The sequence below is a fragment of the Mytilus edulis genome, chromosome 6 (genome assembly GCF_963676685.1).
Source record: "Mytilus edulis chromosome 6, xbMytEdul2.2, whole genome shotgun sequence".
Classification (NCBI taxonomy): domain Eukaryota; kingdom Metazoa; phylum Mollusca; class Bivalvia; order Mytilida; family Mytilidae; genus Mytilus; species Mytilus edulis.
Genome location: NC_092349.1, coordinates 72,980,670 through 73,124,848, shown reverse-complemented (window position 1 = coordinate 73,124,848; position 144,179 = coordinate 72,980,670). Strand labels below are relative to the sequence as shown.

The 144,179-nt window shown below is 31.7% G+C and overlaps 8 protein-coding genes and 1 long non-coding RNA gene across 15 annotated transcripts in view; 5 read left to right on the top strand and 4 right to left on the bottom strand.

Annotated features, from left to right (window-relative positions):
• LOC139528374 (uncharacterized) overlaps positions 1 to 10,613 on the bottom strand; it is a 22,880-nt gene extending 12,267 nt beyond the window's left edge. Inside the window, exons 1-3 of one of the 2 annotated variants that reach the window (XM_071324332.1) lie at positions 10,484 to 10,613; positions 1,179 to 1,540; positions 426 to 664 (exon numbers count right to left, since the gene is read on the bottom strand). In XM_071324332.1, the coding sequence (XP_071180433.1) occupies positions 426 to 664; positions 1,179 to 1,389 (450 nt within the window). In that variant the 5' untranslated portion in view covers positions 1,390 to 1,540; positions 10,484 to 10,613. Of the gene's footprint in view, positions 1 to 425; positions 665 to 1,178; positions 1,541 to 5,867; positions 5,895 to 10,483 lie in introns of those variants that run through there. The other variant, XM_071324333.1, reaches the window with a different exon arrangement.
• An 8,246-nt stretch (positions 10,614 to 18,859) lies between these two features.
• LOC139528370 (uncharacterized) lies at positions 18,860 to 21,114 on the top strand. Its single transcript, XR_011665579.1, has 2 exons — positions 18,860 to 20,111; positions 20,673 to 21,114. It is a non-coding gene; the product is annotated as an uncharacterized lncRNA (long non-coding RNA).
• LOC139528367 (rab5 GDP/GTP exchange factor-like) lies at positions 20,810 to 41,252 on the bottom strand. Of its 5 annotated transcripts, none has more exons than XM_071324317.1 (8): positions 41,121 to 41,252; positions 39,684 to 39,882; positions 32,013 to 32,134; positions 30,842 to 30,868; positions 27,803 to 28,063; positions 24,199 to 24,426; positions 22,963 to 23,219; positions 20,810 to 21,725 (listed from the first exon to the last, which is right to left on the bottom strand). In XM_071324317.1, exons 2-8 carry the CDS (start codon positions 39,863 to 39,865, stop codon positions 21,252 to 21,254), a joined length of 1,551 nt encoding a protein of 516 aa, XP_071180418.1. In that variant the 5' UTR covers positions 39,866 to 39,882; positions 41,121 to 41,252; the 3' UTR covers positions 20,810 to 21,251. The 5 variants fall into 5 exon arrangements, with proteins under 5 accessions (XP_071180418.1, XP_071180419.1, XP_071180420.1 ...); XM_071324318.1 differs by having other exon boundaries at positions 32,013 to 32,131; XM_071324319.1 differs by lacking the exon at positions 30,842 to 30,868.
• A 92-nt stretch (positions 41,253 to 41,344) lies between these two features.
• LOC139528368 (uncharacterized) lies at positions 41,345 to 55,784 on the top strand. Of its 2 annotated transcripts, none has more exons than XM_071324322.1 (6): positions 41,345 to 41,482; positions 44,983 to 45,156; positions 45,927 to 46,032; positions 52,871 to 52,966; positions 53,228 to 53,290; positions 55,314 to 55,784. In XM_071324322.1, the coding sequence occupies exons 2-6, from the start codon at positions 45,056 to 45,058 to the stop codon at positions 55,722 to 55,724; spliced, it is 777 nt and encodes a 258-aa protein (XP_071180423.1). In that variant the 5' UTR covers positions 41,345 to 41,482; positions 44,983 to 45,055; the 3' UTR covers positions 55,725 to 55,784. The 2 variants fall into 2 exon arrangements, with proteins under 2 accessions (XP_071180423.1, XP_071180424.1); XM_071324323.1 differs by having other exon boundaries at positions 41,455 to 41,657.
• Positions 55,785 to 62,064: 6,280 nt separating this feature from the next.
• On the bottom strand, positions 62,065 to 110,037 carry LOC139528366 (uncharacterized). Its single transcript, XM_071324316.1, has 15 exons — positions 109,817 to 110,037; positions 107,393 to 107,468; positions 96,082 to 96,390; positions 94,549 to 94,609; positions 91,590 to 91,678; positions 89,811 to 89,837; positions 88,721 to 88,804; positions 88,000 to 88,116; positions 83,069 to 83,160; positions 74,411 to 74,587; positions 71,972 to 72,182; positions 68,818 to 68,922; positions 66,589 to 66,732; positions 62,925 to 63,028; positions 62,065 to 62,256 (listed from the first exon to the last, which is right to left on the bottom strand). The coding sequence occupies exons 2-15, from the start codon at positions 107,448 to 107,450 to the stop codon at positions 62,146 to 62,148; spliced, it is 1,689 nt and encodes a 562-aa protein (XP_071180417.1). The 5' UTR covers positions 107,451 to 107,468; positions 109,817 to 110,037; the 3' UTR covers positions 62,065 to 62,145.
• On the top strand, positions 77,777 to 82,802 carry LOC139528364 (uncharacterized). Its single transcript, XM_071324313.1, has 3 exons — positions 77,777 to 78,802; positions 81,061 to 81,196; positions 82,595 to 82,802. Exon 1 carries the CDS (start codon positions 78,045 to 78,047, stop codon positions 78,789 to 78,791), a length of 747 nt encoding a protein of 248 aa, XP_071180414.1. The 5' UTR covers positions 77,777 to 78,044; the 3' UTR covers positions 78,792 to 78,802; positions 81,061 to 81,196; positions 82,595 to 82,802.
• Positions 81,204 to 82,506, top strand: LOC139528365 (uncharacterized). Its single transcript, XM_071324314.1, has one exon. It carries the CDS (start codon positions 81,543 to 81,545, stop codon positions 82,080 to 82,082), a length of 540 nt encoding a protein of 179 aa, XP_071180415.1. The 5' UTR covers positions 81,204 to 81,542; the 3' UTR covers positions 82,083 to 82,506.
• A 4,250-nt stretch (positions 110,038 to 114,287) lies between the features above and the next one.
• On the top strand, positions 114,288 to 121,412 carry LOC139526605 (uncharacterized). Its single transcript, XM_071321764.1, has 4 exons — positions 114,288 to 116,024; positions 117,365 to 119,042; positions 119,601 to 119,732; positions 121,390 to 121,412. Exons 1-4 carry the CDS (start codon positions 114,288 to 114,290, stop codon positions 121,410 to 121,412), a joined length of 3,570 nt encoding a protein of 1,189 aa, XP_071177865.1.
• Positions 121,413 to 126,091: 4,679 nt separating this feature from the next.
• Positions 126,092 to 136,272, bottom strand: LOC139526604 (probable serine/threonine-protein kinase DDB_G0283337). The gene is made up of 10 exons (XM_071321763.1): positions 136,197 to 136,272; positions 134,097 to 134,221; positions 133,575 to 133,935; positions 133,073 to 133,186; positions 132,570 to 132,683; positions 131,155 to 131,268; positions 128,690 to 128,848; positions 128,187 to 128,345; positions 126,831 to 127,069; positions 126,092 to 126,106 (listed from the first exon to the last, which is right to left on the bottom strand). Exons 1-10 carry the CDS (start codon positions 136,270 to 136,272, stop codon positions 126,092 to 126,094), a joined length of 1,476 nt encoding a protein of 491 aa, XP_071177864.1.
• Between the last annotated feature and the right edge of the window lie 7,907 nt (positions 136,273 to 144,179).

Here is a 144,179-nt window from a genome sequence, read left to right as displayed (position 1 = left end):
TGCAATATGAGTAAACCTGCTTTGTACCAGATAACGACCTCCAGCTTTCCAGGTGAGCATACTTACAAATAACCAAGGAGGCAGTCAACAGAAAACGAATTTAGAATCAATTTATTAAACCATGTTACCATAAATTTGCTTTATTTCTACCTTTATATCCTCACTATCAATAAACAATATGAAATATATACTTTGAAGAAGGAATTTTTGTTTCAATTTTTCTTTGATCTCAAAGATAGAATTACCCCTCTCTAGATGAAATGTTGTCCTTTTCGTAAGAAAACATATAGTTCTAGCATTTGTTAAAATGCATGGTGTAATAAGCATGTAGTCACTGTGTCAGAAAATAACAAAGTCCGAACTATATTAGAAATGTCTTCCCAAATAACTTGATACTATAGGAATAAAAACCTTTAAATACTAACACCTTCAAGATCTCCCCAGTACTGAGTGAAACCTGCTGGAGACAATTTCCCAACCTCGCTATGAACTAGCTTGTTCCGGTACCATTTAACTCTCGCGAGGTCTGCTCCTGTACTGGTATCTCCGGGTTGTGGTAAGTTATCCCATCCTGTTATAGGGGCACTCTCACGTGGTGTCATATTTCGTAAAAGGCAAACTATAAGTGATGTATCAAAGTGTTCTGATCGAACAACAGTACTTCCTGTAACAGATATTATTCAAATACATCATTAATATCAAAAACTTATAATCATGGTTTAATTGCTATAAAGAAAAGTGTCACGATCTTTTGAAGATAGTCATCAAGTCCTTAATGTACAAAACAGCTTGATAAGTTATATTTCATTTTATTGACAGGACTAAGAAATTCACCATTAGATTACAAAAAAAGATAAATTGAGAATGTGTCCATGGGGTACAGATGATGGCCCCGCTTGCAAATAATTTTATAACGGGACATAACTTAAGAACAGTAAACATGACACCACCTAAATCGAACTTGATCTGTGAAATGTGGTAATAATCTTTGTGTATTAGTTTCATATCATTTGGTTGAGGCAAATTGAAGTTACAGAACGGAAACCGACTGTGACGCGTACGGATGGAAATATTTGCGGAGAGAATAACAAGAGTGAAACATAATGCCCCTTTTGCTACGCTATTTTCAGCCTCTCTTTCACTACAAAAAATATACAATATAAGTTCATTCAACCTACCAGTACTAGGGTATAATTTTTGCAGTTGTGGTTTTGTTATAAACCGAAGTCCTTTCAAAGTTACTGACGTAGAAGTCTTTCCAAGCTCTGCTGCAAGTCCAGATGGTGGATGAACAGAATCAAAATATACCCTGACAGCCTTGGAAGCAATCTTCAGGTTAAGGTAGTAAAATCTGAGAAAGTTTGACTCTTCTTCTGATAACTGACTCATGTTGGTTCCTTCAGATGTGATGTTTTCCTTAAGTTATGGTATTAATCTGACTCGTTGATAAACGTCTACCTCAACGGCCACAGTACTGCCCGTAAAAAGCACTGTAGCCAAAGTTATGGCAAGTATCAGACTACATCCTGTCTATATGATCCTTTAAAATAAAATAACTAAATTATATAATGTGTAACTTACATTTTGAGGGCAAATTTGATCCATAAATAAATGAATTTAAGACAAATGCGTATGCTGTCCTGCTCAGCATGCCCATTTAAATATAATATTTCACCATACTTCTATATTTGTGTGTGCTACTTCAGCTAGGTTGATAAATTTGTAGCTTGAATAATGTGCAATGATTTATAAATCAAATTAAGTTATTCTCTTACTCATAATAAGCAAATATTTAAAAAAAAAATGATGCATATTTTAATGCAGTCATTGGACCATGAAAAAGGTGTCAAGCGGAATCAGGACATATGGCAGAAACTTAGTAAGGCCTTAATAATTGTTTGGTTAAAGTAAACCGACATGAATTGTTTTCCAAATCTATGAAATAATTTCAATATGAAATTTCTAACAGGCGCTTTTCTATTGATGGTTGTATGATATTTTATCTAGTTACAGGGAGGTTGTCCATTATATATATACAGTCAACCAACTAATATACGCGAGCAATTTAATTTTGCGTCTTTCGCGAGTAGAAAAATAACGCGAATATAAATCGTCGGGATTATAGTCAATCAAAAATTGTCCTTATCAAATCACATCAAGCAAATTTGAAAATTTGAAAATCGCGACATTACATCTCCGCGAAATAGGCAGGTAAGGTCTAAACGCAAAATAAAGTATTCACGAAAATATTGTTTGTATTGAGGCAGTATTACACAGGAATGTCATGAAATTGTGTTTTCGTGAAAGGATGGTGATAAACATTTAGTATTTGGAAAATAAGTGTGTTATTTGTTAAGTATAAAAATAAACAACCTGCATAATTGATTTATTCAGCAATTAATGGATATACACATACAGTTTATCAAACATATTGAAACATTTCAAAAATGCTCACAATTTCATGGGAGTGGAAATATATTGTAGAAATTTCCATTCTTTTAATGTGTTTGAGTTTTTAATTGTACTTTTGGATATTTTACTTTTTTCAGTGAAATATTGTCCAGAAGGAGATGAAAACATTCCGTTGACAATGACACTATTGTATTGTGAAAAAGTGCCCATGGACAAATATTTGATATGACATTTTTTTCGACTGAAAATATTCATAGTGTACATAATTATAAGTTACACATACACATATTTTGCACAATTATTTAGACTAATTTAATATTTCATAAGAAATCGACGTTTATTTTCCACAAAGGCAATTTCAATTGACTAGACTGTTAGAATTTATAAAACAGAATTTAGATACAGTGGTCAAACATATTATATTTGTAGCTTGAATTTTCTATTTCTGTTTAAAATAAAATAAACCTGATGTAATTGGGGTGTTTTTTTTAAGTTTAAATGCAGTGGATGTGTGTATTTGTGCCAGTTGAAAAGATTATCAAGATCAAAGTCACTCATAATCATGTTTATGACATGTCATATTATTTTGAATGGCACTCCAAGTCTTATTACTTAAACTTATTAGTATGGATTGCTCACCTGGTAAAACATAATTCCCTATTTGATATCTTTTATTTTTTCCTTAAAGGGCGTAGGAACACAAGTTAAACTTAAAGAGGTGTTATTGTTTTGGGAAAAGGTATTCCCAATTCGGTGGGAGGAACAATAAATAATATTTTGTAACATTGAGATAAAGTATCCTACACAAACCCATGAATAAAATTCGAGGTCAGGTGCATTTTCACTTAAATTGAATCCAAGAGTTACTAGTACTTGAAAAATCTCAAAGATTTACATACTCGACTTGCTTTTTTTAAAAACGTATGGTGACTTTGAAGTACAAACAAACTAGAGGGTCGACATAGCCTTTGCGACACACTTGGTCTATGTACATAAACAACAATTAACTCTCTGTAATATAGAGGACAAGTTACAAGAATAGAATGATTTCATTACAATTCATGACAAAATTACTTTTTTATGATCTTGTTTTGCTGATCTCTTTGTCTGTTTATTTTGACTCTATAAGTCACGGTCATATTTGCCAGACATGACTGAATCTGATGTTTTAGTCCCAAACAACACATTGGAATTAGGAACATTGATGAGTGACAGTCACTAACTATATCAGTAAATTTTGATTTTTTTTTTATCTTGCCTTGCTGACCATTTTTGTTATTTATAGATTCTATTATCCATTATAATGTTTATCATGTAAGGCAAAACACAAAATAAATGGTAAAAACAACCATAAAGGACAATAACTACAATAAGTAGTCATCGGAAAACTTCATATCTATTGTCGAAAACGATTTTGCCTTTGCTTATTAATTTTTTTTCTATGTATCTTTCCTAATTTTATGTTATGAGAAGAAAGAATTTGTCAATTTTATAAAGGCAATAACTCCTATATGAAACTGCTTGACAGTTTTGACATCAATGAACAATTGGTAGAGCTTAAAATTAACATTTTGGCCTGATCAGATTTTCTATATTCATAACAATTTTCAAAATAATAGAAACAACTTGCATTATGCCAATTATTCTAGTTTTAGCTATGTTGGCCATCTTGCAGATGTCGAAAGTAGTCATCAGACACCTTTTTTAAAACTAAATACCCAAGTGATGATTGTGGCGAAGTTTGGTTAAATATAATCTACGTTTTCAGATGATAAGGATTTTGAAAACTTAACGGACAGTCCAGGGCCAGTTGAGCAAAACATGATAATTTTATTTATTGACATAATTTGTCAAAAGGAAGTATTTATTGATCAGAAATATGTTCAAAAATATTATTTCAGTAATAAGTATTTGAGCTTTTACAGATACAATATCATTATGAAAAGTGTCATTTAGTGGATTAAAAAAAACCTAAATAAAAAAGATAGCTCTCAAAATATGCTTTCAGAATGTCAAACGAAAAAAAAGAGTCAACTTACATTTTGTCCTGCATAACATAAAATGAAAAGATTTCATGTAATTTTAATATCTATGAGTTACCTCCCCTTAGTAGGCAAAATTCAAAAAATTGACATCAATCAAAACTATTCTACTTTTGAAAAAAAAATGTGACCTAAAATCGTATAAATTTAATCGTGACAATAAAATTTCTATAAGTAAATTGCATATTTGTATCGAAATTTAAAGACCCTATAAAAAATCTTGACCTATTATGTGCTGCTAATTTATATTCCAACATGTGTGAAAAAGTTTTTTAAAATCCATAATAGAAAGCTAGATGTTTCAAAGCATCATTCCGATATTTTAAGGAAAATATGTATATTGTCTGACGTTGAGACAAAATAAAATGAATTACATCATGTTAATGGTTTCGAACAAACTGTTTTTTTTTGTGTCGTTGGTTTGCGATTTCGATTTGTAGTAAATGTTGCTTCCTGTCCTCTTTTAATACGTATATGAGAATTTAGTAAGACAATTTGGGCACAAGTCGGAATTTTCAATGGTAAATAATATATGTTTATTTAATTATGAATACTAAACAAAAGTTTTCAATACTATCTATGCATTCTCATTTCATGTAAGCATCGGCCATAGTGTTTTTTTGATAACCTCGTTTTTTACGAAGATCAAGGCTGTTTATTTGTAACGCAATATCTTATACGTGCTACCTTTAATTTCTCCATTTTTTTTTGTTTCTTTGTCACTTCATGCATATCATATTTTAAAGTCATAAGAAACGAGTGACCGGTGAAAAATAATGTTTTTCAAATTCTTGAACCAATGGATACAAACATCATAAACTTAGTTTTCTGTGCACGAATTTATCATATTTTTCGTGTAAATTTCGTATAATCGTCATTTTTTTTTCAATCGTTCAGTGTTGTTGTGAAAATATGACAGGTAATTAAAGTTTGTGTTTTGAAGCAAAAGTTTAACGATTGTCACCTGTTTGTCAACAAAAAATCAACAAAAAAGCATGGAAATTGAGCACGTGTTTAGCATGTAAATTCAGATAATAGTTTATTTTAAGGACATCCATGCGTATAACGATCACCGGATTTTTACGAGATGGGTCACACAGAGGTCACTTTACATACGGAAATTATATCGGCGGATTTGCTTCCTGGAAGGAAAGAATTAAAATAAAGTAAATTTCTTCTAAATATGAATAAATTATAGAATTTTCTTAAGAAAAAAGTATATGTACATAAGTTTTATAATGAAAACTATTCATTGAGTAATAAAAAAAAACATATGCATTATTTTTCTTAATTTGAGGTTTCTTATGACTTCAAAGATTATACTATACACCGATTGAGCAAACTTTCACAGAAAGTATTTAAAAGTGTAAAATATATTATTTAAAAAAAATCATAGATCAAAATTATCCTTACCTTTCTTTTACGTCTTAATTCTGATATGTAAAATACACTTAGTAAAATAATACAGTAATTTCCTGTTGATGTCTCAAAAAGGGGGGTTGTGTCTACTTCTTGAATGTGTATTGGCTTATTGATACAACGAATGTGTATTACCTGTCGGTTTAAAACTTGTCAAACAAATGTTTTAAAATTTATCAATTGTGTACATATATATTATCATTTAAAATACAAGTTGAGTTTTTATACATACGCTGTTTGTATATTTCATGTCCCTTTTTTATTATGTTTTGTATAAATATGGTATTGGTCGTCTTATAAATTCCCATCTAATTTCCTCATAATCTTGAGGAAACTGTTATACCTAAAAGACTTTAGTAATTGTATTTTTATACACTGCCAGTGATGTGTATTTGGGTCGATGCCTCTGCTGGTGGACGTTTCGTCCCCGAGGGTATCACCAGCCCAGTAGTCAGCACTTCGGTGTTGACATGAATATCAATTAATATGTGGTCATTTTAATAATTTCCGGTTTACAAAACTTTGAATTTTTCGAAAAACTAAGGATTTTCTTATCCCAGGCATAGATTACCTTAGCCGAATTTGGCACAACTTTTTGGAATTTTTGATCCTCAATGCTCTTCAACTTTGTATTTGTTTGGTTTATTGGCGTACTAAATTATAATCCTTGTACCTTTGATAACTATTTGGATATGCACAAATAAGAAAGCAACATTCTCAGATATTTGACAGATGCAGTGCAACTTTTCTTTTTCATGTTATTGACTCAAAGAAGCAGAGTTTATTTCCCAAATAAATAAAAAAATCAAGGCCATTTCCATCGTTCTAAACCCTTGAAGCGATTAATATTATCACGGTCCCCTTACTTTTACGTTCTAACTACTTTTATGAATTATAACTGCTTTTTAATTTACATGTTACAAATGACGAGTATATTTAAACATAATCATCATGAATTAAAAGAAGAGCTATGTATATTATCTTTCAAAAAAAATAATCGTTTTTTTTCAATCGGTCAGTGTTGTTGTGAAAAAATGGCAGGTAATTAAAGTTCGTGTTTTGAAGCCGAAGTTTAACGATTGTCACCTGTTTGTCAACAAAAAATCAACAAAAAAGCATGGAAACTGAGCACGTGTTTACCATGTAAATTCAGATAATAGTTTATTTTAAGGACACCATGGGTATTGCGATTACCGGATTTTTACAAGATGGGTTACACTGAGGTCACTTTGCATACGGAAAATATGTCAGCGGAATTGCTTCGGAAGGAAGCAATTAAAATAAAGTAAATTTCTTCTAAATATGAATAATTTATAGAATTTTCTTAAGAAAAAAGTATATGTACATAAGTTTTATAATGAAAACTATCCATTGAGTTATAAAAGAAACATATGCATTATTTTTTTCTTAATTTGAGGTTTCTTATGACTTTTAAGGTGATACTATACACCGAATGAGCAAACTTTCACAGAAAGTATTTAAAAGTGTAAAATATATTATTTAAACAAAATTATAGATCAAAATTATCCTTACCTTTCTTTTACGTCTTAATTCTGATATGTAAAATACACTTAGTAAAATAATACAGTAATTTCCTGTTGATGTCTCAAAAAGGGGGGTTGTGTCTACTTCTTGAATGTGTATTGGCTTATTGATACAACGAATGTGTATTACCTGTCGGTTTAAAACTTGTCAAACAAATGTTTTAAAATTTATCAATTGTGTACATATATATTATCATTTAAAATACAAGTTGAGTTTTTATACATACGCTGTTTGTATATTTCATGTCCCTTTTTTATTATGTTTTGTATAAATATGGTATTGGTCGTCTTATAAATTCCCATCTAATTTCCTCATAATCTTGAGGAAACTGTTATACCTAAAAGACTTTAGTAATTGTATTTTTATACACTGCCAGTGATGTGTATTTGGGTCGATGCCTCTGCTGGTGGACGTTTCGTCCCCGAGGGTATCACCAGCCCAGTAGTCAGCACTTCGGTGTTGACATGAATATCAATTAATATGTGGTCATTTTAATAATTTCCGGTTTACAAAACTTTGAATTTTTCGAAAAACTAAGGATTTTCTTATCCCAGGCATAGATTACCTTAGCCGAATTTGGCACAACTTTTTGGAATTTTTGATCCTCAATGCTCTTCAACTTTGTATTTGTTTGGTTTATTGGCGTACTAAATTATAATCCTTGTACCTTTGATAACTATTTGGATATGCACAAATAAGAAAGCAACATTCTCAGATATTTGACAGATGCAGTGCAACTTTTCGTTTTCATGTTATTGACTCAAAGAAGCAGAGTTTATTTCCCAAATAAATAAAAAAATCAAGGCCATTTCCATCGTTCTAAACCCTTGAAGCGATTAATATTATCACGGTCCCCTTACTTTTACGTTCTAACTACTTTTATGAATTATAACTGCTTTTTAATTTACATGTTACAAATGACGAGTATATTTAAACATAATCATCATGAATTAAAAGAAGAGCTATGTATATTATCTTTCAAAAAAAATAATCGTTTTTTTTCAATCGGTCAGTGTTGTTGTGAAAAAATGGCAGGTAATTAAAGTTCGTGTTTTGAAGCCGAAGTTTAACGATTGTCACCTGTTTGTCAACAAAAAATCAACAAAAAAGCATGGAAACTGAGCACGTGTTTACCATGTAAATTCAGATAATAGTTTATTTTAAGGACACCATGGGTATTGCGATTACCGGATTTTTACAAGATGGGTTACACTGAGGTCACTTTGCATACGGAAAATATGTCAGCGGAATTGCTTCGGAAGGAAGCAATTAAAATAAAGTAAATTTCTTCTAAATATGAATAATTTATAGAATTTTCTTAAGAAAAAAGTATATGTACATAAGTTTTATAATGAAAACTATCCATTGAGTTATAAAAGAAACATATGCATTATTTTTTTCTTAATTTGAGGTTTCTTATGACTTTTAAGGTGATACTATACACCGAATGAGCAAACTTTCACAGAAAGTATTTAAAAGTGTAAAATATATTATTTAAACAAAATTATAGATCAAAATTATCCTTACCTTTCTTTTACGTCTTAATTCTGATATGTAAAATACACTTAGTAAAATAATACAGTAATTTCCTGTTGATGTCTCAAAAAGGGGGGTTGTGTCTACTTCTTGAATGTGTATTGGCTTATTGATACAACGAATGTGTATTACCTGTCGGTTTAAAACTTGTCAAACAAATGTTTTAAAATTTATCAATTGTGTACATATATATTATCATTTAAAATACAAGTTGAGTTTTTATACATACGCTGTTTGTATATTTCATGTCCCTTTTTTATTATGTTTTGTATAAATATGGTATTGGTCGTCTTATAAATTCCCATCTAATTTCCTCATAATCTTGAGGAAACTGTTATACCTAAAAGACTTTAGTAATTGTATTTTTATACACTGCCAGTGATGTGTATTTGGGTCGATGCCTCTGCTGGTGGACGTTTCGTCCCCGAGGGTATCACCAGCCCAGTAGTCAGCACTTCGGTGTTGACATGAATATCAATTAATATGTGGTCATTTTAATAATTTCCGGTTTACAAAACTTTGAATTTTTCGAAAAACTAAGGATTTTCTTATCCCAGGCATAGATTACCTTAGCCGAATTTGGCACAACTTTTTGGAATTTTTGATCCTCAATGCTCTTCAACTTTGTATTTGTTTGGTTTATTGGCGTACTAAATTATAATCCTTGTACCTTTGATAACTATTTGGATATGCACAAATAAGAAAGCAACATTCTCAGATATTTGACAGATGCAGTGCAACTTTTCGTTTTCATGTTATTGACTCAAAGAAGCAGAGTTTATTTCCCAAATAAATAAAAAAATCAAGGCCATTTCCATCGTTCTAAACCCTTGAAGCGATTAATATTATCACGGTCCCCTTACTTTTACGTTCTAACTACTTTTATGAATTATAACTGCTTTTTAATTTACATGTTACAAATGACGAGTATATTTAAACATAATCATCATGAATTAAAAGAAGAGCTATGTATATTATCTTTCAAAAAAAATAATCGTTTTTTTTCAATCGGTCAGTGTTGTTGTGAAAAAATGGCAGGTAATTAAAGTTCGTGTTTTGAAGCCGAAGTTTAACGATTGTCACCTGTTTGTCAACAAAAAATCAACAAAAAAGCATGGAAACTGAGCACGTGTTTACCATGTAAATTCAGATAATAGTTTATTTTAAGGACACCATGGGTATTGCGATTACCGGATTTTTACAAGATGGGTTACACTGAGGTCACTTTGCATACGGAAAATATGTCGGCGGAATTGCTTCGGAAGGAAGCAATTAAAATAAAGTTAATTTCTTCTAAATATGAATAAATTATAGAATTTTCTTAAGAAAAAAGTATATGTACATAAGTTTTATAATGAAAGCTATCCATTGAGTTATAAAAGAAACATATGCATTTTTTTTTTTTAATTTGAGGTTTCTTATGACTTTTAATGTGATACTATACACCGAATGAGCAAACTTTCACAGAAAGTATTTAAAAGTGTAAAATATATTATTTAAACAAAATTATAGATCAAAATTATCCTTACCTTTTCCATTACGTCTTAATTCTGATATGTAAAATAACACTTAGTAAAGTAATACAGTAATTTCCTGTTGATGTCTCAAAAAGGGGGGTTGCGTCTACTTCCTGAATGTGTATTGGCTTATTGATACAACGAATGTTTATTACCTGTCGGTTTAAAACTTGTCAAACAAACATAAATCTTGTCAAACAAATGTTTTAAAATTTATCGATTGTGTACATATAGAAGTATCATTTAAAATACAAGTTGAGTTTTTATACATACGCTGTTTGTATATTTTATGTCCCTTTTTTATTATGTTTTGTATAAATATGGTGTTGGTCGTCTTATAAATTCCCATCTAATTTCCTTATAATCTTGAGGAAACTGTTATACCTAAATATGCTAAAAGACTTTAGTAATTAATGTATTTTATACACTGTCAAATTATCAAGTTCTTGTTTAAAAGCAACGCAGTCGCAATAATCACACCTTGCTTTTCCAATAAAATCGTCACATCTTCAACACTTTCCTCTATTTCCCCTGTTTATATCTTTAATTATGAAGAAATTTCAATTTCAAAAGACAATATATTTGTCAGATAAATGTAGTAACTCTCCAGAGAGTATTACTTTTACTGAGTTTAACATGAATTAAAAACTTATAAACAGTTACATTTGCCGTTCCCTCTTAAAACATGTTAAAGGACTGTGACACTATCATATCATGCATATGGAATTTGTTTAAATAATTGTTTCATGTATACAAACCTTTGAATGTTGATTAGGTGCAAATGTCAAAATGATCGGATTAATTGCATCTATAACTAACCTCAGTGGAAATACCACATTGAATAAGTAGAGTTTAATTGGTTTGACAAATAGATGATGCATTTACGACTGTGGTTTAACCGCATCAAAAATAAATACGGACAATTGATTAGTTTCAGATACTTGATATAATCCAGCAAGTGATAATATCAACCTAGCAATATAATTTATCTGAATTTCTCACCCTTTTCATCCCTACCACTCATTACATAGGAAGTCCCCCCCCCCCCCCCTTCAAGAATTTTCATGTAGACATTTGGTCCAAAACTTGGCAAAGTGGAAAATATTTCCAAATTTTCAAAATGATTACCAGTGCTCATGAGAACGATTAATTGCATCCTTATATATCAATAAAGGATACTAATAGTTAAAATGTCAAAATTGACATTGTGTTATTAATTTCATTTTCTCTTAACATTAATATGTGATATACATACTAACATTAAATTCCATAAAAAAAAGTTGTTAAACTATCTTGGATTGTAAGATAGCAGCACACAATAAGTTGCTGAATTTTTCGTTTCTATAATCTAAACTTTGTTTACCTCAACTAAATGTTAATAACTTATGAAACTTTCAACAATGCTTATTACCACTAAACTCTGATCAAGTACAAATTTGGGTAGCTTCACTTTTACAGTTCTGAAGTCATGGCCCTTTATAACGTTATGTGCTAGCGGGGTCATCATCTGTGTCCCATGAAAAAATTCCCATTTATTGTTTTACAAAAACAGTAAGAGTAAATAACAGCTACAAATTGATTAGTGACTTAGGTTTGACAACTATTCTATAATTCTGCTCTCAAAATGCTTACAGTCCAGTCAATTGAAATTGCCTTTAATGTTGAAAATTTACCTCGATCTCTTATGAAATGTTAAATTAGTCGAAGTAAGACCTTCTAAGCAAAATGTGTATGTGAAACATAAAATTATGTACCCTATGCATATTATCGTTTGAATAAAATGTCATACCAAATATTTGTCCACGGCCACATTTATATAACGAAATAGTGTTCTTGTCTATGAAATGTTGTGTTCTCATTCTGGACAATATTTCACTATGAAATACCGTCCATGATGAATTTTCCCCAAAATATTTTAAGTCTTTTATGACTTCACGCCGAAATCCTCTCCTATGAAATTGTTAGACTTTCTGAATCTAAAAATAATTTTTTTAGATAACGTATGTGTATTTCCATTCAATGACTGCTTTGAAAGATGCATTTTGGTTTTGTCAAATGAAATACAAAAATGTAGTTGTTTATTATGAGTAGGATAATAACTTTATTTCATATATCCTTCAAATAATCAAATTATAAGTAAAGGTACAACCTAGTTGATTTAACAAACAACAGTATAGAAAAATGGTGAAATATAATTCATATGGATAAGCTGAGCAAGATTCTTGTTCCTCAAACTGTAAGTTACTTATTTTTTTTTTTTTTTTCGCATGATAAAACGACAGGATGACGTTTTAAATAAAGGCAACAGTAGTATACCGCTGTTCAAAACTCATAAATCCATGGACAAAAAACAAAATCGGGATAACAAAGTAAAACTTGGTATTTGTTTGACTTCAGTAGTACTGCAACCATTGAAGTAAACTATTATCAGCATATATAACCATACGTTAAGAAGCTATGACATCTGGAGGAACCAACATGAGTCAGTTATCAGAAGAAGAGTCAAACTTTATCAGATTTTACTACCTTAACCGGAATATTGCTTCAAAAGCTGTCAGGGTATATTTTGATTCTGTTCATCCACCATCTGGACTTGCAGGAGAGCTTGGAAAGACTTCTACTTCAGTAACTTTGAAAGGACTTCGGTTTATAACAAAACTACAACTGCAAACTTTATATCGTAGTACTGGTAAGTTGCAAAAAAATTATATTGTATATTTTCCAGTGTCCCTGTTTATGATAGTACGTGTCATCATGAACATGATCAATGGGTTAGCTAATCCTGCTTCACAAGTGTCATCTGTAAAGAGTTCCCTGTTTATGCTTATTATCTATCAGCTATTATTCTAACATTTAATAAAAAATGTTTTTGTATTAAACAGTGAGTGTTACCGTTTTCTGCCGTGAAGACGTCCAACAATTGGTTTCTGGTCTCTCACTTTAGTTTGCCAAATGTTATGCAACGTATACACAATGATTATTATCTATGTTCTTCAAACTGCTATATACATATGCAATGATTGTTTTCGGATAAAGTGTGCGGTCCAAGTTTTTTTATTTTTTATTTTTATACTTTTGTCAACGGGTCAAATTATATATTTTGTCAAAGTTTTATGAAAATTCAAATGAGACAAATTAATTTTAGGTTTTTGGTACCACATTGATTGGATTTATTAGATGTAAAATGACATTTTTTAATGTTTAGTAGTTAAATGTGATTTTTTTGGGTAGATTTAAATGTAAAAATTTAAGAATGGTAGAATATGCACCTGTAGCCCTTTTATGAAATGTCTGTAGAATAAACAAATACCAGATGTACATATCCAGTTTATGTTTATGCAACAGAAAAATAGAGTAATGTATAGCAATTAAAGGTAAACGTTTTTAATAATATATAATGTATTACTATAATATCTGTTACAGGAAGTAATGTTAGATTAGAAGACTTTGATACAAAACTGATAGTTTGCCTTCTACGTAACATGACACCACGCGAGTGTGCCCCTATAACAGGATGGGATAACTTACCACCACAAGGTGATACAGGAGCAGACCTCGCAAGAGTTAAATGGTACCGCAACAAGCTAGCTCATAGCGAGGTTGGGAAATTGTCTCGAGCAGATTTCAGTCAGTACTGGGGAGATCTTGAAGGTGTATGTATAAAGATAATTTTTGTTACAATAATATCAAGTTATTTGATAAGACATTTCTAATAAAGTTAGATCTTCTTTTTTTTACACTTTGCCTTCATGTTCACGTCGTCTGGTCTTTTAATTGCCGAACGTGACTTATTCCCGATTGTGACTGTTTTGCTGAGTGTGAATTTGCATTGATATAAGACGCGGTACTTTTCTATACCAAATGCATGTATTTAGTTTGGATGTTATATTTGGGTGTTGCTAAACGGCGGAAACGGAAAACGGAACGGAATGCGGAACGGAAACTGAATACGGAAACAAAAGAATTTTACAACTGGTTTTTTTGGTGATATCTGTGCATAGACTTTTTGTATATTGTATATCACATGTTTACAAGAAATGTAGCTATATTTTTGTCCTAGGGTTTCTAAAAATCAATCTGTCCATAGTGTTTTGAATATCATGCCGCTAAATTCTTCTTTGAAAATTCATTAAAAAAACAATTAACATCTATATGTATTTATATTCAATCATGCGAAAAACTTTATTTTACGATTTTGCCAAGCATCCGATTATCCAAGATATCAATGATTTGTACACTAATAACAAAGGACACAGTATAGTGCCTTCATGTATATACTGGAGTATTAACGGTGAACCTATCATGACTCTGTGCTTGAGGTAGCATAGGACTGAGTCAATCCAACATAGTGTTTTACTTTATAGCCACTAACTGGAATAATTTAGATTTAAATACTAGTAGTTCATGCTTAGTTGTGTCGACGACTTTTTCAAATTCTTATATAAACATAAAATTGAGAATGGAAATGGGGAATGTGTCAAAGAGACAACAACCCGACCATAGAACAGACAACAGCAGAAGGTCACCAACAGGTCTTCAATGCAACGAGAAAATTCCCGCACCCGGAGGCGTCCTTTAGCTGGCCCCTAAACAAATATATATATACTAGTTTGAGTGATAATTAATACCATACTAAACTCCAAATTGTACACAACAAACTAAAATTAAAAATAATACAAGGCTAAGAAAGGCCAGAGACTCCTGACTTGGGACAGGCGCAAAAATGCGGCGGGGTTAAACATGTTTATGAGATCTCAACCTTCCCCCTATACCTCTAGCCAATGTAGAAAATTAAACGCATAGCACTACGCACATTAAAATTCAGTTCAAGAGAAGTCCGAGTCTGATGTCAGAAGTGTCTGTTTGGTGTCCAATCATTGATGACTGTAAATAGTTGTACTCAGTTGTGTTTCGCGAATGAGATATTTACAAAATGCATGTTGTTTTTTATTAATGATATTATTATGATTTAGTCGACTCATTATATCGGAGCATACTATAAGTTCGAGCTTCTTACAAGGAAACTTAGCAGTAGTTTACTGGTTTATTGAATGGTCAGCCTTGTCAAAAAGTGGACATATGTTAAATCAAAAGCAGGTCATCCCTTTTAAGTCTTACGATAATTACTGAAGACCCTTTATATCATTATGTAAATTAGTTTTCAAGTTGTGATCATGTGAAATTGTGTGTTTTCTAATTTTCCCTTAGAATTTAATAGGAAACCCCTATGTTCTATTTTTTTTTCTATTTATGGTGGCCTTGTTGGTTGAAGTAAGTTGTCATCGGATACATTTTTCAATCCAAATATCCTATTGAAAAATTGTGGCTAAGTTTAATTCTATTTGGCCAAATTGATCTTAAAACTGGAGAAGATTTTGTAAAAGATTACAAAAAATTACGAAAAATTTACTTTAAAAGCAATTACTCCTTAAGGGGTCAATTGACAATTTTTGTCATGTTTACTTATCTCCAGATCGTACTTTGGATTCGAATAGAAATACATATTGTGAAAAAGATATGAAGAAACTGTAAATAACGAAAATGATCAGCAAAGCAGGTTCTACAAATTTTCATAAATAGTGAGTAGACTCTAAGGAGTAATTGCCTATCATTTAAGACATTTACGCACACAGAGAAATATATATCTTTAGTTTAAACCTAAATGTATGGAATGTTTTTTTCTACTCGTTTCGGCTTTCAAACTTTTGTATCTGGGCGTCACACGTGGGTCTTGTGTGGACAAAATACACTTCTGGCGTATACAAATTTTGAACGTGTTGCCTTTTGCTGGCTGTTGTTCGTGTGATTCTTTGTCAATTGTGTTCTCCAATTTATTTATATTGTAGTCCTGTGTTGTCATTTTAATGTTATATTTCACATGGCCATAAAAGTGCGAGGTTTGGCATGCCACAAAACCAGGTTCAACCCACCATTTTTTCCTTTAAAAATGCCCTGTACCAAGTCAGGAATATGGCCATTGTTATATTATAGTTCGTTTCTGTGTGTATTACATTATAACGTTGTGTCGTTTGTTTTCTCTTAATTTTGAGTGTAAATTCACATTGCGATAAGACGTGTCACGGTACTTGTCTATCCCAAATTCATGTATTTGGTTTTGATGTTATATATATATGTTATATTTGTTATTCTCGTGGGATTTTGTCTATGTGTGTTACATTTTAGTGTTATGTCGTTGTTCTCCTCTTATATTTAATGCGTTTCCCTCAGTTTTAGTTTGTTACCCCGATTTTGTTTTTTGTCCATAGATTTATGAGTTTTGAACAGCGGTATACTACTGTTGCCTTTATTTTTTAACTGTTATGTATTTCCAAATCTGTTTCCTTTTTTCCTTGATATCGCCTACCCAATTTTTAGCCTACATGTTGTGCGATTTTGTTATTTCAGTCATACTCTAATTATTCATCCCTTATTTTATTAACTTATTTTTACATTGTATCATAGATGAAATTTATTCGTTCATTGTGTGTTAATTTGTGTTACAAAGTTTTTTTTATTGCGTTAAGCCCTTCCAATTGATATTTAATAGTGTGTCTTTCTATGTTGTCACAGTGATGTTACACTATTTTTTTAGATAAGGGAGAAGGTTTGGTACCATTAAAAGGTTTAATCCCACTGCAATTGTTTGCACCTTTCCTAATCTGATGTTCAATAGTTGTCGTTTGTTTATGTGGTTCATAGTGTTTCTCGGTTCTCGTTTTTTTATACAGATTAGACCGTTGGTTCTCCCGTTTGAATGGTTTTTACACGAACAGCAATTTATAAAGGGCCCTTTAAAGCTTGCTGTTTCGTGTGAACCAAGGCTTACATTTAATGAGTCTGAAACAATGTTGACTGCTGTACCCCTATTTTTGAGATTATTGTCTATAATGTCTGTTTGTTTTGTTAACAAATCGTTGTCAATATAATGAAATTCGTAGCTAGCTATAAAACCCGATTTTATCTATCATTTTCTACATAAAAAATTCCAGATCAATGTCAGGAATATGACAGTTTTTATCCATTCATTTGATGTGTTTGAGCTATTGATTTGGTCATTTAATTACGGATTTTCTGTTTTGATTTTCCTTCAGAGTTTATTATTTTTGTTATTCTACTTTTATAGCCATGAAAGGTAAGACTTCTGTTAAAACCCTTGTTTCTTATTGTTATTGGTTGCTTATGAAAATAATGTAGATTTCATTTGATAAATATGAATGACAGGGTATTAAAATGGTTTAAAATAACCAGTACACGTGTATAAACTAATGAATCAATTTACTCTACATTATTATAAGACATTAGATATGAATTGTTTCAAAAGGCACATCAATGTATTGAAAATTTTGAAAAACATTAGTACAGAGTTCAAGTTCAATGCTTTAATGACTTGTAATGACATTCAAGTAACACTGTCCTACTCTATTCACAATGTCAGGAGGAAAAGTTTTTTATAACATATGATTGTCCATAAAGCCTATTCTTTTTATCAGGGTAAAAAGATAACTTAAAGAAAATATATATTAATTAAGGGATATAAGTTATGGTACATAAATAATGAAAGTATATGTATTGTAATAGTTTATGTAATATGTCGATTTTTTAAAATATATTTTTTAAGAAAATTGGAGAAAGGGGTTTAAATTTACTGTTGATTCAATTTACTTTCTCTTTTTTCTATCACTTTTATTAATTCTAAATTATAATATATTGTAATATTTTATTTTTATCGCAGTTTTACCCATAATTTTGTTTTAGTCGTTAGACGCAATTTTTAAACTAGGTTTATTAAACATTCTTACATTTCTTTAAAATCTAATTTTCATTAGTCCGTTTAATTTATCAGGTTTGCAAGATAATAACTTGAGATTTCTTATCATTCTTTTCATATTATTTCTTTTTTTAACATTGTATGATTGGGCTGTTTTATATGTATATAACAGTGTCTCATAAGTCTTTTTAGGCTGGGTGTTGATCTTTTTTTATGTGATTGTACTTGTGTAAATATTTTACTATTGTGTAAGATCAATATGTGACACTTTAATAAAATAAATTTATCTATTATAATGATAATCTGTGATTGGTAGTTGCAAAATAATATTTCAAAATTATGCAGACTTTTAACTAATAAAGTTGGACAATGTAGTTAAGAGGCCAGTTGAAGCTCCCCCACCCCCTTCTGGGTGAGGGATTTTTTCAATGTGTTGATGACCCATTGGTGGCCTATTGCTGTTTCCTGCTCCTTGATCATGTTGTTGTCTCTTTGACGCATTCTCCATTTCAATTTTACTGTATATTGTTATCTTCTAGGGTTGTATGTTGCAAAATGATGCGTTGATCAGCTACTCTGTAATCATTTTTTTTAAATAAGAATATAATCAATTTATAATATTCTTTTTGCTTTTATATAAATTTTATTAAAATGCACAAAACTAATGAGGACACAAAACAATAATGTGTGGGATATATGATCATTTTTTGTTTACAATAAAAAGCTTGCCATATGAGAAATAGTTATACCCTCCCTGCCTGGGTACATGTAGATGTAATCTCTGATAAAAGTCGACTGATAAACACATACACATTAACATGATAAACAACTTGTTTTATTTATTTTCTGATGTTGAAAAACAGAAATATATTAAAATGTAAACAGTAGATTACAAGTCTAAAGGTATGTTTCTTTTCAAACATAGCCTTTTGCTATTGCATGTTAACATAAGTTATTATTTCTATCAACTACACCAATTTAATGAAAAAATCTATAAATTGAATAAACGAAAAACATGATGGTTGTTAATACCAAAGATTTTTACAACATGATTTGGTTGTGCTTGACATAAACTTAACACCTTGTTCCCAATGCAAGACCATGAAAATAGCCCCAAACATGCTTAAAAAGTGTATTGAAAAACTCATTTGAATTGAAGAAACTAGCATAGACAATCACAATTTTCTTTACTTTAAATGTTTGATGATCCATGAATATGACTGAGTTGATAATTAGCAGCAGTGTAGACATGGCAGAGATGAAAGTCTTAAATTAAATCAGACTTTTCTTAAGCTGGAAATGGCATAAGCATATCCCATTTATACTTGAAAAAAAATTCAAGAACAAACTATGGGTTTTGAATTATCAATACTGTAGCTTGCTGAACGAATTTCCATCATGCCTTTTTCAAATTCATCTTTTTTTACCCATGTTTAACATGTTTAAAGCACAATCATATCATTACATGTATCATAAGGTCAAAGTTTAATGGTACTCAACACATTGTTTTGAGGTGATGATTTTTCAACCATGTCCCAAATATCAAAATCCCATATGCCTACATATTTATACTAAAAAGTAAAATCACAATAATACTGAACTCCCAGGAAAATTTAAAACGAAAAACCCCTCGACCCTGAAAGAAATGAAAGATGAAACAAATTATTCATGACAAATAATAGTCAAATATTAAATTATGTAAACACAATGATTTGCCAATACCACTACAGTAATATGTCCCCCTTAATCAGATAGAAAGACAAATATTTCATATCAGACATGTCAGAGGCAACTATTTAATGTAATATTTTTATTTTAAAAGGACCTTTAAAGCTGCTGCACTTTGTTGCCTTTTTGCCAAAGCAAATTAAGGTGGCTCGGGCCTATTCGAAGTTTCTATCAGAAGTGCCGTATTTTTAGTTATTTTATTCTTTACAGAAAGTGAATCAAATTGGTCGAAAAAAAATAGGGGGTCACAGACTATTTAAGCTCAAAATTTTACATTTAAACAGGTATGTAAAAGGGACCATTTTTCAATGAAATGATAGAGAAAATAGAGGTGTTGACATATTTTTATCAGAATATCAAAAAAACGTTCTATAACAATTGGTCTAAAACTGTAATATAAAAAGCTGTAATATAGCTTCAAAGAATGAGCCAACAAAAAACATAGGTCACCGACAAGGAAAAAAATTATTTTGCCTTAAAACTCAAATTTTGGCGGGGAAATTGTGAAAATGGGTGAAATGTCATTTTGACCCTTTAACAAATACGGATAATAACGAAAATATTCTATTAGTCACATAACTTCAATGATTTAACATTTCTAATCAATCAAAATATTTTTAAAAAAATATATCGAATTTACGACATATACTTTTGTAATTCATGCGTGAAATAATGCACGGTTGAATAGTCCCGAGCCACCTTAAGTTGTTTAAAATTATAGATAAACAGGGGGAAAAAATGAAGACTAAGATAAAGACTAGTGCCTTTTAAAAATTGAAAGAATGACCCTTTAATTTTAAAATGCTTATCATCATGATCATTTTCAAAAAAAAATAAAAAAGGTTTATCATGTTTATTCAGACTTTTTTCTTCCATGGTAGTGTTTACTTGAATAAATAACAGATAGTGTGCTGGTGTATTTGTTTACAAAAATGCAGTCTAACATGTGTAAGTACTGTCCTTTTACACTATCATTCATACACATATGCACACATATTTCCAAGAAAATAGAAGTAAGTATCAACATTGCTTGAGGTGATTTCATCGGTGAAATACCATTACATGTATTGAAATGTTTTAATCACTAAAGTTGATTATTTGTAAACAAAGCTATGACTCAACTTCCACTGGTTTACAACAACATGGCTGCATTATACATGTAATAATTATACAGCCATCTGAAGATATTTTTTTACTGTTTTGCACAAGAAACAGCTATTTACAACGAAATAAAATACATGTATTGCAATTTGTCTCATTATTCATACTTCATATATACAATATCTATCCATTAGAAGGAGACAACAATTGTTCATGATTGTCAATAGAAGGAGTATTGTTTATATCACTTTGGTCCTGACCAAACACATCACCAGACATAAGTGCCGTCATTGGCATTAAAGGAGTAGGCAGATCGCTTAATGATCCACTATCATCGTCTAAGTTCACTTTCATTTTACTTGGCTTAATTGTTAATGGCGTCCGTTCAAGCACGTCTTGGATTTCTTGCTTAAAGCTATCCTTAAAGTCCTTCATGTCTTCTTGAAGTTGTAAAGTGTCCGCCATTACTTTTTCCTGTCTCTGTTTTAATTCCGATAATGTTTTTAAGTTATCGTACATTAACCGTAGTCCTTCACACATGTACTCATTACCTCGCTGAGGAGGGACAGCCTCTCCAGACATATATCTGTCATACTGGTCCTGGGTAAGATTAAGTGACTCTGCATTAATGTTCTCAATAAAGGATACAACACAACACTGAAAAAGAGAGTATCTTTTTCTTATGATTTCATTTTAATATATGTATTTCTTTACAATTCAATTACTACAGTGTAAACTGTGTTATCTGACATACTGGGGGACCAGAAAAAATGTTGGATTAAGTAGGGTGTCGGAATACTCAAGTTTATTCTACAAGGATAGGCATATTTAAGGACCAGAAAAATGTGTTGGTTAAAGCAGGATGTTGGAATACTTGATGTCAGATTAGGCAGGTTACACTGTAGTTGTTTTACTCAAACAAACATTACCTAGGACAGGCACATGTAAATCTATTCTATTTTCTATGTGTGATCCTCTCTTATTATTTGTTTCCCTGCCATGAAAGCAAGGAGGGATATTTAAACCTTTGCATTCATAAACATTTTTTATTTGCAATCACATTACCATTATGCATTTTGACTATTTTTAAAACAGTTTTTCTAGCAAGGTAACTGTTCATTGACTGTTCATCATTGATCATCTTCATGATCTTATGAAACGCCTTACCCTTCCGAGCACCTGAGATCAACCCCAGTTTTTGGTGGGGTTTGTGTTGCTTATTCTTTAGTTTTATATGTTGTGTCATGTGTACTATTGTTTGTCTGTTTGTCTTTTTCATTTTTAGCCATGACATTGTCGGTTTATTTTTCCATTTATGAGTTTGACTGTCCCTCTGGTATCTTTTGTCCCTCTTTTATCAAACATGTCAAAATACTGTTTTTCATTGTTCAGTCATGCCTAATGTTATGTTGGATATTTCTTTTCATTACACCATGTTTCATCAATGAGTCATATTCTATTATGCAAAAGTATGTTGTCGTTCTATTTAACTATTAAATTCTAAAAGAAAACTGCCACTTTATCTTACAAGAAGAATATCTGTAAATCAAATATAAAGATGACAGCCCAAAGGTTGATAGAAAATGTTCAAGATCTAATTTTGAACTGATTTGTCAGAAGATAACAGTTCAGTCATTGGGTCAAATAAAACAGCTGTTGACCTCAAACCAAGTCAATAACTGTTTACTATTGAATAAGATATAAAAAGAACTGTCATCCGATTCAAATAAAACAAATGACAAAAAACGCATCACTGTCAAACTGCTGACCATATATAATAAATTTACATCCAAAGAAAATTTCAACAAAAAGTGTTTGACAAGCAGATTGATGGAAAGAAGACCAGACAAGGTGGTTGCAATACAACTATAAATTTTTTTATTACAAGACTCACCAGATTAGTAAAATAATATCCTGCTTCGCCACTCATTAGTCGACTCGGATTTGCAAACCTAGTTATATACTGTATATTGGACTGTAATTGTGGTGGATTGGCTTTAAGCACTATATAAATCAATGCTGGTAGGAAATCGTCTGCATTAGCTGGTCCTTCTAACGATACTTTTAGAATGTCAAATATATTTTTACAACATCTGGTTACACAATCCAGTTTATCTGGTGGAGATTTCTTTGAATTCATGTCTATAATCTCTGTAAAAAAAATATAACGAGTCATAAAAGATAATATGTATTTAACTACACATAAATAAATATTAGGCAAACACAGTCCGTTTAAAGCTACGTCTGAGATTGGTTGGTGGCCATATTATCAGCCATTCAATCCTTGTTAGTACGTATGTTAACATGTTTAATAACAAGGTAATTCATTTAGAACTGATTACAATTTTCACACTTTGTGTCACTTTTATGACCAGTAGAGGGAGAAGGATTTGTTTACACTTTCAGGACACCTCAAATCACTCTTGGATTTTGGTGAGGTTGTTATTGTCAATTTGTTTTCAACTTTTGACTGAATATCCCTTTGGTATCTTTCGCCCCTCTTTTAGCTAGATTAATTGTTATATTGGACGTCCTGATAGTTCTAAATGCTGCTGCATACATTTTTTAGTTTCACAGTTCACTAAAAACACACTGGAAAAAAATATAGGCCCAATTTAGTTTTAAACATAAGTATGAAACTATGCTACAGACGTTAGCTTGATGTGTTTAACATCTACTAATGACTGCAAGGTGTAACCAGACCCCTACCAATGATCATTTTATACAAATATGCAACCTTATCCTTCCATGAAAATAATGGCATTTTGGTTCAAACAATGATCACAATTCACAAATCTTATTAATGAATGTACCACAAATTTCCGATAGCAAATATTGCAAACATAAGCACATGATTGATATACACTACATACATGATTCTTATTTCTCATTGATCAATATTTTTTTGTAAGTCCTGTATTTTTTTAAAAATTTTAATTCATTTATATGTTTTCCAAAACTTGTATACATTTTTGTTTAAAGGGCCAGTTGAAGCCGCCTCTAGGTATAGAATTTTCTTGCTGTGTTAAAGACCCATTGGTAGCCTTGGGATGTTTTCTGCTCTTTTGTTGGGTAACAATTTTGTTTCTTTGACACATTCCACATTTCCAATTTTATTTTGTTTAATTACCTGTAATCGCTTTATCCACCAACTTCCTAACATTTTGATCATGTTCATTAATGGGTGTGTCTATCTGAGTGGGCGTGACCCAATGTAGACTACGGATGTGATTCTGTACATGTAAATCTTTCTGTTCGTCTTCTGTATGAGATGGACAGAACAGTGTTGCATATAATTTAACTGTCATGTAACTTTCTATATAAAACATGGCCTTGTCCAATATATCCTGGCTATATCCTACAAACAAAATAACATTATATAGAAATGATATAGAAATCTTTAAATAAACAAATTTCATGAGAATATTTTTTCGTGATGTATGCAATTATAAATCATTATGATCATGTAAAAATTGGATTGTCACTTGTATCAAAATAATATGAAAATAAGAAAATAAAATAAAGGGAAAAAAATGCTGCAAAGTAGGCTAGATAGTGCTAAGAAAGAAAAAAGGATGTTTATAGACTGCAAATATACTCCTGAATTGCACAAGAAAAGAAAACATTTGATAAATTCTGTTTCTTATTAAACCATCAGTAGAGGATCTTTTAAATGCATTATTTCTCATAAGGCCAACTAAAATTAATTAGTAGATTTTCATCCAAATTTTTGAAAAACATGGGGCGGGTGGGAGGATTTTATTTTTTAAATTTTATTTCATATGAAACTCTTGTCACAAGTTCTTCAAACTGCGGGGTATATGCTAGTGGAGAACAAGCTTGTATAATGTATATACATGTTGTATAAGGAATCTGACACTATTTTTTAAACTCTTAAATAAAAATCCCTGATTGGCAACCACTGTTATACATGTAATTGCCGCTTTAGAAACCTATTTATAGTATACATCAAATGGAAGAGAAATGCTCTCTTCAGTTGGTCTAGACCTACACCAAATTTATTTTACTTTCTAAGCAATGGTTTGTAGTCCACATATAATCAATAAAATGTATTGGTACAATTGTATGCAACACAAGTATTATGAGTACAAAATAAAATGTAAACTCAGTGTGGAAAGTAATTATGATGTAAAACATGAACTTATCCAAAAAGTAGTTGTTGTTTAATGACTAAATTGAGGGTATTGGGACAGTTACAGAGGGTATTTGCTGTTTGTCAACAAAAACAACAGCCATAGCCATGGGTTAATATAAGAGATTCCCGAATTAAAATGCGTGTTTGTCGACTTTTTTTTCTCAATATACGGTCATAAATCAAACAAATTCGTGCTTTTGTCAATTTCTTTAATCCAGTCATGTTTTTTGTAACAATTTGTTCTACGATTCTTGCGCTTTAGATATCATTTACAGTCCAAATTTCCTGACACAAAGTCATCGTATAAATAAAGAAAAAACACAGTTTTCGATTCACTTGTGACTACCGCAATTTGCGTTAAATGACAAGGCGTTTTACTCGTTACTCGAATATTTCATGCCCTTCTCGTTATCAATCTCTATTCTCGGTAGATGTTGTCATCATAGAGCAGCAGAATATGTCGACTCAATCATATCGTTATTAGATTACTCGGAGAAATACAAAAACGAAATTTGAAACAGGAAGTGTTGAATGAAACGAAATTATCGATGGTTCCAGGTAACGGACATGATAAAATCCGGAAATCGTATTTTTGTTAAATAAAAAAAATCGAGGCGGGACGATTTCAGAGGGGCGGGCGGGGATGAAAATCTAGCAATTAATTTTAATTGGCCTAAAGATTAAATTTTAAAAAGTAGTTTCAGTAGAAAACGTGAATTTTCATTTTCCTCAAAGTTTCAATGGAATACATTTTGAATGCTTCTCTTTCTCTTTGATTGGTACTTGTTTTTGTTTATAAATACATAAACTTAAATATGAGTGAAAGAAGGCATTCGTTCTCATAGCACACACCTGTGCATAGTTCCCAATTGATCCATCTGTATAAGTACATGTATACAAATTCTTTTCTTTTAAGTGTTTCACATTCCCCCTTTCTTATATAGATTAGACATTTGGTTTTCCTGTTTAAATGGTTAACACTAGTAATGTTTGGGGCCCTCCATAGTATGCGGTTAAGAGTGAGCCAAGGCTAGGTGTTGATAGCCGTATTGAACTAGGTTAACTTTTTACACACTGTGACTTGGATGGTGAGTTGTCTCATTGGCACTCATACCACATCTTCTTTTATCTAAAATTGAGAAAGGAAATGGTGAATATGTCAAAGCGACAACCACCCGACCATAGAGCAAACAACAGCCGAAGGCAACCAATGGGTCTTCAATGTAGCGAGAATTCCCGCACCCGTAGGTGTCCTTCAGCTGGCCCCTAAAATATGCATAATAGTACAGTGATAATGGACGTCATACTAAACTCCGAATTATACACAAGAAACTAAAATTTAAAATCATACAAGACTAACAAAGGCCAGAGGCTCCTGACTTGGGACAGGCGCAAAATTGCGGCGGGGTTAAACATGTTTATGAGATCTCAACCCTCCCCCTATACCTCTAGCCAATGTAGAAAAGTAAAAGAATAACAATACGCACATTAAAATTCAGTTCAAGAGAAGTCCGAGTCTGATGTCAAAAGATGTAACAAAAGAAAATAAATAAAATGACAATAATACATAAATAACAACAGACTACTAGCAGTTAACTGACATGCCAGCTCCAGACCTCAATTAAACTGATTGAAAGATTATGTCTTCATCATATGAATATCAGGTACAATCCCTCCCGTTAGGGGTTTAGTATCATACTATCATAAAATATATGAGAAGAACATAACCCGTTTCATGCCAACAACTGTTTTTTTAGAAGTAAATGTGTTTAGTTCCGATGCAAAGACCCTATCAGTGAATCAATGTTAAAGCCAAAATATGCAATCTTTAATGACCTGACAACAGTATCGTAACTATATCCCCTTTTAATAAGTCTATTTAAAGGTTTTGTTAGTTTCTGAGGAGAATACTGACATTTTTGTGCTTTATAAAGAATATTTCCATAAAATTTTGGATGTGAAATACCTGAACGTATAAGATGTCTGCATGTTGAGTTATATTTACGAATTATTTCCTTATACCGGTGATAAAATTTAGTAAATGTTTTGACCAGTTTGTGATATCGAAAACCCTGGTGTAATAATTTTTCAGTAATACATAAATTTCTCTCGCTAAAATCTAATACATTGTTACATACACGAGCGAATCGTACAAGTTGAGATATATAAACACCATAAGATGGTGACAAGGGAACGTCACCATCTAAAAATGGATAATTAACAATAGGAAATGAAAAATCATCTCTTTTATCATAAATTTTTGTATTAAGCTTCCCGTTTATGATATAGATATCAAGATCGAGGAAAGGGCAGTGGTCATTGTTATCATTAGCTTTATTTAAAGTAAGTTCTACAGGATAAATTTCTTTAGTATACATACTGAAGTCGTCATTATTTAGAGCCAATATATCATCCAAATATCTAAAAGTATTGTTAAATTTTTGTATCAAATGTTGTTTTGATGGGTCTTTGCTAATTTTAGTCATAAATTGTAACTCATAACAATACAAAAACAGGTCCGCAATAAGTGGTGCACAGTTAGTCCCCATTGGAATTCGTTTTCCACAAATATCCTTACCTTTATACAATGCATTATTAGCCATTCTATCCAGCAGAGTTTGGTAGAAGTCCTGTACAACTTCAGACATTTCTTCTACTGGGGCCTCCGTTATTGTTCCCATCTTGTCTACAATGGCTTTTATATGTTTGGATACATCTACTGCTGTGTTTTTACGTAGAGTCTGCAAAAATTTGGCAAATTCTGCGCCAACTTGTTGAGTATCTGTGTTAAGTGGTCGACCAGTCACTGGCTTAGATGTCTTCTCTTGTGTTTGACTCTCTGTAATGGAGAAATATATTTTAAAATTACAAAGATGAATGGGAATACATACATTGTTATTATATCAATAAAATTGTCAAAATAAAATCTCCAGTTAAGAGCTAAAAAATTCAAATCCCTAGAAGCAATGCTGATAAAATTGTCACTAAGAATCTCCAGGGTTGCCTTCAATGTTGTAGCACCTACATAGGGCTACATAGAACTAAGATCAATAACTGCTGAACCTGTAGCTAGCCTAGCTGCTAGGCTTAGGCTACACGTTCAGTAGTCAAAAATGTATGTAGCCCTATATAGCTGCTACGATATAGAATGTAACCCAGTTGTGACTTGATAACTCTGTCTCATGACTGCATCGTACATCCTTTGATTTTTATCATCATCACAGTTCCATGAATATTTTGATTCTGGCTAATTGTAGATGGCATAATTATTCAGAGCAAACTTAAAGTTTTAAACTTACCCTGAAATGAATAAATATATTCTGAGGTACATGTATACACATTAGTTACTTGAATATTGATAACAACGTATTCATCCATTTCAAAATTTATACTTTTTTGCATTTTCCAATTTTCATCAAATGCATAAAAATACATGTGTGAGATTATCCAAAGAAATTTCTGAAAGACCAGTTTACATGTATAAATGAGCAGGTGTTTTTGTGTTACAGAGATTTATTGAGAGTTTTGTATTGATCTACTGAGACATACAAAGAGGTGTGATGATGCAATAATTTCAAACAGCTGACATTCTAAATCAGAGTTCACCTGAGGGTCAATAAAAATAACAGTTCTTAATCATGACCAGCATTTAATTCTACATTGTTTCATTATTGACAAATTATTGATTAAAAGAATATTAAAAAAAAAAATTTGAAATATTTCCACTGTTTTTACATACTAAGCACTAAATTTAATTAAAAATAAATACACAATTATAAAAAAAAAGGAATAAAAAACAGTACTAACAAGTGTCCCTTAGGGTGCCTCATACATGTAAATTAGTGACAGGTGAACTGCACATAACCTTCCTATACCAGATTAAACTGGTGATCTTGGGCAACATTACATAATTAAATTTTATCAAACATTTAATTTATTGTAATTGTTAAATTTAGGTATGGTACTGTCTGGACAGTTTGTTTCTTACATAATACTTAAGAGTAACTATACAAGTTGTGGTAAAAAAAAATGTTGATTTAAGTTTTGATATTGGTAGTGTCATTTTATTCACATATATATAATTATATTATATTAGTTTACCTCATGTTACATTTTTAAACATGTTGGATGTTTAAGTGTTTTCTAATAAATCTGAAAATCTCATATTAATTCATTGTTATATCTTTTTTAATAGTTTTATTTTCACTTATGTATTTAAAACTTTATCATAAATAGATATCAAACCACTTTTATTGTCTCTGTCATCATTTTTACCAGAATTGTTCTTTTTCATTTCATTCATTTCAAGAAAACTGGTATATTTACAATATTAACAAAATTCAGGCATAAAACACTTTACCCTTCACAGCCTTGATAAAAAATATGGTCTTCATCTTCCTCCAAGAATATCAATTACAAATTATTCATATAAAGAAATGTTTCAATGTTGTCACCATTCATAAATATACAGTGTAATCTTATAAGGATTATGTAAAAACTGTACTTGACTTTTGAACAACGCATAAAAAACTAGTAATAATCACATGGAATTGAGTGTACTGTAAATTATGATTATGATCACATGACCAGCTGTTACCAGCAAGTTATTAGAGAGATATACATATTTTGACTTTTTTAATGTCAACAATTGCTTTATATAAATTTTGAGCTTTCAAAATTGGGATAAAAATCAGAAAAAGAAATAAAACTGTAACATAAAATCAAAACTTGACAAATATGACAAAAGAGGAGGGGGGGGGGTTCTTATGAGCAATATTCTCTAAGTCTAGCGTCCTGATGAAAATCATGGATATATGATAAATGTTAAAATTAATACAAACTTTGAGTCTCCAGTACAAGGAAAGGGTTATTTCAAAGATTTGCTGTAGAAAACAGCACACGGTAATCATACCATTTATCGTATATGATACAAGCTTTCCTTAATTTTAATATGAAATATGTTGTGAACATTATAAGAGAATAAACAACGTACGGTGACCTATAGTTGCTAATGTCTGTGTCATTTTGGTCTCTTTTGAACAGTTGTCTCATTGGCAATCATACCACATCTTACCAGTAGTGATATACCGGTAATGATACTATTATTATATTAAATATATTGTATGATTTATTAATAAAGAAAAATGTGTGATACAAAAAAAACATGAAAAAGGAGGCAATTCATTTTACCAAATTCCAAATTGACAAAATTAAGAATAAAAAAGTAAAAAAAAAAAAAAAAAATTTTTTAAAGAAAAACATAATTGTAAGAACTATTTCACCACTTGGAGTCTAAAAGTTGGCTCCCAAAATGATTTTTTTACATCTTTATTCTAAAAAGAAAAAACATAGACACAATGGCTGTGTCCAAACTAGTATGAGTTAAATGTGATAAATAGTTAAATACCCATATAAAATCATACACAAATTTTGTTAGTAATTCAGTATGTGTAATATTAATTACATGCATTCAAAAAATATTACAGGATTCAATTTCTATTTTTATAAAAAAAAAATATACACTTTATATACTATGTGGATAAATAGTAAAAAAATATTGAGGATTTTTTCATGCACTAATACATCATGTACATGTACCATGTGTGTATACCATTACCTTTTTTTGGCCATCTAAATCTTAATTCTAAAATTAATGGAATTTTTAAAATAAGTAAGGAATGAATGTAAGTGTATCATCTTGACACGTTACTTATGTCTCTGTCCCCTAAAACACATCATCCTGAATACTCAGTCTAAGATCATCTAAGAGGTTTGGCAACAACTATTTTAACAAATACAATTTATATCAATCGACATAGTACATCAATGAATAGATTGAGTCTGGCTTTCAAAATGAAATTCAACAGACGTAATGAGGTACTTTTTCTAAAAGATTTATTTTTGCTTATTTTTGCGAATAGAACAAAATCGCCAAAATAAATTCCGCCAATTTAAAACGGCACATGCAAAGGTATTGATAAAAGTTTTGAATCCGCCAAAATAATAACCACCAAAATATTTCGTATACCTTATTCATTGAAAATCGTGAAATTTTACACCCGTGAAAATTAATCTCTATACAATAATTGAAAAGTTTTGACACTGAAAATACCTTAACAGGTTAACATAAACATTTTAGGTATTTCCATTTTAATGAATCCTTTATTACATTAAAGATAGCAAATAAATTTGACAACAAATTGCATTTTGAAAAATCAGCATTCAAAGATTTAGAAACTGTTCAAAAAATTTTAAATTCCTCAAATAGACTAAGTTGTATTTTATTATTCAGCAGAAACAGGAGTCTGTGAAACAGTAGATCAATATTAGTTGTTGATGTTGATGTGGTTCATCAGTGTTTTTCGTTTCTCATTTTTAATATATAGATTAGACTGTTGGTTTTCCCAATTGTATGGTTTTACAGTTAGTAATTTTTTGGTGCCCTTCATAGCTTGCTGTTCGGTGTGAGCCAATGTTCAGAGTTGAAGACTGTACCTTAACCACTGATGGTTTACTTTTATAAATTATGACTTGGATGGAGAGTTGTCTCATTGGCAATCATCTTCCTATATATGTATCTATTAACAAAGAATGAAAATTATCTGAACATATTGTATGACTTTAAAATTGATAGAAATTCATCTCTATGCTACAAACATTGACAAATGTATTTGAAATGTGGCAAATAAAAGTTTTTTTGGAATAAACAAAAACATATAATTTTATCATTACTTGAACTAAGATATACCCTTTACAACTCTTAATAAACTTTTTTATCTTTGACTAACCTTTTGATGGTCCTTTCCTAAATATGGACTTAACTGTGTGTGACCTTTTGTTTGTTTGTTGGGTCTTCTTCTCTGCAAACTTCGAAAATGATGGTGGAACCTCTTCTAATGGTGGTTGGCTGCTGAAAAATTGGAAAAAAACTTAATACCTATTAAGGAGTTCAGGTGTAAAACTGTTAACATCCATGTTTTACTCAGAATTTTGAACATGGCTTGTCTTGTTTTATCTATCATAAACATATATACTAGCCACAAAAAGAAATGATACCCAGATTTTATCAAAAATATCTATTTCATTTTTCAACAATTTTATTTTAGTTTTGTATTTTGTGGAACAATAACATAAAAGCATACAAACTTAACAAAGATAACAGATCACACTTAATTTTCCTTATTGCACAGACTGTTTGATGATGTCGTTGTCAAAACCAAAAGTTGAAGAGTTAATATCGTGTATGGCCACCTCTTGCGCTGATCACAGCAGTCAATCTCCGATGCATTGATCCAATTAAACGCTGAATAAATGCTTGTGGAATGTTTTTCCACTCTTCCACTAAAGCGGCTTGTAGCTGGTTGACTGATTTTGGTGGCTGATGACGTCTGCATACACGTTTGTCAAGTTCATCCCATAAATGTTCAATGGGTGAAAGATCTGGCGATAAAGCTGGCCATGGAAGAATGTCAATGTTATTCTGCCCAAGATATTGTGTGCATACACATGCCACGTGGCACCTAGCATTGTCCTGTTAGAAAGTATGCCGATTTCCATGCCTTGCAATGAATGGTTGTACAATTGGAGAGAGAATTTCATCACGATAACGAACTCCAGTAAGGCTTCCGTTAATGAACGTCAAGTCAGTGCGTCCACAATGCGTGATTCCTGCCCAAACCATCACACCACCACCAACAAAGCGATCACATTCATGCACACATGCATCTGCATAACGTTCATTTTGACATCTGTAAACTCTCATTCTGCCATCACTTCTACGTAAGCAAATCTGGACTCATCACTAAAAATGATGATTTGCCACCTAACACGGTTCCAATACAAAAGTACATTTGCCCAACGTAGCTGTGCAGTTCGATGACACTGTTTTAGAATGGCTCCTACTACTGGATGTCGTGAATGTTAACCAGCCTCTCTTAACCTATTACGTACAGTTTGGGCGGATATCCTTGGATAATGCCTCCCAGGTTTTTGTCTTGTGGTAATTATAGCTGGCAAAAACCGATCCCGAGATGAGTGAATCTTATTCGACGGTCTTGACGTAACGTTGTTTCTCTTGGACGTCCACTACGTCGTATGTCATTTGAGGACCCAATCTGTTTTAAACGACTCATTAATCTTGTTATTGTCATTTAAGAAACACCAAAATTGTTTGCGACGTCAATATGGCGCATACCTGTTTGTACCATTTCCACTGCTCTATCACACTCATGTTGGCATAGTCGAGGAATATGAAACCGGCTTTTTTGGATGTCACCTTCAATCACCTTTTGTTTACCTGTGTTGACCTGGATATTTAATCCCCCTCATTAAATTTAAAACCCGTGTTCGGACGACATAAATGTAGTTCCGCTCGAAATTCAAAATATGCTAAAATGACGTTATTTTCCGGTAAAACAAAAACAAAAGTACATATACCCAGTTGCAATAATAAACATTTTTTTGTTAATAAAAATCATGATTTAAAAAGGTTGGGTATCGTTTCTTTTTTTGGCCAAATATGCAAAATAACAACAAAAAATCAGAAATTCACAACTGATGGTGTAAACATATTAACATGATTAACATATATATATAATATTGCTACAATTGACGATTTTTATTTACAAATTATATAATTATGAAAGAAAAACAATTGTGCATTTTTCTATATCATGCATAATATTTGCATTTCAAAAACATCTTTCATTCAAGAGGGCAAGTAAACTATTTAAATAAAGTTATTGATATAAAATTGAGAAAGGAAATGGGGAATGTGTCAAAGCGACAACAACCCGACCATAGAGCAGACAACAGACAAAGGCCACCAATACTATGAATACATGTATCACAAATATAAAGTCATACATAAAATATGTGTCATACACACGTCAAGCTCCTAATAGAGCTTTCTTACAAATTGATGAAAGGTACGTATGCTTGACGAATCGTACGCAAGACTTGTTTTAGGGATCCTTTATTTTGACATATTTAAATAATAGTCGTGGAACTTCGGACACTTATTGTGTATGCAAGGACACTTATAAAATTGGATTTTTCTTAAGATATGTTTATGATTTCGGGACGTACGATAGGTTAGAATATGATTATTGATACCACCAACACTACAAAATATTCTAAATATAGAGTAGTCAGACGAAAAAAATGCCACTAGAAGACTAATCAAAGAGCTGAAAGCTCTGAAGAAAAATGACGCCACTGTCTCTAATATTGGGATAGTTTTTATGCAAGTCTTGATTTTCACATACCTTAATTAGTTTAACAATGCAACATGTCTCGTAAGCATATAATTGATACTTGTATATGTGTGTGTGTGAAGTGAAGGTGACAACTGGCTGTTTTTTTAAGATAAATGAATAGGTCAAGACTACCTGAATTTGTACAAATAAATACCGTAGAAAGGCTTGTATATTTCTCACTGGTACATAGTCTGAATCCGGGTCCGTTCGCGCCCCATTCACGTTTGCGCCCACTCATGTTCGCCCCCTTTCACTTTCACACCCTACATGTTCGCACCCAATCTTAATTGGTTTTGTGTTTATTACTCTGTAAGCAAGTGTTTTCTTATAAGTATAATTGTTGTCATTGTCTCAAAATAAAGTGTTGAATAAATCTTAATCATGTTTTGGATAGGGTATTGTTAAAAATAATAATAATCCTTTCTAAATAAAGTGGTATTTTGTCAACGTTTTATTTTGTGTTGAATAACTCTTAATCATGTTTTGGTTAATGTATTGCTATAACTTTGTTTCATTGACTTGTTTCAAAATGAAGTGAGATTCTGACTATGTTTTTTTCTGTGTGTTGAATAAATTTTATCATGTTTTGGTTATAATAGTGGATTGCTATATTTTGGTTCCTATATTTTATTGCTTCGTTGTTTCAGATCAAAGGGACCAAGCTGTTAAAAACAATTATCTTTTGTGTTTTTCCTTTAAAATCTTCAATGTTTTACTCATACCAAGCTATAAATACATTCAGTATTTACACCAAAGCAATTTAAAACAACAATCATGATTTTCCAATTATTCAACTTGAATTTGAATTAAAATTGGGCTCGAATGAGTAGAGTGCGAACGGACCTTGGGTGCGAACGTGTAGGGTACGAAAGTGTATTGGGCGCGAACAGACCTGATACAACAGTCTGAACCCCCTTCTCCCACAAAATATTAAGTAAATAATCTTTTTGTTACTGTTATCAAAGGTCTAATGAAACTCAGGTAATTTCAAACATTTGTCAAAGAATTCTAGTCAAACCAGCACCTGGTTAAATTGGCACCTGGACAAATCAGCACCTGGTTAAATCGACACCTGATATAGTCAATTCGTCACCCATGTTAAATATATATTTTTAACAGTATTTTAAGCAAAAAGAGTAAAAATAAGAAAGGGGTTGCCAGAATTTTTTCAGTATTTAAGCAAAAAGAGTTAAATACTAACTTTCACATTTTTGGGTGTTCATGTACATTTTGTATATATATTTTTTTTTCTCAACTAAATGACTTTTTTGGTGTATTTTTAATGTAATACTAGAACACACCCGTGATATCTCGGGTCCGTGACTGAATTAAAGTATATAACCATGCGCAAGCATAATTTTAGTATTAGTATTGTCATCTGATAAAGTCATGCCGATTATAAGATACACAGTTTTCTCTGCTTTCAAATCTTTCTGTTTGAACCCGTCGAACTGGAACTTATCAATTATTGGTAATATTAATTATTTGGAAAACAAAAGGTCCTGGAATGGCCCGTATTTTTTAATCAACAGCATTATCCTATATTAGTTATATATAAAGTTGAATTCTTTGATTCGCTGTTTTACGTCATGCCCGCTAACAAATTAAAAACTGTACCTATACGCCTTATTTTTAGTCCAGATTTTTAGTATTCGTAATGTTATCTTAGAAAGTCTTACTGATTAAAATACTACAATATGTAACAATTCGACAATTTAGTAGTGTCAACCCTGTGATTATGACCCGTGTATATAGCATACTAATCCTGAATACACCGTTTGTTGGTGCGCCTGTCAGATGCGGAACGTACTGATAAGGTAATAGGTAACAGGTGAATATACTATTGGTATCGGTGTCGGACTCGACCCGGAACTTCTTAATTATTGGCAATATTAATTACGTGGAAAACAAAAGGGCCTGGAGTGGTGTAATTTTTAATCTACACCTTAGTACTATATTAGTTATATATATAAAGTTGAATTCTTTGATTCGTCGTTTTTACGTGATGACGGCTGACAAATTGGACCTCATAATTTTAGTATTATAGATATATGAGTAGTCCAAATAATTATTACGTCTGGCAAGGCTTTTTTAATTTTATTCTGGGACACCTTCCTATGACCGCAAGGCTATGTTAATTATTTTCTGGGACGCCTTCCTACGAACGTCGTAGGAAGGCGTCCCAGAAAAAAAATAAAATATCCTTGCCAGACGTCATAATTATTTGGACTAATACATGAGATACTGGATATTTTTATGCATTATTTTAACCAGTTGAGCATTTTACGGGATTTTTGGTTTAATGCTGTTTAAACTTTACTGAAAAAAAAACACCTTAAATTTGCTAATTATTTGGCATGAAAGTTTGATTTATTGAAAGGGACTCATAGTTTTCCATTTTATTTTGATAATTGTCTATTGTTAGAACAACAGTTGGGTAAGGGCTTCGTTGTTTACCTTTATACACAACAACATATTCACTTTGGTTTCCTTAATTGTTTACCTAAATGCACAACAACATATTCACTATGTAATTGGTAACAGTTATTAATTAATTGAATAGAAAATATTATAACAAATATTATTGGATGCTGAATTGACGTCAAATAGGTGCCGATTTGACTAGATGCCAATTTAACCAGGTGCCGACTTGACTTGTACGTTTCAATTCCTCTGCGATCGTTTGCGGTATTTTCTTGAGAAAACCTATTTTCCATCATCAAAGAGAAGAAGAAACTGCTTGAAAATGATTCTGGAACGCTTCATGATTGTAAAAATAAGTTTAAGGTTTATGTACCCTTCTGTAGCCATTTTTGTACGAACTTTTCAAACTTCAATTATATCAAAACTACAGATATAATGAATAATAGAGATAGGCCATTTTGTACATATTCCAAGGGGAAACTTGATGCAAAGCATTATTTTTTACTGTTCCATTGCATTTAATAGAAAAAGAGGACTTTGTGGCTAATAAATCAAGATTTTTATAGAAAATCCACAGCCTTTATCCTTGTACTCTCATATTTGGCAATTTGATGACTGATAGATATAGGATTATTGCATGCAGTGCTAGCATTGATTTCCTTAAAACAAGTTTATAAATGTAGTTATTGGTTAAGACAAGTATAAATATGGCCAAAATCAAGTACACCTTTTAGGGTGCGCTCGACTTTAGTGACTCAGCACGAGGTGTTTTGGAATTTACAGGTTACTTAGAACTTTTTGTAAAAAATAAACACTAGCACATCATAGAAAATCAAGTGAGTAATTTATGTTTCAAATTTTATAACAAAAAATTCTGTATTAAAGGCTGTGGATTTTCTATAAAAATCTTGATTTATTTGCCACAAAGTCCTCTTTTTCTATCAAATGCAATGAAACAGTAAAAAATAATGTTTTGCATCAAGTTTCCCCTTGGAACATGTACTAAATGGCCTATCTCTATTATTTATTATATCTTTAGTTTTGATACAATTGAGGTTTGAAAAATTCGTACAAAAATGGCTACAGAAGGGTACATAAACCTTAATTCACTCAAATAACAATTTTGAAACTTGCGATGTTTAAACAGGAAGTTTCAAAAGCACGTGTAAAAGAAGAAATTAACCGGTGAGAGTGGAAATCCGTACATGACAGATATCACTATAGTACGACTTTGAAAGTAAAACAGTTCCATCCTTTTGTAAAACAGTCTTTAATATACCTATCACATTAATGTTTGAAGGGTCTTAAGCTTATTCAAACCATATAAGTCGGTATGAAACACCAAAACGGAATGAACAATAACCGATTACATTTTGTAGTTTACAAATTCTAAACTGGTTCCCGTCAAACTACAACACTTTGTTCGAGTGTAGTGGAATACAAGCAGAAACCAGTTAGATTGTATAGTAAATATGAAACCGAGTGTAAACTGGTTCCTGGCTGATAACTACACAATGATCATGCATAATGATAACACAAGCAGATTCCAGTTTGTATGGAAAATAGTAAATACGAAACCAAGCGCGGTAGGCAGAGAAATGTAATGAAGTTCAGGTCGGCAGTAATGGAACAATGACTGCGTCATTTTCCAAAAACTGGCCCCTCTCCAACTCTTCAATATTACAATGTTGCACAGTTTAACCTAAGAAAATGTCAAAGAAAATACATTGTATTTTCCCCAACAACAACACAAATACTTCCTTGATTCAAAATTTGCAACGCTCAAAATAATAAAATGAAAATGAAGAAAAAAAGATGATCTTCATACTATATGCCATATACTGTTGCTCGTTTCATAACGTTTGAATCATCGCCTCTCCTCTGGTAATATTCATTGCCCCCCTAAATGTGTATATATGATACACCGGAGCAATGGACGGTTATTTTAGCGTATAACTGCGTTTTACCTATAGTCCTGAACATTCATGAAATATTAGCCACTGGACGATAAGTGACAACTTCGCGTCTATCTTCCAAACATGTGTATCATTTTTTAGCAAATCTCGATATTCCACTTTGACAATTTGCTGAAAGTGTACTGTAACAAATACAAATAAATGTGAATCTTGTTGTTAAATTTAGACTAACGTACTTCAATAATGTCATTGAAATGTTAATCGTGCAACTCGTGCTTAAAAAATTCCCGCGGAAATGTGTGTACTCGTGGTTTACGTAAGTACATGTAACGTATCGGACATAAGTGTATTTGACACTATTTCTCTGTTTAATTAAATTAAAATCGTGTATTATTTGCGATATTGTTTTTAATTTTTAAATAAACATGATTTAGAAAAGAATGCTGTTTTACTGGATAAAACAAGGACTCTTTTAACTGTTATTGTAGGAATGAAATACGTGCTCCCTTTACGTTCGTTTGTACCTTTCGTCAATTTGTAAGAAAGCTCTAATAATACATGTACATAAATGTAATAGTAAGTCTATAAATGATGTAAATCAATTCAACAGAAACAACCAAAGATCTGCCATCAAAACCAAAATCTCTGAAAGCTATAAATATCAAGATGTGACAGAGAACAACCAACAATGAGGCCCCATAATTTTGGACAGATACATGTACATTGTACTAGAAAATGTTATGGTTTTAAACCAAATTAACAAGCCCTCTAAGTCTAAATATTGTCATGATTGATAAGACATGTGAGAGGACCAACAAGACATAAATACCAAATATTTTATACCATAAAAGTGTTTAAATACCTCTTGGATTGCTGTTGTTCATCATGGTCCTGCTGAGCCTGCTTTGCTTTCAGGTACACCTCTTTGTAACATTTAGAACAAAATCCCTGCCAGTTTGGGTTCCCATAGAAACCACAACCGTTGTCACACAACAGGTCATCTTTATTTAGATGGAAACCTTTCTTTGCAACAGTAGCACTCATTCTGTGCTGTAACTATACTGAAATAAAATCAAGGAGATACTGTAAATTTATTCTGAAATTATTCTGTGCATTCATCATGTTTATTAAGTCATGTAAGTGACTGTGATTGTTGCACAAGTGACAAAATGTGAAACTAATTATTTTAAACATTTGTTAAATGTGAAAACTATCCTGTTGCAAGTTTAATCTCTGCCTTAAGTTGCCTCTTTGTCTGTAATCAAGTATTTTGTAGCTCGACCACTGTTCTGTCATTTAGTGTCATATTAATATCCTATTCCAACCAATTAATTGCAAGCATCAGTCATGTCAGTTGATAGTTCATGCTATGTATACCTCTAGCGAAAAGAGAGACTACTTTGGCCCTATAAGTTAAAGTAGAGAATATTTATACTGAAGTTGAACCCTGGCTGATCCCTAGCTATTGGTACATAATGCAATGTAGCGAGAGCTTCCCATTTCATGACAAATTTGTAACAAACCATATTGTATCCCTAACCATACTTGCACATACATGTTAGTTCTCTGAAAAAAAATGTAGAAATCAGGCCTACTAATAAGAACGGATCAATACAGTTGTTTTAAATAAGGAATAAAAGGAATCAGTACATTCTAATACGGGTTAGTAAGGATATAATTAGGTTGTTAGATCCTCTGTCAAATTTGGTGCATGCTAAAATTGTTACAGATACACAAGCACTAGTACACATGACTACGACTATGCTAAGGAAATATACGACCATAACAGATTGCCATGAACAGACAAAAGATGCCAGATTGTATCGGATCCGTTGGTAATCCAGTGTCAAATCTGTCAATGCATGAACTAGGCATTACTTTGAAAATCCTTGGTGTAGACAAGGACACATATTAGAGTTATGTTAGTTATATGTCCTTGATGTAGATAAACATCCATGCTAGTTGTTAGATAATTATGCATATGGATGGTAGTCAAAGCTTGCTTGAAATAGAAAGTCTAGAAACAAATCATAAAATGGGCAAAAGTGCATAGAACTGTCTGATATGAATTACTATTATACTTAATGTCTGATGCACGTAGCTATAATATTTATACATGAAGTCTGCACAGTGCAATGCAAAGTACTATGGAAATGTTGTTTGTTTGGGTTTTTTTCATTCCCAGCTAGACGGAGAGAATATAAAGAGCTTTTTGTGGAAGAAAACCATCAATTTTGAGTTAATGTAATGTTGAGTTACCTGATAATATTATCATTTAAAAGATTTACTTATGCTTTACCTGTTGATCAAGCTTTAAAATATCTATAAATGACACATAACTCAATTATTGTCACAAGATCATTCTTTTTGTATCGAACGTCTCATGAGGTGAAGGTCGGGAGGGGAGCTAACTGTTACGCGCAAACTAAAATAACAATATATATTATGTCCCATTAAAACTTATCGTTGAAACAAAATTAAGGAGAAAATACATAAAAACAATTTGCATATGATAAACACGACACCTTTCTAGTTTCAGATAAAATTCAATTGTTGTATTGATTATTTACTTTAGTAATTCAGTAACCTGTATTTATCTTCTCTCAACAAAGGGGGCGTGGCAGATTCAAAGTGAAACTGAAAGTTGAGGAAAACAAAAACGTAAGTAATGCTCATTCAATTCGTTTATAAACAAAATATGTATATGACGATGAATCAAAGTTTGGCACAGATCTGACAATGATTACATTTGGAATATTGCTTATGCATAATCAGAGTTCAGTTTTATGTCAGTACCGTCGAGCCTCCTCAAGTTGCCAAGGTGGCTATAGTATAGGTTTGTATTTCTGACATTTCTCATTGTTTATGTATTATTTTTAATATCATGTGTGTTTATTTCAGTCTAATCTTCATAATTTAACAATGATTGGTTTATTTCATCTGTCACACATCTTGTTTAGGTACGAATTACATCGCTCTTGCATAACATTTTTTCCATAAGTTATGTAACTCTGAACATGCTGAACTAGGAAACCCTCCCCCTATTTAGGTGTCGACCTAAATGTTAAATTATTAATAGAGATCGAAGCTTGCTTCACTATTTGGATAGATAATGTGTATTGTTTATTTTAGATTTATGCCATTCTATCTCTTTTTTTTCGTTATCACAAATGATTGTAAAGTTAGTGTTGTATCAATCTATTTTTATGCAAGTAGACATACATTAGCACAATATCAGGTACCATATGGTAACAGATGGACTTGTAGATAATAACCTCATATCTAATGGGTCTATCGTCCTGAACATGCATGTGATATTTGCCACTGTAGGTTAAGCAATCAACAATCAATATAATGGGTCTACGAAGTCAAGGATAGGTTGCAAAACGAGATCATAAACGAAAAAAATATTAACTGTTTTCAAGTAAGAACCAATTTAGAGACATTCAAGTAGGAACCTTATTTTATTTCTCCTCCATTATAACGTCAGAATTTTAAATTGACCCAGGATAGAATCTTTCAAAAGTACATGTATTTGTGTATAAATATTTTATAATAATATTTAAATATCAAAATTAGTAGTTGTGGTATGATTGCCAATGAGACAACTCGTCACTAGAGACCAAATGACACAGAAATTGACAACTATAGGTCATAAAATATATATAAATTATATCTACAATATATATCAAGGTAAATGTCTTGAATGTAGGTGATACATCAAATAGCTGTACTTAAATATATTAATATTTTGACACAGTGAGTCTGATAATATCATAAAAACACTATGCATTCCTCTTTAATAGAGTGCTACCTTTTATTATTAAAACATAGATATAGGAAGATGTGGCATGAGTGTCAATGAGACAACTCTCCATCCAAATAAAAATTTATAAAAGTAAACCATTATAGGTCAATGTACGGCCTTCAACACGGAGCCTTGGCTATAAGCTATAAAGGGCCCCAAAATTACTAGACGTGAAAAACCATTCAAACGGGACAGCCAAATGTCTAATTGATATTAAAAAAAAAACGAGAAACGAGAAACACGTATAAATTACATAAACAAACGACAACTACTGTACATCAGATTTCTGACTAAGGACAGGTGCAAACATTTGCAGCGGGATTATACGTTTTAATGGTACCAAACCTCTCCCTTTTTCTGAAACAATAGTATAACATGTATAACATCACAAAATAGAAAAACACACGATAAAATATCAATTGGAAGGCTTAACTCAATCAAAAAACGTAATTTAACACACTATGAATGCATACATAAAATTTCTTGTAAATTCCCTCCCCTGACTCACTGTGTGAGACTAAATGATGTATGAATCAACACGATTGACGTATATGTAATAGTCAATTATTATTCTGTCCATCTTGTATGGGAAAGGATTTATACAGGCTGAGCCTTTTTTCAAGTCCCTTTGTTTGAATGCTTAAACAATAAATTCTTTGAATTGAATCGAACTATATGTCACCCTACGGCCTTCAATAATGTTTTTCTCACGCATTTTCCAGTCCAAAGGTCACGTTCCTGGGGGTTAAGCTTAATCCAATCTGATGTGTGTTAGCTTTAGAATTTACATTGCTCTGATTAAAAATAAAACAAAAACCAACACTGTCAGTATCGGACTACCAATTCAGGACTAAATGGGAGAAAGAAATACATGTTGAAGGGAAAGAACTATCGTAATAGTTGTCAGGGTTGGTTTTTTTTCTCAAGCCAATCCAAAAAGAAGAAAGTTCATCCCAGTTTTATAGCTATATTGATTTGCAAGATAGGATATTGAAATGTCAATATATGATATCTTGACCATTTCTAATTTATTTTTAAATTATTTGGTAGGACATTGTGCAACCTTAAAATTAAAAGTTACTGTTATAATTTTCACGTGCACAGACTATTCCGACTGCATGAAAGTAGTGGGTTTAACCAAATTAAAAAAAAACCTACCAACATATGAACGTATGATCTGGTTAACAAATTTCGAAGATAAATGACGTTAATAAAAACTTTAGTCAATAAATGTTAACATAGAAAAAAAGTGCTTTAGTTTAAAATCTTGGATTATTCGTCCACTAGAGAAAAATAAATAAACAACAAAATTCCCCTAAATATTATGTGAACTATCCAAAATAAGAAACATGACAATCTTATTCTTTCAGTCTTAACTAAAACGAAAGCAGCATGAAAGCAATCGCGGATTCAGAAAAATTGAAAAGGGAAGTAGGGGGATTCATCGTATTCCTAATTTCGACATTTTTCAAAATCATCGAAAAACAGAGATAGCCTTTTTGTGATGTTTCTACAATAGCAGTTTCAAAACACAGAACAAGTCTCTTTTGTTGGCAGTCTTTCAACAAATTCAAGAAATCTGCATGTTTGTGACTATATATATATTTTTCTAAAATCTCATCTACGTATGATACCACTAATGATTTGCAAGAATCAAATCGAAAATGGTATTTTATACCAAGTTTTCAACGGTAATGTTGTTTACAAAGCAAATAAGTTTTAAGAAATACCCGTCAAGTCTCATTTTTGCTAATTGTAAAACGCATTTACAATTATATCATCGTTATGCACATATGATCACATATTGTTCTCTTATTGTAATGTTTCTTCCTTGGTGTGTTCTCTTATTCCTGTGGTCGTAGCTTCAATTTTCATAAAACTATAGTTTAACCTTTGACATGTAAATGCACCTGAGCTGACATGCACAAGTAAGAAGCATTGTCAGCGGCTCTTGTCTTGAACATACATGAAATATTTGCCACTGGAAGTTAATCAACCACACAATCAATCAATCGTCTGCGGATTTCTATGTTGACGATAACATATCTATGGTAGTATTTTTTAAAATCATTCGCTTCTCTTAGACTTTAACCATTTGTGATATGGATTCAAATATCTGTTTGAATATTATAGGTTTTTTTTCCTTTTTTATTTTCGATTTTCTGTTTTGGTTATTTTGTTTCATTGACATTATCATTTATATACACTACACTTCTCCCTTTATGATCAGAAGATATATATACACTACACCTCTCTGGATATAATATCGTTATATTCCACTTATAAATGAAATATGTTGTTTTAATGTATGTACAATTTATATCGATATCAGTGAAGATCTTTTCTTTTACAGTAGTCTGAAATAAATCAAACTGTCGACTTGTGTTCGAGATGTAAACCTTAACACATACACAAACTTAGTACAAATGGTGACTCTACCCAGTATGTTGCAGGCGCCTCTGCAGGCTTTACTTCGACCTGCGATGTGGATTCCAGGCATAAAAAATATACACAGCCATTTTGTGACGTGAGTTAAGCAATATTGTAAAGACTTTTTGCCTAAACGTTCAAATCATACCTTGCAGTGAATAATCACTTTAGTATATATGTAGGACACAAATCTATGGTGGGTTCCAAATCTATGGCAGATTCCTAATCTATGGTAAATATGACGTCATGCCATTCCAAATCTATGGCAGATTTTTTAACCCTAATCTAAGGCAAGTTTTGTAATTTCCTAATCTATGGCGGATTTGTGTTGTAAACATGTAGGTGCATCATGATTAGAGGATATCCAGAAGAGTAGAAAGGATGTTATATTACATAGTATTGGTTTTTTTTCATCCCCCTACCCCCCCTCCCCCATATGAACCGTTTCCCTTAAGATCTGCTATGCTTTATCTAAACATAAAATGCAAGTATTATAGCGAAATGGGTAAGAAGTGGAAGTTTGATCATAAGACAATGGACTCTATGCACATTCATCATTAATGTGTTTCTTCTTAGCAAATGATTAAGTAATTAACAGTGTGGTAAACCCTGATTTTTTTTGGTAAAATATATCACTTTTAAGAATAACAACAGGTAGAGGCCACACATTTGATTGGGAAATATATTACTTTTAAGCATAAAATTGTCCCAAAAAAATATCCCCTCCACTCGGCGATACTTCTTTTCGCCACAATTCCGACCCCTTTAAAAAATCCTGGGTCCGACCCTGAACGTTACATATCGGGTTCACATGTTTGATTCAGACTTGATAAAATTTTGATGAAGCATTTGTTTTCTTAAATGAAGATGGCAGTCCGACAAACCCCCGACGGAGGTACTAGCTGCATTGGTTACTGCTATTAAACAGATCAAGTCTTCAGATGACACAGGTTCATTTTATGATATACATAAGGTAATTATTATGATTTTTTTATGCAGTTAATCTGCATTATGCGAGCACCCTAGATTTGTGGTCTACCCAATAAATGCTGAAATACTTGCCATTGTTATTATCTAGCTGGCTACTATGTTATATATAACTAATTGAACACTTTTTTAATACTTTTAATTCTGGATTACAAAAAATATGACTAGAAAAACCTTAAATGATCGTCGAATCACCCAAAACTTTTGAAGTTGCACATAGGAAGTAGTGCTCATTAGGAATTCTTATGTAGTTTATTATCGCCTGTGCTTTTGGCTAAGATGTCAAAAAACAATTGTACGAAATATTTAATCGCCGAAAATCTTTTAAGACAAGTAGTTTAGATTTCCCAAATGGCAAACGTCGTAGGAATATTGTTTGTCGTCAATACGTAGTACAACTACGTCAGTAGTCTATTATATAATAAGTTCAACTGTTCATGCTGTTGGCGGCAATTTTAAATTAGAATACGAAGACAAAATTCGTATCTTTTCAATTTGGAGGCAGGGGTTCAAATTAGCGGTGGTCCGAGGTACGCGACCTTCCACTTTCGACTTGGTTACTAGCCACGCCCGACGGGCTTTCCACTCTGAGACAACTATATCACAGTTATAGTAGTCTCAGTTCCACTTGAAAGAAAATAAAAAATAGCTTTGCAAACCTTTTCGCCAAAGTCTCCAAATAAACGATCTCAAAACTTGTTTTAATCATTATTATTCATGACAGCGATGTCAATTTTGTTCAATCGCTAGCTATATACAGAAAATCGCCGACAAAAAATGTGTTAATACGAGTAAAATCGTATCTGACTGACAAAAACAATTGTCATCCTATCCCTTCCTGTTTGAGAACTTGAAAACCCTCGAGATCCCCACCCCTAAACCATATATATTCATGTATGGAACAATATAACAAATCAAATGAAATATAGGGGAAGTCTCTGGGGTCACCCTACCCCTTCCTGTTTGAGAACTTGAAAACCCTCGAGATCCCCACCCCTAAACCTTATATATTCATGTTTGGGACAATATAACAAATCATTTACATTTACTATGGGCAGGTCAGTCAGACCTCACCTTTGATCCTTGTAGTAGTGAACATTTGTCTGATTTGTGTTGCATAACTATTGTACTATAGAACACATACTCAGTTTTCTTTACAGGGAAACCAGTCCATTCATACTATTACATGTTCTTACTAAGTCAACACGTACTACTAACAGTCAACTAAAACAAACGTTAACTACCAACTAGAACAACTACAATCATTGCGAACTTGTACCACTGCAGACTCACCATAAAAAATATACATTTATATATTCATTGCTATTGAAACATTGATAACATATAAATTATTTGCCTTAATAATTAGTTCATTAGATAAACATAAATGTACAATATATGAATGTTTAACGCCACATCAGAGGCGGATTTAGAGGGTTTTTCAGTGGGCCCGCTCCCCCCTTCCATTTTTGAGAAAAAAATTGATTGATTATATAGGTAATCACTGAAGCATGACTGGAGCAGGTCCCCTGTTAGGCAGGCAGTGGGCTCCCACTTATGAAAATTTCTGGATCCGCCACTGCACATAATTACGTTTGCCTGGTTTTTGGTTAACTGCCTTCAGCGCTTACAGCGCTTTGATTTTATTAAACAACTTAAAAGTCCCAAGTCAGGACCCTGTAATTCAGTGGTTGTCGTTTGTTGCTGTGTTACATATTTGTTTTTCTTTATTTTTTTTGTACATTAGTTATGCCATTAGTTTTCTCGTTTGCATTGTTTTACATTTACGATTTCGGGGCATTTTCTAGCTAACTATGCGGTATGGGCTTTGCTCATTGTTGAAGGCCATACGATGGCCAAATAGCTGTTAATTTCTGTGTCATTTTGTCTCTTGTGAAGATTTGTCTCATTGGCAATCATATCACCTTTAAAGAGAATCAATAGAATATCAAAGGATATGGGGTATATATCTATGATCTATCAAAGGATATGGGGTATATATCTATGATCTATCAAAGGATATGGGGTATATATCTATGATCTATCAAAGGATATGGGGTATATATCTATGATCTATCAAAGGATATGGGGTATATATCTATGATCTATCTAAGGATATGGGGTATATATCTATGATCTATCTAAGGATATGGGGTATATATCTATGATCTATCTAAGGATATGGGGTATATATCTATGATCTATCTAAGGATATGGGGTATATATCTATGATCTATCAAAGGATATGGGGTATATATCTATGATCTTTCAAAGGATATGGGGTATATATCTATGATCTATCTAAGGATATGGGGTATATATCTATGATCTATCTAAGGATATGGGGTATATATCTATGATCTATCTAAGGATATGGGGTATATATCTATGATCTATCAAAGGATATGGGGTATATATCTATGATCTATCTAAGGATATGGGGTATATATCTATGAGCTATCTAAGGATATGGGGTATATATCTATGATCTATCTAAGGATATGGGGTATATATCTATGATCTATCAAAGGATATGGGGTATATATCTATGATCTATCAAAGGATATGGGGTATATATCTATGATCTATCTAAGGATATGGGGTATATATCTATGATCTATCTAAGGATATGGGGTATATATCTATGATCTATCAAAGGATATGGGGTATATATCTATGATCTATCTAAGGATATGGGGTATATATCTATGATCTATCTAAGGATATGGGGTATATATCTATGATCTATCAAAGGATATGGGGTATATATCTATGATCTATCTAAGGATATGGGGTATATATCTATGATCTATCTAAGGATATGGGGTATATATCTATGATCTATTTAAGGATATGGGGTATATATCTATGATCTATGACACCAAATCAGTTCATGTACAGCAACACAAAGACACAACAAAGCTTTTATAGCTGTTGTTCATCTCGAAATCACAGCGATGCTTCAACACAGAGCAAAGCAGCTCTCACCTTTGACATGTTGTCTGCTGAAAAATCTCAAACTCTACATGATATATGTGATATTTTCAACTTGTCCCAACTGGTTAAAGGCCCAACATGTTTTAAAAAGGGATGTAATCCATCCCTTGTAGATGTTATTATTACAAATAAAAAGAATTTGTGTTTTAAAACAATAAATAGTCCAAATGGTGTTAGTGACTGTCATAATATTATTTCAACAGTTGTGAAAGGAAATTTACCTGCACAAAAACGCAGGGATGTAACATATAGAAGTTACAAAACTTTTGATATTGATGAATTTACAAATGATTTACAGAAAATAAAGATTTCAGAAAATTGTAATGAAAAAGATTTAAATAGAATATATGATGATTATGAAGAAGATTTTAAAAACATATTAAATAAACATGCACCTGTAAAATCTAGGGGTCAAAGAAAAAAACCACTTCCATGTATGAATAAAGAACTGAGAGGGGCCATATATAGAAAACAAATGCTTTATTCACAATATACTAAAAACCGGAGTGACAAAAATTGGGAGAAATTTAGAAAACAAAGAAATTTGGTAACAAAGATAAAGAGAAAATCAATAAAAGTATACTTTTTAGAACGTTGCTCCGGTGGGTCAAAATCTTGCGATTTTTGGAAAACAGTCAAACCATTTTTCTCAAAAAAGGGGAACTGTGGAGAGCAAAAAATTTTATTATGTGAAAATGACAAAATTGTAAATTGTTCAAATGAAGTTTCAAATGTTTTTAATAATTTTTTCTCCACAGTAGCAGACAAAATTGGAGCAGATGTTGTATATGACCCCTCAAATCACCCTAGTATAAAAGAAATTTTGGATAACAGAAAACATAATTCTGATTTTGAATTTAAAAAAGTATCAAATGAAAATGTTGAAAAAATTTTGAATAAAATAAACATAAAGAAGGCTACAGGAGCTGATGGTATTCCAGCAAAAATAGTGAAAAATTGTAAATCTTATATTGCACCACAGCTGACAACTCTTGTAAATTTGTCAATTGATAATAATTGTTTCCCCGATAAACTTAAAGAAGCCCAAGTGACCCCCCTTCATAAAAAAAGTGACCCATTATTAAAAACAAATTATAGACCAGTTAGTGTCTTACCCATATTTTCTAAAATCTTTGAAAAAATATATGAAATTCAATTAACTGATTATTTTGATAAAATATTTAATCCATTTTTGTGTGCATTTAGACGTGGACATGGATGTCAGACCACACTTCTCAGAGTGTTAGAAGACTGGCGAGAAGCTCTTGATAAAAACCAGTACATTGCAGCAGTATTAATGGATCTTTCTAAGGCTTTTGACTGCCTGCCTCACAATATTATGCTAGATAAATTATCAGCATATGGTTTAACCCCCAATGCAGTTGCTCTTTTAAAGTCCTATTTATCTAATCGAAAACAGCAAATTAAAGTCAACAATGTTCTGAGTGGTTGGGCTGACATCCATAAAGGCGTACCACAGGGTTCGATACTAGGGCCATTGTTGTTTAATATATTTATAAATGATATTTTTCTTTTTGTTAAAAATGGTAGTTTATATAACTATGCAGATGACAATACTTTATCTTTTTGTACTCCAGATTTCGATTTATTAATTTCAACTTTGGAATATGATTCAAAAATACTTATTGAGTGGTTCAGGGTAAATAAAATGCAAGCAAATCCTGACAAATTTCAAGTTTTGGCTGTTGGCAAAAAGACCTTTGAAAAGAACCCATCTATACATATTCAAAATTCGAACCTCACATGTGAAAAAACAGTAAAATTATTAGGCATTGAAATAGACTACCAGCTAAATTTTGATGTTCATGTCAGCTCAATCTGTAGGAAGGCATCACAGCAATTAAATGTTTTAAAACGTTTAGGCTCATTTTTGGATAGACTTAGTAAACTTACTATATTTCATACTTTTATTCTTAGTAATTTTAATTTTTGCCCTTTGGCATGGCATTTTTGCACTGAGAAAAATTCCAAAAAACTAGAAAAGGTGCAGGAAAGAGCACTCCGTTTTGTTTATGAGGATTTTACCAGCTCCTACGAGGACCTCTTACTTAAAGCTAAGGTGCCTTCCTTGCAGATCAGACGGATAAGAACAATGGCTCTAGAAACTTTTAAAATTATAAACAACATCGCTCCTGTGTGCTTACAAAATTTGGTAAATGTCAAAAAATCTAAATATTCTTTCAGGTATGTAAATATTCTTGAAATTCCACAGGTAAAGTCAACCCGTTACGGTAAAAAATCGTTCAAATTTGCTGCTGCTACTTTATGGAACAGTCTTCCAAACCATTTCAGGACTGAAAACAGTTTTTCACATTTTAAAAGTCTTGTTCAGTCCTGGAACGGTTTGGAATGTCACTGTTCTGCTTGCAGATAATTCTTAAACTGTTTTATTATTTATGCTGCTTTTGGTTGCTCTGGTCAAGCATGTTTTTACTTCATTCTAAATTTGTTGATTATTTTTATTGCATGCTATGTATGTGAGATTCAACTTTGTATTACAGGTTGTTTTATATGTCAAAATGCACTGTTTTTATGTTATTTATATGTTTTTATATTCGGTCAAAAGCTCCTTAGAGCTTGTGTTGCTTATTTGTACTCATGCCGAATCAAAATAAAGTTTTCTTATCTTATCTTATCTTATCTTATCACCTCTTTGCAAGTTTAAGACGCCACCTTGTACCGACTTGAACGGAATTCTTTTGCAAAAATAATTTGAATACACAAGACTTGAAAGCACGGATGGTTTTGGCATGGGCCCCCTTTTTTCTTAAGAGCAAGAACGTAGTAAAAGTTAGTGATTAATTTTAATGAACTTTTGCCAAAACTAATGTGTGTTACACGAAAAAACAGTAAACAGGGCTTATGCCGTCTGACATGCAAAATGCATATTACCTTACCTGACAAACGTCGTGAGGAAGTAACTGTTGATCTACTCTGGTAAATCGAATGCAAAGTTCATAGACTTAATTCCTTGCTTCTATACCAATAAAGTGAATGATACAGAGAACCATGCAACAAGTTTTATTTTGAGATATTATTAGTCATCTTGGTGTAATTTGGGGTTTACAGAATTTTTATGGCGCAGCCGAACGTTGTATGCATTTTCAACAGTTTACCATCCATATTCGTAGGATTTTTCAGTGTACGGATATGGAAAGTAAAGTGGAAATTGTTAGAAAACAAACAAATATTGATGAACAGATAGACAGGAAATATGAAAAAGTATTTGAAAAACATTGATAAATAAATCGTTGTTTTATTTGCAGAAATCATGATTTTCAATATTAGGAGTGCTCAAATGTTTGTTGTTTAGTTTAAACATATTTATTTATAGTGGATTGGGAAACAAGTTTTGCAACTTATATTAATCCCTTTCCACTTTGCGGTTGCGAGTGCTGCCTTGTAGCGGCATTAGCCTGCTCTTTTTCGAAATCTACAAGGGTGTCTTTAACGTGCAAGAGATTTGGCTCTCTCTTAACACGGGCCAGCCATTTATTGTCCCCTTCCAATGGACTATCATCGTTTCCTCGAGACCATACTTGCAAATGGTGTCAAGGGAGAGCCGAAAATTCAGTTCCTGAAATTTTCATCCTAGACGGGAATCGAACCAGGAACCTTTGTGTTAGTAGTCCGATGCACTAACCACTACATCACGGCTCTCTAATGTTGGTATGAACCCCATAACACAAAATAGTCATTTATGAACAACATAATTCAATTTTGACTAATAAATTTTAACTCCGACCTGTTACACAGAAAGCCATACTTTTAATACTGATGAAATCAATAAATCTTTTTCTTTATAGATTAATAAAGACAAACATTTTCTGCGTGTGTTTTGTTTTACCAGAGCAGAATGGTTGGATGTTGTTGAGATTGAAATAAAAGAAGACAGCATCGAGGTATATAAAATTAATTTTCACAGTTGACAGTATTATCTTGTTAGCTTATCTTGCCATATATATTACAAATATCGAAGTTAGGGTGCCCTTGGTGCTTTCTATATTGACAAGTAGATTTTTTGAAATACAGAGCATTATCTATGAAGATTCAAATACATAGAAGACTTAAAACTACACAAAATGGCCAGATGTATGATGTCCATATATATATGCTAATAACCAAACTTTAGAAAAAAAATAGAAATTCTTTTTTTTTTTCAGGCCAAATCTTTTTCTAGTGGTTTCCTTCCATTGTTCATACCATTTGCATTTATTCTTAATTGCGTAAGTATTTTTTGATGTTTAACTTATATATACATACACAATACAAAAGTACCATCAAGCACATACACTATGATAATGATTTTTGTTTTATATTTTGAAATGAATTATTGCTAAATAATGGCATAGCTGCATGTGACAATGCAAATATCACTAGAATGAAGTTGTAGCAAGGATTCTTAAACCACATAAAGCACACACAGTCTTACATTACAGAATCTTCTTTAGATGTGAACTATTTTCTAAATCATTGTCATTTTTGTTTTAATATGAAAACAAATGTTATGATTTAAAGTTTAAATTCAAACTGAAACAAAAAATCTTAATGTATGACTTCAATAGAAACAAAACATACACATCCCAACTAATCTATTTACGCATTAAACTGGAAGTTTGTTAAAAAAAACAATGTATTGATAGCTGAAAAATATATGTTGTATATTTTTCCATATTATACTTTAATGTAGTATTATCAACATGAACAAACTTTTTATAATTCATGCGTCCAAAGCGTTTTACAGGTTGGATTTACCTTCATTGTGAACGCTCAAAACCAAATATTTAAAAGCAAGGATGTTTAAAAAACGATATGATATTTACACGAATAATGAAACTTTTGTCAATTTGGCTTGTTGTATATGTGAACGGTATTCCTCTAAGACCGTGTATCCTTAAGCATTCATATGTACTTGGGTAGAGAGTTTGTCATTATTTATAATTAACCATACTGTAATCTTTGAGACGCAATGTGAACGCTACTATTCTGACACCATGTTGTAGCATAACGACACGCTCTGAATGCTATCGAATGAGACATAATGCCTTAATCTTTTTTATACGTGGTAGTTATATCATCATTATGTGTAGTTGATTTCTCTCTTCCATCCAACTGATTGGACATTTAAATACTTTTACCATATTTTGCTTGTTGTAGTATACGTATACTTTGAAATCTTTTGTATTCCTCTTTTCTAGTATTTGCTTAACAATTTGGTCACCACAAATTGAAATTTCATACCTTAGATGATATATATCTAAATTGAAAAAGTCCCTTTATTCTCAAAATGGCCATATAATTTCCATAGAAATGGCATCATTAAGGGGGATAAATTACACGAGTAAAATCTTTTATCCTTTTCATTGTTTTTATTTTAACTATTCCACGTTTGAATTCGTACGATTTTCACACTTAGGTCCATACCGGTTCCAGGTCTTCTTATTTTTATAAAATAACACTTATAAAAATAAGAAGATATGGTTTGGCTGTCAATGTGACAATTTCAACGAGAGACTAAATGATGTAAACGTTACAAGTATAAGAAATACATACCTTTATTTAAAACGAAAATTGATATTTTAATTGTGAATTATATGAAATTTTTATAGCCTTTTAAAGAAACCCTATAAGAGTTAAACCATAATACAGGGTGAACAAGACCATCTTTTTACACCAACCTTGGTCGGTATGTCTGGTGTTATCCTTCTTCTAGTATATCTCATATCGTAAATCAAGTTTTAATCTCTCAAAAGATCACTTGTGGATCTAATTTTGAAATCTCTCAGATCTTATTAATAGGACTTTCAAAATTTGGTCGATTTTCACAAATTAAACAGTTATTGTATCTGTAATTTTGTATATACTTACGTTGTCAGAAATATCCCATTGAAACATCTGGTGCGTCAGTGTCGTTTGTTTATAAATATGTTGTATCGATCAATGACGTATTAAGTTAACTATGTAACCATTGAAATATAAACTTCTTATTAATGATTAAGCTTGTATTAATTCAAAGATTTTAGTTACGGTCGAATCCTGTGTCTCAAATTATAAAGGTCAGAGGCAGATTTAGGGGCAGAGCAGCCACTGCCTTACTTTTGTGGAAAACATTTGGTTGATTATCTAGGGATTTACTTGAATGGGCCCCTCTCATGGTAGTCTGAGGACTCCCCTTATGAAAAATTCTGGATCCGCCATTGAAGGTTGGCTGAACGATGTGTAAATGATGCTTCTCTCTCTCTTTTGCAGGTGTTCTTTTGGGTGCCTTTCTACGACAACAAATTAAACAAAGCAAGACTGGAACTGATCAAACATTACACTGATTTAGCTATTTCAGAACAAAGGATCAACCCTTTAAATGAACCACCTGTATTGCAAAACAGTGATCAACAAAACACCAATACTCAACCAAATACAGCTCATTTGGAAGAAGTTGAAGTTCACCAAGATGGTGCTATCATGGGCAATGCAACTGACAGCCCATATGAAGGTGAACCAATAATGCAAAACAATGAGCAACTTAACACCAAAACTGAACCACATACAACTCCTTTTGGAGAAGGTGACACTCACCAAGAAGGTGCTATAATGGGCAATGTCACTGCGAGTCCATATATAGGTGCTGAAAAGGATATTTCTGAAATTATCACAGACTCGTAGTAGAAATGTCATTGAATATGAAATTTGAAATTACTCAATAATTATATATTTATTAATTTATTAATCTATTTAAATATTCTATAGCAAATACTAACAAGGAGCACTGCCATTTCCTGGATCTTGATATCTATATCTTTAACGTGAAGCTTCAAACCAAAATTTATGATTTTCATTTTCATTTTCTATTGTAAATTATCCATTTTTAGATTGTGACGTTCCCTTGTTACCCTTGTTACTCTTTGGTGGATTTTATATATCTCAACTTGTTTGAGTCGCTCGCGTATCTACCAACGTTTTTTTTTCTTCATTTTAACATATACACTCTCTGTATAACTGAAAATTATTACACCATGCTTTTTAGTATCACAAACATAGTATTAGTCCAAACTTTTACTAGATTATCATCGGCGCAATGACATCATTCGTGAATATTAATCAACTTGTAGAAATCTTATACTTTCAGGTATTTCTCATTCAATTCTTTACGGTGATATTCTATACAAAGCACAACAATGTCGTCATTCCTCCTAAAAGCTAGTCAAAAGGGTCTTTGCATCGGGAATAAACACATTTATTCTAAAACCAGTTATTTCTATGTTACGGTTAATGTTCTTTTCATGTATTTTTATGATGGTTTGATACTTTACCAATGACGGGGTCGAGGGATTGTGCTTAATATTCATATGATGAAAACATTATCTTTCAATCAGTTTAATCGAGGTCTGGAGTTTTCATGTCAGTAACTTCTAGTGGTCCTTTTTTAGCTCACCTGTCCCGAATGTACAAGTGAGCTTATGCCATCACTTTGCGTCCGTCGTCGTCCGTCGTCTGTCGTCCGTCGTCTGTCGTCGTCTGTCGTCGTAAACTATTTCAAGAATCTTCTCCTCTGAAACTACTGGGCCAAATACTTTCAAACTTTAACTGAATGTTCCTTAGGGTATCTAATTTATAAATTGTATCCGAAGTTTTGATCTATCAACAAACATGGTCGCCATTGCTAAAAATAGAACATAGGGGTCAAATGCAGTTTTTGGCTTATAACTCAAAAACCAAAGCATTTAGAGCAAATCTGACATGGGGTAATATTGTTTATCAGGTCAAGATCTATCTGCCCTGAAATTTTCAGATGAATCAGACAACCTGTTGTTGGGTTACTGCCCCTGAATTGGTAATTTTAAAGAAATTTTGCTGTTTTTGGTTATTATCTTGAATATTATTATAGATAGAGATAAACTGTAAACAGCAATAATGTTCAGCAAAGTAAGATTTACAAATAAGTCAACATGACGGAAATGGTCAGTTGACCCCTTTAGGAGTTATTGCCCTTTATAGTCAATTTTTAACCATTTTTTGTAAATCTTAGTAATCTTTTACAAAAATCTTCTCTTCTAAAACTACTGGGCCAAATACTTCCAAACTTTAACTGAATGTTCCTTAGGGTATCTAGTTTGTAAATTGTATCCGAAGTTATGATCTATCAACAAACATGGTCGCCATTGCTAAAAATAGAACATAGGGGTCAAATGCAGTTTTTGGCTTATAACTCAAAAACCAAAGCATTTAGAGCAAATCTGACGTTGGGTAATATTGTTTATCAGGTCAAGATCCATCTGCCCTGAAATGTTCAGATGAATCAGACAACCTGTTGTTGGGTTGCTGCCCCTGAATTGATAATTTTAAGGAAATTTTGCTGTTTTTGTTTATTATCTTGAATATAATTATAGATAGAAATAAACTGTAAACAGCAATAATGTTCAGCAAAGTAAGATCTTCAATTAAGTCAAATTGACCAAAATTGTCAATTGACCACTTAAGGAGTTATTGCCCTTTAAAGACTTTTTTCACAATTTGTTCATCATGTTGACTTACTTTTAAAAATCTTCTCCTTTGAAACTGCTGTATCAATTTCAGCCAAACTTAGGCTAAATGAGTTTCAGAGTATCTAGTATAAATTTTATATTTTATTTCCTTGTATGTCAAGAAACATAGCTCCTATGGCTAAAATAGAACATAGGAGAAAATGATTATTTTTTTTGGCTTTTGAAGAAAATAGGACGATCCAAAAAAACATTTAAATAAATTGAAAAGCCAAAATAATCATTGATGAGAGATTTAACCAAAAGAATTAAGGTGAGCGATTCAGGCTCTTGAGAGCCTCTTGTTATTTATATATCATTGTCAATTTCCTTAGTTTCTCCTGTTACATTTTCTAACATCAGATTCGGACTTATTTTAAGCGGAGTTTTACTGTGCGTATTGCCGAGTGGTTTTTTTTTGCGCTAGTTCCAAATCAGGAGCTTCTGACCCTAACAGTCTTGTATTGGTGATTTATAACTAACATTAATCAGATAGAAGATAGACGATAGACAGACAATGTCAATAATCAGGGATTTATGGTATTTTGTGTACTCTGTAAAGTTGCTAATGATCATTTCAATACATTCCAATTCAGTACATAAAAAGAATGTGGATCAGTAATAACAAATAAGAACATTAAATTGCAAACGAGAGGCGGAAGAGATTATATCAACTGAGCTGCATTTTACATATTTTAAGAACTGTTGAACTCGCTCAAACAATCCATGCAAGATGTTTTCATTATAATTTTTCTGAGATTAATGAGGTGACGAAACGACAAAGCTGTACTGCAATATTTCGGCCAGATATATACAAAAAATAATGTAAAAGTGTCATTTTGTTAACAAATTCTTTGATTAACACTTTCTGTTTTTAATTCGTTTTTTTGGTTGTTTTGTGCTATAGTGATCCGATTTTTACAGAAGGTTCTTCTATTGTACTGTTATACCATTCCAAGATTAGCGGAGGAGTTTTGCAACAACTTTCAAACATGACTTTCACCATCCTATTCTTTATGTCCCTAGTCAAAACGCTGTAATTCGGTGATAACCGTTATAGTCGATTCCTGTGTACCCTATTTGTGTTTCAATTATTGTTTCAGGTCAATAGTTTCCTCTTTTGAACTGTTTTATATCTCATTTTGGGACTTCTTATAGCTTATTATGCATATGCGGTTTTGCTCATTGTTGAAGGATTAATACTGACCTGTAATTGTAAACTTTTACGTCCTGTGGTGTCTAGTGGAGAGTTATCTCGTCTAAAATATCTTTGCGTAGCATTTATTTAGATGTTATAAATTCTGAAGTGTAAACATTGCAATTCTCAAAACAACGTCCTTCAATAGTATTACCAATATAGCAAAACAAGTCATAAATTCAAACAACAATCATATCAATACTGTGACATTATTTAAAACACAAATAAACCCCATTGGGTTGAGAATCTTTTCTGAATACAACATTGTACAAATGTGTTACTCTAGAACAGTAAAATATGCCTTGTTGTAAAGTCAGTACTGACTAATACCAAACAGTTGGTTAATTCTCTCATGTTTATTCCACCTGTCATATAACACAGCAATAATGATGAAAACAGTTAAATGTGTAAAGTCTAATTTTAATGAATAAGCAACGCGTTTGTATACCAAATACAATAAAAACATTCAGAATGCTCATTTAGCGATATTAACAAATCCTTGTGTTCGTACCTTTACTTTGGCCAAGGTTAGTATGAAATAACATAGTCTGTCGCACGAAATAACAGAATCCACTCTGAGGTATAGCTTAAACGCAGTCATTTAGTTAACTCAATCTCATAGACTACTTTAAACAAGTTATTTGGTTTTTTTTGGGGAAAGACGGCTTCAAGCCGTCAATCCCCTATGGGGTTGACCAGAGTGAAATTCCCTCACGTCATTCAGTTTGTTTTTATTGTGTGGAAAACCCCCCAACAAATCTTACTGAGATTGATGAGAAGGAGTTATACAAATGAACAGATTGGCTTTAAACACTTTTTTTAACACATTTCCCTTCTGTTTCTCTCGAAATTATCGTATCTTGAGCTCTCCTTTACACTATTTACGTTTCTTTTACAATCCGGAAAAATCAGTATGATTAGATATTCTAAATATCTCCAACCTAATTATATTTAAATAGTGACGTCATGGTTGGAATGCCACACTACGCAGACGCAGTGATATCATTCACTGACACTGGTCATTTAAATCATTCTCAGAGTTCGTTCAGTAATAAAAATTGGTATTTGTTAAATTTAAACATAATTATGTTTGCTGTAGATGATTCAAACATCAACATGCAATACTTTAATTTGTAGGTCACAACTTTCAAAGTAAACAAATCCCGTGGGGATATATGAGATTGAGAAGAGAAAAGATTTTTTTCATTTTTTCGGTAAAATTCTGTTTTGAGAATCTTTCTCCAATTCAGGAGCACCTCAATTGATGAGTAATTATCCAATAAAAATAAAAGTGAATGTATCTAAACACTTAAAATGTGAATTTTTAGTACATGTAAATGATAAGTAGTCTTTCATTAAAACTAAATTTTGTGTACCAACATAATCATTGTAATGGTAAAAAAAAAATGAATTAATTCATGAAATTTACAAATATTTCAAAATGTAGGATCTGGAAACAAGCTTCCTACAGTTACATCAATCATATTGGTTTTTATTAGTACCTGTATCCCTGTGATGAGAGTTGTAACTGGGAACTTTATCAATGGAAATTTAAAACTGAATAGATTTTTCAGTCCTAACTTTCTTAAGAAAACTTATGGTACTGTCACAAACAAAAATGGAAAATGGCTCTAGCCTGCAGTTCATAGGTACACAATTAAGATTTCAAAAAATATAGTAGTTGTTGTTAAATGACAGAATTCAGTTGAATTTTAGATAATTAACTATCAACTTTAATCGAATGTTTAGATTTAGAAGATATAGATCTCTTCGATTGGTCCAAATTGAATCCTAAACTAAGGAAACGAAATTTCATTAAACAACATTTGATTTCAATATTGTCAACCTTTCTTAATGTTCTATAGCTGTTCTTTTTTCATTCTTTATATGAAGTCTATCAAAATATACTCTCTCCCCCCAAAAAAAACAAATAGAAGCAATGGCCGTCTTTCACATCATAACTATTCAGCTCTTTGATTTTTTTAATTGGACGTGTTACCTTATTACGAAAGCGTGATGCTTTATAGAAATAAATAAATACATGATATTTTTCATCATAATGAACATTTGTTTACTAGGCGTCGATACACTATAAAGATGTGCAAGATTTATTAAATTCATATTGTCAATATATTAAGAACCTTCCATCATTACCGAACTGAACAAAGAAATAACACGACGGGTGCAGTATACGGTGCAGGAAATGCTTACCCTTCCGGAGCACCTGATTTCACTCCCGGTTTTTAGTGGAGTTCGTGTTGTTTCTCAATTATTATTTATAACTGTTGATGTAAATGTCCTTTGGTTTTGTGAGTCTTTGTTTACTCCTTGGTTTTGATTGTTACTGTCTTAACATTCAAAAGTACAAGAAAACAAATACTGTAACATATATACGTAATTTGGAGATGTGATATGGGGGAAATATTAGAACAGGCTATAAAAATTAGTTGAAAATGTCTTGACTCCTCAGATTAAAACAAGATAAACGAAAAAAAATAAAATAAAAAGCATCACTTAAGATACAACTCGTATATATGATGAGTTTATTATCTGAAAGCTAGCACCAAAACGAAAACAACCAAACCAATATAACATCTCATGTTATATTAGAGACAAAATATTAATGAGTTCAAAATCAATGGTTTTAGTGTAAACATCTTCTAAAGTTAGTGATTTGCTTACAGACATAACTTTACCTTTTTTAATACGGTATACAGATCGAGGGGTATGTATTCATACATACACCAATAACGTCCCTTTACAATTTCTTTCTTGAAATACCCCAGCATTGTCTAATTATACGGCGGAAATTTACCGAAGGGAACGTGATTTCGACATATTATCTATGAACGGATGTAGTTGGCTCTACTTCATACTGGATAGTTCATTTGTAAACTACACAATTCACCTGTTTGAAAACGATATGATTGTTCGTTCTCAATGAGTTTCCGTTGGCTTCGTCTTGAAGTGTGTTTATCGAAGTGTATGTAGTAATGGTTCTTTAGTGAGGTTTCTTTTATTATAATGAATGTAAGCTAAGTATGACCGATAAACTATTAATACAGGAATGTGTTACCCATTTACTTACATTCTTGTTTTTATTACTTCATCGCTTTCATGGATTCAAAGATTTGGTGTGTCATTTTATTATTACATTAGACACTCTTTTGAATAAAAAATATAACACTCACAGGTTGTTAACATGACTGTATAAATTAAGTGAATTAACAAAATGGATACTAAACTAAAAGCATTAACTTTAATATACTTTGTTACAGCAGAACTGCAATACCAAAATTATTACATTATTATAAAATTTATTCAAAACTTAATATCTATAAAGGTCAGAGCAGCTAACACAGAATTGTCAAGATGATGGTTGAAGCACATACAAATCTTTTGTTAGACAATCTGTTGTTTCAATTTTGGGTTTCGGCCGTCCTTCAGGGACAATCGCTTCTGTTACCATAATCTGTACCTATACAATATAATTTAAACAACTAAGAAATTAGAAATTAAAACGTTTGTCAAGGTTTTTCTAAATTCAACTATTGGCTATTTGTTTGAATGCCTGAAATTGAAATGCAATACACATTTAATATCCTAGTACAAAATGATTTCTTAAGTTTGAAACATTGACATGAATGAGCATATGAGCATATTTCATCATTTTTGTAACCACACAACTTACCCTTGAAGGAAAATTACAGCAATTGGTCCCATTTGAATGTTTGTACCAAGCCAGGAATAAACTTATTTTCCATTCGTTTTATGTGTTTGAAATTTTGATTTTGTCATTTGATAATGCTCATCCCGTCTGTAATTTCATTGGGATTTGGTATTTTTGTTATTTTCGTTTTAACCCCCCACTTAATGGTACACAACCCTTTAAACCGTTTTATATTGAAATTATGTGTACATTATATGATGATGTTATACAAGTCAGAAACAATAAATACCCACATTTATTGTATGTTGAACAATATGAACTGTCCAACCTTTACAAACAAGAATGAACCACCCATATATTTAAGCAGAAACAAAATGTTGTACCCTTTGAAACATTAGATAATGAATCTTATTTATAGTCAAACTTCCGAGTTAGTCCTCTGATATGTTTGTTATGTTAACATGATTGTATTATACCTCTTTCATCATCTCCTTAAATGTCATGTAATGGCCAGCCTCACATATCACAGAGAGTAAAGCACCAATAACCCATGATCCCTTGACTATTTTATCACATCTTCCTAAAAATATTGTATATTGTATATTTTGAGCTTAAATCAACAGTTTTTTGTATATCATTTGTAAATATAAGTTTCTTTTAGGTTCTGAAAATATTCCTTTAGTGTGAAAACACTACTGGTACCGACGTCACGTACACAAAAGATGATATCATAAAGGTGGCCTTTTTATCGACAACATAATTATTGAGTTTTTTTAGCAGAAAGTCAATATTACAATAGCTGCGACTTGTGATCTATGACTTTCCTACTTGTTTAGACTTTGCATGAAACACTTTTCATGCAGAACGTTCATGCTTTCTATCTTAATCTTTCCTCGATATTGACACAGACGTACGATTTCAAACTAAAATATTTGATTATTTTGTCGTTCAATTTGTCAACTGCCAATTTATCAACAGTTACACACCCTTTCTCGTGCACCTTTTGCATATTTGAGTTAATACTTTACACTCCTGCATGTTCAAATTGTTTGGACTTCATAAACAAGGGTGTAGTTCTTACAAATAAACTGCTACTACATAGCTTAAGAAAGACCAACTGTCAACGAACCGGTCCTGCTGGTTTTTTTTAGAGATTCCCTCAAATTGTGTTTGAAGCTTTGATTTGTCAAACTATATATATACATATATATATATACATATACATTTTAAAGAACATTTTACCCTCAACAAAAACTATAAAAACCCTATTTCCCGTATCAAAAATAAACTAACAGAACTAGCCAAGGAATTTGTTTTTGTCCCGGCTGATAAAGCTGCTAATAATATCATTATTGTTTGACGTAAATTTTATATAGAGGTTCTGCAAAAGGAAATCACGAATTCACCAACATTCCAACTGACTTCATTTTCAGAAAACGACATCTGTAACAAACATAAACTTTTAGCTACTTCTTTACAAGCAGAACCAAACACAATGAAAGTCCCAACTATGTACTGGCTTCCGAAGCTGCACAAAAAACCTTACAAATATAGATTTATTTCATCTTCCAGCCATTGTTCAACTACTAAATTGTCTGTTTTACTTACTAGTACACTTGGTACAATAAAAAACCTGATAATAAATTGTTCAAATAAGGCCTTTGAAAATAGTGGAATTAATTACTTTTGGAGTGTCAAAAACTCGTTGGAAGTACTTGATAAATTGCATGCATATATTGGTGATTTTGAATCTGTTCAAAGTTTTGATTTTTCTACCCTATATACCACTTTGCCTCATATTCTTATTAAGAAAAAATTCACATCCCTAATTAACTGGGCATTTAAAAAGTCGGATTGCGAGTACATATGTTCAAACTCTTTTAGATCATTTTTTAGTAGCAATAAACAAAAGAACTATGTCAATTGGACATGCTTTGATACTATTTATGCACTTGAATTTTTACTTGATAACATTTTTGTTCGCTTTGAAGATTCCGTATATCGTCAAGTTATTGGAATTCCAATGGGGACTAACTGTGCACCACTTATTGCGGACCTGTTTTTGTATTGTTATGAGTTACAATTTATGACTAAAATTAGCAAAGACCCATCAAAACAACATTTGATACAAAAATTTAACAATACTTTTAGATATTTGGATGATATATTGGCTCTAAATAATGACGACTTCAGTATGTATACTAAAGAAATTTATCCTGTAGAACTTACTTTAAATAAAGCTAATGATAACAATGACCACTGCCCTTTCCTCGATCTTGATATCTATATCATAAACGGGAAGCTTAATACAAAAATTTATGATAAAAGAGATGATTTTTCATTTCCTATTGTTAATTATCCATTTTTAGATGGTGACGTTCCCTTGTCACCATCTTATGGTGTTTATATATCTCAACTTGTACGATTCGCTCGTGTATGTAACAATGTATTAGATTTTAGCGAGAGAAATTTATGTATTACTGAAAAATTATTACACCAGGGTTTTCGATATCACAAACTGGTCAAAACATTTACTAAATTTTATCACCGGTATAAGGAAATAATTCGTAAATATAACTCAACATGCAGACATCTTATACGTTCAGGTATTTCACATCCAAAATTTTATGGAAATATTCTTTATAAAGCACAAAAATGTCAGTATTCTCCTCAGAAACTAACAAAACCTTTAAATAGACTTATTAAAAGGGGATATAGTTACGATACTGTTGTCAGGTCATTAAAGATTGCATATTTTGGCTTTAACATTGATTCACTGATAGGGTCTTTGCATCGGAACTAAACACATTTATTTCTAAAAAAACAGTTGTTGGCATGACACGGGTTATGTTCTTCTCATATATTTTATGATAGTATGATACTAAACCCCTAACGGGAGGGATTGTACCTGATATTCATATGATGAAGACATAATCTTTCAATCAGTTTAATTGAGGTCTGGAGCTGGCATGTCAGTTAACTGCTAGTAGTCTGTTGTTATTTATGTATTATTGTCATTTTATTTATTTTCTTTTGTTACATCTTTTGACATCAGACTCGGACTTCTCTTGAACTGAATTTTAATGTGCGTATTGTTATTCTTTTACTTTTCTACATTGGCTAGAGGTATAGGGGGAGGGTTGAGATCTCATAAACATGTTTAACCCCGCCGCAATTTTGCGCCTGTCCCAAGTCAGGAGCCTCTGGCCTTTGTTAGTCTTGTATGATTTTAAATTTTAGTTTCTTGTGTATAATTCGGAGTTTAGTATGACGTCCATTATCACTGTACTATTATGCATATTTTAGGGGCCAGCTGAAGGACACCTACGGGTGCGGGAATTCTCGCTACATTGAAGACCCATTGGTTGCCTTCGGCTGTTGTTTGCTCTATGGTCGGGTGGTTGTCGCTTTGACATATTCACCATTTCCTTTCTCAATTTTATGTATATATAAAAACACATATGTCTATTTTTTGCATGCACTGCAAGACTGAATGCTCATATAAATCTGTATTGATAATTTGATGGTGACACATATTTGTCACTGATATATGTTGTGTCTTCTACATGCAACTTGCATGAAAGACTGACTTGGCATATGCATACCTATCAATTTCAGGTGATTAATATTGACGGCATTGTAATTTTTGTTGTTTTATTTTCAATGACTGCTGTGTCATTGATTATTTACCAAAAATCTCCGTTCTTTTATATTTTAACGCACTAAAAATGTTTTCTCTTTAAACGAAAACACTATTGAGAAGATGGGGAACATAAGTGCAATAAGAACATATAAAAACCATGACCAAACGAAAAATCGACGAATAGGCACACTATACCACCACAACATTACTCAACATTTAAAATAAGCAACACAAACAACACGAAATGCCGAGGTAACATTGTCGTTGAGTCAGAAGAGTAGGGAAATTCTGCATGACATGTGGCTTGTAACTATCTAGCCAGAATAATGTATCCATATTCTCTTGTCGAAAGGGTACGAATCAAATGTAAACTGAGAAAGTGTGGTATGACTTCAAATCGGTGAACTATTCACGAGAGCCTGAGCTACGGGAATAATAGCAGCTAAATGACGAATGGTACTTTACAATTAAAATTAAAATGCTTGGTTCAAACGTACCTAGTGTTGTTGCTATACATGTATAAGTATCTACATGTTGGTTTGGAACAGTTTCATAGCAGCAGTAAGTTTTCAGAACTTTTATACCTTCATTTGTCCTGTTCGGGTGATGCTCATCTGTTGTGCAAACTTCATATTGAATTCCTGAAATAAAATGTAATCTTCAACACACAAAACAAAATATGTGAATATGAACAATACATATTCATTTCTGTTTAAAAAATCACGATGTAGAAACTGTAGTACAAAGGTGCCATCCTGAAACATTTTTTCTGCATGATGATATTCAAATATTTAATTAAGTTCTGAAAAAAATAGTCTATAGCAATGTGTAGGTGCTTTTGATGATGCTTGTTCCCGAACCTTTACTTTAGTTGCATTTTGAAATCGATTTTATATATCAATGAAAGAAGATGATTGGTTAACAATACATTCAGACCTATGAATGATATAGTATATTCGTTGAAAACTAACGTAACTGATGTACTTTTAAATACAATATATGTTTAATATGAGAAAAAGGTATTTCTATAATATATTAAAAAAAATAAGGAGATGTTGTATGATTGCCAATAAAATAACTATCCACTAGTGTTCAATTGAAGTGAATGAACCGAAGTTTAGAATTAAAGAAATAAAAAAAGATGTAATAAAAAAAACTACATGAAGACAGCTTTCACAAGCAAAACACATATCACGGTAAAGTATAACGGCCTACACTTCTAAATATTATGTGTGATTGTATTTCTCATTAAATATGACGAATATTACAGAATATATCTATGATGAATCTATTTACTGTACACTCAAATTAAAAATGTTTATTTTCTTCCCTTCTTTCATCCTTTTATTAAGTTATGCACCTTGTTTTTTGTTTTCATCCAGTTATTTGAGTGCCTATCAAAGAGTTTTTTCTCATAAAAGGGGGACACTATAAAAGTGAATACACATAACATTCTTTTGTGTTGAATAGGAATGAAGTAATGAGACAGGGTTGCATTACTTGCCTCAGCTGCAGAGAGAACTATGTTGGACAAACAGGTAACATTTTTTTGCGCGGGAGTCGGGATTACTTTTTGTGCTGACATGAATTATCTTTGATATGGTTATATTTATAAATTAACTGTTTACAAAATTTAGAATTTTTGAAATACTAAGGCTTTTCTACCTCAGGCATAGATTACCTTAGCTGGATTTTGCAAAACTTTTTGGAATTTTCGTCCTCAATGCTCTTCAACTTCGTACTTTATTTGGCCTTTTTAACTTCTTTGGATTCGAGCGTCACTGATGAGTCTTTTGTAGACGAAACGAGGGTCTGGCGTATATACAAAATTTAGTCCTGGTATCTATGATGAGTTTATTTATTAACAAGCAACATTTCTAATAAACTGAATAAGGAAATATACCATTAAGTCAATATTAAGAAACTTTCACTGGAAGTAAGTCAGAAATGTTCTTGTTTCGAAGTGAAAATCGACTCAGAAAGTATAGAAATGAATAAGAGCAAGGACGTATAAACAAGTGACAATGTTACGACAGATCAATCCGTTGGATCGTCAGTTTACGTGAAACACGACTGAAAACACATATTATATTAATAATTACTCTAAATGTCTGCACAGTTATGATAAATATGTTCTTATCCCTTGCCTGGATTCGAACTCGTGCTATTGGGATATCGATATATCAATTCTCATATTAGTGTGTGTGTGTGTGTGTGTAGGTGTTCGTGTGTGTCTGTCTGTCTGTCTTCGCGAAGTGACCAAATGTTAAGTATACCTTGTCAGTAGGATTTAATATATATTGGGCGTTTAAATACTTAAAAAGTGCACAGAAATTCAGCCTAACAATTTTAGGGTTAGTGTACTATTATTTGTCTGTTTGGCTTTTTATTTTTTAGCCATGGTAGTGTAAGTATAATTTCGATTTATGAGTTTGACTGTCCCTCTGGTATCTTTCGCCCCTCTTAATTCTACGACAACACTGCATATCATCGCACAGTCGCCTTACCACCTCCTCTTACTTTAGATGATAAAAATCAGATCTCGTACATTGAGGTAATACCTTCTTTTATATATTTAATATTGACATTTATTTACCTATGCGCTAAGAATTTTACATGTGTAGTGACAACTGCAAATTATAACTTGTCAATCGGATTTCTTTTCATTACTCGTTCATGTTTTACTGTTCTCGATAAACGTATCTTGAATCTTGTTCAATAATTACCTTCTGTTGGTACTTGACCCATTTTGATATCTACATTCTGGTTTGGACCTCCTGCGCCATCTATCTGATCTTGCAGGACTTGTTTTTGGTAAGGGTTATCACTCTCTGATAACAAAATAAACTCATTTAAACTCGTTTAACAAAGTCGGTATTGTAAAGATAGCTCAGGTATGATAAAACGTTCTTACATATGTATACATGAATCGCATACATACTGATCTTAGGACGTTTACCTTGTACTGTAAAATCTATAACCATTTCAGAAATTCATGTTTAAAAAAAAACAGAACAATTCAAGATCCTTGCTATAAATTTTATCGATTAATTTTCCCCTTCGTCCTTATATCTGTATTTTAAAACATCAAACTATATATAGTGGTTTGCAAATAGTAAAAGCCTCATCTTTCATATGTGTGCTGTTTTAAAAAAAATGTTTTTTGTGTAATTTAATGTATTAATGGTTATTATTCCATACCTACCACAAAATAACATGACAGTTAGAGTTGTAAATATATTATCAAAGATAGCTTGAAAATAAAACTCAATTAACAATATCTACCTACATATAGCTATATATAGGTTCGTAAATTAAAACTCACAATGTATCAATACCACCATACAAGTGCAGTTATTTCAACCAGGAGTCAGGAGATAGCTCGGTAAGTTGTAAGCACAATTACAGTGACTCCTTGATGAATATATGCAATGTTTTTGTGTCATGAACGGATACCCAAAATTATTTGTTTTTTTATTATATGGGCGATCTTACTATTCTTATAATATTTGTTGCATGCACACCTATCTTGATATTTTATGGTTAAAGATGTACCCATTTAAATGCGTTTTATCTATGTGCTTGATTTCTATCCTATCAATCATATTGGTTGTATCTTAAACCGACAAATCTTATCCAAACTGATTCTGTGGTTACAAAACAAAACTTTAAAGTTGATGACACATCTTTATGAAGGCTGTATTATGATACATAACATTACCTTCAATGTAAGTTTTATTTCTGGTGGAGAGTTGTCAAATAACAATATTACCACATCATCTCAATTTTATCAAGATGGATAAGCACAAATGCCGACAAATGTCAAACATTGTTAATTTGTGTTAAAGTCATAAGAAACCTCAAATTAAAAAAAAATATGCATATGTTTTTTATAACTAAATGGATAGTTTTCATTATACAACTTATGTACATATACTTTTTTTCTGAGGAAAATTCTTTAATTTGTCCACATTAAGAAGAAGTTTACTTATTTTTAATTGCTTGCTTCCAGGAAGCAATTCGCCGACATATTTTCCGTATTCATAGTGACCCGATTGAACCCTCCTCGTAAAAATCCGGTGATCGCAATACGCATGGATCTGTCATTGAAATAAACAAATATCTGATTATACATGTTAAACACGTGCTCAATACTCATGCTTTTTGTGATTTGTTTACTATAAGGTGACAATCGGTAAAACTCGGCTTCAAAACACGGCATTTAATGAGCAGCCATATTTGTTAAATCATAACAAACAGAGAGAAAAAAAATTGACGATTATATGATATATTTGCGAAAATAATGATAAAATCGTGCACAGAGGACTTAGTTTATGATATATACATGCATTGGTTCAAGAATTAGAACAACATTATTTTTCACCACTCACTCGTTTCATATGACTTTAAGAATGATATATCCCATATAAAATTCGGAAATAGACTACGGACAAGATAGTTATGTATCTATTATAGTGGAGAAGTTCAGCACTTCATCTGTGCTTGAAATACCAAGAGCAAACCTATGTTTATCCAGGATTTCCTCCTTTTCAACTATCGTGGGGGTATATGTTGAGTTTCCAAGTGAATTGTCAATACCTCATTCATTTATCAAGCAGTTAATGTTATTTGAATTACACACAAAAATGTTTGTTGTTTTGGGCTTTATCCTCTGGAACAGCAGCATATTTGTTATTAAGGTAGGACAGATATGTTTTAACATTTGGATTAATGTTGCATAAATTGTTTTAGTAACGGTATAAGATATAATAGGTATAGACTGGTCTTTAAAAGTGGCAGGTGTTTTCGATTGAACTGGTTTATGATGAAAGATATTGACCAAGTTTGTGGCATCGAGACCTATGTTGGCGAATGAAAGTTCAAAAAAGGATCTTTTCTGCTTTTCATCGTTTCCAATGCGAAATGGTTTGAGAAGTCTGTTATTATAGCTGGTTCGAATGAGGGTTTGTAACAATGGTTTTCAAACGTACGTTATATAGATAATGAAGGATAAAAAGGGATAGTCAATAAAGCTTTATGCGAATGAGATGCACAACTAACGGTTTTGTATCAATGGCAGCATGAACATGACTGCGTCTACATCGATAAGTAGAGGTCGTCAAAATGTTCATCGCATTAACCTAGCTACAACAAGGACTATATAGAATCATAAACAACACACAATTAAGAAGCATTGTTTCTAGAAGAAGAATATAATCCACGGTAAATGAATAAGCTGACGTCACGGCATTGATTTAACATTACAAAATACAATATAAATAGTCATCAAAGGTACCAGACGTATAAGTTAATACGCCAGACGCGCGGTATGTTTACATGAAATTCATACGTGACGCTCAGATCAAAATAGTCAGAAAGCCAAACAAGTACAAGGTTGAGGAGCCTTGGTGACCAAAAATTCCAAAATTGTGCCAAATACTCCCAATAAATAAAGTTAATATTGCACTTGCACCATACACTATTTACCACAAGCTATTACACGAGATTTAACAACAAAGTGAAAATGAAAGTACTAAGTGTTTTCTACCCGAGGAATATAAACTCATAGTCAGATTCAAACTGGCAGTGATAAGACATAAATAAAGGAAACAGTAGAACACCGCTGCTCACAATTCTTCAATCGATTGAGAGAGAAAAAAAATCCGGGATACAAACAAAAACTTAGGGAACGGCATTTAACCCTATATCAATACCAATCTTGTCAAATATCGGTCATGTAGATTTTTATACCATTCTTGTTAATCTGTTGGATTAACTCAAATAGAACACGCGTCTTGTGTAATACATTTTAAGTTGCAAACTTTGTAATAAAGTTAAAGTAAACTATTACATATGAGCATTAATTTCATTTCAGCTTACCAATATCATAGTAATCTAGAATAAATATCTTTGGTTTTTCCATTAGACCTGGTACTTTCTCAAATTTAGTTGTGATTTCATCGTATTGAATCTTTTCACCGATGGTACCATATATTCCAGACTGATCTCCGCTCGACACAATAATGACAAATAAAGCACGAACTGATTTAAAATCATATTCCTTTTCATCATCCAAAATTGTGTTGATTTTCTGAAAGAAATATTGCAATGTATTTGAATTACTTGCATAAAAGTTAAAAGCAAAATCACATCCATAACATCTAGATTTTTACTTGCAAGGAATACCGGTTTGCCTCATTTTGACAGTCCACACTTTTCATTGGAAAACTAATGCAAATTAAACTAAACGCAAACATCGCGTACTACGCTTTATCTTTGATTTTCATATGCATATGTTAAAAACTTACAAAATATAAAACTCGGTAATCTTGACAACATAATTGTTCTGCAGTATTTTCAAAAGAGAAAATCAACAAATTATATTACTCACATGTACTTCTTATATCGTAATTATACAACCTTTCGAGCAAACGAGTCTACAGTACATATTAACAAAATCATCTTGTTATAAATAAATTGGTAGTTCATGGAAATTGGTTTTTGTCTTGAAAACCATATGAATACGAAAATAGATATTATCGAAAATTCCAAATTAGATCAAATTAAAAAGGCTGCCTGAAGGATTAAGCTATTTTAAAGTTAACAGGGTTTTTTTCATAGTATCAACCCCATAAGCTTACACTCGAAAAGTATCTAGGTTCATTTCGTAATGGCTCTTACTTTCGATCTTTGTATGTCTACAGCTGACTGTCAGCTACCATAATGAAATTTGAGATTATTTCTTGAATTTGTTGAAAGGTAGCCTAGATTTAGCAGCACGTACTAATGCTAAAAACAATGATTTATCAATCTACTTATCATGCTGAAATGATGCAAGTACCACAACTAAAACAATGATTCAACAATCTACTTATAATGCTGAAATGATGCAAGTACCAAACCTAAAACAATGATTTATCAATCTACTTATAATGCTGAAATGATGCAAGTACCAAACGTAAACAATGATTTATCAATCTATTTATTATGCTGAAATGATGCAAGTACCAAAACTAAAACAATGATTTATCAATCTACTTATAATGCTGAAATGATGCAAGTACCATAACTACAACAATTAATTATCAATCTTCTTATAATGCTGAAAAGATGAAAGTATCAAAACTACAACAATGATTCAACAATCTACTTATAATGCTGAAAAGATGCAAGCACCAAAACTAAAACAATGATTTATCAATCTACTTATAATGCTGAAATGATGCAAGCACCAAAACTAAAACAACGATCAAACAATCTCCTTATAATGCTGGAATGATGCAAGTACCAAAACTAAAACAATGAATTATCTATCTACTTATAATGCTGAAATGATGCAAGTACCAAAACTAAAACAATGATTTATCAATCTATTTATTATGCTGAAATGATGCAATACCAAAACTAAAACAATGATTCAACAATCTACTCATAATGCTGAAATGTCGCAAGTACCACAACTAAAACAATGATTTATCAATCTACTTATTATGCTGAAATGATGCAAGTACCAAAACTAAAACAATGAATTATCAATCTACTTATAATGCTGAAATGTTGCAAGTACCACAACTAAAACAATGATTCAACAATCTACTTATAATGCTGAAATGATTTATCAATCTACTTATACATGTTATAATGCTGAAATGGTACAAGTACCAAAACTAAAACAATGATTCAACAATCTACTTATAATGCTGAAATGATGCAAGTATTAAAACTTAAACAATGATTCAACAATCTACTTATAATGCTGAAATGATACAAGTACCAAACCTAAAACAATGATTCAACAATCTACTTCTATTTGATATATTCAGTTAACTTAATGCACGTGAACAATGCTATTTGCAATGGTTTAACGAAATTAAAACCCTTTGTCTTACATACTTTGATTTATTAAAGCAGGGAGACAGAGTAGCAATACTTTTCAATCAAATCAAAACTTAAGATGCATGCCAAAACTACATATATGTCTCGCTTTATATGGTATCAACGTTAGCTGTCAAACACAAAACACAGTTTTGGTAAAGGATGAATGATAGTTTCATGTTCAATGTTTCCGGGGAAAAAGACTTCATTGAGTAATATATTCATTCAGGGGGTACTTTTTATGGCTACAAATTATATGTTTACCACTATGGCAAGATTGTAATATTGGGCATATTGCAGTCGTATTTCCTTTGTTAATGTTAGATGTAAGTCAAATAGATATAAGATTTACTTACAAATAGTTAATTCATATCATGGTTTCTTGATTGACATGACCTAGAAAACTATTGTATGCAAATGAAATAAAAGCTGAATTACACTCACGGATGATGATTCATTGCGATATATCGTTAGCTTCCATCCCAAATTCTTTTCCATCATTTTAAGTATAGTAACTTCCATGTCCACATAAGACTGGGAATAATAGACACTTTTATCTTTACTCTTTTCGTTAAGTATGCACAACACTCTGCACTTTTTCTTTGGGTCTGCATTATATATCTGTAAAGAAAAAAACGTATACATGTATACAGCTTTCTTGAATGTATCTAAATTAAGTTTCGTGAACTTAGAATTACTTGATTTGAATGTTAAAATGAACAAATTAACTTCTGAAGTTGTTGAAATGTTAACGTTTAGACAAATAAGTGAATCAGGTGTATTTTAAATATATAAAGCGCATCATACAGAATATTGTAAACAGTAAGTTTGCATTTGGGTAGCCTGATTTTACGTTTTTTTCTTCAACGGGTAATATGTGTTTTATCAAAAACCAACAACATAATATAAAAACAATGCGTAATTTGTCCTATGAAAAAAGAAAACAAAAGTTGTTTGCAAAGATTTTTAGATAAGAGACAACAGTAGTTGATCAAGGTTCAACTATCAAAATGACAATGAAAACATACTCAATTAAAGTGAGATCTTTAACAAACATTTTTTGATTGGAGAGTTGTCTCATTGGCACTCATACCACACCTTCCTATATCTATAAGCGAGAGTTGTTGTGATGATATGGTGAGTGTCTATTGTGATACATTCATTATACGTCATGTGGGTCCAGAATAAGTAAAAATGGTACATTAAGAAATAGGGCCATTATAAAATTACAAATTTCACAATAGTTTTAGTATTTTCCTGAGATCGCGGAAACATGAATCTGGTTAGTCAGAAGTAGACCAATTGTGTCACTTATTGAAATCGGATGACAGTAACATTACTTTGAGTTTCGATCTGATTCGTGCTTTCTTATAACTTTGTCTGGGTTGTTTTCATGTAGAGAAAACCTCTGTCATTGAACCGCAATTGTATTAAGGGACTTATATATCTCAACAACAATGACAAATTGTATCGCAGGATATTCAAGTGTTCAAGTTATATCCATTCTCTTCTCTTTATTGATGTTTTGTCATAATATCATTTTTTTATTTTAGTTTCTTTTGTCGTCTTTAATCATTAATCCCGACGGGTATATTTAATAAGTAAGTTAATTGAAAAGTTAAAAGGATATTTCGAAAATCCCCCATGTTAGATAAATTGTTGCAAAAGCGTTATGTTTGCAGTACCACAAAGCGTCTACTTTTCCCACGAAACCCTTCGTATTTAAGTTCAGCGTGTGTGATTCTGTAGCAATATGGATAGTACCGAAATTATTTAGATCCGTATAATACATTGATATTTTGAATCATAAGAAAAAAGATGGACGACTTCAACCTACAACCTATAAAAGAAGGGCGAAATATTCCAGAGGGACATTCAAACTCAAAGATAAAATAAATGCCATGGCTAAAAAAGAAAAAAAGACAAACATTAAAATAACAGAACACAAGACAAAGCATAAAAAACTAAAGTATACGCCACAAAACATGATAATTTTTACTTATTAAATGTCCATTTCTAACTTAAAAACAATCCATCACTATGCACGGTATTCGTTTGAGAATTATTATCTATAACTGATCCTGACACGAAAAGTATCCTAGTACATTTACGAGGAAGAACAACTGAAATCAAAACTTCGAATTTTAATTTTGCGATTCCTTACACGAATTGCTTGACCGATACTCTGTGTCTTAAGGATGTTCGCTTGTCATGTTCTTGAATTTTTGTCATATTTTTGGGATTCTCATTTCCATATGAATGCCTTAAAAACTTATGCCAATTGACCCCCATTTTCTCTTTATAAATCTTTCATATATGTTGTTTTTATTCATCTGTAAAAGTCTTATGAAATCCTTGTCCTTTTTTGATAGTTTTTGAAAACTTAAACTTGTCAATGATAAAGCTATGAAAATCAAGAGATAATATTTTCCCGCAAATTTTTTTAAAAGGCTAATATCTCGAAAAAAATTTTTTTTAACTTTTTTATTCCTTTATTAATGCCCTATTAATATAAACTAGTGTTGTGATAAGCTTGCTCTTTTGAAACTGAGTAGCGAACCTTCTTAACTCATTATCAATCAGCTGTTCACGCGGTAGAGGTTCTTCAAATACCTGCATAGACATCTGAACTGTAAATATGCAAATCATGTTCTATTCCTTATTGTGATATTTTTATTGTGTGTGATTTTACACGATTGATTGATGATGGATGCAAACCAGAAAGCGCTCACTCGGATATAATGTTGGAGATTTTATGTGTTCTCCTTTATTTGTTACTGTATCAATGAGATTCAAAGATTTGTTTTCTCATTTTAGGTTTCAGACCACCAATTACCATGATTACTCCCTCCAATTTAGAACGTATGTAAAAGTAGCCCTACTCTGACACAAAATAGTACTTTTGATGTCCTTGTTTATTTAAACTAACCAACAAATTTGCAGAAATGAAACTTTTGGTTAAAGGGAAATATATTTAGACCATTTTGAGCCAAAATTTACTTGTCTATAAGTTTTCTTTACAAATTGAGTATTATTGCGCTTCATAGTAAACGAATTTAAGATTTCCAGAAAACCAGGGGTTATTTTTTGAGTACCTCTCTTTGGAGGTCAGTTTTTTTTGTAAGAAGACTTTAACGGTATGTTGAAAATTGTCATGCAGACATCTGATACATGTACAATTCAAGATATACATGGTTTCTGTGAAGTTAAACTTAAGGTAAAATATTAAGAAAGCTGTGACAATTGCAAAATTTGGTTGAACAGATAGGGATATTTAATTGGTGGTCTGACACCGTATGGGAACAAAGTAAACTTGGACTAAGTTTTGCAATAGCAAGGTATTTATTCAATGTTATTTTCCAAATTATACCGTCTTTTGCCACTTTTGTTCACCTATAACGGTGTGTGTGGTCGGCAAATCATTCAAGGATTTTTGGTAAATATATTGTTAAAACAAAAATGTTTTCTTATAAATAATAACAAAAGGGCTCTTCGTGGTCAATTATTTTTTTCTCAATTGAGCACATTTAGTTATAACTTCAATTGATATTTCAGATTCCTATCATAAAATACAACAATGTTAAAAATATTTAAGCATTTGTGTTTTGAATTTTTGACTTGCTCCCAATCCCCCCCCCCCCCCTCCCCCGGCCCGAGTTCGGTGTTTTTATTGTTTTGCCTTCAACTTTATTCGTATATAAAATTAATTTGGATAATTCTTTTTGCAGAGATGCTTACCGTGTTGATACACCCTGATTTTCTCCCTTGTAATTCATTCATTTCCTTGTTCCCCATGATTATATATATATATTTATTAATAGTATCGGAAGCACATGACTTGTTTGTGTTTGTTTATGTTCAACACGTGTTGATGAGCACATGGTTGCATACCTGGTTTGTTATTGTATGATTTGATTGGCTATTGTATGTCGCAATGCAGGTATTCTACCCGTTTGTACGAGGGTAGGATCGTGATTCTCGTGCAGAATCTCATTATAAATATAAGATATTTTTATAACCAGTTATTCGAAGTTCTGCCTTTACAGAGTAGCATACCTTCCGTTTCGTTATACACATAATGACCGAAAACCACTCAGACGACGAGGACACTTTGCTTTTGCACGAGCCACCAGTACATTCAGGTGCCAAGTCTAGTTCTGTACCACAGATAAGTGATCAAACTTTTGAACTTTTTACATCTTATTTTGATAGTAAGATTTCTTCTCTGAAGAACGAGTTAGTCTCCGGCAACGACTCCCTAGCTAAGAAGCTCAAGAAAGAGGTGTCTGTTAAGCTTAAGGGGGAAGGGAATCAGATTCAATACTCCTTCAACTCAGATATAGTTTCCGAATTGCAGAAACTTCAGAAGCGTACATCCGCGGAAGATTCCGTTAGCACCAATTTGATATCGGGCCTTATTCTTAAAATCAACAGGAGGAATAAATTAATTCGAATTGCCGACAAGTCGCCAGCAGGCAGGTCCACAGTCAGAGAATACGAAAGTGATGACCTGGCATCAGATTCAGAAGATGAAAAACGCTTACGGCAAGCAGAAAGCAGGGCCCTCAAGACAATCAAAGAAAAGAAAACCCGTGGAAAACCTTACTCAAAACCGTCCGCCACCGTTTCTAGACCTGCCAACCCTACTGATACTAGTAACAGTTACTATCAGCCTTACAACGCTACTCAGCAGCCCTTTCCGAGGTTCCGTCGCCGCGAGGCGACCCCATACGACACCTGTTACGAGTGTCACCAAACTGGCCACTTCAAGAGGAACTGCCCAAAAGCAACAAACAAACCAACCTTTGGAAACTTGTCAAAGTGAAAAGATACAAGATGAGTATATTTCTTTTGTTGACAATTTAATGCTATTTGGTCATAGTAATGTTCTCTTTCAACATGTTAAATATTTTGATAATATAGATTTTTCAAAAATCGCCAAAGGAGTAAAATCAAGCTTATTTAAACATATAGAGTTTTGGAAACACATTGGGGCCAACAAATTTGTGTTGGACACCATTGGAAAGGGTTATATAATTCCATTTATGAAACAACCCCCTCCAATGAAATTTCGGAATAATAAATCTGCTTTAAAAAATAGTTTGTTTGTAAATGAAGCGATAACTGAGTTAATTAGCAATGGCTGTATTCTAGAAGTACCATTTCAACCATTCGTCGTTAATCCTCTCAGTGTTGCTACACAAAAGACTGGTAAAAAGCGTTTGATTTTAGATTTAAGTGAATTGAATTTCTATGTTTTGAAAAACAAGGTAAAATTTGAAGATTGGAAAATTGCAATGGAATTCTTTCAAAAAGATCATTTTCTAATTAAATTTGATTTAAAATCTGGATATTTTCATTTGGACATCTGTAAAGAACAACAAACATATTTAGGTTTTTCCTGGAATAACAAGTTTTACTGCTTTTCTGTATTAGCTTTTGGTTTGAGTAGCGCCCCCTATATATTCACTAAATGTTTGAGACCAATGGTAAAGTATTGGCGAGAAAATGGTGTTAATATTGTTCTTTATCTGGACGATGGATTAGGCATGGATGAAGGTTATAAAAATTGTAAAGATACTTCTGAATTTGTAAAGTCATCACTTAAACTGGCTGGATTTATTGTCAATGAAGAAAAATCAATTTTTGAACCGGTTCAGTGTTTAGAATGGTTAGGATTGATTTGGGATTCTAAAGATTTTACTTTAAAGGTGCCAGAGCGCAGAATTAAAGACACTAAAAATTCTCTTGATATTATACTAAAATCATTTTCAAATTTGAACGCACGTATGCTGGCTCAATTTGCCGGAAGAATTATATCAATGTCACCAGTTATGGGTAATGTCACAAATTTAATGACGAGGCATATATATTTCGCGATAGAAACAGAAAAACGTGGGATTCAAAACTATATTTAGTATATGAAAAATGTGTATTAGCTGAATTGAAATTTTGGCAGGAAAACTTGTTGGAGCTTAATGAGAAGCGTTTATTGAATGATTCTTTACCGAGAATTATGATATATTCAGATGCAAGTAATGTAGCTTTAGGTGCATATACTGTTGAATCAAATGAAAAGATTTTTCATTGTATGTTGAATGAAAATGAGAAAAAATTGAGTTCCACTTGGCGTGAACTCAGGGCTATTCAGTTATCGTTGAATTCGTTTGAACACGATCTGAAATGTAAAATAGTTAAATGGCATACAGACAACCAAAATTGTGTAAATATAATCAATAAAGGCAGTACAAAGTTGCATTTACAACATTTAGCTTATGATATTTTTAGAACATGTACAAGGTCGGGTATCACGTTGTGTCCTACTTGGATACCTCGGTGTGAAAATTTCAAAGCTGACTTCATATCTAAAATGGTTGATATTGATGACTGGCAAACCTCGTTTCAGTTTTTTACTTTCATGAATGAAATTTGGGGTCCTTACACAATCGATAGATTTGCCAATTTTCATAATACTAAACTGAAAAGGTTCAACTCAAAATTTTGGAATCCAGGAAGCACTGCTATTGACGCTTTTGCTCAAAATTGGACAATGGAAAATAATTGGATGGTTCCTCCGATAAGTTTAGTGGCTAAAAGTATTAAACATCTCATTCTCTGTAGAGCTGAGGGAACATTGATCGTTCCAAAATGGCCTTCATCGGCATTTTGGTCTTTGATTTTTAATAGAAGATTGGAATTTCAACCTTACGTTATAGAAGTTCTTGATTTTTCATCAGGTCAGAATATATTTGTTCAAGGACAGAATAAAAACTCCATTTTTGGTACCAAGCATTTTAAGTCTGATATACTGGCAATTAAGATGAAAGCGACTTAATGATGTTCGAGTTTATTTGTACATATTGTTAATTGTTTACAATATGTGAAATTTGCATTGTATTGCAAATTTGGTTCTGACACGGCTATGTATGTTGATATAGCAAGAATACATGTAGTAAGATGTATGACACGGCTATATATGTTGATATAGCAAGGTCTAGTGAATAGTACGATGTATATGAGATATATAAAAAAAAAAAAAAAAAAAAAAAAAAAAAAAGTTTTATAATATTATTATTTGTTTATTTTATTTATACGTTTTGCAGATGTTTTTAGTACTGGTCGTTGGTCTAAGGATAAAATACCACAGAATGAAGCTCTTAGCAATCTTGCAAAATGTCTTCCAGATTATTGTTTAAATTCTAGAGCTGATAATACTAGAAAGAAATACAGGTATGCATTTAATAGCTTTTGTAAATGGTGTAATTTATTTAATATAAAGCCTTTACCGGCATCAGATTACAATGTCTCATTATATTTGATTCACTTACGAAAAAATTATAATTCTTCTGCAAAGATAGATGAAGCATATTATGCCATTCAATGGACACACAAATTAGCTGGATATGTAAATCCTTGTGATTCTTTTCTTTGTACTTCCGTAAAAGAAGGTACACAAAGGTCAATCGGTCATCACATTGTAAACAAGAAGGAACCAATAACTCCTCATATTCTTAATCAACTGGTTTTGAAATACGGCAATACAAATAGTACTTTAAATCATAGAAGAATAGCATGTATGTGTCTCGTTAGCTATGCCGGATTTTTAAGATTTTCAGAATTAGTTAATTTAAAAAGGTCAGATGTTTCATTTCATTCATTATATATGTCTTTATTCATCGAAAAAAGCAAAACGGACCAACAAAGAGCAGGAACTCATGTTTTTATTTCCAAAACATATTCGGTTACCTGTCCAGTCCAAATGTTAGAGACATACTTGAACCAAGCGAACATTAAACACGATTCTGTAGAATTCATATTTAGATCAGTTTTATATCGTAAAAAGACTAACACGTACGTGCTAAGGGGTCATGCGCCTTTGTCTTATACAAGAGCCAGAGAAGTACTGTTAGAGGCTTTAGAATCTTTGGGATTAGACAAATCAAAATTTGGTTTGCATAGTTTAAGAGCAGGTGGAGCAACAGCTGCGGCTGCTGCTGGTATTCAAGATAGAATATTTAAGAAACACGGTAGATGGTCTTCAGATACAGCAAAAGACGGATATATGCGTGAAAATATTTCTGAAAAACTACTCGTTACTAAGAATCTTGGCTTGTAATTTTCATACCAGTTTTTTCTTATCTACTTTGTCATTTCGAAAGTGTGCTACTCACAAGGAGAGCTCATTCCTATTGTATACATGTGTTGAGTTTTATTGACTAAATAATTTATGTTCGGTTAAGCTTGGCGAATTAGAACATAAATATATTTATTAATAGTATCGGAAGCACATGACTTGTTTGTGTTTGTTTATGTTCAACACGTGTTGATGAGCACATGGTTGCATACCTGGTTTGTTATTGTATGATTTGATTGGCTATTGTATGTCGCAATGCAGGTATTCTACCCGTTTGTACGAGGGTAGGATCGTGATTCTCGTGCAGAATCTCATTATAAATATAAGATATTTTTATAACCAGTTATTCGAAGTTCTGCCTTTACAGAGTAGCATTCCTTCCGTTTCGTTATACACATCCCCCACCCACCCCACCCATTTTGATAGATTTAAGTTAGACAGTAATGATGTGACAAGATATATTGTAATAATAATGTATTTATTGTGTTTTGTAGATTGTTGTTGATTTTGATTTTTAGTGGGATGGAGTCCCGATACGGTGTTTTGTTATATTGAGAAAATTGTGTGATTTACTAGGAGTAATTTGATGCAGATGGATGTTTGAATGACAATTGAAATATGAATATATATGAAATGGTTTGTTGTTTGAAGAAAAATAAAGTTTAAGTGTGCTACTCACAAGGAGAGCTCATTCCTATTGTATACATGTGTTGAGTTTTATTGACTAAATAATTTATGTTCGGTTAAGCTTGGCGAATTAGAACATAATTAAATATATTCTTTAAGACTGAAGATATCGAACTTCTGTTGACTCTATTCTCATATTCTCATATAAACTTATAACGGCTGAAAATCAAAACTTATCATACACCATTACATGTAACTCCATGTATAGATAAGTTACTATTTGAAAGTCCTTGAATTGTGAAATATAATTTAATAAAATACATTTTTAAATTTGGAATTACCCTGAACTTGTCTATCTGGACATTCTTCATCAATTGTGTCTTTGTGTTTTTATTCAAATAGGAAAGAGAATTTGTCTCCTTTGTAGGCCATTCTGTAATTATAATATGCTAAATTAAGAAAAATGTCCTTCATACAATGTTAACTATCGATGGATCAATCAAATAAAGATTGATAACTAATAAAATAAAACATTCTTAAGAGCCTATGTCTCTCAACTTGGTATAGGGACAATAATAGGGTATTGACTTGAAATATCAACAATATCAGGATGAGGCTTTGACACATATAAATACGAGGCATTATTACAACTTCTAATAAATATTATAACATAATAATGCATTTTGATTGGCATCTTTATAGACTTGTGATTTATAGGAATTAAAGTTTTTCAGTCTGCCGTTGATTGCTGAAAACTAACCCTCCCATTTGTTATCCCTCCCAATATTTTTAATCTGTAGTTTCAGTCCCATTTTGTGTGGAAATTTTATTTTGCAACGTATGTTCCTTGCTGATTTGTTACTGTGAATAGACGTATTTACAATGTAGTTGAGTTAATTAAGGACGACGGAGCAACATAGTTTATAATTGATAATTTTGATTCGGATTGATTCGCAATGGATTCAGACGTGTGGATTTCAGATTTATTGTTACCCGCTGGATACAGAAGTGTCAGCAAGGTGTTGTTGACAAATGGTGTTTAACATTAAACGAAAATAAACTGACAACGCCATGGGTAAAACAGAAAAAGACAAAAGACAAATAATAGCACAGATAGATATCATAGAAAACTAAAGATATAAGCATCACGAAGCCCACCAAAACTGGGGCTGATCTCAGGTGCTCGGGAAGGATAAGCAGATCCTTCTCCACATATGGCACCCGTCGTGGTGATAATGTTAATACAAACCCGTTAAATAGTATAATACGGTAGGTCACATTCGTGAAAATGGAACGGGATGACTAAAAATGCCTCTTCGTTATAATAATAAACTAAGTGTTCGTTGGTAATTGGTGAAACATAGTTATAAGCTAGTGATAATCAATACAGTTTGAGACTGATGCCTTCGCATTTATCTCAAGTTAATCTGATCATTTGAAAGAAAGTGGTAGGTAATATTTTATCCATTATTCATCAAACATCTTAATGTCTAATTCGTGTATGCTACGTTTATAGTTTCTATCTAATAAAAAAAAACATTCAAATATGTTAGTGATATTACCTGGAATATTTTGTTTAATAATTTAAAGGAAATAAGTAAGTTATATACATTTAAGTTCAATTTACTTTTAACTTTACAAAATAAATTACTCGAATCAATGCATTTTGTCTTCAGTTGAATGCATAGGTGCTCTTTCAATCTGTCAAAGCTGCTTTATCGCTATTTTTGATTGTTTCATCATTTTGTTTATTTGTATTTTTTCAAATTGTATAAATGAGTTTTTAATATGTTATTTTTAAATGAGTTGAATACATTATTGATTTATCTATTGGCTCTACTACCATTCTCCTAACATTAGAAAGTATAAAAGTAAGTATTTGATATAATATTAACATTGTGGTTGCTATAAACAAAATCTTAATGGCAACTGTATGTACTCCACAATGTACTTTTAAAGAGTAAGAACTCGTCGACTATTGATTAAAAGCGGTCTTACTACCTCAGTAATATATCGTCATTTAAACACCGTCCCATGACAGTCTTCTATTGAAAAAAACATACAAAAGCTCAATAAAATTCAGGTATAACAATTCTGATTTTTTTTCATTCGAAATTTGAAAATCATTTCAAGATAACAAAGTTATATGTCTCATGTATAGCTCTGCTTTCTTTTCTGGTATATTTTTTTTTAACTTGCCTTGTATATCAGTTCTTCAAAGTTTATATTATAACTTTGTTTCGAATTAAATTAATATGGTTTTAAACATCAATGAAGGGACAATAATTGTAAAAAGAAATTTAACCTAATAAACTGATCATAGACACAAAAATTAAAATTACCTAGACGGAGACGATTGATGACTCCTAATTCCGAAAAGATTTGTCAAATGCAGCTCAGGTATTGTAATCCTAGAGAACATTCTTTTTTTTTCTTTTTTTTAACAACATAAATAAATATTCATTTCAAATATTGGCTTGTTACATTATCTTTCAGGAGTCCAAGCTCCTTCTGATGTTCCCTGATACAATTCACTAATGACTCAGGGTAGTGATTAGTTGTAAAATACATATTACATTTTTTACATCATTTATATATATCAGATAATATCACTTAATCACTTAATATGACTATTCATATGTATTCTAATAGTTGCTAAAACATTACTTTTAATTTTCAAACATACTCTTCTATTGAAATCATTGAGAAAAATTGAGAAAACGTTGACATTTTTTGTCTTTTGATCAGATATGTAGTAGGCTTTCTAAATTGAAAAACCCACAATTGTTAAAAAAAAGTTTAAGTCAAAATATTCTTCTTCAGAAGTTTTATATCCAAATACTAAGTGTCTTAGTTTTATCTTAAAAGTTATTTTACAGTTCTTTAAAACTTCATTTATTTTATTCCAAAAAAGTTTCAAATACGGGCACAGTATAAAGAAGTCATCATAATCTTCTTCTTGTGTACAAAAATTACAAGAACTGTTGTTTACAATGTTCCACCTGCATAAAAGTTTCCTAGTAGGTAGAATATGTTGTAGTAATTTCCATCTAAAAATTCTAAGTTTATTTTCTTTTAAATATCTGAATAAAAATTTATCTTGATAGTTTTGATATACCACATCATCTATATCAAATATACGCAGCCATTTTTTGGGTCCAATAGCTGGTTCAATTTTTCTATTTATCAGAGACTTATATAAAAGTTTATTTGTTAATGCTTCTAATTCTATAGGTAAACCATCCAATATAAATTGGTTTCTTTTTATATAAACAATACTTTTTATTGAATTTTCTGATTTTAAAATTGCTGCCCAGTCTTTTGGTATAGATTTCTTTACTAAATTAATTTCAGCTATCCAGTTTGATTTATTTTTTAGTTTAATTTAAAATGATGTGTTGAGAAATACAACCTTTTTCATCTATGATATCATTTACATAAATAAGATCGCTTTTAATCCATTTTTTTTTAAAATATAGCTTTATTTTCAAATCTAATAAATTTATTGTTCCATAATATTTGTTTTCTTATATCTGTAAAAGTTTCTGTTTTTTTGTTAGACCTCCACCAGTTAATTTCCAACATTTAATTGATTGATTGGTTGTTGGTTGCTTAACGTCCAGTGGCAAATATTTCATGCATATTCAGGACGAGAACAAGTTCACAATAAATACAATAGGTAGGTTGATACAATAGAGGCCATCTGGGATGATTGTCGGGGAAATTTGGACTGCCACTGGAAAATGAGGGTATATTGGATAGTGACAGAAATTTTGCCTTGCAGCAGGCCACCTACGGACCCCTCAAAGAGTTGTTGCAAGGGTTCTTAAGGTGCAAAGAGCGTGGCACTCTCTTTACACGAGGCATCGGATTTAACGTTCCCCTTCTGACCGGACGTGACTGCGAACTTGATACATCCCGCACAGCCAAACGGACGCCCCACTTCGGCAAGCGTTTTACTGCCGGTCGGGAGAAGACCAAGTGACCATATTTCTATACCCCAGTCACCCTTGGGGTTTCCAACATTTAATAATATCTTTATAAAAATCTGTGATATTTTCAATGCTTTCGTCTGTCTTATCCCCACTGTTTGTTTGAAACACTAACCAGTTTGACCCAAAATTATAAAAAAAGTGTTGTGGTATAATTGTCCACCCTCCTTCACAATCATTTATTAGTCTTTTCACCCACATAGCTTTTAAAGCAGTGAAATTACTTCTGATATCTATCATATTCAATCCCCCCTTTTCATATGGACCAATAATTGAATTTCTTTTTACTTTATCTGGTTTATTATCCCAAACAAATTTAAAACAACTTTTTTCTATTTCTTTTAAAAATTTCTCTGGAACTCTGCAAGTAGATCCCACAAAAGTAAAAATGAGCACAATTAATGTTTTAATTATCAATTTTTTTCCAAATATAGTAAGATTTCTTTTTTGCTAAGAACAAAATAATTTATTCATCATTTCAATCTTATTTTCCCAATTTAGTTTTTCACATTCCTCTCTACAATGTCCAAAGTAAATGCCAAGAGTTTTAACTGGTTCCTTGCTCCAGTTGATTCCCTCAATTTTGTCTTTACGAGATTTAAGCTTTCCTACCCATAACCCCTTTGTTTTGTTTCTGTTTAATTTCAGTCCTGAATAAGAACCAAAAATTTCAATTTCATTCATAGCTACTTGAACATCATATTTAGTAGTATCATCTGCCAGTTGCGAAATTTTATGGTTTTTGGAATCTAATTTGACCTTGATACCTTTAAAATCAGTATTACTTCTTAATCTTGAAGCCATAATTTCCACAGATAAAACAAAAAATAACGCAGATAAAGGACACCCTTGACGTATACCCCTTGTGTTTTTAAAGACCTCAGAGAACATTCTTAACACATGTGAATTGCAAAAGTCAAAGTTTTGTTAACAGTTAGCTTATAATTGTGACCAATTCAATATTAATTCATTTCATCAAAGAAGTGTGGACTAATGGGCTGGTGAAACCCTTGTGTTTGAAATTGATTGCTGCCAATTTTTTCCCGTGAGTATCACTAAACAACAACCTCTAATTCAGTACTTTTCTGAATAAAACTGATATCATTAATAAAATTTGATGTATATGCTTTCTGAATCATTTCTAATACTAGTAACTATGTATCACCATCATGCACAGCTCTGATTTCTTGTTTGGTTTATTTTTACTGCTACGACATCAATTATCAAAATACTTATCTGGTACAGTAGTAGTTATACTAATTATGTTATTATCTGCATACCTGGAAACAATTGGCTTTTCAAAAGCCCAGGATTGTTACTCATGACTTCTGGCCGGTCAACTGTTGCTACACTTGATTCTAAACCACTACTTTGTAACGTAGGTGAATCTGTGTCGCCTGCAATATAAATTTAGTTATTCCCCGATAACTTTCGTATATGTATACTCTTATTTTTAGCATAAAGGTTATTAACAAACACAAAAAACTAATTTCGAGATAAAGAAAAAAGAAGTCAAGTTGTTCTTTGCCTTTTTTCTAGTCATACATCTTTCTCAATAAATGCTTCCAATACATCATTTCATAAACGAGTGGGAAAATCTACCAAAAGGGGCATTCGAACTTAAAAAATGAAAACAATATAAAAATGATCTAGCAAAAATGAACAACCGTAATAGACAAAAAGTCGACAAAAAGTAACATAAACAATCAAAATTTTAAGCAACGCATCCCCACCAAAGACTGGCGGTAATATAGGTTTCACCAGCAGTGTTCTCGTATGTAGTTTCACATATAGCAACCATCACATTGATCTTGTTAGAACAAACCCGGTGAAAAAATATGTATCAACCTCATATACATCTTTGAATTCTCGTACTGGTTGTTGTTACTTGTCATTTTATGGTTTATTAGCTCTTAAAAGTTTTATGTTTTGGAATTTCAAACATTTTAGACATTAATTTTCGAAATGCTTAAATGTTCCATGAATGTTGTTTCTGTTTACCTTTAATCAATGTTTTATTCAATGACGCAGGGTCGTCGTCCTTGGCATCTTGTTCATCATTTGACATATATGAATTTGTCACGCCTACAATATAAATATTGTCAAATAATACTGTATGCTGATTCCAAGTAAATAGTTTCTATATACTTCTGTTAGAAAGAAGGGAGATAAGATGTTACTGTGGGTCTATATTCCTTTGCTTAGTTACACATTTACTGGAATTTTCACTTCCGGTATAAACTGAAAGGTTACGTTATAAAAGTTTGTTACTTTTGACTGACTCTTTCAAAGCAAAGACCCCATGGCTTTATAATTCATAAATATGAATTTATAGAAAAGGTCAAAATGTAGAACGTTGAATTCACCTTGACATTGACCTAAATGTCATAGTCATTAAGCCTGGGCCTCATATCAAAATATCCTAGATCTCTATTATATACGGTTACCGAGTGTTATGTCATCTCAAAATAAAGCCAGTTTTTTTTTGTAATGTAAGAGAAGAGAACACTCAAATATTATGCCAGCTTAGCCGTTCAACCAGAACGTGAGTGTTAAAACTGATAAATTGATTATTTGTGCTTCCCGTAAATTATGACCAATCTTCAACCGGAATACGCAAAGTAATTAAAGAATTAAGGCAGGTTGTGTAAAAAACTGAGTCAAATCCTGAGTCGTCATGTAACCAAAAAAAAACTTAATTGCACAATACAAGCAAGAGAAAAACTGGTAACTAAATTGAAAGATATCTTGTATTTACACTGAAATTCATTTGTATAATCATTATAAATATTAATATGCATACCATTATTAATAACATGCATGAATCAAAACAAGCAAGCTAAAACACATTTAACCATAGCTGTTAAAAATACCAAAGCACTATGAAATAATAATTGAAACAGGAGCAAATAATTAACGAACACTTAAAGCTAACACTTAAGCTTTGAGACAGCAAAGATATTGTCTTCATGAGCTATAGAAATAGTTATCTAAAGGACACTTTTTGAAACTGTCTAAAAGTTCAGAGGTTTGGCACGGAGTTCCACAACTGCAATACCTTCTCTCAAAGCTGAAGCTACTTTTGTCTTACCTTTTTGTTCGTTGTCGACAGCTGAATCTAAAATTAAATTAATTTCTTTAAAATTAAGCATTTTGTGTAAGAAACTTATAACTTTGTGTTATTACAATTTAATGCGTTCTAATTTTAAGTATTGAAAGTTCAGGTTACTCGATTAATTGTTCGCATTTATAGTTGTTGTAAAGTAATCTGAACTCTCGTTCTTGTAGATTTTCAGTTAATTTAGTGTTGTACTCGTTACAAAAGTGCCATGTACGTGGGAATGAGCAGACACCTTAGATCTAAGATAACGCATATTGTCTTGTTTTTTTTTTTAAATTTGGTACTGTGTTGACAAATGTTGTCAAATTCGAGATGAATTCTAAAAACGATGCGTGGGAAGCTGTATTCTTCATATATATAACATTTTCACGGAAATATATCAACGGAAGCTAATCAGAAAATATATGACTGATATAGAAAGCACATCAATATTATACCTGTATGTGAAATTAAATTATCTTGTTTCTTTGGTCTTCTTGATTTAAGGGCATACGATACAGTTTCATGGCAGGTAATGAAGTTGCTAACGTTAAATGTTAATTTCGAAATGTTAAACTGATATTGTGAAAAGATTGATTTTTTTCATTCAAACTAATTTAACTTTGAAACGAGTTCCTGGGTCTTTTTTGAAATGACATTCGGTTTGATTACGTTTTAAGGTTATTTGTACTAATTTTCTTGAACTTGAATAAGTAAAAAAAAAATTAATTTGATAAATTAATATTAAAAAAAGACGGTTTTTTTTCAATATTCATGAACATTTGACAAATTTGAGCTATTTCTAAACAAACCCAAAAAACTTATACAAAACAGAAATTAAAAATAATCTAAAAAAAAAAACAGGTTGTGTTTATCTTTTAAAACAAATTAAGTTATGCATTTCTGTCGGAAGGAAAAATACATTAACAAATTCAAATATTTAGAAAATGTCTGAAATGTCGACCTCATTTTACTGAAAAAGCAGCACATGAAGGTTTATTTTTATTACATATTTTTCGTTAAATCAGGTATAAAATAGTCTATTTTGCAAATTTCATCAAAATTTCATTATGTGATCAAAACTGTAACGTATGCCCTTAACAAATATCTTAACAATTTCTACTCATATGACTTGACACAGAAATTTTCTGATGATGATAATGATGACAAATGGCTACTTCAAGTCCAATGGAAATAAATATGCATTTTCTGTACGAAAATATTTTAATGTAATATGAACATCAACCATGATGTGTACTAGACCAACACGCTTAGTGGGATTTTTAACAAGCTAGGTCAGCACGAAGACATTTAAATCGGATACATTATTCGTACTTCGAGCATACCAATCTTTACTTTTTCTCTCTGATGCCGCGTCATAAGTAGGTAAAACAAATACTAGTACCCATTTTAATGTCTTAAGTTTGACCCGTGGTGGTTTAAAACCACGACATTCCGCATTCGGGACGAACACACTTTCATGACATCTTCGAGTCGCTTTTCTTTCAAAGCTTGTTAAGCCTTCCACTTGCTGTTCATAGTTCAGTTAAATTGACCAATAGGGTGTGCAACACTAACAGACATAAGTATATTTGTATTTAACACTTATTATTAAGTTAATTAAAGCTTAAAAGATAATTATATTTTAAGATTTTAATTACTTTATTTATCTAAACATATTTGAAAAATACGTTCATATAAACATAGCTTCAATTGATAAAGCGATAGTTTATCTTTTTTGTTTTTCTCATATTTGACATAGGAACTTACATTCTTGATTTGGTGCTTTAGTTTTATAATAAATCAAGAAACCAACAACTGTCCCTAATACAAAAATAACTCCTATGGTAATACCAGTACTAAATTCAAATGGATAAAAATAAACATGATTAAATAAAGCACACAAACATTTGTTATATCTGTTAAATTTTTTAGATATGTTGGGTTTTTTTTAAGAATTGGGTAAAGTTACGTAGATTCAATTGAAACCTAAGACGTAGATGTTAATCAGAATCAAATCATAAAGAATAAAACAAAACAATAAATAAAATTTGTAAATCAACGTTACTTTAATCACCCTTGGTTTTTTGTTGGTTTCGTGTTGCTCATTCTTTAGTTTTCTATGTTTTGTCATGTATTTTATTGTTTGTCTATTTATCTTTTTCATTTTGAGCCAGGCGTTGTCAGTTTATTTTCGATTTATTTGTTTTACTGTCCCTCTGGTATATTTCGTCCTTCTTTTAAACAATACCGTTGACTCAATCTGAGAATTTCTTTTTTTTTTCTCCAAAAAGTAGAAATTTGAAAACAAAGCATTCATTATCGTTTACCGCCCTTCATGTAATAATGACGATGTATAATTACATTTACTACAACAGGCGTGATATTCCTATCATAACGAATTTTCTATTTTAAGCAAGAAGATTGAATATCAAATCTCTTTACTGCACTTACAACCAACTAGTTTCGAAAAATTAATAATGTTTGGTCAGACGTCAAATAAAATAACAATTCCCGCTAGGTCACAGCTGTCTTATCCTGTCCATATTTGTAAGGCCTTCGATTTGCTTATTCTGTATTATACCGTTTCGTGAGCGTCATTGACGAGTCTTATGTAGACGAAATGCGCATTTGGCGTATCTAATCATAATCCTGGTACCTTAGATAACTATTTATAAGACTGATGTTTTGCTTTTGCTTATTTATATGATGTGACAATCCTTATTGGTACCTCCTGAGTTTTTATAAATATCTTTCTATATCATACTCATTTTGGTTCAGATAACTGGCTTTGAATTAGGTTTAAAACATAAATATATTAGATCATCTTATTTTAGTGCTCTAAAGCATATAGAAAAACCATGATACAGCTCTATAGATAATAATCCAAAAGCTTACTGGGAACTAGGATTTGAATGGAGACAATTTAATGAGTAACATTTCCAAATTTCTGAAAAAGAGGTTCTTGATGCAGTGAAATCTTAAAAAATAATTAAAAAAACACCTGAAGATTTGATAAGTATCAAAGAGATTTTATAAATTTCTAAATTTTTCTCAACAGCTAACAGACTTATTTATAAATTTTAGAAAAACAGGGCATTATATCCCAAGAACAAAACGGATTCCCTAAAGGTAAAATGACAAGTGATCATATTTTTGTCTGGCAAACACTAATAGACCAGCATACACAAAAAAGCACGGTCTTGGTTTGTAACCCGGATTTGTTTTTTCTTAATCGATTTATGACTTTTGATTACCAGTATACTACTGTTGCCTTTATTTATCAAAATCGTTATATAGATATAAGAAGGTGTAATATGAGTGCCAATGAACATCCGACTCACAATTTGTAAAAGTAAATCATTATAGTTCAGAGTATTGAAAATCAGGCTTCGTTGGCTTTAGAAGAGCTTTTGGTACTGATAATCATAGAGGACTGTTTTGTTAAGTTAAATTGGAGTAGGAACCCATTTTCATAATACAATCAAACATGCTTATTTTAATAACATTATATGTATAAAAACATAAAACATTTTAAATGCAGACTTTAGATCATGTATTTGAGCAAGACAATAATATAATCTTGGACCGAGTTCCAGTAAAGGATTAGATGAAACCAGTGACCCAGTATTGCTATCAAATGTTTCATGTGATTGTCTTCTTTATGCTGATAACCTTGTACTGCTTTCTGAATCTAAAATGGCTTACAAAAAAACATAAAATACTGTGGATTCATATTCGTTGGATACCCTTTTTTGTTGATTTCGTGGGTACAGTTAAACCACGAAATTAAATGTTCAACGAATGACAAATTTCCTTAAGGCTGGTTTGGAGAATTCAGCAAAACCACGAAATTAAATATCCACGAACATATAAGTTTTCCTTCATCCATGAAAATTGGTTAATCATAAAATATTTCAAAACTTGACAATAAATCTCTTTTTATTTGGCTAAAAATATTTCGATAATGACTTTGAAGAGGGAAACACCTAACTTTGAGGAATCAATGTTTCGAATAAATGCCACTCTGTAATGTGTTCACTTGAATTGGATTTTTACTGAACAATAGTGTAAGCCACTTTATGCAAAGTGTCCTTTTTTATTCTGGTGTCAATTCTTCAATCGAATATAGTAATATATTTTAGGTTAAATGGAAGATGGGCTTATCGAAATAGTATTTGAATCTTCCTATAGCTTTTAAAGTCAGATTAAACATATTATTGCGTTTAACATCTCCTTAAAAAATAGACGGTTTTCTTTTGGTTACAAGTTGGTCATGCTAGAACAGTTGCAAGTTCAAACGTAAGTGTATCCACTCTTAAATGAATATAGATAGCGTTAAACTAATTATTAGTACTAAATAGGTATTAGTTCACATAGCAAATCCTATTGTCAACAACAAGAAGAAAATCGATTAAAAGATAAACAATATAAAAAAAAAACATTGCCTTATCGATCCTTAAATTTCGTTCCTTTTTACCAGTAAAACTCAAAATAAAATTATGTATTGACGGAGAGACGTAGAGAAATACACGCTTTCAATTTGTTTTTGTACATAAAAATGCAAACATTATTGTGTGCACATTTTATTTGACATATAACATTAAGAAGATTAATCAGTATTCATTAGCGAAAAATAAAATATAACTTTTAAACAATATAAAAGACACTAAGCCTATCGGTTAAGAGGAAATCTTGCATATAAACCTAGTAAATTAATCCCACTTACATGTTACCCGCAGACTGGCTACTGCTACCAATGGGTACATTGTATTCTTTATTACTTTTGTCTAAAATGAAATAAGGTTTGACAATTATAGATAACAAAGGTAAAGAGTTAACAAACACTGTGGGAATTAACATCCGAGCTGTTTGACTTGTATATTTTCTTCCGGTAAATTAACAATATTTATCCACTGTGATTCGTTACGATTTCATTCTATTTAAGATAGATGACTCAGCTTTTTAAGTTCCAAAGATATGTAATATGATTAAAATAATTTAAAAAAAAAGGCCTGTTGACAACGACTTTTGACGTAAAAATAGATTAGTAAAAATTTAAATGTTCCTGACAATTCAATTTTGTCCCAATCTACGGCAATTTTACTAGTTATTAAATGTTGAAAGATTTGAAACCCTATGTAATGGTTTTTTGCGTCATTGCTCATATTGCCTAAGCATTCCTTTTCATCTTATGTTTGGTTTTAATGCTTCAACTTCATACTTTTATGTTGTTTTTTTCTTATTTGGTCTATCAACTATTTGTGATTTAAGTGTCATAGGTTTTTCTTGAACTAGAACACACCCGTTAGAAAATAGGTAACAGATGAATATACTATTGGTATCGGTATCGGATTAGACCCGGAACTTGTTAATTATTGGCAATATTAATTATGTGGAAAACCAAAGGGACTGAAGTGGTGTACTTTTTAATCTTCACCAATGTCCTATATTAGCTACATATAAAGTTGAATTCTTTGATTTGTCGTTTTTACCCCGTGACGTCTGACAAATTGGACCTCGTTATTTTAGTATTATAGATACACACGAAATATGTCAGTTATTTATTTTTAACTGCTTATAAAACACATGTAAGACTGGTATCGTTTTGTTGTTAATACTCATTGCATCCAAACGATATTAGAGTACTCGAATACACACCCGACATATTTTTTTGGAAAGACGCCATAAATAGTTTAAGGTGGTACCCAACACCTTAACTAAAATTAATTTGGCTCGTTCAATTTTCATAAAATACTGAAAAAGTATTTACTTTGATCTTTTGACAAAAATATTAAATTTCAAAAAATTTAAACCAACCATATTGTCAGAAAAATTACACTAGTTATATAACAGTTTGCCAAACACTACTTTTTATCATTGATTAGCTAAATATTGCCTTCACAACACAACGTGATTAAATCGTTCAGCTGATTTTACAGAGTTAACTGCCTGTTGTGTTAGGTACCACCTTAATAAAAGCATGACCTTGTTCAGTCATTGAACTGCTCTACATCTTTTAGCAAAATAATCATCTATCTTAGATGAATGTTTTACCAAAATTGAAAATTAAAACAGTGTAACTATAATTTTGTGCGTCCGTTATGATTGGTAAGCATCCTAATGTAGAACTAAACTTCGTAAAATCGCAAAATAAACGAACTCAGAGGAAAATAAAAACGAAAAGTTCCTTATCAAATGACAAAATCAAAAGTTCTTACACAACAATTGACAGATAACACCTGTAAGCTTTAGTACTTACAACTGAAGACATCCTCTTCCTGTAAAAATTTCCTTTCACCTAATGTAACGCCATACAAACAAGAATAAGAAACGTTAAGATCGTCTTTCGTCAAATTCTGTATAATCAAGGTGTATCCATCCCTCATTACCTTTCCATCATATTTTTTTCCTCCTCCTCCTGCTTTGACATCTATAAACAGTGTCTGTTGTACTGGAGTCCATCTATCCCATCCTGCATCATCGGGACAGCAGTGTGAAACATTGCAAAATAATGTTACGTTTTGTCCATAATCTGTAACCTTTCCAACGACTATCCATTCCAAAACACCTAAAATTTGTATGCTATAACCAGTAAAAACTTTTCCTGCTAATTAACTTCGTGCTGTTGTTCTTAATTAAGCCGAATGTGACATTAATAAACAATCTACACAGAATAATTGATCGCTCGGAAAAATTAGATAATATATTCAATAGAGAGATGATGAAATACATTTACGGAAAGTCTCGGTACCGACTGTTGACACCGACTCCTTTATGTAGAATACAGGGGTCGTCTCAAAATGAGAATGAACAAATGATTAGCCTCACAGGGTGAAATTTGCCAATTATTTTCTGTGACTGAAAATAAGTATGTTACCAAACGTTGTATAAACGAAGCTCTTTAACTGTAGAAATTATGATTGTCAACCCTTTCAAATTTTCAAATGGTTACCTCAGCTTTTATATTTCAATTTCTTGTCAAAAACGAATGTTGATTGATGAAGGGATAGATGTTCAACTTAAAATTAATTCAGGAACGGGAATACAATTATAGCTATGTTTATTTGACCTGGCATTGTACAAAAACAACACAATGATTTTTAACAATCCATTTTAAAAAGTAAGTCTCCGAATGAGAATATGTCAAACAACCCTAACCCATTATTCTGACTCAAGACCGACTAAGCTTCATGCTAAGAAGAGATGCAGTAAATATTATTATTGCATAGCAATATAATATTTCCCACAGAAAGTAACCAAAACTTAGCGTGCAATAAATTCTAATATTGCACTAGTGCAATAAATTCTAATATTGCACTAGTGCAATAAATCTTCAAAATTCATGACGTCATCAACGACAAAATCTTAGTTTAAACCAATTTTTACTTTAAAATATTATATTGCTATACAATAAAAGGGTTATTGCATGAATATTGGGGAATATTGTCCCTCGTAGAACATATATTGCACTCGCAAGCTCGTGCAATATAAAATTCTACTCGGGACAATATTCCCCAATATTCATGCAATAACCCTATATTACTGTCTATTTATTTCTTCTTATCCCCTTTATAAATTTTAAAGATTACTCTCGATCCTTGATGTTCCCTAGATTTTCGTATCTGTCAGGATATTTTTATATCAGAAAACAGGATATGGTTATGTACATATGTATATATATATATTAATCATTATATCACTGTGTAAATAATAGATGCCGGAAAAAAATGTTTCAACATTCTAGCTTAATATACATGTGTATGAGTTGAAATTTGCTATTAAACAATCTCTGGATTCAACTTTTGATTCATAGTGTCGGTGGAGCGATAGTATGCTCCGTTTTAGACTCATAATGAATAAAGTGCGATGCTAAATTAAATTTTGAAACGACCCAAGTATTTTTGCTTTCAGAGTTGGAGTCAACAGTCGGAACCGAGACTTTCCCTAAATCTCTATTGATCATTATATGTGCAATGCCTTTCTATCTGTTATTTGATTTTTTTTCAAATTAATTAACACTATCTAACTTTGTATCTGTCTTTTTCTTTCTTCAATTATGACATTACGGGATGAGACTAATAACTGAATTTGTATTTGTCATTAGGTATACGACTTACGACACATGTCAAGCAGGCGTCCCTTAAACTACAGAAGTAAATTATTTCATCCAATTTCCGGGAAGGGTGATTCTCATTCTTAAATAGTGTTTTGTAAATGGTTGTTCGTGTTCTTGTCTTTATTGTTTTTTTTTTTTTGCTATTGGATTGCCGGTATTTTTACTTCTATATTATTCATGTGGTTCATGGATTGAGTGTTGGTCGCTTAACGTCTGATGTCAAATATTGCATAAAAATGAAAATAGAAACAGGAAGTATTTCAAAAGGAAAAAACCTGACCAAGGAGGTTAAATTACTAAAGACTACCAATGGGTCCGGTTCTTCAACACAGCTAGATAATCCCGCACCCGAAGGCGGGATTCAGTTAGTATATCCTGTTCAGGGCGAGGAAAAATTAACAATACGTACAACGAGTTCCTGTAATAGACACTGGCCGGGATGAAGTTCGGGGACGTTTGGATTGTCACTGGTCAATAAGAAGACTTCAACAGGACCAAAATTTTATCTTACAACAGGTAATCTACGGACCCCATAGAAGAGTTGCTGCAAGGGACACAGCATTATCTGAACAAGAGGCATTTGAATTAATGTCCCCATTTTGATCACGTACTTGTAACCTCCACACAGTCAAACGGTCACCCCATTAGTCAAGGGATTTAATGCCTGTCGGAAAAAGACCAACAGTGACCATATTCCGTTCCTCCAGTCACACACAGAATATAAAACCTTTGGTATTGTCTTGTTCTGTTTCGTGCCGAACAAGTCATTGTACAAGTAATCGATTCAGTTGTGTGTTCTGGACCATATACGAATGTCAACCATACGCGTATGGTCTGACGTTATGAGAATTATGCTCGTTTGGTTATTAAATGTCCTTTGCAGAAATATACTTCGCATTCTCCAATTCTAAACGACACAAGTTACAGACTGAATTCCTTTGCCGACTACATATTGTATGAATGATGGTGAATTTTGTTAACTTGCCTTCGCAAGTGTAAAAAGTAAAATCACAAAATTACTGAACTCAGAGGAAAATCAAATCGGAAAATACCTAACCATGGCAAAATCAAATGACAAAACACATAAAAAACGAATGAACAACAACTGTCATATTCCTGACTTGTTACAGGTATTTTCAAACGTAGAAAACGACGAGAAAGGAGTAGGTTCGGTAAGGTCATAAAACGGGCCCCTTTTTTAGCGTAAATTTCAAATTAGGATTCATTGACCAATATCACAATAAATTATAGCTAATAGAGCGACTAGATAGATAATTTTAAATATATAATAATCCATTGTGTTGAAAATTTACGTTCCTGCGTTTTGTTATGACGTCACAAGTTGTATTCTTATTGATTTTCCTCGAAAAAAATCATGGAAAATGGTTGAATTTCCCTAGATTATTGTACAGGAAACATAGAGCGCATACGTCGACAACAAAGATCTTTTTAAATATTTTATTTGTCGACGCCTGCGCTCTGTGTTTCCTGCTGCTAAATTTGGTTGAAATATAGCCGATTTTGTAAAATTACAAAAAATCTATGATCTTGACCTTATTGGGATGTAAAAATCAACGTGTTTGAATTAAACTTTGACAAGAATAGTTCTATTTAAGTTTCCCAAATGTCTCTAATAAAATTGAGAATGGAAATGGGAAATGTGCCAAAGACACAACAACCCGACCATAGAAAAAAACAACAGCAGAAGGTCACCAACAGGTCTTCAATGTAGCGAAAAATTCCCGCACCCGGAGGCGTCCTTCAGCTGGCCCCTAAACAAATATATACTAGTTCAGTGATAATGAACGCCATACTAATTTAAGTCAACTTAAGACGTTTTTTGTCTTGTAACATTGAACTTTATAATCGGGGCCAAATATTTCCCATACCGAACTTACTCCTTTTAGGTAGCAATAAACAGTTAGGGAAAAATATTAAAATTTGCCCTGATAAATTTTACCATCCCCTTTTCATTGCTTTCTTGCAATATCAAGCTTACTGTTTGTGTCATATATGAGCATATGTATGTAATCAGAATCTTCCATAGATTTTATATCCAGTATATAAAATGGTAAAATATCATTTCTTTTGGGTGTATCCATGGCAACAATCTGCATTTATTTGTTATAAAATATTGCAAAAAGGGGGGAAAAGATGTCACATATTTCACCAAAATTTGGCTAAAAGTGGAATTTCAATCGCTTGAAGTAATACCTTTTCTGAAACTGTGTACATATATCATTCAGCAAATCCAATGAAAATCATATGTCTTTCATCTCATTTTTTTGTAAAATTGCGTCAAAAACTTCGTGTAGAAAAAAAGTGTTTGTAAACATTACATTAATTTCTGGACCAATGGCCGGTCTAGCTATGAAAATACGGATTGTCAAACAGAAAACAGCCCATGAAACATATAAAAAATAATCTTGATGCTCTTATAAACCATCTTTGAAGGCTAAATTAGCACTCAGCTGTCTAAAAATGAATTTTATTACACAATAACTTTCTTATTTGAAAAATCCACAGGGGCCAAAATGCGAAACTAAACTCCTAACTGTGTATTGCTACCTTAAGCGTCTTTTTCGTTCGTCTATGAAATGCCGGTTTTTTCAGAAGATCCTTTTCTGTTGTTTTTTTTAGTTGTTTTTTTTAAACGGAAAACCATCATTACAATTACAAAATGTCTTCTACATTCTGGTTATTTTCATTTAATTGATGTGTTCTTGCTGCTATTCACCTGTTTATAAAGTTATTGTTGGATCGTATGAATAGGAACAAGAACTCAATAAATAGCTAAAAGTATTTTAAAACATTGAAAAAATATTTATTTAAATAAAAACATATTTAAACACCCAAATAAATTTAAATAAAGAAAAGAAACAAATTTCAATGACCTAAGTCATTGTGTGTTAAGAATATAACTTACTTCTAAATAAAATTAATTGTATTTAATTAATAAGAAATAACGTTTGCCTATATGAAACGAGATATAGACATTCATTAAAAGAAGGACGAAAGATACCAGAGGTACAGTCAAACTCAAAGATCGAAAATAAACTGACAATTCCCTGGCTAAAAAAGAAAAGACAAACAGACAAATAATAGTACACAAGACACAACATAGAAAACTTAAGACTAAGCAACACGAACCCCACTAAAAACTTAGGATGATCCCAGGTGCTCCGAAAGGGTAAGCAGACCCTGGTCTACATGTGACACCGTCGTGTTGCTCATGTTATTACAAACCCGGTAAATAGTCTAATTCGGAAGGTCGCATTCGTGAAAAGGGAACGGGATTGTAGTTTCAACATAAGGAACATATCCGATAAAAAATAAGAATGGAAATGGGGAATGTGTCATAGAGACAACAACCCAACTAAAGGGTCGCAAACCGCCGAAGGCCACTGATGGTTCTTCAACATAAAAAGAAAATCACTGACCCACAATCAGGCAAACTCTTAAAGGGGCACTAGTTGTCAAATTCCTGTTCACCAATTTGACTCAAATTCTCATATTTTATTTATAACAATGTAAAACATTTTACAAAACTATCCAACGTTTAAAATAAACAATTTACAGGCCATGGTATTTATAAGATTTAGTTTCGTTTCGTGTGAATTTTAGCAATGACGACATCTAATTAAAGGAGTATGTTCAGTAAGACCCCTTTTTGGCCCCAAAATTAAGCAGTTTTGCAAAATTGTGAAAATGTAATCTTTTAGCTATTTTTTCGAAAGTAGAATGCTTCTGCTACATAAATATGTGCTGTTTTTGACAATACAATGCACATATATCGTGAACTAGCATCATAAAGTCATGCTAAATTACTGAAATCTTCACAATTATAGCATTTTAGTTAAATTTTAGACGGTTTCCGTCTTACATGAAAGTGGCCGCATTCGTGTTCATTCATAATACTGAAATGTAAGTTGTATTTGATGATAATACATAACATATATAAAGGTCGAGGATGAACACGGATGCGGCCACTTTCATTTTTGACGAAAACCATCTGAAAAGTGACGTTTTTTGGCATATTTGATAGATTTTTCATATTTAAGCTTCAATCGGAGCGTTTTTAATGACTGAATCAGTTAAAATCTTTAACATAAACTAATCGAATCAATTGAAATAGACACTTAAGTGTTTAAAAAGTGTCCTAAATATCTCGTTAGATTGAACTGAAATTTGGGGCCAAAATCGGCCCTTACCGGACCTACTCCTTTCGAGTTGACCTTCTATGACCATATAAGCGATGTAAACATAAACATAGATATAAATAGATTAAGCAACTCGTGCAGTTGGATTTTTATAGGTCTACTAAATTTTGTATTGTAGATTAAAACGTTATGTTTACCGTCGTTTTTACCTAATTAACAATGATTTTTTTGTGGATCGAACCAGTCAATAAAATTGTCTACCTTTGTTTCACTTTCAATGTTGACATTCCTTTCCTTTAAATAACCGTACACGGACAATGCATGCGTTATCACGGGTAGTCAGATCGTCATATCGAGGGGCGTTTAGTAAAGTGATTGTGTCATAGTTTGGTTAAAATAGACATGGTTGTGTTAAGAGTTTTTATTGACAATCACTGACAAAATATAAACATTCGGATTTTTCGCAAAAGGAACCTCTGAATGTAAATTCAAGCTGGTAAGTATCTTTGTCTATTGCTAATATGTTAGTACATTTAAGTTTTCATCATATAGTTATAAATTGACACAGAATAATGCTTTCGTATGACAAAATTTATAAGTTGTTGTTCGTATCTAATGCATAATGTACGGTTATTTTTTTACTGTCTGTTACATCACATATTTCGTTATGATTTAAATCTGCCGTCAATTTTTCAGAATAAAAACCTACCCTTCTTGATAATTTGATATCTATATCATTAATGGGAAGCTTAATGCAAAAATTTATGATAAAAGAGATAATTTGTCATTTCCGATCGTTAATAATTCATTTTTAGATGGTGACGTTCCCTTGTTACCATCTTATGATGTTTATACATTTATGTACGATTCGCTCGTGTTTGTAACAACGTATTAGATTTTAGCGAGAGAAATTTATGTATTACTGAAAAATTATTACACCAGAGTTTTCAATATCACAAACTAGTCAAAACATTAACTAAATTTTATCATCGGTATAAGGAAATAATTCGTAAATATAACTCAACATGCAGACATCTTATACGGTCAGGTATTTCACATCCAATCTTTTATGGTAATATTCTTTACAAAGCACAAAAATGTTAGTATTTACCTCAAAGCTTACAAAACCTTTAAACAGTCTTATTAAGAAGGGATATAGTTACGATACTGTTGTCAGGTTATTAAAGATTGCATGTTTTGGCTTAATATTGATTCACTTATAGGGTCTTTGCATCGGAACTAAACACATTTATTTAGAAAACAGTTGTTGGCATGACACGGGTTATATTCTTCTCATATATTTTATGATATTATGATACTAAACCCCTAACTGGAGGGAATGTGCCTGACATTCATATGATGAAGACATAATCTTTCAATCAGTTTAATTGAGGTCTGGAGCTGGCATTTCAGTTAACTGCTAGTAGTCTGTTGTTATTTATGTATTATTGTCATTTTATTTATTTTCTTTTGTTTCATTTTCTGACACCGGACTCGGACTACTCTTGAACTGAATTTTAATCTGCCTTTTGTTATGAGTTTACTTTTCTACATTGGCTAGAGGTATAGGGGGAGGGTTGAGATCTCATAAACATGTTTAACCCCGACGCATTTTTGGGCCTGTCCCAAGTCAGGAGCCTCTGGCCTTTGTTAGTCTTGTATGATTGTTAATTTTAGTTTCTTGTGTATAATTCGGAGTTAAGTATGACGTCCATTATCACTGTACTAGTATACATATTTTTTAAGGGGCCAGATGAAGGACGCCTACGGGTATGGGAGTTTCTCGCAACATTGAAGACCCATTGGTGGCCTTCGACTGTTGTCTGCTCTATGGTCGGGTTGTTGTCGCTTTGACACATTCCCCATTTCCTTTCGCAATTTTACTTGCACACAATAAAAGATTACCGACAATTTGGTGTCATGGTTTCGTTCATTAGTGTCATGGTTTAGTTCATGTTCGACATGGTTCAGTCATGTGATTCCTGTCGTTAATTCTGGAAGTGTTACGATCGAAATGATATGACGTGTACAACTATTAAAATACGGTTAAATTATATGTTTACTGATACTTTTATTTCATGTTAAATACATTCTATCCTTATGTTGTTGTTTTGTTCCCAGACGAGTAGATCTGAGTTTTACATATTAACGATGATCTTCTACTCGCAAATAGACACCGCTCGAGAAAATAAGTCGTGTACAGTAAAGCTAAGATATTATCATTATAATTATAATTATCATAGAACAAACACATATAAAGAGATCACTATAGTGATATATTAATGAATTTCAATTATAGCAAATTTCTTCAAAAGTTGGTGTATTCGGAATTCGAATATGACCTAAGAAAGCACATAATGATATACAATTAGTAAATACAGTATGATTTCCAATGGGAAAACTATCCACCCTAGACCAAATGACGTAAATGTTAGGTCATCGTACGCCGTACGCCTTCAACTCATACCTTAAAGTAAGTAATTAAAGGCTTCAATAACAATTAAAGATGAAGCAATTCAAAAACGAAAACTAACAGTCTGACTTATGTTCAAAACAATAAGCAACAAATAAATATGATATACAGGAAAAAACGACAGCCAGTGTATCACAGACTACAGAATATGACGTGGTTATGTTTGCGGGCTCCCAACCAGACCCTTGTCTTAATCTGGGCATACAGGTTACAACACAACAAACTATGAAGAATAGTTGAAAAGGACTAAATCTTGACTGATCAGATCGATACAGAGCATAGTAGTAACAAAAACACCAACGAAAGAACTGATCAGGGAGTCTATTCCAAGCCAATAACAACTAATAAAAAAACATAAATCTAAAACAAAACGTTTATTTTATTTATATAAAAATGGAATACTGCTACTAATAGGCATCTAATTGTCTGTGATTTCTCGCCTTGTCGGGCCAGAAATAAGGCGGTTCACAGTTTAACTGTACTTGTACTAAGCACAGCAGTACGTGTATCATTGCATTTTTCAATTATATTTTTCAATTATGTTTAATAATGTACGTTTTCATACTAAATACTAAAATGACAGAGCTTTTTCTGATATAATAATAACATTAAGCCATACAATATAAATGGCTTAACGAGTTAAGTGGTACTGCATAATAAACTTATACAATATAAATAAAATATAATCATTGTTATTCGTTCGTAAAAATAGACATTATGGACCAAATTTTAATTCGAACTTGTGATCTTTCATACATTTTTATTCCACACAATTAATTGTCATATTAATTTCACTTACAGTGTACTAAATGAATAAGTTTAAACTGCATGTTGTCCAGGTTAACATTTTGTTCCTTGAATGTCTGAAGACTGTATTGTATGGTGTCATCTCGATATCGTTTGTTTAATTTTATAGTTGATTTATTGTATCATGGACGGTATCATTTCTAAGCAGGTGGACTCTAATCAGTCCAAAACATTTCTGATATCAACCTATGATTTAACTTTCATAAAGTTCGGGTATAAATTGTACATATGAGGGCGATTAAAATGCAGTTCTCCATATGATAATATTTTTAAGGGACACAATTCTTTAAAAATTAATTGATCGGCACTATTTTTTGAATTCGTCCAAAACATTGCTAATATAAACCTATGATGTAAGTTTCATAAAATTCTGGCAAGAATTTTAAATTTGAGAGTGCTAACAATGCAATTTTTAATATAACTTATATTTTAAAGGGGCATAACTCTTTTGAAAATAAACGATCGGCACTGATTTTCGAACTAGCCCAAACTACTGCTAAACAACTATGATATAATTGTAAACATGAGACCGTCGGATGACCACACAGATGGACGAACGGAAGACGGAAGCCGGATTTTTCCAATGACCCTGTAATGCGTTACGCGGGGTTCAAACATATATAAATGTACGATTAGCCGTTTACACCCACCAAATTTGGTCAAAAGGCTTTTTTTCCCTCTTTAGTCACTTAGTTAATTGTGTTATTTTAATTTTTTTACAATCGCCTTTAAACATACTATTAATATTAAGGTGTCACAAATATGTATTAATTTGGATCTAAACCATGAATGTAACAAAACCCATAACACATTTCTAGACTCTTAACTGAACCATGTCAATCGCTTAACCAAGTCATACCAATTTGATTTTTGTGGTTATCCTGCGTTATTTTCTTAAAAACAACAATTTTAATTTAGATAGTTTGACAGACAATATAGATTCAAACATTTAATTTGCATTTTACTTGCTCATTTGAAAAGAATTGAGGCAATCTTTTTGGTAAGTAACATAACTTATACATGACCAACTTAACCAAACTATGACAAAACCACTGTATTAAACGCTCCTCGATATGACGATCTTATTACCCGTGGTTATTCTATCTCTTTCTATGGAGTAAAATTGAGGTTCACATGAATACAGGTTTAATGCGGTCGAATTATTCACTTGCAAGTGAATAATTCTTTATCAATTTTTTATTAGCTTAATTTGACAACCATTTTAGCTGCTAAAAGTGAATAATTATTTCACTATTTCACTTTCATTAATGATTGAACAAAAAAAATCATACTTTAGATTTTTTATGTTTATCGTAGCTGGTGCTCCTTTAATAGGAACACAGAACAGAATTAGAAATTATAAATAAAGAAATAGATCTATGCATATACACATATACACATCAAAATGTGTCAGTTTAAAAGGTTTAACGTATCAGGAAGACGTATCTTTCGACAACACAAAACTCGTATTTACTGAAAGCTAGTTCAAAGCTAACAACAACTAGTAACACATCCTTCATCGAAGACTAAAATACCTATAAGTGTACATTTATCACTTTTAAGTGTAAAAAATTCTTTGTGCAATGCTAAATATAGGTATCGACATAGTGTAGGACTATGAATGATGAATGTACATATTTTATAATAACAGTGTGGATCTGAGAACTTTTAAAAATATTTGTTTTAAATATTGATACGTTTACCCGGATCGCATTTACATTAATAGTGCTGTGTTTTTCAGTCAATCTATTTTCATACTGGCGTATTTTTAATTGTGGAAAAGCGTGTCTGGTGTACTAAATTTTAAACTTGATATATTTGATAACGTTTTGTTTTTGTCGTGAGAAAACCACTGAACTCCATGTAATGTGAACACACAAACTTAATAACCTCATCCAAACATATCCAACGTAGCACAGATAAAAGTGTTACATTCATGATTGCAATAAAAAGTAATGTGTTATACATTTAAATATTTACATTATAACATAGTATCTACTTATATCATAATTACCTTGAGTTATTTTACAGTATATTACAACCAATAATATCATCAAATACATCATATCCATCTAAAGTCCAACAATTGTCTAAAATATAATTAGCTGTATTTAATGAATGAACAGATCTCAATTGCTGTTGGACAAGATGAAAAGAATATTGAATTCTACTTTTATTTGTTGGTTATGATTCAGAATGCTGTTGCTTACTTATTATGCTAAAAAACAAAACATATCTTATTGAGAGCCTATGATATTAAATATCAATAAATTAATAAAAATTCAAATACCATTCAAGTGTATGAGTTTAACTGTCTTGAATTTAACATTCCTCCAAACAGAGGTTGAATATATAAACAAGAGCACTTTTCCAAGGCATACACTTTTAGCTAATATAAACCATTCGTCAGCCTCTGTACAGTCAGAGCATATATTTTCATCAGCATGACTGTTAGTTACCAAACAACATTGAGACATCGTCTCGTCCTAAACAATTTCACAAGATAATATTTAAGAATAAAAACAAATTCGTTACATCCTGGGTATACCCTCAGAAAACTATTAAAGTCATCAGTAAGTTCTACTCATCACCTTTTGTGTATAAATAAATAGTTTTTTTTTATGGTTTTCCATAAAAGAGGGACGAAAGATACCAAAGGGACAGTCAAACTCATAAATCTAAAACAAACTGACAACGCCATGGCTACAAATGAAAAAGACAAACAGAAAAACAATAGTACACATGACACAACATAGAAAACTAAAGAATAAACAACACGAACCCCACCAAAAACTAGGGGTGATCTCAGGTGCTCCGGAAGGGTAAGCAGATCCTGCTCCCCATGTGGCACCCGTCGTGTTGCTTATGTGATTACAAATCCGGTAAATAGTCTAATTCGGTAGGTCACATTCATGAAAGGGCAGGGGATTGTAGTTACGACGTAAGGAACATATCCGATATCATTTGTGAAACGGTTATTCCATAACGGTCAACTAACTCGTGATGGCGTCCGTAAAATTTACGAAGGGATGATTTCAACTTCACCATTTGGAACTCTTGGTTTAATAGCTTCCTTGTGAGCAGTAACCCTCTATCAAGAAAATCATGATAGGAATTGCAAGCACGGGAATATTGTATCAATTGGGAGATATATAACCCGTATGCAGGTGCTGCTGGAATGTTGCTACTTAGAAATGGAAAGTTCACAATTGGAAAGCTGAAATCATCTCTTTTGTCGTAAAGTTTTGTTTTCAACCGACCCTCATTGTCAATTTCTAGATGTAAGTCAAGATATGAAGCCGACTTAACTGTATCTGTAGTATCCTTTATCTCCAATTCGATGGGATAGATGCGTTCCACATAGTCACCAAAATTTGAATTGTTTAGTGAAAGAACGTCATCTATATAGCGGAAAGTAGAGTTAAAGGATATTGCTAACTTCTTATCTTTCTTCCTAAGAAGTTCCTGCATGAAGTCAGCCTCATAATAATAAAGAAACAAGTCGGCAAGTAGAGGGGCACAATTTGTTCCCATTGGGATGCCGACAGTCTGTTGAAAAACACGTCCTCCGAACGTTACAAATATGTTGTCAATCAAGAAATCAAGCATCTTGATAATATCGGTTTCAGAGAATTTTTTGTTTGAATCAGAGTGATTCTTTACAAAGTATGATTTATCCCCCCCTTAGACAAGATACTTGTATCTACGTTGGCCATTCTTTTTTATGAAGCCAATTTATACCAACTCTTTCAATTTGTCTTTTAGTTTGGAATGTGGAATACTTGTGTAAAGAGTAGAAAAGTCAAATGTTTTAATACTGTTACAAGATGAAAGAGAGTTAGATTGTATGTACTCTAAAAGATCTTTGGAATTTTTAAGTATCCACATCTGATTCACGCCACCTCTAGAATAGGCAGTTTCACAATAACTTTGAAGCCCGTCTATGATTGCTGATAAAAATAGATGTTAATAATTTAGAAAGAGGTTTCGTGGAGCACTTGGAAGACCCAGCAATATACCGTTGTTTGTAAGGACACTTATGTAGTTTAGGTATCCAATACAGTGATGAAAGATCCAGTTTTTCATCTTTGGTTGAAATACCAAAGGAACAAAGAACAGACTTATGATTATCCAGGATTTTCTCTTTGGTAAGTGTCGTGTCGTAAACTGTTGTTTGAGTTATCATTTCTATAGATTAATTCCTAGATTAGATCATAGCCAGATTAAATACAGGCTCCTTGTTGAAGACCGTTCTTTGAGCTGTAAAAATAAACTCTGAAGTTGATATCGTTCAATAAATAACACATAGGGTTCTTTATATAACATATAGTTTAAACATAATATTATGTGAAAGTATGAACACTATAGTTATTGCTTCATTTTTTTTTTTTCGCTTGTACTTTTATTCATTGATAACAAACGTAATTTAAAAACCTACCTGAATTAATGGTGGTGGTTTGTTTTCGACTTTCTTCGAAATTAAATGGGCCCGTAATCATGAATGATCACTACAAGCCTGACATTGACTTTTTACATTTCCAAAATAAAATTAAGTTATAAAATACACTTTTCCCAGAACTCAACCGCCATAAAAGAATAAAAGAAATGTAATATCACGTCTTATGACAACACACTTTGATTTGTGCCAAAAATAAGTAATACACCTTTATCGGGTACAAAAAATAAGGTGAATTCTCGGTATCGTGAGGTTGTATTTAACACATTTAGGTTAAGGTAATTTTAACTTATTATATGATAATAGATGAGTGATAGAACTTGGTATGTTTACAACTCAACATATGTGGTTAATTAAAGTTTTTTGGAAAGTTATCAAAATATTGTTTGTATAGGGGATTGAATAATAATGAATTAAGATATAATATAATGTATTTAGTCTAAACAGTATTTATTAATGAAATATTTCAACAAAAAAATATTAGAATGTTACATGAGATTCAAATATGGGATTCGGAAACATGTTTGGAAAAACTTTTATAAATCCGTAAAATATATTTAAGATACATAGATTTCCTATAATAGAAAAGATATTACAGTGACCATTGTTCCTATTAGTAATTGCATCATAAGTTATCTTGTTTATCATTTCTTGTTTGAAATACTAGCTATATTAGTTCGTTAGTGTTCGACTAAATATATAATAAGGGGTTTTTTTCCGACCGCACACCTCATATGATCAAATTTGTTTTGCTGGACCAATGTATTTGAGCATGAACAAAGTCAGATTTGTTTCTTGTCATTCAGCCAATGATCTAGTTAGGTAAGATTTGTGTCGTTCAGTTGAAGACGATGTAGCAAAGTTAGTTGTTTCCTATTGAAATGACTTTTCGAAAAGACATATAAGAATGTGCACGCTGCGTTAACTAGATGTTGACTTTGTTATTTGTTTGGTCTGATCCAACTGTAGAAAGGTTATATAAGTTTATATTTGCCTAGAACAACCGAAATCCGAGTCAGGAAATTTAGATACGATCTTGGTAAATTAATCAATTTTTTAAGTAGACTTATATTAAAAGGTTATAATCCTGGTACCTTTGATAACTTTTACCTATTCAACACTGAAATTGAAACTTTGAATATTATTTTATTGGTATAAATATTGATTTTGTTTCAGTAATTAAAAAACATGTTACAAATATTTACTCTCAATTGCACAATATCGTTTTTTCTCTGACTCTTAGTGTCGTTTTTTTCACTAAATCCGTTGGATATGTATTGATTGATATTTTAGTCTTAGATATAAGAATTTTTATGTATTGTTATTGGCTTTGAACTAGCTGTCAGTAAAAACTAAAATCTTAAAATCCCGAACGCCGAGGATATATTCAAAACGGAAAGTTCCTAATCAGATGACAAAACTAAAAGCTCAAACACGAAACAAATGGATAACAACTTTCAGATTCCTGACTTTGTACAGTCATTTTCTTTTGTAGAAAATTGTGGATTAACTGCAGTACTCTCAGGTCTGCACACAATGTCTTTTTTTAGGGCGATGCATAAGTACCAGTCAACGTCCACTCTGTGTTTTTATTTGTATTTATAGTGGTATCCATCTGATGAGTTCAGCCTTTTTTTCAACTGATTTATATAGGTTTTTTTTTATGTTGTACTGTTACACATGTTACACCACTGTTCCAGGTTATCACAAAGATGTTTTATCCTTTGAGCTCACTTTAATTACTACTGCAGTAATTTTCACATATAAATTGACACAAGAACATGAAATTTTGTCTGTGTAAAGGTTTAAACTCGAGATTGTTTGATACAATAAAACTATGTCAAAATTCCTTTAACACCAGAAGTACAATGGTTGGGTCCTCAACGGATTTGTATTTGCCAGTGCTTCATCTCTAAATGATATTTTGTTTGCTTTTACAATATTTGAATAGTCAGTTAATTAATGATATCGATGTTCCATTTGCCATTTAAGACTTGAATGAATTATATAGACATTTCGTTTTTCTTTTTATGAAGAACACGTTTGGCTGTAGTTAATTGTACCTTTTCCTTGGGTTAAACTCCCATTAAAGTAATGTCATCCATGTTTGCAAATACATTCAATTGGTATGAAAAGTTATTCTCTTAATATCAAACCAAATAAATGTAAGCATTTTTTCGAAAACTAAGGATTTTTTTATCCCAGGAATAGATTACCTTAGCCGTAATTGGCAACAACTTTTAGGAATTTTGGGTCCTCAATGCTCTTCAACTTTGTACTTGTTTGGCTTTATAACTTTTTTGTTCTGAGCGTCACTGATGAGTCTTATGTAGACGAAACGCGCGTCTGGTGTATTAAATTATAATCCTGGTACCTTTGATAACCTTTTTTCCCGAGTTCTTATAAAATATGTAGTCTTTGCTAAATTGGATAACTGCATTTAACATTCAATGCCTACACGAATGTAGATATCAAATAGTTTGAATGGACAGCATATTTTGGTGTTAGCGCATGAAAACGATGAGTATAAATCGTAAAGTTCTTCATTAATTTTATTGAATTAAAAACAACAGTAGCATACAGCTGTTTGAAAGTCATAAATCGATTTAGAGAAATTAAATCAGTGGTTACAAACTAAAACCGATTGAAACACCTCAACCATAAGAGGAAAACAACAAGTGCAACAGAAACGACAATGCAACACACACAGAAACTAACTACAAGGTAACACTTGCCATTTTCCTGACTTTGGTACAGAACATTGTAAGGAAAAAGTACGGGTTGAACCTGGTTTTGTTGCTAGTAAAACATCGTGCTTTAATGGCAATGTTAAATATCAAACTAAAATGACAACAGTACATAACAGGACTACAGTACAAATGCATGCAAGAACATTCAGGACAGAGAAAAACACAAATGAACAATACAACTGTACATTTCGACATGCTTATAGTACTAGTAATCTAATTAAAATATACTCTGCAATGAATACTTATTTATTTTCTGTGAAAATAGTGCTTTTAATAGCAAAACACTCGAAACAAATAAATAAACAGTGTGTGGTGAATTTTACCTTGAACCGATCGACCTATCCGCAATTTTTTTTTAATTTTACAAATTTCTCGGTATGTACGCATTGAGTGTATATACATAAACCTATTTGACTGTCTACGTTAAAGTCAATTACAATCTCTATCTCATGAATACAATAGTACACCAATTAAAATTTTAATTGTTCTGTACGATGTATTTCGTTTAAAGGGAAAAATCCTCGAAATGTATGTTCATCATTTGTTACATTAACTGTTGTGTTTAGAAATATTCCCTTGAAAGAAAACTTTTTTTTATTTTTCAAGTACGTGTCTACACAATTAAGTCATTATAATCCCTATTTAAACTCTTAGTAGTAATAATTTACATCAAAATTCGAAACCCACCTTACGATTAATTAAAACCCTGCAATTGGTCTTATGATAACTTACAAGTCCGTCTTTCGTGAACGTAATACATTGTTCCTTACAGTTCAAATCGTGTCTGCTATTTATCATTACTGATAAAGTTAAATAGCCAATTTTGCTGTCTTTTAAAAATTCTAATAAAAAGAAACATAAGTTACTTTCGTATAATTATTCTTAAGATTATCACCCCTGATTTTACTTTTAATCCATTATTCACATTTTCTATTGTTACTGGCAATTTAGTCTACTCAAAGGTCATCAAACTAACCAGACTGATAAATTATCACAAAGTACGCACTTTTCGTCTACATGACACTCATCAATGTAGCAGGAATACAACAATTGCTGGTCGGCCAAATTAGGAACGAAATTAAAAAGCATTTAAAATTCGAAATATCAAAACTTGTAACAAAAAAATAGCCGATTCCGTCGGCGACTAAACTTCTACCTTCAGTGGCAACGTTCAAGCAAAACTCATTAAAACAAACTATACCTTAAGTTAATGTTTTCCTCTTAACCAGTTAATTGTGTCTTCAAATCCGTGTAAGGAATCTCAAAATAATGTAATTAATCATTCTAAAGGAAGTGTTTTCAAACAAATAACGATATGTTACTGTATCTTTCTACTGTAATCAATTAACTCTTATGAAACTAAATATATTTACCTGCATTTCAAAACAACTAATAAATTTAAATGCAAAATATATATATTGAAAAAAAACCAAACCGAGGCTAATGGCGGCCCCCAGCACATTTTTAGCTCTAACAAAATATTTTTAAAAATGAGCATTTAATAAGCCAAAAATACACAAAGAACCAGCCAAATTAGGTTTAAACATGAACTAAATCAACATACAAACATTCAGCTACATATATGTAAAGGGTTTGTAAGAAATAACACGTACGAAGTGCATCAGAAAAGCACATGCCACATCACCATTATCGACACCATAAACTTTGTATCGTGGTCCTGTCCACTGTAATATAAATGGAAAATGGCGAATTCAGAAATAAAAAAATCTAGTCGAGTGAGAAAAAACTTTTACGCTGTTGCCAAAGGCCATACTACGGGCATTTTCACCTCCTGGAGCCTGTGTAGTAGAAGTGTAGATAAATTCCAGGGACAAATATATAAAGGCTTCCCTGACATCAATAGTGCCCTTGACTTCCTGTCACCTTACTCCTTTAAATGCACAACAACACCAGTGTATGACGACCTTGGGAAAAGGAAAAATGTCAAAGAATACCAACATACATGCTGTAATTGTGATACATCATTGTCAACAGAAATCGTAAATGATCAATCAGAAAATTCAAGAAATCATAATATTAACTCTGTTATAACGAGTAATTCAACATCTGAGCTTATCGATTCTGACACAGATTCCAACATATCAGAACTGGAATGTCAGGATGACCTCGAGAACACCGTTATCTCAATCAACACTGACAATAACAATAACACAGCTCCACTAAAACAGCATGATGACCTTCAGTCACAGCAAACAGAGCTTAAACGAGTATTTCAGCTTGCCAAGACATGCTGTATATGCCATACCCAAGACGACTCAAGCATGATAACCTGTAATTCTTGTAACAAATGGATTCATTACTCATGTACAAACTTACCACCTTATATCCTTTTTACCTTAAGCTCAACACAAAGAAAATACACGTGCCGAAAATGCGTTGTTATACCTGAAGATTTTATTCAAAAGTTGGAAAACAACAAAAATGCATCGACCACCAACGCTTCATGTCAGACATCCATAGACAATCAACCGGATGGTTCATATCTAGACAGTGTAGCTAGCAGATTTCAAGAATCATTAGTAACATCAATCAATACATTAAATAGAGACTTGCCAAATCGTGAAAGTGACTTGACAGCAACCATAGAGAAAGTAAACAACATAGAGCAAATTCTAAAAGAAAAACTTGCAACAATCATAACAATGTTAAGTCACTCAAATAAAGAAAGAGCACAAAGTGATGCTTCATTATTAGAAATTGGTAAAAAAGTAAAACAAACTTCTCTGAAGCTAGATCAAATTCAAAAAGACATTAAAGTACTTAATTCACTTCAAGAGCCATCACTCTACGAGCTAGTAGAGAAAAGCTGTATGATGATCCCTATAATTAAGAATGCAACACAAGACTTACCAAAAGATAGGAAGAAAATGGACGGAGTCGTACAACAAGTTCAAAAATTAGGCAATCAAATCAAAACGTCATCTGAAGAACATCAGAGCAAGCTTGAAGATATACATGGCACCATGCACGCGTTATCAGAAAATACAACTAAACCAAACTACATGTATGCATGCAAAGTTCAAAACAAATTTGAATTGTTAGAAAACGAAAAATTATGTACAAATATTGATGTTGAAAAGGTATCTGATAAAATATGTAATAGTGATGAAAATCTTTGTACTAATTTTAATGAAAAAAATGAGCACAATGATACATTTACACCAGTAGTAAATTCGCCAAAGGGCAACACACAAAACAAAAATTCTGTAGGTACTTCACCAAAGGGCAACACACAAAACAGAATTTCAGGCCAAAGTAGTCAAACAACAAAAAACCCTGATCACACAAGGCAGAGTATAGATAAACAAACCAATAAAAGAGGTAGCATCAACAAACAAAACACACAAAAAAAGATTTTATTGTTAGGAAACTCTCACCTAAGACCAATTAGAACAAATGAGTTTATTAGAGGCTACTCAGTAAGAAAACAGTTATGTTACACAATTGAAAAAACCAAATCATATATTAAATCTTGTACTGAGGTATTTGATTGTATAGCCTTGCACCTCTTCACAAATGATGTAAGAAACAAAGAAAACATGGAGAACGCCTGTGGAGAATTCGCTTCCCTAGTTGATAGCATACATGTAAAATGGCCATCTGCTTCTATAGTAGTCTCATTGGGAATATGTCGAGGAGACTCTTATATATTGAACCAAAAAATACAAGAATGCAATATAATCTTGCAGCACATATTCATGCATAAAAAGTACATACACCTTTGTGATAATTCTTCCTTGGGGTACAGAGGCAATGCAAACTATAGATTTCTAAATTTTGACAAGGTTCACCTCAACTTTGAAGGAACCAAAGTGTTTGTCACAAACCTCAAATATGCATTATATAAAGCACTTAATATTAAGAGAAATAGAAACACTCAAGGTAGTTGGATATCAGATCAAAACAATTATGACTGGAATTATCCATACTTTAGATAATATGATTGAATAGGCACATACATGTATGTAAAAAATGTAACAAGACTTTAAATTGTTTATTATTTTTGCATTATTATAGATGTTTATATACTTATAGTTTCCTACATATACATGTACTTCTCTAGTTAAGAATTTAAGTACCATGGTCACTGTTTTTATGATCTGTATATGGATTATTATTTAATTTTTTAATGTGAGATTAAAGACTCAAAACACTAGTGCAAATGATATGTTACAAAAGTTAATAATATTAAAATCAGGACAGATAAAGTTAGTTAAAAAGACCATCATGACACTGACTTTTTTATTTTGTAAAACATGTTAAAAGATACATGAATGAGAACTAGATTTTAAAGAAAAAAAAAGAAAAGAATTATATTATAAATGTATATCATAAGTAACAATTTTTGATTTTTATTATTAACTCTTCTCCTCTACAGAGAGAGTCTGTATACAATATCTTCAGACATAAATATTGTGCGAATCTATAAATTATAGAAATACATGTATGTACACACACGCAACAACTGATATATGTATACATTTCCTAAGAAAATGTACAATTTTATGAATATAAAGAAAAATATATATGTACTTTATTTTATACATCACAAATCTCTGTAGTACACAGTTACATGCAACTCATATTTTTATGACTTATATTTACTGGTTTTAGTGTATGCTTATTTTATTGATCATTGTAAGCACACATGATTTATACAAAAAAAAACTTGAAAATTTCAACATGGAATATCAATGGTTATATTCGTAAGGGATTTAACAAATTTGAAGATGATATTTTTGTTGACAATCTTTTACAGCAAGACATTTTTTGCTTGCAAGAAACCCACTGTGATCTGGATAATTGTTTAGAACTTCCAAATTTTCAAAGACCGGTTCATCTTATAAGACCTAGAACCAAACCTAGTGGGAAAAGACATGGTGGCTTGTCAGTATATATACTTAATACAATAAGACCGGGTGTTAAATTTTTAGAACATGCCACAAATGATTTTATATGGTTAAAGTTAGACAGAACATTCTTCGGGTTTCAGGAAGATTTATACATTTGTTTTGTATACAATCCACCTGAAAATTCTTCCTACTATAGAAAATTGGATTATAATATTCTTGAAATGATTGAAAATGATATAGTAAAATATTCCCAATCAGGAAAAATCATGATAGCAGGAGATTTAAATGCAAGAACTGCTTGTGAAATTGATCATATCCAAATGGATTCAGACAAACATATTCCATTATTTGACAATTACAAATGTGATTCTAGTCTAATTCAAAGAAAAAGTAAAGATAGTTCTATTAACACTAGGGGCAGACAACTCCTATCTCTATGTATATCTTCATCATTGCGTATCCTTAATGGCAGAACAATGGGTGATTTAATGGGTGCACACACTTGCTTCCAACCTTTAGGATGTAGTGTTGTTGATTATTTTTTACCATCTGAGGAACTCTTACCAAATTTCACATATTTTCACACTCATAATTTTTTACCTGATTTCTCAGATCATTGTCAGATCTCATGCATGTTAAAATGCAACACAAAAATTTATGAAAGAAACTTAAATCTAGCTTTAATGCCAGATAAATATATATGGGATGATAACTCAGTCTCAGCATTTCAAGATGCCATAAATTCAAATGAAATCAAAAATTTTATTAGACAGTATAAAGATAAAATTTATGACCAAGATTCAATTAATAATGCCGCAGAAGATTTAAATAAGATTTTTCTAAAAGCCGCAGATTTATCACTAAAGAAAATTCTTAGAAAACCCAAAAAAAGCAAGAAGAAGAAAATTAAAAAGAATAGAGAATGGCAAGATCAAGATATAATAAATTTAAAACAAAACTTATATCGAAAATACAAATTAATGCAAAATCACAACACAGATCCTTATATACGAGGGTCCTTTTTTAAATGCCTGAAATCATATCGAAAACAAAGAAGAGCAAAAATAAGAAAATTCAAACAAGACATCATGAATAAACTCGATAATTTATATGATCAAAATCCCAAAGCCTATTGGCAACTACTAGATAAAATTAAAAATATCTCAAATAATAGTCAAAACAAATCTGAGAATACTATCGACCCATCTGAATGGCAAGAATACTTTCAAAAATTAAATAAGAATGAACAATATAGTGATGATTTGATTAAGAAGAAACTTGAATCATTCCATAATGAAAATGTTTTTAATGAACTTGACTACTTAATAACACCTGAGGAAATAGAAAAAGCAATAAAAAGTCTTAAGAATTCTAAATCGAGTGGATTCAGCATGATCTCGAATGAAATGATAAAATATAGCCAAACTGTTTGTATCCCTCTAATACAAAAACTCTTTAATTTAGTATTTTCCAGTAGTATTTATCCAAAATTATGGGGCCAAGGCTTTATCACCCCCCTTCACAAGTCTGGATCTAAACATGATCCATCAAACTACAGGGGCATTACTATTGCAGATAACATAGGCAAGTTATTTAATTCAATTCTAAATAACAGGTTGACAAAATTTTTAAAAACTAGAAATATAATTAGAAGTGAGCAAATTGGTTTTACTAAAGGATGTCGCACAACAGACCATATGTATGTGTTAAATACCATCATTCAAAAATTTGTGAAAAATAATTCGAAGCCTCTGTATGCATGCTTTGTAGATTTTAAGCGTGCATTTGATTCAGTTTCACATCTCCACCTTTTTTACAAACTTAAATGTATAGGTGTTGGAACAAAATTTTATGACATTATAAAATGTATGTATGAAAACACAGAAACTTGTGTGAAAATAGACCAATACAGGACAAACCTTTTTAAATCAAATATAGGAGTAAGACAAGGGGATAATCTCAGTCCCTGTCTCTTTAATATATATTTAAATGATTTGCCAACCTATTTTGACCAAACATGTGACCCAATCCCATTAAATACACATCCTTTAAATATTTTAATGTATGCTGATGATGTAGTTCTTTTATCATCATCAGAGCAAGGACTTCAAAATTGTGTTAACAAATTAAATAAATTTACAGTTGATTATAAAATGACAGTTAACATAAAAAAGACCAAGGTTCTTGTATTTAACAAATCAGGAAGACTTAAAAATATTAAAATATCATTAGGAAACCAGACTTTAGAATGTGTACAGAACTACACATACTTAGGTATAAATTTTTCATCGTCTGGGAGTTTCCAAATAGCAAAGAAAGAACTTTATAACAAAGGAATGAAAGCATATTTCAAATTAAGGAAGACCTTTTCAGTGGAAAGCCCAAAACCTAGTACTTTATTACACATCTATAACCATACAATCCGACCAATCTTGTTGTATGGATCTGAAATTTGGGGTTATATACCACATAAGAACCAAATACATTTGGATAACTTTATATCAAAAGAAACTGATTATCTTGTACTAGAGAAAATTCATACTAAGCTTTGTAAATTTTCACTTGGAGTTAATATAAAAACATCAAATATGGCATGTAGAGGAGAACTAGGTTCACTCCCTACACTGTATTATGTAATAATGAATATGGTAAAATATTGGATCCATCTTATGAAAGATATTGAACCTTCAAATATTATTCTAAGGGAAGCCATAAATCTATCTCATTCTATGGACAAACATAACCAGGAATCTTGGATAGGAAGCATTAAACATATATTTAAATTTCTAGACTTAGAATATCTATTTGTTAACCAGTCAAACTTTAAACAAAACCATATTCTAAAAAAAATAAAAACATCTTTAACTATTAAATTTAAAGAAAGCTGGTTAGCGAGTTTAGAAAGCAATTCTGGGAAGTGTACTAATTTACAATCTGGCAATAAATTAAGAACTTACAGAAAATTTAAAAATATTTTTATGTTTGAACCATATTTAAAAATGAATTCAAAAAAAGACAGGCAAATAATCACAAGATTTAGAACTAGCTGTCATGATCTTGAAATAGAAAGAGGGAGGTATATTGGAATTAAAGCTGAAGACAGAAAGTGTAAGTTATGTAAGAACGCAGTTGAAGACGAACTACATTTTCTTTTAAAATGCCCTGTTCTAAAAGATACTAGATCTCAACATCTATCTAATTTAAATTCTAAATTCAAAAATTTTTCAAGATTACCTGATGAAATGAAATTTGTTTGGATTCTTTCATCTGAAGATTTGTTTGTTACTTCAAACTTATCTAATTTATTGCACTCCCTTTTTGAAGAACGAAAGAAAATTATAGAAAATATTGTTGTTTAAAAAAAAAAAAAAAAAAAAATAGAAGAAAAAATATATATTATATATATATATATAAAAATTAAAATTGATCAGGAGTTGTCTCCCATAGACCTAGAACTATCCTAAAGATTTATGTAATTTCTCCAGGTCACAGTGGCACCCATAACAACTATGTTTTGTCAATAACTTGGTTTATATCAGGTTAATTAGTGTAAATGTGTATTCATGTGGTTTTTTGTTTAATTGTACTTTAATCATTCTAATCATTTTCTGTGCTTTATTTTGTAATTCATTTGATTGTATAGCTCAAATTTTGGGCACCATGATTGGTTAATAAAATTATCTTATCTTATCTTATGACCTATAGATTCCTACATCTAATTCATTTTGACTTTGTTTGATTTTGTCTCATTGACAATCATAATATAACATACATGTACTTCTCATTTACATCTGGTATACAATTATTATTATCATCATGGGCATACCACGAAATGTTATGTGGTATGAGTGCCAATGAGACAACTCTCCGTCCAAGTCCAAATAAAGGAAATGAAAGCATTTATAGGTTACATTGTTGTTTTCGTTTTTAGAATATTTTATTGCTAAACAATAATGTTTAATAAATCACGAAAGAATACTTTATCAATGTTACCAATATAAAATGACGAGGTTATATAGCCTATATAGACAAGTAAAATCAGTCCATTTATATTAATAAATATTTATTTTAAACTATAAATAAATCCCGTCTCACATAACCATTGAATAAATAATGTTTAATTTATCTATATACCTACCAACATTCTAAAACAAATTTCAGTTTGCATAACATTACTTTCACTCCCTTGTTATGCTAATTACGATGACGTATTCTATTCGAATGATAGGCTGAGATATTACATTGATATCCACCTCTATGTACACCTTTTTTTAGCTCACCTGGTCCGAAGGGCCAAGTGAGCTTTTCTCATCACTTTGCGTCCGGCGTCGTCGTCCGTCGTCGTCGTTGTCCGTCGTCGTTAACTTTTACAAAAATCTTATCCTCTGACACTACTGGGCCAAATTAAGCCATAATTATCATTGGGGTATCTAATGTGTCCGGTGACCCGGCCAACCAACCAAGACCGCAAAGGCTAAAAATAGCACATAGGGGTAAAATGCAGTTTTTGGCTAATAATTCAAAAACCACAGCATTTAGAGCAAATCTGACATGGCGTAAAATTGTTTATCAGGTCAACATATATCTGCCCTGAAATTTTCAGATGAATCGGACAACCAGTTGTTGGGTTGCTGCCCCTGAATTGGTAATTTTAAGGAAATTTTGCTGGTTTTGGTTATTATCTTGAATATTATTATAGATAGAGATAAACGGTAAACAGCAATAATGTTCAGCAAAGTAAGATCTACAAATAGGTCAACACGACCGAAATTGTCAGTTGACCCCTTTAGGTGTTATTGCCCTTTATAGTCAATTTTTAACCATTTTTCGTAAATCTTAGTAATCTTTTACAAAAATCTTCTCCTCTGAAACTACTGGGCCAAATTAAACCAAACTTTGCCACAATCATCATTGGGGTATTTAGTTTTAAAAAAATGTGTCTGATGACCCGGCCAATCAACCAAGATGGCCGCCATGGCTAAAAATAGAACATAGGGGTAAAATGCAGTTTTTGGCTTATAACTCAAAAAACCAAAGCATTTAGAGCAAATCTGACAATTGGTTAAATTGTTTATCAGGCCAAGATCTATCTGCCGTGAAATTTTCAGATGAATTGGACAACCCGTTCTTGGGTTGCTGCCCCTGAATTGGTAATTTTAAGGAAATTTTTCCGTTTTAAGCTCACCTGGCCCAAAGGGTCAAGTGAGATTTCCTCATCACATGGCGTCCGTCGTCCGTCGTCCGTCGTTAGCTTCTACAAAAATCTTCTCCTCTGAAACTACTGGGCCAAATTTAACCAAACTTGGCCACAATCATCATTTGGGTATCTAGTTTTAAAAAATGTGTCCGGTGACTCGGTCAACCAACCAAGATGGAAACCAGAGCTAAAAATAGAACATAGTGGTAAAATGCGGTTTTTAGCTTTTAACTCAAAAACCAAAGCATTAACAGCAATCTGACATGGGGTTAAATCGTTCATCAGGTCAAGATCTATCTGCCCTGAAATTTTCAGATGAATCGGACAACCCGTTGTTGGGTTGCTGCCCCTGAATTGGTAATTTTATGGAAATTTTACTGTTTTTGGTTATTATCTTGATAATTATTATAGATAGAGATAAACTGTAAACAGCAAAAATGTGCAGCAAAGTAAGATTTACAAATAAGTCAACATGACCGAAATGGTCAGTTGTCTCCTTTAGGAGTTATTGCCCTTTATAGTCAATTTTAACCATTTTTCTTAAATCTTAATAATCTTTTAAAAAAATCTTCTCCTCTGAAACTACTGGGCCAAATTATTCCAAACTTGTCCACAATCATCATTGGGGTATCTATTTTGAAATATGTGTCCGATGACCCGGCCATTTAACCAAGATGGCTGCCACAGCTAAAAATAGAACATAGGGGTAAAATGCAGTTTTTGGCTTATAACTCAAAAACCAAAGCATTTAGAACAAATCTGAAGAAGGGTATAATTGATTATTAGGTCAAGATTTATCTGGCCGTAAATTTTCAGATGAATCGGACAACTCGTTGTTGGGTTGCTGCCCCTAAATTGGTAATTTTAAGGAAATTTTGCTGTTTTTGGTAATTATCTTGAATACTATTATAGATAGCGATAACCTGTAAAAAGCAATAATGTTCAGCAAAGTAAGATTTACAAATAAGTCAACATGACTGAAATGGTCAATTGACCCCCTAAGGAGTTAATGTCCTTTATAGTCAATTTTTAACAATTTTCATTGGGCCAAGTTCATTATAGATAGAGATAATTGTAAGCAGCAAGGATGTTCAGTAAAGTAAGATGTACAAACACATCACCCTCACCCAAACACAATTTTGTCATGAATCCATCTGTTTCTTTTGTTTAATATTCACATATACCAAGGTGAGCGACACAGGCTCTTTAGAGCCTCTAGTTCGTAAATCTTAGTGATCTTTTACAAAAATCTTCTCCTCTGAAACTACTTGGCCAAATTAATCCAAACTTGGCCACAATCATCATTGGGGTATCTAGTTTAAAAAATGTGTCCGGTGACCCGGTCATCCAACCAAGATGGCCGCCACGGCTAAAAATAGAACATAGGGGTAAAATGCAGTTTTTTGCTTATAACTCAAAAACCAAAGCATTTAGAGCAAATCTGACTGGGGTAAAACTGTTCATCAGGTCAAGATCTATCTGCCCTTTTTTTTCAGATGAATCGGACAACCCATGGGTTGCTGCCCCTTAATTGGTAATTTTTAAAGGAATTTTGCGGTTTTTGGTTATTATCTTGAATACTATTATAGTTAGAGATAACCTGTAAACAGCAATAATGTTCAGAAAAGTAAGATTTACAAATAATTCAACATGACTGAACTGGTCAATTGACCCCCTAAGGAGTTATTGTCCTTTATAGTAAATTTTTAACAATTTTCATAAAATATGTAAATTTTTACTAATATTTTCCACTGAAACTACTGGATCAAGTTCATTATAGATAGAGATAATTGTAAGCAGCAAGAATGTTCAGTAAAGTAAGATGTACAAACACATTACCATCACCAAAACACAATTTTGTCATGAATCTATCTACTTCTTTTGTTAAATATTCACATATACCAAGGTGAGCGACACAGGCTCTTTAGAGCCACTAGTTTGTTATTATCTTGAATATTATTATAGATAGAGATAAACTGTAAACAGCAATAATGTTCAGCAAAATAAGATCTACAAATAAGTCAAACGTGACCAAAATTGTCAATGGACCCGTTAAGGAATTATTGCCCTTTATAGTCAATTTTTAACATTTTTCATAAATTTTGGTAAATGTTTAGAAAATATTTTCCGCTGTACTTACTGGGCTAAGTTCATTATAGATAGAGATAATTGTAGCAACAAGAATGTTCAGTAAAGTAAGATCTACATACACATCACCATCACCAAAACACAATTTTGTCATGAATTTATCTGTGTCCATTGTTTAATATGCACATAGACCAAGGTGAGCGACACAGGCTCTTGAGAGCCTCTAGTTTAAATTACCAAAGCAATGTTTGATTGATTGGTTGATTGGTGTTAAACAACACGGACCAAAGACAAATCAGACTATGATAACTCGAGCTGTGAATAACAAGATGGATGTTGTTATCAGTTGAAATTTGCTTTTAACTAGCTTTAAGTATCCGCAACAATTCCCTGTACATTGTGTCTTTTATGTGTTTGTTAGTTGTGTTGTGCTTTGTAACGGTCTTGTGAGTTAAATCCGTTCGAATGATTTTACTAGATTGTTCATGAGTTGTACTGTTACACCACTGTCGCAGAATAGGTGAGGTTTTGGCGCCAGCAAACAATTTTAACCCCACCACATGCTGTTTTGTTGTCTTAATTGTAGCTTATGTCCCTTTGAATGTTACTAACTACAAAGAAATTATCTTAGTTTGTTTGTATTTTTTATAATGACAAACATGAGGCTGTTATGGCAATGCAGTCAACAGTTTCCTCATACAACCTAGAACTCCAATTAAACAGTCTAGACATACATACATTATCACATCCAGGGTGTCATTTTCAAGTAATGGTACATAGTTTCCAATACAAGGTTTTTTTTTCTTATTTAGCAAAATTAATTAAGAATGATTGTTTTATCAAGGAGAATAACAAAGTTCCCCTTAAATGAACTGAACAAAGAACTATAGCTTTGTTATATTCAAAGGGAAAGTTCACTTTGTCACTTTTTGTTGAGTTGATACATTTATGTGAATAACAGTTTATAATTCTAGTGTGGTGTCCTGGTTTTCTGTCTTTCTGCTTTTAAAATCTGTCTCTAAGACAGACGAGTTGTCTGTACATAAGAAATTGAGAATTCGTTCAAAACTTGTAGCTAAAAATGACTACATCAATATATTTCACCTGCGCACCAAGAGTGTTTTTTTTATTCGTACTCGCACTGCTATTTTGTTCATAATGGAATATGGAATTGAAAGATGACCAACATTATCTATTTAACACGATTTGCTCTTTTCTGTCCAATGACGATTTGTTTTTACGATACAAACAAAACTTTTACTAATTTTATTTTTTACTTATAGATTTGCATTTACAAAAAAGTACCATGAAGTGGTGAAGCAATTTCAAATCTTGTACAACAGGCTCTTTATCTTTCTTCAACCTAAAATCATAAAAAGTTAAATTAAACAATTTGATTAATTGTCAAACATAAAATACAACAAAATAAAGGCAACTGTTGAATTGTTTTTCTATCACGGTTAACATTTCAAACTATTATTTTTAACCTTAGTGAGTTTATAGAAATGTCTCGATATATAATATTTACCAGTTAAATATGGAATTGGTCAAATTTATACAGATGTTATGAATACGTATTACTTACGAAGCGCTGTAAAAAAAATGTGAAACATAAGGCTTTATGCCAAGATTTGAAAGAGAAAAAGTGTGTGTAAGCAAAAGTTAATACTGAACTATAAAATTTTAAATTCTTCTCTTTGTCAAATGCAAATAAATTCAAAGAAAAAAAAAATAAGATAATCAAATTAATTTAAGAAAAAAATAAAAACCTTTATAGACGGAAATTCTCCATGTGCCACCACACATTCTGTCATGTTCTCCTGAACATCTCTTGTTACATTGGGAATCTGGTTTTGATGGATACTGCTGACGATTTAGTATGTTGCCACAGAAACATTCATCACCACCCTATGTAAAAGAATTATGCAAAAGAATTTTAGTTTGTTGATGCATGGTTTGATAATCACTTTTCAATCTACTAAGTATTTTAACAAATGGTTTGTATGCTCACCCCTGGTGATAAGGTTGAATCGTACCTCCTTACTTGTTTGCTTAAAAACTGCGCTGTTTATAACATAAAAACTTACCTTCATACCTGCATTCCTTATTACGTAGTAATTTACCTTAATATTTGTATGCTCATCACTGTTGATAACATTGTAATCTACCTTAAAACTTGTTTGCTCATCACTGTTGATAACATTGTAATCTACCTTAAAACTTGTTTGCTCATCACTGTTGATAACATTGCAATCTACCTTAAAACTTGTTTGATCATCACTGTTGATAACGTTGTAATCTACCTTTAAAACTTGTTGGCTCATCACTGTTGATAACATTGTAATCTACCTTAAAACTTGTTTGATCATCACTGTTGATAACGTTGTAATCTACCTTTAAAACTTGTTTGCTCATCACTGTTGATAACATTGCAATCTACCTTAACACTTGTTTGATCATCACTGTTGATAACGTTGTAATCTACCTTTAAAACTTGTATGATCATCACTGTTGATAACATTGTAATCTACCTTTAAAACTTGTATGATAATCACTGTTGATAACATTGTAATCTACCTTAAAACTTGTTTGCTCATCACTGTTGATAACATTGTAATCTACCTTTAAAACTTGTTGGCTCATCACTGTTGATAACATTGTAATCTACCTTTAAAACTTGTTGGCTCATCACTGTTGATAACATTGTAATCTACCTTAAAACTTGTTTGCTCATCACTGTTGATAACATTGCAATCTACCTTAAAACTTGTTTGATCATCACTGTTGATAACGTTGTAATCTACCTTTAAAACTTGTATGATCATCACTGTTGATAACATTGTAATCTACCTTTAAAACTTGTATGATCATCACTGTTGATAACGTTGTAATCTACCTTTAAAACTTGTTTGCTCATCACTGTTGATAACATTGTAATCTACCTTTAAAACTTGTATGATCATCACTGTTGATAACGTTGTAATCTACCTTAAAACTTGTATGATCATCACTGTTGATAACATTGTAATCTACCTTAAAACTTGTTTGCTCATCACTGTTGATAACATTGTAATCTACCTTTAAAACTTGTATGATCATCACTGTTGATAACATTGTAATCTACCTTAAAACTTGTTTGATCATCACTGTTGATAACATTGTAATCTACCTTAAAACTTGTTTGATCATCACTGTTGATAACGTTGTAATCTACCTTTAAAACTTGTATGATCATCACTGTTGATAACATTGTAATCTACCTTTAAAACTTGTATGATAATCACTGTTGATAACATTGTAATCTACCTTAAAACTTGTTTGCTCATCACTGTTGATAACATTGTAATCTACCTTTAAAACTTGTTGGCTCATCACTGTTGATAACATTGTAATCTACCTTTAAAACTTGTTTGCTCATCACTGTTGATAACATTGTAATCTACCTTTAAAACTTGTTGGCTCATCACTGTTGATAACATTGTAATCTACCTTAACACTTGTTTGCTCATCACTGTTGATAACATTGCAATCTACCTTAAAACTTGTTTGATCATCACTGTTGATAACGTTGTAATCTACCTTTAAAACTTGTATGATCATCACTGTTGATAACATTGTAATCTACCTTTAAAACTTGTATGATCATCACTGTTGATAACGTTGTAATCTACCTTTAAAACTTGTTTGCTCATCACTGTTGATAACATTGTAATCTACCTTTAAAACTTGTATGATCATCACTGTTGATAACATTGTAATCTACCTTTAAAACTTGTTGGCTCATCACTGTTGATAACATTGTAATCTACCTTAAAACTTGTTTGCTCATCACTGTTGATAACATTGTAATCTACCTTTAAAACTTGTTGGCTCATCACTGTTGATAACATTGTAATCTACCTTTAAAACTTGTTTGCTCATCACTGTTGATAACATTGTAATCTACCTTTAAAACTTGTTGGCTCATCACTGTTGATAACGTTGTAATCTAACTTAAAACTTGTTTGATCATCACTGTTGATAACGTTGTAATCTACCTTAAAACTTGTTTGATCATCACTGTTGATAACATTGTAATCTACCTTTAAAACTTGTTGGCTCATCACTGTTGATAACATTGTAATCTACCTTTAAAACTTGTTTGATCATCACTGTTGATAACGTTGTAATCTACCTTTAAAACTTGTTTGCTCATCACTGTTGATAACATTGTAATCTACCTTTAAAACTTGTATGATCATCACTGTTGATAACATTGTAATCTACCTTTAAAACTTGTTGGCTCATCACTGTTGATAACATTGTAATCTACCTTTAAAACTTGTTTGCTCATCACTGTTGATAACATTGTAATCTACCTTTAAAACTTGTTGGCTCATCACTGTTGATAACATTGTAATCTACCTTAAAACTTGTTTGCTCATCACTGTTGATAACATTGCAATCTACCTTAAAACTTGTTTGATCATCACTGTTGATAACGTTGTAATCTACCTTTAAAACTTGTATGATCATCACTGTTGATAACATTGTAATCTACCTTTAAAACTTGTATGATCATCACTGTTGATAACGTTGTAATCTACCTTTAAAACTTGTTTGCTCATCACTGTTGATAACATTGTAATCTACCTTTAAAACTTGTATGATCATCACTGTTGATAACGTTGTAATCTACCTTTAAAACTTGTATGATCATCACTGTTGATAACATTATAATCTACCTTAAAACTTGTTGGCTCATAACTGTTGATAACATTGTAATCTACCTTTAAAACTTGTTTGCTCATCATTGTTGATAACATTGTAATCTACCTTTAAAACTTGTTGGCTCATCACTGTTGATAACATTGTAATCTACCTTTAAAACTTGTTTGCTCATCACTGTTGATAACATTGTAATCTACCTTTAAAACTTGTTGGCTCATCACTGTTGATAACATTGTAATCTACCTTAAAACTTGTTTGCTCATTACTGTTGATAACATTGTAATCTACCTTTAAAACTTGTTTGCTCATCACTGTTGATAACATTGTAATCTACCTTAAAACTTGTTTGCTCATCACTGTTGATAACATTGTAATCTACCTTTAAAACTTGTTTGCTCATCACTGTTGATAACATTGTAATCTACCTTAAAACTTGTTTGATCATCACTGTTGATAACATTGTAATCTACCTTAAAACTTGTTTGATCATCACTGTTGATAACATTGTAATCTACCTTTAAAACTTGTTTGCTCATTACTGTTGATAACATTGTAATCTACCTTAAAACTTGTTTGCTCATTACTGTTGATAACATTGTAATCTACCTTTAAAACTTGTTTGCTCATCACTGTTGATAACATTGTAATCTACCTTTAAAACTTGTTTGATCATCACTGTTGATAACATTGTAATCTACCTTAAAACTTGTTTGATCATCACTGTTGATAACGTTGTAATCTACCTTTAAAACTTGTTTGCTCATCACTGTTGATAACATTGTAATCTACCTTAAAACTTGTTTGATCATCACTGTTGATAACATTGTAATCTACCTTTAAAACTTGTTTGCTCATCACTGTTGATAACGTTGTAATCTACCTTTAAAACTTGTTTGCTCATCACTGTTGATAACATTGTAATCTACCTTAAAACTTGTTTGCTCATCACTGTTGATAACGTTGTAATCTACCTTTAAAACTTGTATGATCATCACTGTTGATAACATTGTAATCTACCTTAAAACTTGTTTGCTCATCACTGTTGATAACATTGTAATCTACTTTAAAACTTGTTTGCTCATCACTGTTGATAACATTGTAATCTACCTTTAAAACTTGTTTGATCATCACTGTTGATAACGTTGTAATCTACCTTTAAAACTTGTTTGATCATCACTGTTGATAACGTTGTAATCTACCTTAAAACTTGTTTGATCATCACTGTTGATAACATTGTAATCTACCTTAAAACTTGTTTGATCATCACTGTTGATAACATTGTAATCTACCTTTAAAACTTGTTGGTTCATCACTGTTGATAACATTGTAATCTACCTTTAAAACTTGTTGGCTCATCACTGTTGATAACATTGTAATCTACCTTTAAAACTTGTTTGATCATCACTGTTGATAACGTTGTAATCTACCTTTAAAACTTGTTGGCTCATCACTGTTGATAACGTTGTAATCTACCTTAAAACTTGTTTGATCATCACTGTTGATAACGTTGTAATCTACCTTTAAAACTTGTTGGCTCATCACTGTTGATAACGTTGTAATCTACCTTAAAACTTGTTTGCTCATCACTGTTGATAACATTGTAATCTACCTTTAAAACTTGTTGGCTCATCACTGTTGATAACATTGTAATCTACCTTTAAAACTTGTTTGATCATCACTGTTGATAACGTTGTAATCTACCTTTAAAACTTGTTGGCTCATCACTGTTGATAACGTTGTAATCTACCTTAAAACTTGTATGATCATCACTGTTGATAACATTGTAATCTACCTTTAAAACTTGTTGGCTCATCACTGTTGATAACATTGTAATCTACCTTTAAAACTTGTTGGCTCATCACTGTTGATAACGTTGTAATCTACCTTAAAACTTGTTTGATCATCACTGTTGATAACGTTGTAATCTACCTTTAAAACTTGTATGATCATCACTGTTGATAACATTGTAATCTACCTTTAAAACTTGTATGATAATCATTGTTGATAACATTGTAATCTACCTTAAAACTTGTATGATCATCACTGTTGATAACATTGTAATCTACCTTTAAAACTTGTTGGCTCATCACTGTTGATAACATTGTAATCTACCTTTAAAACTTGTTTGCTCATCACTGTTGATAACATTGTAATCTACCTTTAAAACTTGTTGGCTCATCACTGTTGATAACATTGTAATCTACCTTAAAACTTGTTTGCTCATCACTGTTGATAACATTGCAATCTACCTTAAAACTTGTTTGATCATCACTGTTGATAACGTTGTAATCTACCTTTAAAACTTGTATGATCATCACTGTTGATAACATTGTAATCTACCTTTAAAACTTGTATGATCATCACTGTTGATAACGTTGTAATCTACCTTTAAAACTTGTTTGCTCATCACTGTTGATAACATTGTAATCTACCTTTAAAACTTGTATGATCATCACTGTTGATAACGTTGTAATCTACCTTTAAAACTTGTATGATCATCACTGTTGATAACATTGTAATCTACCTTAAAACTTGTTTGCTCATCACTGTTGATAACATTGTAATCTACCTTTAAAACTTGTTTGCTCATCACTGTTGATAACATTGTAATCTACCTTTAAAACTTGTTGGCTCATCACTGTTGATAACATTGTAATCTACCTTTAAAACTTGTTTGCTCATCACTGTTGATAACATTGTAATCTACCTGTAAAACTTGTTGGCTCATCACTGTTGATAACATTGTAATCTACCTTAAAACTTGTTTGCTCATTACTGTTGATAACATTGTAATCTACCTTTAAAACTTGTTTGCTCATCACTGTTGATAACATTGTAATCTACCTTTAAAACTTGTTTGCTCATCACTGTTGATAACATTGTAATCTACCTTAAAACTTGTTTGCTCATTACTGTTGATAACATTGTAATCTACCTTTAAAACTTGTTTGCTCATCACTGTTGATAACATTGTAATCTACCTTTAAAACTTGTTGGCTCATCACTGTTGATAACATTGTAATCTACCTTAACACTTGTATAATCATACTATTAATAACATTGTAATCTACCTTAAAACTTGTATGATCATCACTGTTGATAACGTTGTAATCTACCTTTAAAACTTGTTTGATCATCACTGTTGATAACGTTGTAATCTACCTTAAAACTTGTTTGATCATCACTGTTGATAACATTGTAATCTACCTTTAAAACTTGTTGGCTCATCACTGTTGATAACATTGTAATCTACCTTTAAAACTTGTTTGATCATCACTGTTGATAACGTTGTAATCTACCTTTAAAACTTGTTGGCTCATCACTGTTGATAACGTTGTAATCTACCTTAAAACTTGTTTGATCATCACTGTTGATAACATTGTAATCTACCTTTTAAACTTGTTGGCTCATCACTGTTGATAACGTTGTAATCTACCTTAAAACTTGTTTGATCATCACTGTTGATAACATTGTAATCTACCTTTAAAACTTGTATGATCATCACTGTTGATAACATTGTAATCTACCTTTAAAACTTGTATGCTCATCACTGTTGATAACATTGTAATCTACCTTTAAAACTTGTATGATCATCTCTGTTGATAACATTGTAATCTACCTTTAAAACTTGTTGGCTCATCACTGTTGATAACATTGTAATCTACCTTAAAACTTGTTTGATCATCACTGTTGATAACGTTGTAATCTACCTTTAAAACTTGTTTGCTCATCACTGTTAATAACATTGTAATCTACCTTAAAACTTGTTTGCTCATCACTGTTGATAACATTGTAATCTACCTTTAAAACTTGTTTGCTCATCACTGTTGATAACGTTGTAATCTACCTTTAAAACTTGTTTGCTCATCACTGTTGATAACATTGTAATCTACCTTAAAACTTGTTTGCTCATCACTGTTGATAACGTTGTAATCTACCTTTAAAACTTGTATGATCATCACTGTTGATAACATTGTAATCTACCTTAAAACTTGTTTGCTCATCACTGTTGATAACATTGTAATCTACCTTTAAAACTTGTATGATCATCACTGTTGATAACGTTGTAATCTACCTTTAAAACTTGTTTGATCATCACTGTTGATAACATTGTAATCTACCTTTAAAACTTGTTTGATCATCACTGTTGATAACATAGTTATCTATCTTAAAACTTGTTTGATCATCACTGTTGATAACATAGTTATCTATCTTAAAACTTGTTTGCTCATTACTGTTGATAACATTGTAATCTACATTAAAACTTGTTTGCTCATTACTGTTGATAACATTGTAATCTACCTTAAAACTTGTTTGATCATCACTGTTTATAACGTTGTAATCTACCTTAAAACTTGTTTGCTCATCACTGTTGATAACATTGTAACTGACCCTCATACTTTCATGCTCATCACTTTTGATAACATTATAACTTATTTTAATACTGGTATATTCATCGCTGTTGATAGCATTGTAATTTTCCTGCGTATACAATGCTTATCACTGTTGATAGCATTGTAAACAAAGGCAACAGTAATATACCAGTGTTCAAACCTTAAAACTTGTTGGATCATCACTGTTGACCACATTTTAATTACCTTCATACCTGCGTTCTTATAATTAATTACGAAAAATAAACTCACCTCCAATCCTAGATATGTGTAGCCCTGACACAGTTGACGACATTTTTTGAGACTCATAGATGAGTTTTTAGCTTTCTTAGCCTCAAATAGTCTCCCTGCATCATCGTCAAAACAACCAACATTTCCTAAAGTGAAAGATTACTCGTATGTTATTTCCATTCAACACACAAACACTCATAAAAATATTAAGTTAACATTAAATAATTGTAAACTAAATTATCTAATATTAACATGATTAAGCAATGAATTATAAAAGTGTATCTTAAATACAAAATATCGATGGAAACAATCTATTAAACTCTCCAATGTTGTTTTTCAAGATCTGAAAATTGAAGGTCGCATTTATTGGGTAGAAAAATTGTTTATGAATTCAACAGGAAATTTGTGGTTCAATCACCCTATCATGCGTAAAACTTGGATGTTAAACAGGCAATAGTCATTGCAACTGTGAAAAACCGCTTTATGTTAAGATCGGACCCTGATTCTACGGCCGTCTTTATACTGATGTCTCCCGACAATTTAACGTTCACCAGATTATTATTAAATAAACATTTCTAATGGCAACAGATCTGTATTTGCAGGTGTTTGAACTGTGAAATCAAACAGTCAATGCTACAACCACTACTGAAGTCCATAACATCTTTTACAACGCGGAATTCGGGACCTTATATTAGACCAGTTTGGAGCAAGGTACATAAACGTGCACGTGTTCGTTGTTATAATAAATTGACACCGAAGATGTGATGAACAACGCGTCAAAATGACCAATTGACCAATTGAATGTGAAAGTATCAGGATATGGGCAGCAATATTCTTCAACCGCAGAACAAACCTTGTGTTGGTCCATGTAATGGTTCAACAGTATAAAGATGATATTTTGCAGACATATATGTTCAATAGTATTTTTATGTATTACTATGGCCCTCATAGTAGCCAGATTAAACCCCCACAGAACAGCTTTGTTACGAATGGCAAGGTAAAAGGATAGACTATGACAAAATACAATAATGTGTTTCTATCCGTACCAATGTAATATAAAACAGTGTAAGTCGAACAATATATTTGTTTTGGAGTCACTGTAAGTTGACTCAATACATATCTTTTTTCAGTATTGTGTATGACATTCATGTGTAAAACGTTAGCTCATTAAGGTAGTTTAGGGGTATAGAAATAAATAACAGAATTTCTTATACTTTGTCAAAAAGAAGATTTTACTATGATTTTTTTCAAAAAAACAATAAAAAGTATGGGTCACCGCGCTATTTTTCAAGGTACGAGTCGTTCAAAATTGCTAAAATTTGCTTAGATTGTTCTTGAAAAAAAAACACATTTTCATGCATAAAAAGAAATCTATGAGACAGAATTTTGAAATAAAATATGAGAAAATAGGTTTTATAACATATTTTAGGAAAATAAAAATAAAAATGGTGTCACCAAACTTCTTTTCTTGCTACAAGTAAAAAATGAAAAATTTGCCTATATGTCTAGTATAAATTTTGTACTAAAAGAGTTATCTCCCCTTAACATACTTAAATAGCTTATTTGAAAAATTGATTCTAAAAACACAAATATTTGGTATTTGTTAAAACATTGTTGATAATGCAATGAATCTCTCAGTTTTTTTTATATAAATAAACAGTGTAACCAATAAATTGCAATTCTGCCTCCATATTTGCAGATTTGAGCAAAGAAATAAACCGATTACGTACTGTGGTTGTACAATTCAAGATGACGGTATACCATGGAACTACCTTAAACCAAAACATTGCTATCAAAGAGTAAAATCACGAATATTCTGAACCTGGATTTTAAATTAACGCCTACCAGTAGTATATCGTAAGAGTTAATATTGCGTTAAGTGCTGTACGTATATATGGGCATAAATTAGTTAAACAATCAGCCTCTGAATCTGTTAAGTGTTTTAGGACGAAATGTAATGAGGAAAGATAATGTATAGCCATCGAGATATGATTTTAGTTATTATATATATGCAGTTCTTCAAAGTTTTTACAATAAATCAAAATTACCTAGTGAATCGTTTTTCACTTATTCTTTTGTGAGCTTTTGAAGATATTGCACTTGTATTACCTCTACACTTACCTCTTACAGGAGTAATAGTCTGATAGAATACCAGTATTACTACAAGATACACATGTATTGACACGGAACTTGCCATTATTTCTCGCACTACAAAACAAATGTAAAAAAAATATGAAAATCCTGAAAAGGAGCAGTTCCCATTATTGGCATCACATACACTAGGCATCGAATAAATGTAGCTTTAAAACAAAGTTGAATCCAACATTTTATAAAATAACAAATGTCTGTACCAAGACAGATATATGACAGTTGCTTTCCATGCCATTGTAGTGTTTGAACTTTTGTTTTTGCTATTTAAAAAAAGACTTTTTCCAACAACAAAAAATCAATTTTTTTTTTAAAGTAAATAGAACTAATTCAGTGTTAAAGAGTTTACAAAATATTAATTAAGTGTTTATTATAGCCTAGATATTTTATATAATGATTTGATAGTTCAGAGAATTTTGATGTTTGATAGCCATGTACGAGAAATGATTTTAAGCTTTATATTAAAAACACATCATTGATACCAGGCTGACAAATTAAAAATCAAACATTGCATATGACAATTATTTTGACATCTTTTTAACGGTTACATCATAAAATGCTAGACCAGAAAATAAAGAAATGTAGTTCTTAACTTTGAAAAGGATTCAAGCTTTAGAGATGAACAGCTATTATGAACTTCTGTAATTTATAAATATATGTTAAGATGCAGAATGGTATGATAATTTACTCTGTTCCATTCGTTTGATTTGAATTTTTTTCAGCTTTTGATTTTACCATTTGATTACGGACTTTCTGATTTGAATTTCCCTGGGTGTTCGGTAATTTTACTTGATATTTTAATATATTATAATGATTTGCAATTAATTATGCCTTCATATTGCCCAAATATTATATCCAAAACATATTAATTGATCTAAATCATTCTAACTTTACACAAAAAAGTATTGTCTTATTCTTTTAAAGTTTAGAAATGATTCTTATATGTCTGATGATTTCCGTATTTTATTCATCAACATATCAGTCGACTGTCCGAAAAAATATCGCATTGGTCGTATTTCGGAACATTGACGAAAACATAAAAAAGAGTAACTTACATTAAGTTTAAGGATTCAGCTGAACTTGTTGTTTATAACTTTTCAGCTTAGAATTGAAACTTTTATACTTGTTTCTTTGTCACTATGATTCACACACAAATTAGTCAACTAACCGCAACATAATTAACGTTTCTGACTTTTTGCGGAACCTTATAAAAATTCATCAGACCCGTTGGTCGTTCACAAAGAAATTCACGTGTATACAACATGTGAGCTTGTTGCTTATACAACAGTCAAAATGTCTTATATTGTAGGTGTCTAGTGATATATGCATTATAAATATCATAAACTGCATCTTTTAAATTGTTTCATCATTGAAAAACTGGAAAATCATTCATATTAAGAAAAAATATATTCTATATATTTCCAAACAAATGAAACAAACACTAAAAAGTGGCTATTAATTTTGAGGTTTTTTTTATCTCATTTTGTTTCACTTTTTTAAAACTTTTGATTTATATGTACATTTTACATTTAACTTTTCGTTTCTAAACAAATGTTTTTTTTCAAATACACGTTGAATCAACTAAATTGACTTAATTAATCACATACTAACATTTAGGAAAATCGACAGTTATGATAGCTTTATTGATTACTCCTGATTGATTGCCGACGTAGCGCGCTTTTGACTTACCAATGTCAAAGCCTCGTATCTTTGTTAACTTTTGTTTGCATCCACTGGGTCGATGACACTGCTGTTTAAGTGTTTATGTTTAAACAGTCTTTTATTCAAATACATTGAATTGAATTGAACAATAGGCATATCATATATAAGCCCTCTCCACACTGACACTGATGTTTTGTGTTTCCTCCCCGATGGTATCACCAGCCAAATCATGCGCACTTCTGTTGACATGACATATCATTGTTTTGTTCAAATTGATATATTAACTGTTTACAAAATTTTGAATTGTTCAAAGTACTAAGAATTATATTTCCCGAAGAATACATTGCTGTATTTTGGCAAATGCTGCCAAAACTTGGATAAGCTCGAAACTTAAATAATATTTTGATACGAGCATCACTGTAGACACTTTAGTGGACGAAAACCGCGTCTGGCATACACAATTAATGCCTGGTATCTTTGCTAAGTTTTTTTTTCAATAATCAATTTGTAAACTAAAAACTGTAAAAGATTACAAGATGTAATTATACTGACATTTGCATCAATCTGATTTAATAAAGGGTCCGAACTCCTAATTTAAACGTACCTTTCAATTTGATACGTTGATTTTTTTCTGTAGCTTGGACATGGGGTTGGTATAGCAGTTTCAAATGAGGTAATAGTCACTTTTTTACCACGTCATATGTTATTTATTATCTCAAAGATATACTTCTAATGCCAAACTTGATAAACATAATTTTTAACCGTCTATATGCCCTACGGTATTTGTTGTCAATCATTTAGCGCTGCATGTTCATAAAAATATAATCTATTATCTATGGTTAATGTCAATTTTGAGTTTGTTTTCCTTGTGTAAAAAGACGTTAATCCGTTAGAATCCGCATTTTTTATTGTTGTATGGTTTGTTCGACTTAACATACTTTTGTTTTTTTAGGAAGAACATTATTTCTGTATAAAAGCTCTAATAATATTTTTTCATGATATTTCTAATAACTGGAAGCGTATTCATTTTCAAATGATTGAAAGGTGTGCAGTTAATTGTGATAATGGTTATATAAATCTTAATAAACTGTCTTTTTGTGTTATTCTTTGTACACAAAGCTTAATTCAAGGTTAAAACGAGACAAGACGTAAACAGATTGACATATCAGGAAGTCCCCTCCTAATGCTATCAATTCGTAACTCATATGTGTTGTTGTTACTGTCAATTTGTATATACAAGAGTCTCAAAATTATCAGGCTTGTAATTTAGCACAGAGGACGCGCGTTTTGTTTTCACCAACTTATCAACTGAAGGTTATTCAAAACAAAATGCTGTTAAGAATTTGGCTTATTCCGTCGGCGATGAAACGTCCAACAACAGAGGCAACGTCCCAGTAGCACAACTCATCAAATATACTATGTGTACAATTTTGTAAGCCAAATCAGTAAATTATGTAAAAAATTAATGTTTTCAAATCCGTGTCTGGAATCTTAATACCATTTAATTATCATTACATAAGGAAATGTTTTATAACAAAGAATGCACTTTTTACATGATCTTTTCAAAAGTTTATATATATGATAGGTCGTAACAATTAATATTAGGATATAGCATAAGAAATTGCAGGATTTGATGTCACTTCATTGTGAAGAATGAATGCATAGTGTGGTTCATATTCATGCTACAATCACTGGAATCATGATCTTAAAGCATCTGTACACAAAATAAAGGAAAGTAAACCAAAAGTAAAACTGTGTACCACTTATTATGGACCTGGTTTTATTTGTATTGCTATGAGTTACAATTTATGACAATAATTAGCAAAGACCCATCGAAACAACATCTGATACACAAATTTATTAATACTTTTAGATATTTGGATATTTTGGCTCTCAATAATGACGACTTCAGTATGTAAACTAAAGAAATTTATCCTGTTGAACTTACTTTAAATAAAGCTAATACTAACAATGACCACTGCCCTTTCCCTTTCCTCGATCCTGATATCTATATCATTAACTGAAAGCTTAATACTAAAATTTATGATAAAAGAGATGATTTTTCATTTCCTATCGTTAATTATCCATTTTTAGATGGTGACGTTCCTTTGTCACCATCTTACGGTGTTTATATATCTCAACTTGTACGATTCGCTCGTGTATGTAACAATGTTTTAGATTTTAAAGATAGAAATTTATGTTATATTGAAAAATTATTACACCAGGGTTTTCGATATCACAAACTAGACAAAACATTGGGTATCACCAGCCCAGTAGTCAGCACTTCGGTGTTGACATGAATATCAATTATATGGTCATTTTTATAAATTTCCTGTTTTCAAAACTTTGATTTTTTTTAAAAACTAAGGATTTTCTTATCCCAGGAAGGGATTACCTTAGTCGTATTTGACACAACGTTTTGGAATTTTGGGTCCTCAATGCTCTTCAACTTTGTACTTGTTTGGCTTGATAACTATTTTGAACTGAGCGTCACTGATGAGTCTTATGTAGACGAAACGCGCATCTGGCGTATTAAATTATAATCCTGGTACCTTTGATAACTATTTACTAAATTTTTATCATCGGTACGAGGACATCATTCGTCAATATAGCACATCATGCAGACTTCTTATACATTCACATCCATTTTTTTATGGAAATATTCTTAATAAAGCACAAAAATGTCAGTATTCACCTCAGAAGCTAACAAAAACTTTAAATAGACTTATTAAGAAGGGATATAGTTACGATACTATTGTCAGTTCATTAGGGATTGCATATTTTGGCGTTAATATTGATTCACTTATAGGGTCTTTGCATCGGAACTAAACACATTTATTTAAAAACCAGTGGATGGCATGACACGGTTATGTTCTTCTCGTATATGTTATGATGGCATGATACTAAACCCCTAACGGGAAGGATTGTGCCTGATATTCATATGATGAAGACATAATCTTTCAATCAGTTTAATTGAATTCTGGAGCTGGAATGTCAGTTAACTGCTAGTAGTCTGTTGTTATTTATGTATTATTGTCACTAGAACACACCCGCGAAATCGCGGGCATATGTACAGCTTGTAAACTGTTGTAGGTTGAATATTTGTAAAAGATATTATGTCTGGGAAATTTCATATAAGGTATCAAAAGCCCTCTCCCTTTTTTCCAAAGTTCGTTATTTGTTTCCTTTCTGTTAAATTCAATTATTTTCGTGTTTCTGGGCTTATACCACAATTATTTTTCCCCTTTGTAACAATGCATTTTTTGGTAAAAGTCAAATTAAATTAAAAATTTGCACCGCTTCAAACATAAAATAAATGAAACTGCTTATAGACCATTATCATTCTAATAACATATGCTTCTTGTATAATCCATCAGTGCTTTTCCCTTTGAGAGCCCTATTAACATGCCAATGGTAGGATTTGAATCTTGTATAAATGACTAAGGCTAATTTGAGGAGTGGTCGGAAGAGCCCTGATCCCGAAATCCTGGGCTTAAAAAACATGAAATCCCGAGGTGCGTATTTCAACGAAATTCATATCTCGACATCCCGAAATTCAAAAAAAATATTCCCGGATCCCGTAAGGGTCAATCCCGAAATCCCGAGCTTAAAAACGTCCCGAAAAAATCCTGCCTCCCTCTAATCTCTACCATACTTTCACTTGCACTTTCACTGGTATGACCCCTTAGATAGTAAATATTTCAAACAAAAAAAAACAGTAGACAAAATACAGAGAGTCTTTATATATTATAGTAGTATAATCGTAGTTTACATGTGGATAAACGCAAAAAAAAATTGTCTCTAAGGAGGTATAATAGTTGTGGTTCTTGCGATCTAAAAACCATGATATGGAGAACGCTCTGATTGGCTTATTTATTTTTCATTTTTTTAATCTATCATACGATTGGTTGTTCTTGTGCATGTAAAAAACCGGAAGTATTATCTATGACTAAAAGTCAGTCTGATGACGGAAACAATATCCGGACACCTGTTTTGTCGTTTTTCTCTCAAAATAACTCAATCTGAATAATCATAAGAATGGATGACAAATGCGACTATGCATGTTACCTATAGAACACAAAGGCATGATAATTAATTTATTGTGGAAGGAAGAGAAGCGACACACAAAATGAGGTCTTCTCGTTTAATAGTATAGATTTTGTTTTTCTTTTGTTACATCTTCTGACATCAGACTCGGACTTCTCTTGACCTGAATTTTAATGTGCGTATTGTTATGCGTTGAATACTTTTCTACATTGACTTTCTAGAGGTATAGGGGGGGAATTGAGATCTCATAAACATGTTTAACACCGCCGCATTTTTGCGCCTGTCCCAAGTCAGGAGCCTCTGGCCTTTGTTAGTCTTGTATTATTTTTAATCTTAGTTTCTTGTGTACAATTTGGAGTTTAGTATGGCGTTCATTATCACTGAACTAGTATATATATTTGTGTAGGGGCCAGCTGAAGGACGCCGCCGGGTGCGGGAATTTCACGCTGCATTGAAGACCTGTTTGTGACCTTCTGCTGTTGTCTATTCTATGGTCGGGTTGTTGTCTCTTTGACACATCCTCATTACCATTCTCAATTTTATACATTATATATCTTAAAATTGATACGATATTCCCGTGCTTGCATATCCTATCATGATTTTCTTGATATACGGTTGCTGCTCACAAGGAAGCTATTTAACCAAGAGTTCCAAATGGTGAAGTTGAAATCATCCCTTCATAAATTTTACGGACGCCATCACGAGTTGGTTGACCGTTATGGAATAACAGTTTCACAAATGATATCAGATATGTTCCTTACGTCGTAACTACAATACCCTTCCCTTTCATCAATGTGACCTACCGAATTATACTATTTTCCGGATTTGTTATAACATGAGCAACACGACAGGTGTCACATGTGGAGCAGGATCTGCTTACCCTTTCGGAGCATCTGAGATCACCACTAGTTTTTGGTGCGATTCGTGTTGCTTATTCTTTATTTTTCTATGTTGTGTCATGTGTACTATTGTTTGTCTGTTTGTCTTTTTCATTTTTAGCCATGTCGTCAGTTTATTTTTGAATTTATGAGTTTGACTGTCCCTCTGGAATCTTTCGTCCCTCTTTTACAGTAGACATATTGTATTTGTATACATCCATTTTATATAGTTTCATCCCGGTTGTGAAGCCTTTTGCTTTTGTGAATTTATTAAGACAAAAGCTAAATTCGACAGCTTTATGTTATGAAGTGAATATCGAAAACCACCTCAAACGAATAACTGTATATCTTTGTTTGCCCATGTTACCATATTCATAATCATAATGACAAGTAAATAATGCAAGTTTCATCTTGAAGATAATCAACCTTAAAACACTCAAATAGATCAGTTGTAAGCATTGACAGACTGATTGTTGCTTTCTCAAATCCTTGTGTGAGGGTGAATATGATCAACATAAAGAAACTTTTTGAAGTGGTATATATAAAGTATTTTTTTTTCATATTTACGGAAAGGCAGTGCATAATTAACTGAGAAAAATATATGATTTTGTGACATCAATTGAAAGCAAATTTCAGTGCTGGACTGTTATACAAACTGATTATAAATGGTTTTCAGTAGCAATCAATCAATCATTTAACTGATTGTACTTACTCAAATGTAGTTGAGTGTTAATGGCAATTTCAGTAAAACCAATTTCCATGTGCCGATAATTCAGTGGTTGTTTTTGATTAATATTTGTTTATAATTAAGTTTTGTTACAAATCATACTCTTAGTTTTCTAGTCTGAATTGGTTAATATTGTGTTAAGTCTTGGCCTATTATAACTTGCTTAGCGATATGGATTATTCGAATTGTTGAAACTCCTACAGTTCCTTATGTATTTGTCATTAAGACTTTGGTTGATTATTGTCTCAATAGCAATCATACCAAACTCCTTCAATCCAATTAAAATACAGATCGTGTGTCCAAGCTTTGTTTACAAGGATCTGATATCACTCTTTTCAATTTTCTGTTTTGGTAATAATCAAATCAACCAATGCCTTTTTTTGCTTAAATACTATTGAAGGTGTGTATCATTACGTCACAACCAGTTGATCCTTTAAGGTCTAGTAAAACAAGTCTTTCAAGACCAGCGTTAGCTAAAAGATCTGTATTTTAAACTGATTGCATCTCCATATTTTTATATTTTTACCATCAAGCTTCAGTTGAAATATCAACCGTAATTTACTGTTGTTGGTTTTTTTTTGCTAGCAGAATATTGGTTATCCCATAATTTTTTCTTTAAATGACCTGTTCCAAGTCAGGAAT

What these genes read in the sequence shown, in the direction of transcription:
- LOC139528367 (XM_071324317.1), bottom strand. Translation starts at nt 39,865, where the DNA reads ATGAGTGCTACTGTTGCAAAGAAAGGTTTCCATCTAAATAAAGATGAC. An exon ending in GAACAACAGCAATCCAAGAG is followed by an intron (nt 32,135 to 39,683) that starts GTATTTAAACAC and finishes CCAATTTTTCAG; the next exon opens with CAGCCAACCACCATTAGAAG. An exon ending in TAGGAAAGGACCATCAAAAG is followed by an intron (nt 30,869 to 32,012) that starts GTTAGTCAAAGA and finishes CATTAATTTTAG; the next exon opens with AATTAAGATTTAGATGGCCA.
- LOC139528368 (XM_071324322.1), top strand. Translation starts at nt 45,056, where the DNA reads ATGGTGACTCTACCCAGTATGTTGCAGGCGCCTCTGCAGGCTTTACTT. An exon ending in ATACACAGCCATTTTGTGAC is followed by an intron (nt 45,157 to 45,926) that starts GTGAGTTAAGCA and finishes TCTTAAATGAAG; the next exon opens with ATGGCAGTCCGACAAACCCC. An exon ending in TAAAAGAAGACAGCATCGAG is followed by an intron (nt 52,967 to 53,227) that starts GTATATAAAATT and finishes TTTTTTTTTCAG; the next exon opens with GCCAAATCTTTTTCTAGTGG.
- LOC139528364 (XM_071324313.1), top strand. Translation starts at nt 78,045, where the DNA reads ATGACCGAAAACCACTCAGACGACGAGGACACTTTGCTTTTGCACGAG.
- LOC139528365 (XM_071324314.1), top strand. Translation starts at nt 81,543, where the DNA reads ATGTGTCTCGTTAGCTATGCCGGATTTTTAAGATTTTCAGAATTAGTT.
- LOC139528366 (XM_071324316.1), bottom strand. Translation starts at nt 107,450, where the DNA reads ATGGATATGATGTATTTGATGATATTATTGGTTGTAATATACTGTAAA. An exon ending in GAAAAGCCAATTGTTTCCAG is followed by an intron (nt 83,161 to 87,999) that starts GTATGCAGATAA and finishes TTATAATTACAG; the next exon opens with AATGGCCTACAAAGGAGACA. An exon ending in TTAAGGAGATGATGAAAGAG is followed by an intron (nt 62,257 to 62,924) that starts GTATAATACAAT and finishes TATATTGTATAG; the next exon opens with GTACAGATTATGGTAACAGA.
- LOC139526605 (XM_071321764.1), top strand. Translation starts at nt 114,288, where the DNA reads ATGGCGAATTCAGAAATAAAAAAATCTAGTCGAGTGAGAAAAAACTTT. An exon ending in AGTTTATTAGAGGCTACTCA is followed by an intron (nt 116,025 to 117,364) that starts GTAAGAAAACAG and finishes AATCTTTTACAG; the next exon opens with CAAGACATTTTTTGCTTGCA. An exon ending in ACAGAACTACACATACTTAG is followed by an intron (nt 119,733 to 121,389) that starts GTATAAATTTTT and finishes TTTCGTTTTTAG; the next exon opens with AATATTTTATTGCTAAACAA.
- LOC139526604 (XM_071321763.1), bottom strand. Translation starts at nt 136,272, where the DNA reads ATGGCAAGTTCCGTGTCAATACATGTGTATCTTGTAGTAATACTGGTA. An exon ending in GACTATTACTCCTGTAAGAG is followed by an intron (nt 134,222 to 136,196) that starts GTAAGTGTAGAG and finishes CTTTCACTTTAG; the next exon opens with GAAATGTTGGTTGTTTTGAC. An exon ending in TGATCAAACAAGTTTTAAAG is followed by an intron (nt 133,187 to 133,574) that starts GTAGATTACAAT and finishes TGTTATTAACAG; the next exon opens with TGATGAGCAAACAAGTTTTA.